The sequence below is a fragment of the Sceloporus occidentalis genome, unplaced genomic scaffold, assembly GCF_023333645.1.
Source record: "Sceloporus occidentalis isolate IW3139 unplaced genomic scaffold, rSceOcc1.0.p SCAF_3, whole genome shotgun sequence".
NCBI lineage: Eukaryota > Metazoa > Chordata > Lepidosauria > Squamata > Phrynosomatidae > Sceloporus > Sceloporus occidentalis.
The window spans coordinates 56446940-56587599 of NW_028316983.1; the positions used below are offsets into that span (position 1 = coordinate 56446940).

Below are 140660 nucleotides of genomic sequence, written 5' to 3' on the forward strand. Positions count from 1 at the left end.
ATGAAAATAGCTGGTTTTTCAAAATATTTCATTCTTACAGATAGTGGAATATCACATAGATCTTGAGAGTGTGCTTAATGTAGTTAAGAATATATTATTTTGAAGGTGAATCCAAGTGTTTGTTTAACGCTTAAATTTATCTTCAAGAACAGAAAGAGATGTAAACTTGATAAGTCTGCTACACTGTACCTTCCAGATAAATAGTATCCAGTTTGCAATGAAAACAAAACTTCATAAATCATTCAGAGTGATAAATACATTCTGTACCCCATTCACACTATGTTAAAAACTGGTTTGGAAACTGGTTTAAAAGAGGGTTGTTCATACTTGCGCTGGTTTTTCCCGACCCAAATTTCAGGGGGGGGGGGTGCATATCCCCCTTAACCCAGTGCTTTTGAAGCCAAGGCATTTCCCATGTCTTTTCAAAAGCACTGGGTTTTTTTAGGAAGCCGCCAATGGGAATGCGCAGCCGATCCCATTCGGGGCACCCAGCGGCAAAGGGTAATGAACAGAGGGGTGGAACATACCCATCCCATCCCACAGGTCTTGGCTTGGTGGCAAACCACCATTGTTTTTCCCCTCTCAGCACTTGCGGGGTTGGTTTGTGAAGATACGGGCTCTTTAAATCCAGTGGATTCAAATTTCCCACACTGTCAAGTGGTCCCTGTAAACCACCATGCAGCTGTTTTCCTCTTCTGCTGGTGAATTAGTCCCCTTATCTGCACCTGATGCCCAGATGTCTCCAAAGTTGGGGAGGGGGTTCTTTTGGGAACATAGTGTGGCTTGTGAGGTTTTTTTTTTTAAGTTTAACTGTTTCTGCACACCGTTGCATTTGCCTGGCTTCCAGGGGAGTTCTTTGGCAAGTGTTGTTCAGAGAGTCTTGCCATTACCATCTTCTGAGGTTGAGACAGTGTGACCCTCCAAGGTTTCCCATATCTTGGATCAAATATTGATCACAATGGTAAGTGCAGTCAAGAAATTAGAAGACTAGGATTGGGAAGGGCAGCTATGTGGCTGTTACAGTTAACAAACTAAAAAGCATGATAATCTATCTTGCCAGTATGGTAGCTCCATAGCTGCTCTTCCCAATCCTAGTTTTCTTCTAGATATGAAAGAACTGAGCAAGATCCTAAAGTGTAAAGATATAACTGAACTGAACATGAAAGAGAGGATTGTCCAAACCACTGTATTTCCTATCACCCTATAAGGATGTTGAGAGCTGAACAGCGAAGAAAGCTGATAGAAAGAAAATAAATTCATTTGAAATGTGGTGCTGAAGAAGAATGGTGAGGATACAATGAAAAGTCAAGAAGACAAACAAATGGATTCTAAAACAGATCAAGCCCAAACTCTCCCCAGAAGCCAGGACGTTGTACTTTGGCCACATCATATAAGGCATGAATCACTGGAAAAGACAATAATGCTAGGAAAGGGAAAGGGCAGTAGAAAGACCACATGCTGACTCAATTAAAGAAGCTATGGGCCTGAGCCTCCAGGACCTGAGCAGACAGTGGAAGACAGAGGAGTATATCACACGATGCAAATTCATGTCATAACGTGAATGTGTTATCAGAGGAGATTCCTTTATATGGGCACTCCTTCCATGGCACTTCCGAAGTGATTCCAAAATGACCTCTCATTTTGGTAAAATTGGAAAAAAAAGTGAATTCATAGAATTTGCTTTTAAGCTCACTTCGATTTCACTTCGAATTGGTCTGGTGTGGAAGATCACTCCAATGTTGCCCCCCCTTGGCCGCCTGCATCCTGCTCCTTCATCCCCCTCCTCCTCCTTCATGCCATCTCGTCCTCTCTGCCACCCTGTGACCTATCCCATCATCCCGACTGCTCCTTCATCCCAATCCAGTCCCCAGTGACCCCCTGTGACCTATCCCATCATCCCCTGACTGCTCCTGCATCCGAACCCTGGCCCCAGTGACCCCCTGCAACCTATCCCATCATCCCCTGACTGCTGCTGCATCCGAATCCTGGCCCCAGTGACCCCGTGCGGCCTCTCCCATCATCCCAACTGCTCCTGCATCCGAACCCTGGCACCAGTGACCCCCTGCGACCTATCCCATCATTCCCTGACTGCTGCTGCATCCGAATCCCAGCCCCAGTGACCCCCTGCGACCTATCCCATCATCCCCTGCCTGCTCCTTCAGTTCGATCCTGGCCCCAGTGACCCCCTGTGACCTATTCCATCATCCCTGGCTTGCTCCGCATCTGAATCCTGGCTCCAGTGACCCCCTGCAACCTATCCCATCATCCCCTGACTGCTGCTGCATCCGAATCCTGGCCCCAGTGACCCCATGCGGCCTCTCCCATCATCCCAACTGCTCCTGCATCCGAATCCCGGCCCCAGTGACCCCCTGCAACCTATCCCATCATCCCCTGCCTGCTCCTTCAGTTCGATCCTGGCCCCAGTGACCCCCTGTGACCTATTCCATCATCCCCTGACTGCTCCTTCAGTCCGATCCTGACTCCAGTGATCCCTGCAACCTATTCCATCATCCCCGGCTTGCTCCTGCATCCGAATCCTGGCTCCAGTGACACCCTGCAACCTATCACATCATCCTCTGACTGCTCCTTCAGTCCGATCCTGGCTCCAGTGACCCCCTGTGACCTATCCCATCATCCCCTGCCTGCTCCTGCATCCAAATCCTGGCTCCAGTGACCTCCTACAACCTATCCCATCATCCCCTCCTGCTCTTTCAGTCCGATGAAGGATGACAAGCTAAGGAGGGGGCAGGGAAGGAGGACAGCATCCAGACCCCCACTGAGCATGCGCAAGGGTCCCAATTCGAATAAATGAATCCGCATGGTATGCACCGGTGTGGTAATACAATTTGCACTCACTCCGCTTTGCATGAATCCGCATCACATGACTTGCCTTGCATTCAATTCCCCCTCGATTCGGAAGGGCAACGGAAGGGCAACCAGGTGTGACAAAACATTCACGTTACGACGTGAATCTGCATAGCTGAATCAGGAGTCACCCCGGATCTGAGCTCCAAAAAGCCCCGTGTGATACACTGCAGAGGGTCTTGCAGATGTCTCATCCACAGGATCTACATGCATTGAGGTTGACATGAGGGCAGTTAACAGCAACAATTGCATAATTATGTTAAACAGGGTAATCTCAATGCAAATAACTACAGGCTAGGGGAGATTTGCACCTTTACAACAGCATCTTTATAACAGCATCCTGCCTGCATCTTCAGGAGAGGCGGGAAGTAAATTATCATTATCACCATCATCATCATCATCATCATCATCACTACCACTAACCATTTACAGGCTGAACACTGGTAAAAAATGAAATGCCCCACAGTGAAGGCAGGGAAGATGAGGAAGGTGTTTATGTTTCTTAAGGCAGGTTGCAGCATACAATAGGACCCTTCTTCAAATGTCAGGGAGGCCTAATACCTGTTCTCTATCACCCTCACAAACATTTAGGATATATTCATGCAAACAACAACAACAACCCAACATTTGCCTAATCTATGTAAATTACTAAACTGTTTAGTTTGCCACAAGTATGTGTAACACCATCACAGCATTATATGCACAGTAGTTGGCCAACCTGTTGTCATGACACAATAAATATTTGCACCGCAAATATGCATGCTTCTCCCTCGGCCCAGCAAATGCCTCACTTAAGTCTATACTAACAATGTGTTAGGGATATACTCCTCTCTATTAAGCAAATGTATTGCCATCCAGTTGAGCTGCTGCTGATTCTTTTATGGGTTTTGTGTATATAAAAATTTCCATATTTTATGATTCCTCTATCCTTAAAAATTGCAGAAGAGTTTTTCGTTAAGCTCAAGAAAGATTTTCCTTTTCTTTCACATCCTAGTTTTTGAAGCGTGTGCTTAACACCTAGCCTTAGTTGGTTTCGGTGATTCAGAGTCTGACTTTTAGCTGGTTCTACTGATAAACAAATGAATCAACTTAATTCTATCAGACTAATTAAGGGAAGTAACAGAACTGTTCCATTCTGCTTTGTTCAGACTTTCCCTGGAGCACTGTGTTCTCAGCACTAGTTCAAGGGTATCAGTATTCTGGAATGGGCTCAAGGAAAGGAGACCAACATGATAAAAGGTCTGGGAAATAAAACAGAATAGTGGAAGGAGTTAGACATGTTCAGCATTCAGAACAGAAGACTGAGAGGTAACTGAAAAACAGATCATGCAATAGGGATTCAGCCTGAGTTAGATGGGGTTACACTCCTAAAAACACAGGCTGAGTTTGATTCAGCCCTGAGCTTGGAGGCCCAGGTTTTAGCAATGATCCTTTCACACTACATTCATAGCAGTTTGCTTCCATTTTAACTGTCATGGCAAGATCTTCGTCAATCTTGGGGTTTGCACTATGGGAAGCCACTAGAGCTCCCTGGCTGACAACTTTAACCCCTCCCTAAAGGATTAGTGTCTGAATCATGATTTTCTAATCATTTTCTATTGCTAATTGATTTTCTACCTTATCTTGCACTAAAAACTTTATCCCCTCTATGTTTTCAGCATCAAGAAGAGTGCTGCAGGAGACAAAAACTAGAATACTTGTGCTTTTAAAATAATGACGATGATGATGAGGACGATTCAGACATTTGTTATCATTGTTATCGTTTATGCTATTTATTTCATTTGTAGGCATCCTTTCTTCCAGAAGGGGCTCAAGGCGGTTCACAGGTAAATTAGTTTATATTATAAGATTACATCCACCTTTCTCTCAATAATGAGACTCAAGGTGGTTAACAAAACCTTTTAAAAATTCAGATTATTATTATCCCATCTCTCCTTGTGGACTGAGACGGACAGACAGATACACTGCAGTTCCCAGAATTCCATAGCAGTGAGCCATGGCAGTTAAAGCGCTCTCGAAGCGGATTATCCCTGCAGTGCGGTGGTGAATAATAACCGCTTCATTACTGATTAACGAGAGGCCGCCTCTCTCTCTCTCTCTCTCTCTCTCTAGAAGCAGAGCGGGAGGCGACAAAATGGCGCCGCTGCGTCCCAGTCTGCGCGGGCTCTTGTGGCTGCTGGGGCTGGGCCTCTGCGGGGCGGCGGCTGCCCTGATGGCGGTGGCCCTGGCCCGGACTTATGGCACCCGCCGGCCCCCGACGGCGGAGGCCCCTGCTGCGCTTCGGAAGCCGCGCCTGGCTGGGCCTGCCTTCTCTCCCCAGGAGAGGCAGGAGCTCAAGGAAGCCCTCCGAGGTAAAACGGAAGGAGGAGCAGGACGACGAGCAAAGAAGTCAATGGCCCCCTCAGGATGGGAACAGGCTCCACGAGGCAGAGACTACTCAGAACAGCCAGGGAAGGCAGCCGGGGAGCCAGCTGAGGAGGAGCTAGCTGCCCGTCTGTCTACCTACCTATATCTGTCAATCAATTAATCAACCAATTTCATCTATCTATCTATCACTCTATCTGTCTCTTTCTATCAATCTATCTATATCAGTCTGTTTGTCTGTCTGACTGGGACACCGCCTTGAGTCCTTATGCTGGGAGAAAGACGGGATATAAGAAAATAATAATAATAATAATAATAATAGTCTATCTATCTCATCTGTCTGCCAATCTATCAGGCAATCTTTATCTATCATCTATCTTTCTATCAGTCTATTTATCTATCTATATCAGTCTGTCTATCAGTCTATCTGTAAGTCTATCTATCTATTTATCTATCTGTCAGTCAATATATCTATCAGTCAGACTTTCTATCTATCATCTCTCTATCAGTCTTCCTATTAACCTATCTATCTATCTTTCTGTCTATCTATCTATCTATCTATCTATCACCAATCAGTCTATCTATCTGTTTGTCTGTCTATTTATCAAGCAGTCTGTCTGTCTGTCTATCAGTCTATCTTTCTTTCTGGGAGTTATTGCCCACCTTTCTCCCAAAATGAGCTTCAAGGAATATATCTGTATGTTTCTGTTTAAAAACTGACAGAAGTACTGAAGAAGGTCGGGAGGAAGCCCTGTAAACCCACTGGGTGACCTTGAGCAAGTCACACTCTCTCAGCCTCAGAAGATGGCCATGGCAAGCAACTTCCCCTCTGAAGAAACTTGCCAAAGAAACCCTAGGATAGGGTTGCCTTAGAGTCACCATAAGTCGGAAACGACTGGAAGGCACACAACAACAACAACAACAACAACAACAACAGGAAAGTGTATTTCTTCCCATATTACATTTCCAAAAGGAAAGATAAGGGTGTATTCCACATTAATGCTACTATTATAAACACATTGGCTTCAGTCCAATTATTAACTAAAGCAGATCTACTGAGTCAGTAGAGACTTAGGGTGCATCTACATTGTAGAAATAATGCAGTTTGACACCACTTTAAGTGCTGCAGCTCCATCCTGTGGAATCCTAGGATTTCTAGTTGTGCGAGGTCTTTAGCATTCTCTCCCAAAGAGTGTTGGTGTTTTAGTTGTGCGCTTTCAAGTAGTTTCCGATTTATGGCAAACCTAAGGTGAAACCATCATGGGGGTTTCTTGGCAAGTTTCTTCAGAAGGGGTTTGCCATTGCCATCTTCTGAGGCTGAGAGAGTGTGACTTGCCCAACATCTCAGCCAGGATTTGTACCCTGCTCTCCTGAGTCCAGTGCTCAAACCACAAAACTACAAATGCCAGGATTCTGTAGGATGGAGCCATGGCAGTTAAATTGGTGTTGAACTGCATGATTTGTACAGTGTAAATGCAGCCTTACTCGGCACTTATATGAGTTCCTATTGATTTGGCCCCATTCTATTTGGAACCAACACTTAGATTTAGGCCATTTCTTTCTTCATATGAAATCATACTGAGTTTGATTGAGTTAGCCTCCAAATAAATATGATTATTATTGCAGCCAACTTGTGCGGACGTAATTTCTACAGGTTTGACTTGTCATGCAAGCTATGCCTTCTGAAATGTCCTCTTCTACTCATCTGTTAAAGGTGGAGGATCCCTTACTCCATTTTTTTCAGGTGGTCCCATTAAATACACACCTGTCTTCTTTACTTGCTCCTCCTCAGCCAAACCCACAGAAGTGTGTGATCAAGGGGGAAACAACATTCTGTGTGAGAAAGCTGAATATGAAAAATCCAGGGTGACGAGATGTCCTCCTTTTCCAGCATATGTCCTCCATTGCCACCTGTCCAAGAGGAATTTCAAAATGTCCCCCATTTTCAATATGACTAAGAAGCATGTCTTTATATTTCTAGGAGGGTTTTTAGATTTTATTTTGTGATGCCCTCTATTTTTCTCAAATGTCCTTCGTTTTGTGGTACCTCAGCCTCCTTTGTGGTTAGGACATCTGCAAAAAATCCTTTCTCCTTTCACACTGTTTCAATTAGGAAGGTGTGGTAAGTACAAGTTTTGCCAATCTGTCCTCCATGCGCGCTGTCTATATTAGTTGGTGAACCATTCTGGTAGATACCTGTTTTATTATTGAATAGTGCTTTACTAATGTAAAACACACAATAAGAAATAAAATGATATATTGTAATTCTGTATTTTTAGGCCTTTAAAGAATGTTTTTGGGGGACTGTGAATATAGATTTTCAGCCACCATGTAACTGTATCAAGTTAGTTTGCAAAGCCACAAGTGCAAAGATGAAATGAGGCGAAAAATTACTCATTTCTTCAAAGTCTTTGTGTCTGTTTCTGTTTGTTCTGGTAATTCAAGACAGGAAAGTTATAGCTTGCCTTCATTTTGCAACCACCCTTTAACTATACTTTAATCCTTTTTCTGCACTGCTGGCCCAGCTTCAGTGTTTGTTATGCTTATGGCTTATCACAGTGTTTTTCAACCAGGGTTTCCCAGAAAACCTAAGTTTCCATAGGTTTCTAGGGGTTCTATGAGAAATTGTGATTAAAAAAATAAACTATTTAAAAGCTGTATTGTTGTAATGTAGCACTTTGCCTGTCTGAGAAAACCTCAAAATCTCTTCTCTTGTATTTTATGTAAGGTGCTATCAGAATACAAACAGTCTCCTTCTCTGAAGATGATCAGAATATAACAGCCCTGGCAGAATTTGAGCCATATATTCGCAAAGGTATTTGACTTTAGGTTATTATTTTGACAGAGAGAATGGCATGTGTAACACAGAAGATCTGATTGTTGTATGGTTAAAGAGTGCTTGGAATTCATTATCGTTGTTATAATTTTTACTTGATATGACTGAAGTAGTAAACTGACAAAATGAGATTTATTATTCAGTAAAGTGCAAATGACAAAAGATAGATTTGGTACTGAATAGAATACTGCTGCTTAATTAACTGAAGCAGTTGTAAAGCCTTTTTAAAATATATATATGTAATGTATTAAGTTTTTATATTAAATATTTTTTCTAAATTATATTTATCACTGTGTGATTGATTATACAGAAGGGCTACAGCTCCTCAGAGCATTTTTTTTGCATACAGGAGATGTCCGGTTTGTTCTCCAGCATGACCAAGTAGATCTGTCTGAAATCCTGGAGAGCTTCTGCCGGTCACTTTAGGAGTGCAGAACTGCTGCACTTTACTATTAGCTATGCTTTCTGGAAGTTAAAACCCAAAACATCTGCAAGGACAAAGGTTCTTTCTCTGGTCATAGACATTCAGTGCTGAACTAGATGAATTAATGGCAGCTCCATATATCCTAAAGTTTAGAAGATTTTTTAAAAAAATCAGACTTTGATCTGACTACAGATCAGTTGTGATGCAAAGATGTATGTAGATACACTGCATCAACACGCAGACTGAGCTCAGAAAAGTTGTGGGAAAGTTCATGTAGCATAGGAAAGTTGGGCCCGTTACAAACGGGCACCCTAGGACGGACTCAGTCCGTGCTAGGGTTAGAAAGGGGCGTCTCTTCCAGACGCCCCTAACCCTAGCACGGACTGAGTCCGTAACAAATGGTGGCGGCCGTTCCACACGGCCGCCGCCATTTTAACATAACGGACACTCTGCGTCCGCACGTCATGCGGCGGAAGTGACGCCATGAGTGCGCAACTAGCACCTCGCAGTGTCTCTTCCGGGCCGCAAGAAGGAGACAGCAACCGGCGACGGCAGCAGACCGCCGTATTTCGGCGGTCTGTAACCCACCTTGGTGTAGAATAGTTGCTAACAGCACAATCCTATATGTTTAAGTAGTTGGGCAAATCCTAAACTTTCACTAGAAGTGAAGATGGCTAAACTGAGGCTGTCATACTTTGAATTTATTATGAGATTACCTGATATTGGAAAGCAATGTGAAAAGAGGGAGATTGTACAGTACTGCAGGTGGATTGATTCAATCAAGAAAGCCACAACCCTGAGTTTGCAAGACATGAGTGTGATGACTGGGGCTCCCGGTTGTTACAACAAATTCATAAGGTTTCTATAAATCAGTCAACTTGACAGCAGACAACAATAACAACAACCAAATCCTATTGAATTCAATTCCACAATAAATGTATATAGGATTGCAGCTTAAGAATAGTTTTTTTAAAAAATAAATTCATTAAATTCAAACAACAAACATGAAAAAAAATCAATAAAGACAACTTTAACAAACATGGATATAAAATGACAAAACACGAATTTAATACTTCCTCTCCTGGCTTGGTTAATCTATTATTTTTAACATTAAATTCCTTCTTTTGCAGGTCTCCATGCATAACATTACTATACAAATCATTGTTTTAATCTTGAATTTCAAATTATATTTAAAAATATATAATTTTAAGAATATGAGAGCATAACCAAAAATTGTCTGAACTCTATTCCTAAATTGTTTTAGATAGGTATGTATAAGACTGATATAAGTAGGTCACTCTTTCTTAACCTCAGCTCTTCACCTGCAATGTAGTGATAAGGAGGTATTCGCACTCTATAGAAATGTGCTTGGTAAAATCATAGATGTAAAGGCCTTTGAACATTCAGTCAGCTTTTATTAATTCAAATTATATTAAATGCTGTGTGCAAGAACTACAGCTGTTATATGCAAGTGAATTAAATTACAGGTTATGTTTCCCTTCTCTGGAATTCTGAAATCCAAAGTATTTCAAAAATCAGAACTTTTTCATTGGTGGCTGAGATAGTGACAACTTTGCTTTCTTGTTTTCAAGAGTGTTTTTGGGGCAGATAAGAAAGCAGGTAGTTATTTTCATTGTTGTAGCTGTGTGCTGGTTTTTCCAGATGTTACAGAAGTCTGGCAACAGAAAAGGAAATCTGTAAATGCAGAGTTGTTTATACTTTTTCAAAATATATTTCCCACATTGGATATGATGGTAGGGTGTGGAGGCAGGAGAGTTGTGGAGTATTCTTCTCCTTTGTCCTTCAGTTAATCATTATCTCACATGAATTGTAAAAGATTTAAAACTTTACTGAATACATCTGAACTGTCTCCCCTCACCGGTGTATCCAGATCATAGGTTCAACATTTTAAACAATCCTAAGTATTTTTCTTATTTTTCTTTTACCTCTAGCCTTTCCTGGAGTGTTTTCTGCAACATTCATTCATCATGAAGTTATTGGAGGATATAGTCACCTGTTTACCATCCAAGGGTCTAACTCTCAACTGCAGCCCTACATGTTGCTTGCACATATAGATGTAGTTCCAGCTTCCCCTGAAGGCTGGGATGTTAGTGACCCTTTCTCTGCTGAGGAGCATAATGGGTTCATATATGGAAGAGGAACACTGGATAACAAAAACTCTGTCATGGTATATGCATTGTAAATTTACCTTTTGGAGAATGCAAAATGTTTATGAGAGGCAGATATGCATGAAATGTAATGTCCCATAAGATGTAGAGATGGCCATTAACTTGGACATATTTAAAAACAATTTAGAGAAATTCATGGAGAGTGAAGCTTACCCTTTTTCTCTTTTATTATTTAATGTAATGTTTATGTGTTTGTTGTTCTTCATGTTATTCTGTTTTATGTAATTTATGGTAAAAACCATCTCTCTTTTTATGATGGTCTGTGACCATCATAATAAATTATTGATTGATCTGTTTGCATTCCACAGGGGATTCTACATGCACTGGAATTCTTACTGAGACGAAATTACCGGCCACAAAGAAGTTTCTATATTGGCCTTGGGCATGATGAAGAGGTATTTTTATGACATACAATATCCACCATACTTGTGGCATTCAGTGCCACAGTTTGCATGTTGGGTGCAGGATTTTAGTAGTTCTTAGAATGAACCTGTACAGTTCATTTAGATTCTACATTTTTGATACAAGTGGCTTGAGGCATAATGGTCTTTCCAGTCGAAGATAACTTTATAGTAGTTGCCTTTTTCTAATGTAGCATTGGATGCTTGCTGCTACCTGATGCAAAATAGTACGATAGTGGCTTGATATCATGAGATCTTGTTATGGTTTTTTTTTTCAGATAGGTGGTCAAAAAGGAGCAAAAAAGATTGTGGCTGAGCTGGAATCTAGAGGGGTAAAACTTGCTTTCCTGCTTGATGAGGGAAGCTTCATCTATGATGGGATCGTCACAGGAATAGAGAAACCTGTAGCTCTGTAAGTAAGTTTACCACAAGAAATGTTACTGTTACTCTTATGAAACAATAGGGAGCTGGAAGCCATGCCTGATGAAATGCAAATAATTCAGACATTATCTAACAGTAGATTCTTATCTACCCTTTGTTTGGCCCTTCTCTAGAGTGTTAAAAATGTATAGTGCACCCCATCTTGCTTTATGATAAATATAAATGACTGACCACAGAAATATACTTAGTCAAAATGATTCCAGCCAAGAAGACAAACAAATGGGTCCTAGAACAGATCAAGCCAGAAATCTCCATGGAAGCCATGATGACAAAACTGAGGCTGTCATACTTTGGACACATCATGAGAAGGCATGACTCATTGGAAAAAACAACAATGCTAGAAAAGTGGAGGGAGGTAGAAAGAGAGGGAGGCCTCATGCTAGATGGATAGACTTTATTAAGGAGTTTGCAAGTATTAGTTTGCAAGTACAAGTATGAGTTTACAGGAAGTCTTGGAGATGTCTCATCCACAGGGTCTCCATGGGTTGGGATCAGCTCGAGGGTGTTTAATAAAAACAAATGGAATAATATGTATGCATTTGGAGTCCTGTTTTGGGGATACTGGTATTCGTTTTAAAAGGCTCATCCATATTACTGAAAGGAGCAGGATAAATGGGCAATGGAGTCATTGGATTTCAAACAGGTGTGAGGTTTTTCTGTTTTGAGCGGACCAGAAAAGAATTATTATAGTTCCTATTGTGTTACACAGCATAGCAGTGTTGTGAACTGATCAAAAACGACAAGCATGATACACACTTTTTGTGTGTTTTTATTTTTTGAGTAGATAAAAATATTCTAAATAGAATCATCAGTAAAGTGGCAAATGCTAGACCTGATTATCAAAAGAGGCATATTTGATAGAGAAAAAACCTGCTGTGGATTTCATTAATGCATTTTCCTCCACTTATCAGAATAGCCATCACAGAAAAGGGTGCAATTACAGCACATTTCGGTGTGACGTCAGTGCCAGGCCATTCTTCTGCACCACCTAAGAGGACAAGCATTGGTATTCTTTCTGAAGCAATGTCCAGGTCAGTGTTTAGGGAGTCCCTATACCAGGAGAAAGGCAGGATATAAATAGTTGTTGTTGTTGTTGTTATCTGTCCCGGTAGCAGATTTCTAAAACAATGTGATTTATGTCTACTCAAATGAAAGTCCCCTTAGGTTCAGTTAGAACTTCTTTCCAGGTAAGGCCAGGGTGGGTGGATGACCAGATGAATGGTGGAGGGAGTTTTCGACTGTGGTGTGTGTAAGATGGGAACCAGAAAGGAGATGTAATAAACTGGCCAAGAGCATCTTCATGAGGCTGGAGTGTTAAACAGTGTTATAATTTCCCACACTTTCATATGGTCATCTACCCACCCTGGCCTGAGGCAGTATCCTTCCTCCTGCCCTTGTCTCTTAAAACTGAAGTTGTCACCTCATCACTATACCCACAAGTTTTGCATTTCTGTGGCTACTCAGGCAGTCTAAGTATAAAGGTCCTTCCTGGGCAGTAGTTCACTCTACAAATTTGAGGAAGTAGATCTAATCTACCAAAATGCATGCTACCACTTCTTTCAACAATTAGTCTCAAAGGGGCTACAGGATCCCTTTGGGTACCCATATTCCAGACTAACATGGCTATGCCCTTGATTTTTCCAGTTGTTGTTTTGGCCTCTAGGTGTGTTACTGCTTATGCAACTGGTTGTAAAAAGCCTGTACTACCAGTTCTATAACAGGTTGTGCAATTGTAAACTATGCTGACTCTCCTCCACCCTCCAAGACATGGCATCCACAAATACAAAATCATATATCCTAGCCAGAATGGCATTTATGCTACAACTTCTTTCACACAGGCCTGTTACAGACTGCCAAAATAAAGCTGCTTCGGGTCTCTTTGGAGGTATGCTATTTAAATGATGCATGGGTCCTAAGAGTCTGGAGGTCGCGCCAAAGCCACACTCCATTCCTAAGCACTGGAGTGCAGCTTTGGTGCAGCTTCCGGATTCTTAGGATGCATGCATCATTTAAACAGCATACCTCCAAAGAGACCCGAAGCAGCTTTATTTTGGCAGTCTGTAATAGGCCACAGTTAGTCTCAAAGATGCTACAAGATCCCTTTGTGTACTGATACTTGAAACTAACGAGACTATGTCTCTGAATAAATGTAACTGGATGGCCTTAGGAATGTGAATATCTGGTTAGATAAGCCCTAGCAATAGAATAGTGTTAACAGTTCATGGTGCAAATCTGTTGTCATTCCAGTATTGTAGAATTTTAGATTATAAGCTTGTCAAGGCATATCAGGACTGTGGCAGTGGCCCAGATCAGGCTGTGCCTGTGCAGTTGCCACAGTCCCGGCATGATCAGGTTGGGAGAGGCCTATGGCCACTGTTTTTGCCCTGTCTGCATGACCCCTTAGACATGTATGCAGAGACCATATTCCAAATAATTTTTGCCTCTCATCTGAGAGGACACTGCTTCCATTTCCTTAGTAAAATGTGTGTGCGTGTATGTGTCTTTAAGTTGCCTTGTCAATTTATGGTGACCCCATGAATTTCATAGAATTTTCTTGGACAAAGAATACTAAGAAGTGGTTTTGCTACTTCATTCCTCTGAAATATAGCCTATAACACCTGTAATAGGGTGAAAAATAGCTTGTATGTCGTTGTGGACATACTGCCAGTGTTTTCAGACTTCCAGAAAGCGATATAAAATATGTATGTTTGGTTTTTTAAGAAATGCATTTAGGAACCTGTTACAATAGAAAAGATAAAGGTTTATTTTATAGTACATAGAACTATAGAAGGGAATGCTGTGGATATAGTATATCTTGATTTCAGTAAAGCATTTGACAAGGTTTCCCATGACATTCTTGCAAACAAGCTTGTAAAATGTGGGCTAGACAAAGTAACTGTTAAATGGATCTGTAATTAGTTGACCGACGGAACCCAAAGGGTGCTCAACAATGGCTCCTTTTCATCCTGGAGAGAAGTGACCAGTGGGGCCCCACAGGGCTCTGTCCTGGGCCCAGTGCTATTCAATATCTTTATCAATGACCTGGATGACAGAATTGGGAGCATACTTATCAAATTTGCAGATGACACCAAATTAGGAGGAATAACTAATACTCCAGAGGACAGGATCAACATTCAAAATGATCTGAATAGACTAGAAAGCTAGGCCAAAGCTAACAAAATGAAATTCAACACAGAGAAATGTAAGGTACTGCACTTAGGGCAGAAAAATGAAATGCACAGATATAGGATGGGGGACACCTTTCACATGTAGCCAGTGTGGTGTGGTGGTTTGACCACTGGACTATGACTCTGAAGACTAGGGTTCAGATCTCTACTTGGCCATGAAAACCTGCTGGGTAACCTTGGGCTAGTCATACTCTTTCAGTCTTGGGGGAAGGCAATGGCAAACCCCTTCAGAACAAATCTTGCTGAGAAAAACCTCTGATAAGGTGGCCTTAGAGTCATCATATGTCAAAAACAACCTGAAGCCACATGAAAACAACTGAAATATTTAATTCATATGTGTCATCTTTGTTTTGTAATTTGCTTATTTATTTCATGGAAGTATTAGATTGCAAGTCTATCTAGGCAGGATTTGCCATCTGAAGTGTTGTTTACAAAACTTAGTTCTCTAAGCAGAAAAAAATTACTGCTGCTACCATTCCACTAATACTACTGTTATGACTACTGTCAATCAAAGGCCGCTTTAAATACATTCGTTATTAACCTGGATAAACAGAGCGATACAATGGAGTGTTTATTTCTCCTTCTGCATTTCTTCTAGGCTGGAGCAGAATCCCATGCCAAATATGTTTGGTCATGGACCTGAACTCAAGATGTTTGAGGAATTGGCACCAGATGTAAGGATTCAGCCATTTGTGCCCTTTTACTTGTTTTCACTGAAGTGATCATAATATGAATAGTGTTAGCATTATTAGCCAGTACTAATTACATGTTGATATGTCATTTTCTTGGTCTTCTAGGAGCTATTGAACAGGTCACCAGAGAAAATAATAGATTTCATCATCATTTCTCTGTCATACTGTTCACAGGAGTCTTTTCTTTCAGCAGGGGTTGAGCAAAGCCCTTCAGCATTTTCACACTGATTTTTCCTTTTCTGTTTTTTTTAAAGGTGTATGCAACCCCTAGGGGACACAGTGGGCAATTTTAACATGTTTTTGGCCCACCTGACCTATTTTAGGACTGGAAGGACACTTTCCCAAAAGGGGAAGAAACTTGTGGTGCAAGCGCAAGAGCTACCTTTTGAAGTTCAGGAAAGGCATATGTAGCTTCTTGGGCCTCTAGAATCTGCCCCCCCATGCTTTAAATTTTTCCTATTAACTACTTAATTCAGAAATTTATATGCCATTTTCCCCCATTAAGGATTGCTTAATACAGCTTACAAAAATTATAAACATCATAATCATCCATAATTAAAATAGTGAACAGTTGTTCAAACATAAGACCAAAGCAATATTTAGCATTATGGGAACAAGGGCTGCAGTCATCTGTTCTTGCAGTATCACATTTTGCTTCAGTTAGTTCCTGGCTGGACTAGTTTAGCAGTTGTTATATCTGACCCAGCAGTCTATTATGATTTGTGCTTTTCCTCCAGAGTAAGATTGCAAACTCGCTTTTAAAGCATAATTTGTAATCCTTGTTTGAAAGGCAAGCATAAATCATTATTTAAATAGAGCATCAAAGTATGGTTTTCTGAAGTTAAAAAAGCTGAAGTGGGTTGGGGGGTGTTTCATGCAGAGGAAATGGTCTGGATTATGCTTCATATACTTAACCATTCCTAACTTGCAAGACCATTTTCAACAGTGCTTTCGAATGGTAAATGTTATGTCAGAAAACACCCTTATTAGAAGCAGATTTTCTGGTATGTATTAACTTTTTCTCCTCTCATTATTCAGTTTAGGTTCCCTCTCAATGTTATCATGTCAAATTTGTGGCTGTTTGCACCTCTAGTTGGCAGGTAAGAAAGAGGCATGGTACTTAGTTGTTTTTAACTATTTTCAAGAAGGCTTAGAAATAATGGTATTGTGGAGTTATTTACTTTCCCAACAACAAAGTGGCCATTGCTGAGGGAAATGTTCCCCCATGAATGGCCAGGCTGTGCACCTGGCTGCCTAATAAGGCTTTTGTAAAATAGCAACTTTATAGGTTTAGTTTGTTATGAATAATCTGAAAGAGCATGCTTCTGTAAGTACTGAAATGTCCTGTCTGATAGGATGAGTGTTAAGGTGGATGGCAGTTTATAGAGCTTAAGGGAATATATGCCTACCTCAAGTTATAGCAATCTAAAATTGTCCACATAAGACAAGGGGGAAGGAGAAGGCAATTGAGACAGGGTCAACAGGCAGAATATGCATTTATTTAAGCAGACGGGGCTTATTTAACCAGAGGCCACTCCTGTCTTGATCGACACAGAACTGTGGCAGCCAGTCTCTGCGGTCCCAAGAGTGCCCACTTCTGTGGGCCCAAATGAGCCATGAAAAAGCGTGGTAAAAAACTGTGCCTTTCACGGCTGGTTTTGTGCCACATTCGCCGGCCTCAGAGGGATCTGGGGGTGTGCATGATCTGCATACTCTGCCCCTGGATTGGCCCAACAGTGGCCCTTGGGGGCTGTCTGTTTAATAGAGTTAGAGTGCAACGTTATTAGGAATTGGGTGGGAGAAGTGAGTTGTTTTACTGCTGTCTGCTGATTTTTGTTTTTAATACCATTAAATTAACATTCCTATTCTGAAGTTTTACACCAACTAAGAGAAACCTGTAAATAGGCATTTTATCATTCTTTAAGTAATACAGTGCAGTGCACCCACATCATATGCGGGTGTGCTATACATGGCTTTCAGTTTACGCTGAAAGCCGCATGTTGGAAATGGTAATGGCATGCCTGCGCCGTACATACTGCTCCACACGACATGCACGAGCCCCATTATTTTCAGTGGGGCTCAAGCATACACACTATTTGCCTTATGCAGGGTGTGTGTGTGTCTGGAACGGATCCCCCACGTAAGGCAAGGGACCACTGTACATGCATTGGCATATAATTAATTCAAATAAATGGTGGCCATAGACTTAGAATCATAAAATTTGGTTAGAGTTGGAATATATCCAAGAGTCAACTAGTCCAACCCCTTATCAGTGCAGGAATCCACATCATTCCTAAAAGATGACCATTCAATGTCTGTTTAAAAAATGTGAAGGAGAGACTACCATTTTCTGAGGTAATCTTTGAATACCTCTTACTGATATTATTTCTAATAATAAGTTGGACTCTCCTTTCTTGTAATTGGGATCCATTACTTTGAGTCATACCCTCTGGAATAGCAAAAGAAAAGGCTTGATCCTCCTCCTATATGACAGACGTTTGAAGATGGCTTTCATATTATGCTCAAAATTCTGCAACATCAACCATACATGGAGAGAGAAATCCCAAAGTTCCAAGCAAGGTTCAGAAAAGGAAGAGGCACTAGATACCACATTGCAAACATTTGATGGCTAATGGTGCTCATGAGAATATAGAAGCTTACATTTATCTCTGCTGAAATATGGGCCTGTTACAGACTGCCAAAATAAGGCTGCTTCGGGTCTCTTTGGAGGTATGCTGTTTAAATGATGCATGGGTCCTAAGAGTCTGGAAGTTGTGCCAAAGCCACACTCCAGTCCTAAGCACTGGAGTGCAACTTTGATGCAGCTTCCAGATTCTTAGGGTGCATGCATCATTTAAACAGCATACCTCCAAAGAGACCCGAAGCAGCTTTATTTTGGCAGTCTGTAACAGGCCTCAGTTTGTTTGTTTTGTACCATTTCTGCTATTGGTTAAAAATAAATTTGAATCCTGGTTTTGTCTTGTGAGCTATTGTAACCTTCCACTCCAGTTTGGCATTATTGTGAAAATCTGATTAGTATTCTCCTTTCTCCGTCAGTTAAGGGATGAAGCAAACAGCCAAGAAGGAGCAGCCTCTGGAGCACAATTGGGCTGGGACTGTGGCAACTGCATGGCCCGCTCCCTGCATTCCCAAACTACACCACCCAAGAGCTGGATTAAAACTGCTCCTTTTTAAGACCAGAGGGCTTCGTCGAAGCACTTCCAGCCACTTTGGGGCCGTTCGTCATATAAAAACTACACCCCCAAAGCATCTAGAAGCTGCTTCATTTAGGCATGTGTTTCGGGTTCTAGTCATTTGCAAGGATGTAAACAAAACTGAAACCAGATTTCATATTACATGCAGCATTAAAAAAATAATTAATACATTGTATGTGGAAATGTATCACTGCAAGAATTCTCAAGTAAAGAAATTCAGGCAAAACACAATAAACATAACTGAGAAATGTATGTTTATTGAGCCAAAATATTGTTACTAATTTGTGGAAGGAAGCCTACATTAGTTTACTTTTGGACTTGAAGAAGTTTGTCTTTTTCATCTTCACACAGATTTCTTGAGCAACAACCCACCACAAATGCTTTAGTTCGGACCACTACTGCAATCACTATGTTTCATGGAGGAGTCAAGGTACCATTTTATGAATTAACAGGATTTCCCCTAAAGCATAATGAGAACAGTCTACATTTGTCTGATCTATAACCATGGCTTCCCAGATTACCACTCAAGATTACAAGAATACAAACCTCACCACCCACCCCGTCACTTTTTAAAGTGACATTTGCTCCTCCTAAATGGACTATTCTCTGTTCCTGAATTTAGGGTGTAGATTCTGTCTTTTCCCTTTTATATACATATAGTATGAGATAGCCACCTGGGTAGACTGATAGAATAAGAACCACTGGTTTGCCTCCAAGTGTAAGTACATTAAACAGGGAGCTACAGCCATTTTCAACTCTCTCACCTATGCTTCAGTAGATAGCACTATTTTCAAACAGCTGTTTATGGCATTGGTGGTGACAGGTGGTAGAAAGGAAGAGGAGGAAAAGAGGTTGAACAAACTAAGCAGGCAGATCCTGAAATTGTTTGGATATAACCAGTATAAGTTTACACTACTTGGGATGATATTGTTGCTGGTCAGCATATCTGCCTAAATACCAAATGAAGTGGTGAGATCACAGCTCTTCTACAGTTCTCTTGGTGCAAACCAATCTATAGTTTTCTCCCACTTAGGGGTTGGAGAGAGGCAGAGCACAGGAAAGCTTGCTTGGCTTAAAATATCTTGATAGGAGACTACCCCATGTTGCTCTGTTGTCATGGTTCCACCCCTTGGGAAACTAGGCACTATGGCAGATGGGCCAGAGAAGCTTCCCCGGTTTCCTAGCCTGCCATGTGGCCATCTAGGCATTCTGATAGACCACCAAGAGGTTCAGTATTGAGAACGTGCCACTGTTCCTCTCCACAAAGTGCAGACTTGGTTTCCAGATCACTGGGACCTAGGGTTGATATATTGGCACTAGATACTTTTAGATGTACACTTTTTAAAAATTAAGTACAGGTACTCTAAAACTATTCCTCAAAAAAACCTTATTTGGCTAAGTGGCTTTCCTTGGTGTGCTAGTGAAACAGTGACACATGGTGGTGAAATGAGAAAGAGCATGTTGGACTTACTTTCTTCATAATTCTTGTTTGCTAAAAAGCAGCCCAAACTACACCTGATGGTGGCAGACTTGCACCTTTTAATTCAGGCTTGTCCTAGTTATGTGGGAAGTAGGGTATATGGTTTAAAAGGGATTCATGATTAGGCAAATGAATTTGCAGCCTGACCCCCAAGCTGTTTTATTTCCAGGATGCATCTCTTTTGGGTCCCTCCCTTGGCAAAGAGCCAAAATAGAGCTTTTTGTAGTGTCATTACAAGTGGAGAGTGAAGAGAACAGTGACACTTCAAACAAGAAGTGTAAACAAGTGTGCTTTTTTCCTATCAATACAATTTGCAATCTTCATTTAATATTGATAGGATGGCACAGGCCAACTGATGACAATGTAATGGGTTCAGAAATTATTAGTGAACAATGGAAATTGTTTGAAAGCTGCTATGTTTCATCTGTGGTTTGTTGCTTGAAGATAATGCCTTTTGCATTTATGCTTATTTTTTTCTTCCCTTGTCTCTAGTCCAATGTTATTCCACCATCTGCAAATGCAACTGTGAATTTCCGCATCCATTCAGCTCAAACAGTTGATCAGGTACTTTAACTATGTGCAATATTATTTGTTTTCACACTTCATGTTTTATCTTTGTGAAAAGCCAGTCTGGGACTGTTCAGTGTCTTCTTCAGTCTGGCAGTGAGACATAACTGTAGAGTTATTTCCAGAAAATAAAGGAGCCGGACAGGGTCAAGACAGAAAGAAGCTGAGAAAAAGAGGCTGGAGCAAGATGACACTGGAAGTTGTAAAGTCTCAAACAGGGTCCTTGGGGACAGACATAGATTTCTCTTTTGTAAATTAAGCAAGGATGCATTTGAGGAAGTAGGCTTAAGTCTACAAAAGCTCATGGTATCAACTTCTTTCCTTCACTTAGTTTCAAAGGTGCTACAGGATCCCTTTGCATACAGGTTACATATAGTACAGTCAGCTCTCCATATCCACAGATTTTTTTATCCATGGATTCAAGCATCCACACCTTGAAAATTTTCCAAAAATGTAAAAAATACAAAAAACAAACCTTGCTTTTGTCATTTTATACAAGGGACACCAGCTGACTGTGCCATTGTATTTAATGGAACTTGAGACTCCACGGGTTTTGTTATTCATGGAAGTTCCTGGAACCAAACCTTAGTGGATACCAAGGGCCCACTATAATAGATTGCAGTAAGAGTTACTGTAATTTCTGTTCTTGCCTCTTATCCCCTGACAGCAGCTTTAACTCAGAAGTAGCAATATCTTGAATTTCCATCTTGGGAATTAAACTCATGCTTTACGTGTAAAATAAAAAAGTTCCCAAGCTCAATCCTTGCCATTTTGGGGTAAAATGGAAAAGACCTGTCGCTGTCTATATTTTTGGGAAACTGCTGCTAGTCCAAGTAAACAGTACTGAGCCAGATGGGTCAGTGGTCTGATTCAATATAAGACAACTTTGTGAAATAAGGGGGGAATAAATATAACTTATTAAAGACCAGCTTTGTTATCATCCTTGCTTGCATTGGACATGCTATTGACAACACAATCTCCACCATAACCAACCTCACTTCACAGATAATGTGGCATAAACAAGGCAACACAAACAGCCAAAAGACAGACAATATAAACCAACAGGCAGATACCTGGCAATCAGTTTCTATGCATTGCAGTAACCAGTTTTAGAGATTAATCTGAAACTATAAAAGGTCTAGAATGAAGCAATATTTGTCCTTCTGCACTTGGTGCAGATGGATTGCTCTCTTATATTTCTTTTCAGATGGACTTGCTCTCTTATATTTCACTTGGTAGGGTGCAAACGTAGCACCCTATTGCTGGGAAGTCACAATAAGGAACACTGTAGCAGTTTGTGGAAAGAGCAGACAATGTTTGAGGAGGGTCTATGCCTGTCAGAATATTCCAGGCTGTTCCCCAGAATATTCTGGCCCTGAATTCTTCCCCTTACCTGCTGTATTTTGCTTCAAATTTTTGGCTTTCACATCAAACGACAGGTACTGCCTTTGCACATGGCCCCATTCGTCACATGGTGCCTCTGCTGAGGTCAGAACGAGGTGCTTATCCACACTATTGACTTTAGTCAGAGTGATTCAAGCCCACTGTGGTGGTGCTGAGCAGCTTGCAGGGTCTGTGAGTCAAAAGGCAGCCACTGTCATTGCTGCGAAGAGAGCCAAAAACCCCTAGCAAAAGGTGAGTTATTTATATGTGGGTTAAGGGGAGGAAGCCCTGAATCAGGTGCAGGCATCATGAAAACAGTCCGGACCAAATTTGGGGTATTGTTCCTGCATCATTTAAACAGGATGCAGTGAGGCCAGGAGGAATTCTGGGTAAATCAGCTGTGTAGACAAAGACTAAGTAACATCTCAGAGCTGTAAAATGTATTCCATGTGACACTTCTATATAGTACATGTTCCACCTGTTATAAATCTGCCATCAGATATTTACAGAGCCAGAAAAACCAAGGGATCATCAAATGCATGACATAGAGTGTGTTGCAATATGACCTACTGCATGTATATCTATTTCTCCCTTGCCATAGTTATAGAGAAAGGCTGCTGAGAGATACTTTATTTTTTCCACAGACATAACTTGTCTGGGAAACTTGGCTGCTGAGCCTCCTGAGAGGCCACAGGCTCTGCTGGAGTGAGCACAGCAGAGCTAGGACCAGGCTCAGGCTCAGGTCCCAGGGGAGGCTCTGGCTCATCCTCCGAGTCCTCCTCCCGGCTGGGCAAAACATAACTTGAGTTAGCAAGCCAACAAACCAAGGTGAAAAGGGAAGTTACCTTGATAATTGGTGTCCTATTCTAAAATTAGAAATGGAATAACTAACAGATGTGATTTCTTTCCCCCCCCCCTTTTTTTTGTATTTAACGTTTCTCAATGATTTTTAAATTAGCAATGTAGACAGTCTAAGGGTCTTTTAATAATAATAATAATATGGTTTATTTATAATCCGCTTTTCCAAAATTTGATCAAAGCGGCATACAATTGGAGTATAAAACATCTCAATAAAATCAATTAAAAACAACATTAAAAACAACTCAGTAATCATAACAACAAAAGGGCCAGATGGATAGGGGAGTCGATATACACACTACCAGGTCGTCAATGAAAGGGGGTAAGGGATAATATGATTTTCACGGTGGGAAGGATTGGGAAAAGAAGAACATCTTTAGATTCTTTTTAAAAAGATCTAAGGATGTGGTGGAGCGGAGATTATTCCAAGATCTAGGGGCCAGGATAGAAAATGCCCTCTGTGAGGTCCTCACATAGCGTGTTGTTGGGACCTCCAACAATTTCATCCCTGTCGACCTGAGTGTGCGGGGGCGGATTGTATGGGGATAGGCGGTACTCCAAGTACCCTGGGCCCAAGCCATTTAGGGCTTTATAGGTCATTACCAACACCTTGTATTGAGCCCGGAAGCGAATAGGCAGCCAATGAAGATCTTTCAGAATAGGTGTTATATGGTCAGACCTGGAACAACCAGCGACCAGTCTCACTGCCATTATTTTGCACTAACTGTAGCTTCCGGGTTTGGTACAAGAGTTGCCCCATGCATTGCAGAAATCCAGTCGAAGGGTTACCAGAGCATGTACTACAGTTACAAGGTCCCTCCGGTCCAGGTAGGGACGCAGCTGGCGTATCAGCCAAAGCTGATAACAAGCGCTCCTGACCGTCGCATCCACCTGAGATGACAACTGGAGCGACGAGTCTAGGAGCACTCGCAAGCTGCAGACCGAGTCCTTCAAGGGGAGTGTGACCCCGTTCAGGACCAGATGGCAAATCTCACCACCCAGACCCGGGGAACCTATCACCAGTACTTCCATTTTCTCTGGATTCAAACTGAGTTTGTTTTCCCTCATCCAGCCCATTACCAACTCCAAGCAGGCGTTTAGAGGAGAGATGCCATCCCTAGTCACTGCATCAGTCGGAGACACGGAGAAACATATTTGGGTGTCATCAGCGTACTGATAACACTGTGCCCTGCATCTCCGGATGATCTCTCCCAGCAGTTTCATGTAAATGTGAAATAGCATGGGGGACAGAATAGCTCCTTGAGGGACACCAGATGTAAGTGCCCTCTTATTGGAGCAAACGTCCCCCAGCTGCACCATCTGGAATCTACCCGAGAGGTAGGATCGGAACCACTGGAGCGCAGTGCCCCCGATACCCAACTCCCTCAGGCGTTCCAGAAGGATACCATGGTCAATGGTATCGAAAGCCGCTGAGATATCCAAAAGCACTAACAGGGACACGCTTCCCCTGTCCATGCCCAGATGGAGATCATCAACTAAGGCGACCATGGCAGTCTCAGCTCCATAGCCTGCCCGGAAGCCGGTTTGAAATGGGTCTAGAAAATCCGTTTCATCCAGGATCGATTGGAGCTGGAAAGCGACTGCTCTCTCGATCACCTTCCCCAAAAATGGCAGCAGCGATACAGGCTGATAGTTGTTATGAATCAGAGGGTCTAAGGAGGGTTTTTTTTAGCAGGGGTTTAACCACTGCTAATTTTAATTTAGATGGAAATTGTCCCTCTCTTAGAGATGTATTAATGCAACATAGTTAGCACCGCATCCCCCCCACCCCCCCGAGCTGCCAGCCATGAGGGACAGGAATCGAGAGAGCACATCGTCTTCCTAACATGAGGAAGTGGCTCAAAAATCATTGCCTAAGAATGTTCAGCTGTTAACACTAATGATCCTATGGTGTAACAGGAAAACACCTTTTAATACTGAGGCGGGGGGGGGGGTCCTTTTCTGGCTCTGTATTTTTCTTTAGAGATCTGTTATTGATTATCAGAGTTGACATGCAGCCTTCAATCTGTTAATTTTGTGATGGAAATCACCTGTAGCTTACGTGGTCTTTTGGGTGTGTTCTTAGGTCCTGGAAATAGTAGAAAAAACAATTGACGATAAGAGAGTGAAGATAGAAATTGGGAATGCCTTTGATCCACTCCCAGTTAGCCCCTGGGATGACCAGACCTTCGGCATGCAGGTTTTCCGTCAGTCTATCCTGGATGTTTTCCCAGATATTGGCAGTATAGCTCCAGGTACTGGCAAATGCATGATTGTTATTGTTTTGTTTCTCATTTTCCACTCAGTAATCCCTATTTGGTTTCCATTTGCTCTTAATTCTATTCCATTGCTACACTCACAACACACATACACATGTTCAGATAAAAAAAAGACATTGTTTCCCCTCTTCTGTTTCCTGTTTCTGACCTAGGTTGTTTGGAAACTTTTTACTAGTAGGACTCATTTTAAAAAAGTTTAACAAAAACTAGCAACCAGTGTACCGAACTTTAATCTCTCACTTTATATATAGCATATAGTTTGTAGGTCTTATACAAAACTGACATACTTTTATTTTCTTCATTTAGAGCAGTGATTTCCAAACTCTGGCATTCTGGGTGTTTTGGACCTCAGCTCCCATAATCCCAGATCATTGGCCAAGATGGCTGAAGCTTCTGGGAGCTGAAGTCCAAAACACCTAGAGGACCAATATTTAATATTTAAACAAAACAGTGGAAACATTTCTATTGAGACCTGAGCAGTTTTATTGGCTTCTGTTGCTCTAATCTAGTATTTACAGGGGAGAGTTTTCAAAGCTCCTAAGAAAATTTCAGCACATCTTCCAGTGTTAGATAAGAGAGCAAGAACCTAAATCCAGTTGATAATTTCAGCTAAAGTAAAGCGTTGAATCAGTTGCTGAATAGGTAAAACCTACTGTTGCAGTGGATCTACGCTAGTTCAGACTAGTAATTGGACAGGCCTTAAGATCTTATTCCCTTTATCTGTTACCTTAACGTAATATTGACTTCCTTGCTATCAGCTTCATGATTTATCCTGATGATTTCTTATCCAGGCATTTGTGTTGGAAACACTGACAGTAGACATTACACCAGTCTCACAAATGCTATTTATCGATTTAACCCAGTAATCTTCGGCACCAAGGATTTGCCAAGGTATAGTATTCTACTTGATTTTTTTTCCCTAGTAAAAATTCCAGGAGAAAAACATGAATGTTTTCACTATCAATACATATAAATTATTGCCAGTAATGTATTCAAGACTTTACAGAATACTTTCAAGTCAATTCTCAAGTTTGGGAGCTAACTTTAAGAGAAAAAAAGAGGTTGGCTACATTTCTCAAAGGAGAACAGTAAATGCATTAGGCGATGGGCTTGACACAGGGGTTGAGGTCTACTCAGCAGCCTGTGGATGAGCGTTCTAAAATTTTTGAAAGGCTTTGGAAGGATCCTTCCACCTCAAAACTATTGCCTGACATATTTGCTGCTTTCTTCTGAGAAACATCCTGTGCTCTGGGGGTGGGTCTTGCCTATTGCTCAAAATGAACGATGCCAGCAAGTCTGTCACTAAAAATATGCTAGTTGCAAGTCAGGTTGAATCAGTGCATCATTTATTGTTGAGTTGAGTCCAGGTTGAGTAACTGAAGCAACTTAAGTCATGCATGAGTCCAAGTCAGTCAATTAAAGTCTACATCATTGATTATTGCCATTGAAACATGACAAGAGATCAGCACTTTGCTGTAGCCTTGAATTAGATTCAGAGTGTTGTGGTTTAAGTGCTAGAATAGAGCTTTGGGAGACCAGAGTTCTGATCCTTGTTAGCCATGGAAACCCACTAGGTAGCCTTCAGCAACACACATTCAGCTTTAGAGAAAAGCAGTGGCAAATCTCCTCTGAACAAATCTTTACAAGAAAACCCTATGACAGTGTTGCCGTAGGTTGGAGTCTAAATGAAAATACTGTATATACTTATGTATAAGTCTGGAAATTTTAGTCAATAAATTGGCCCCAAAAACCTGAGCCGACTTGTCCAAGGGTCAGCATAAGTTCTGTACTTTAACTCTTATTAAAAGAAGGAAACAACCCCTAGTGAAAGGCAAGAGTATATAATCTGTCCTGGAAGCACTGACCCCCCTCTACTCTCTCATTCATCCAACCTTTAGTGTGAGCACAAACAGCTATGCCTGGTGAAATGATGTAAGTTATTTGGCATTGTTGTCCTTTTCTTCATTCTTTATATCTTTTGTTACATGCCCCTAAGTCTTACCCTCAACTTATCTATGGGTCATATCAAAATCCATGATTCTCCCCCCCCCCCCCCCATCCTGCCCTCAACTTATACATGAGGTCGACTTATAGTCGAGTATATACAGTAAAAGACATGGGAGGAAGTTATATCCTGTTCTTGTCCATATGAGAACTACATTGGAACAGGAACATCTCTTCTAAATCTGAATTACAATTGTTACTGCTGTTGAATGGCCTGGAGAACATCTTGGAAAAGTTACTATTTGGATTGCAATTCCTAGGTTCCCTTAATTACCATAGCCAGTGGCCATGCAGGCCGGGAGATTCTGGGAGTTGTGGTCCAAATCAGTAATTTTTTTCTGAATTCTGACCTGTTACAGATTCATACTGTAATACTCTAGTCAGATATGTCTAATATAAAGAACAAGAAAAAAGGCTTTGGCCTAAATCCAACATGTGAAAATTTCATGCTCCACAATAGTAGTAGCATCAGTGTTTGTGGGTCCACCCTTTCTCTCACTTGAAAACCTGCCTTTGAACCAGGCTTGGAGGCTTTTTAGGGTGTTTGTGGAGGGTTGTTGGAGGAGAGAGTAGTGATTGCCCATATCTCTGCCTACAGAAACACCTAGGGAGTACTATGACATAGATCGGAAAGTGGCTTTGTTTGTTTTAATCTCATCCAGCAGGTATTATTACTTCACAACGATTATACTTCACGCATAGTAAAAGCAAACAAGCTAAGTTTATTTGCCTCAGACTTCTCAGACTTCTAAATCCAAACAAACTTCTCCTAATCCTTACTTTCTAATTCTGTTAAAATGCCCAGAACTCCAAACACAGGCTTCCCAACCTGGGGTGCCTGCACCCCCAAAAGGTGTGATTTCAAGGGGTGCAACAAACAGTGGTTTTTATCCTTGAGTGACTAGTCATGAATCATCACTCAGCCAGCTGTCAGTGTGAAGTGTTAGTAGGTGGTTGTGTTGAGAAGTGGTTGTGAGTTATGTTGCATAAACAGTAGGGTCTGAATAGACAGGCCAAAATAAAGCTGCTTCGGGTCACTTTGGAGGTATGCTGTTTAATTATGCATGTGTCCTAAGAGGCTGGAAGCTTCGCCAAAGCCACACTTTAGGAGCACAGCTTTGGCATGGCTTCTGGCCTCTAAGGACACATGCATCATTTAAACAACATACTTCCAAAGCGACTTGAAGCAGCTTTATTTTGGCCTGTCTGTTCGGGCCCAGTAGTCTCTTTTATTTAATCAAAAGAAGAGAACTTATGTTGTTAGCTATTTTGGCACCTTTTCAGTAAAGCAAGGAGGAACATGTGGCCCTTTGCACATTGTTGGACTGCAAGTCCCACCATCCATAGCCAGCATAACCAATGGTGATGAATGATAGTCAGCACAGTCCAATGGTATCAAATTTCCCACTACTATTTTAATGGAAAGTCTTGATATAAAATATTTTAAATATTTTTTTTCTTAAGGGACCATGGCAAGATGAGAGACACAGACTTTAAAAACATGCCACAACTAAGTTACATACCATTATCTAGATCCATTTCAATCTGGTTTCAGGCCTGGCTATGGAACAGAGGTAACCTTGATCGCCTTGGTGGATGACCTACGCAGGGAACTAGACAGGGGGAGTGTGTCCCTGTTGGTTCTCCTGGACTTCTCAGCAGCTTTCAATACCATCGATCATGGTATCCTTCTGGACTGCCTCTCTGGGATGGGGCTTGGAGACACGGTTCTACAGTGGCTCCATTCCTTCCTGGACAGGCAAACCCAGAAGGTGATACTGGGGGACTCCTTTTCAGCCCCCTGGCCATTGACCTGTGGGGTGTGTCAGGGCTCTATGTTGTCCCCTATGCTGTTTAACATATACATGAAACTGCTGGGAGAGTTTTGGGGTGCAGTGTAATCAATATGCAGATGACAACTCTACTACTCCTTCCCACCTCAATCAAAGGAGGCTGTCCTGGTCCTAAACCAGTGTCTGTCATCAGTAATGGACTGGATGAGGGCAAACCAGTTGAAACTTAATCCCTGAGAAACCATATCTGGCCATGGTGGTACATGCCTTGGTTACATCACGTTTGGACCACTGTAATGGGCTGTACATGGGGCTGTCTTTGAAAAGTGTTTGGAAAATTCAGTTGGTTCAAAGAGCTGCTGCCAGGCTGTTAACAGGGGCAGATTACAGAGATCATACAACGCCCGTGTTGAAACAGCTTCATTGGCTGCCAATTTGTTTCTGGGCACAATTCAAGGTGCTGGTTATTAACTATAAAGCCTTACGTGACTCAGGTCCACACTATTTGGCAGACTGTTTCTCCTGGTATGAACTGGCCCGGACTCTGAGATCCTCTGGAGAAGCCTTTCTCTCCGTCCCAACACCATCACAAACACAGTTAGTGGGGACACAAGAGAGGGCCTTCTCGGTGGCTGCCCCTAGACTCTGGAACTCCTACCCAGGGAGATCAGAATGGCTCCCTCCTTGATGGCTTTTCGCCAGCAGGTGAAGACCTACCTATTCACACAGGTGTTTAAGGAATTGCTATAAGGACAGGCAGGGGTGTTGGACCATTTTAAAAATTTGTTAGTTCCCCCCCTTATTTATAGTTTTATCTTTTTAAAATATGTTTTATTCTTTTAATAACTATCTGTTTTAATATTGTAATAATTTAATTCCATTGTAATGTACTTATTATTATTATTATTATTTATTTTTTTAATTTAATTTAATTTTTTATGTTTTTAATTGTACTGTTTTTAATGCTGTGAAGCCGCTCTGAGTCCCAGTCCTGGGGAAAGAGCGGGATACGAATAAATATAATAAATATATAAATACCACTCACGTTAGTTGAACCATAGGCCCTGTATGCATGGGCCAAAAGGTCTGTACTCCCCCTGGCCTCACATCGTCCCATATGGATGACGCAAGTCAATAGCTCCAGACTGGGATAGGCCAGTTCAAGTCCCTATCTAGTGATCCTGGACCAATCCCACTATAAAGGGACCTTGGTGCAAGTCAAACAGACCTGCTCTTTGCCATGGAGTTTTCTGGAAACTGTGGCAGCAGCAGAAATACCATGTATTCCATGTAGCTCCATGGTGTGGTGGTGGGCAAGTGTGTCAACACCTAGCCCAGGGACTAACCCAGGTCAGAACCCAGGGCAGGATAACACGATCTTGACCTGTGCTATCCTACCCATCTGCTTAGGCCCATAGTTGATTAACTGAAATTTGAGTTGATTAACTAAAATATATAATATAAGCAAGCTCTTTAATACTGTTATCGAGGTGCAATTTCTTATCGAAATTTTTCATCTGTGATCTAAATGAAAAATTAGTGATCCACTGACTGCAGAAACAGATAATCTGTATCCTTTAGGCTTTAATGGAAAGGCCATAAATCTATTTTTTTGCAAAAACAACTGCATATTTACAGTGTTCATAAACAGACGCTTGGAGTTGGATCCAGACTTAACTGTTGTCTGCTTTCAAGTCATTTCTGACTTTGACCTGTCATGGAGTTTTCTTGGCAGAATTTGTTCAGAGTAGGTTTGCCCTTGCCTTCCTGTGAGGCAATGGGTTTCCATGGGCGAGTGGGAATTCTCTGGTGATTGGTTTCTCAGTGTCCTAATCTAACATTCAAAACACACTGGCTCTCCCAGACTTAATAGTCTTATTAAAATCAGTTATTAGTAATTTAAGTGCTACAATTTTAGTGGGTATGATGTACGTATGACTATGAATGCCTCTACATTGTGGAAATAATGCAGTTTAACATCAGTTTAAGTGATATAGCTTCATCCTATGGAATCCCGGGATTGGTAGTTTTACAAGGTCTTTAGCCTTCTCTGCCAAAGAGTGCTGGTGCCTCATAAAACTAGAAATCCCATTATTTTTTACAATGGTGCCATGACAGTTAAAATGGTAACAAACTCCATTATTTCTACCACAAGGGAACCATATGTTTGGATCCAGCCCATGGATTGTTTCTTGCTGAAATAGGATGCAGATTATTTGATGTTAATTGGCATAAAAATACCTTCTTTTTCTTTTAATCAGGTTCCATGGGCTGAATGAAAGGATCTCTGTTGACGGATATGAAAAGCAAGTGAAATTTCTCTTCCAGCTGATTCAAAATTCAGATTTATATCAACCCACAGAGCCACATATGAAACTTCATGAGTTGTGAAAACAAAAGTAAAAAGGTTTGTGAGGGTTGTTAGAATCTGAAGTATACAAAGCAACTGTGTTCCATTTTGCCCTCTGTTCCTGAACTGAGTTGTTAGGAATAATGACTAGCATTCAGATTTAAAGTAATGGCACTATCATGCTGAACAAGTGTTTGTGAAACATACTGAAAACTAAAACTGAGCGAATCACTTTGTATCAAAAGAAGGGTACTAAGCTTCATCTAATATTCTACCTCACAGCCAATAGATTGCTGAAAATCTTAATGCTGATTACATAAGACAGCAGTATAAAATTTATATACTGAAGAATTTTAAATTGTTCTCAGATGGAAAGAAGAGCAGTTATTCATATAGAGGCAAAAGATAAAGAGGCTGGTCTTAATGTGTGTTGTTTAAGATAATAGACAGTTGGTAGCATCAAGTGTACAATTTCTCATTGTATGTATTAATTACCTGAAGTGAGAGTTAACATTACCATACGATACATGTTGTGGTGCGTTGCACTTCCAGACAGGTTGAGATCCAGAAAACTAGATGCACTTTTTTGCTCTTGTTTCTTATGGTTTGATTTTGTGGTGTACAGTGGACCCTTGTTATACGCTGGGGTTTGGTTCCAAGATCCCTCGTGTATAACAAAATCTGTGTATGCTCAAGTCCCATTAAATATAATGACATAGCAAAATGGTGTCCCTTATAAAAAATGGAAAATCAAGGTTTGATATTTGAAATTTATACTTTTTTGGAACATTTTCAAACCGTGTATACTTGAATCTGTGTATAAAAAATCAGTGTATAAGAAGGGACGACTGTATTTTGTTATTAACTGTGTATCAGATTGAGAGAGAGAGACCTTTTTGACTTTCCTTCCCTGCCCCCCCCCCCCCGCCCTATATGACACCTGTGCCTGGAAGAAAGGTCCCATTTATGTGAAATTATGGCCCAGGAGCAGGGACCAGCTGCCCATCCCTCCACACTCTACCCAATCAATGCCCCACCTCTACTTTTATACCAACAGTCTGGCTGACATGTCTTTCCCTCTTCACTTATTTAAAAAAATGGGCTTATTTTCTGAATGTCTTGTGACTTTTTCCTTACTTCAGTGGGAATATACCTGAGAGGCAAATCTTATGGCCAGATTAAATTTGAATGCTGTCAGGAGCAAGAGTGTTTGTGTCTTTGTTACTCCTCCTGTGTCACATTTAGCTCTTCTCAGTTTTAACCGCTAGACACTATAATGGAGATGCTGTAATAGGATGGTCCCTAATGTAGCTTGTCATGTTTTATTCATATTGCTTTCTCTAACTGAAGCTTACCACTGGAAACATGATTATGTAATTGACTTAGTGGAGGAATTTATTATTGAGGTTTTTTTTTCCTTCAGAAAAGATACAGGTTGCATACCAAAAGAACAAAGCTGAAATTTTTGGTGCCTGATTCCTCAGGGATGTCTATATGGATTGCTAAGAGCCTGAACAATATAGCAGAAAACAGGAAGATCTCTAGTGTATTCTGTATACATTTGCACTATGGTTTTATCTGGCTGTGTCAACTGCCATGGCATGAAACTGATTTTTCATAATACAGCAATTAAAAAAAGACTGTTTCTGTGATCGGATGCTTGAACATGTTCTATAATTCACTGTGGTATAGTTCTTTATGCCATTAACTTTTTGAGTTGACTTTCTTCTCATTAAAACATTTTTTTTCCTGGAAAAAACAAAGCTCTGCTATTTTTTACCTAGCACTATCTTAGAAGCCTATCATAAGTTTCTTCTCTTTTCCCTAATTAACAAAATAAAACAAAACCATTGTGCTGATTCACATTCTCGATGCTCCGGTCGTGCCTCAGGCTTTTTATGGATCAGCCTTAAACACTAGGCCTAAATAAAATCAGATCCTGTCATCTCTAAAGGTTACTGCTTGAGGCATGTGAGGATTGACTTTATCTTGCTAGAGGTATTGGTTAAAGATACACACAGCAAAGTCCATTCAAGGAGTTTACTGTATGGCTTTATAAAAGAGAAGATAAAAAATTAAGTAGGCTGTAAAAACACAGTTGCCTAGAGTACAAATGAGGTAGAAGCACAATATATAATAGTTGGTATTATAAGGAAAAAGAGAAAGTTGCACAGGAGGGTTATGTGCCTGCACATAAATGATGCCAAGCAGAGAACTATACACTTTATAAGATGCACTCTATCATTGGCAGGAACCAGGGACATTGATATAGACCAGGGGTAGGCAACCTTTTTGAGTCGGGGGCCGGGTTGCTGTCCCTCAGACAACTGGGGGGCCAAAGCGGGGGGGGGGGGGGAGAGCTTCCACCCTCCGGGGGCGGGGCCGCATACCAGGGGTGGAGCTTCCACCCTCTGGGGGCGGGGCCATATGCTGGGGGCGGAGCTTCCATCCTCTGGGGCGGGGCTTTCTTTGCTCCCTTTCCCGACCTCCAGCTGTCTGAGAGACAGCTAGAAGTGGGGGGGGGGATTGGGAGAGGGGGTGACAGGCGTGCGCCTGCTCCTCCTGCCCTTCCTTGGCCCCCAGCTGCCTCCCAGAGAACCAGTAGGGGCCCATGAGGGGCAGGAACAACAGGTGCACGGCCCCTGCTTCTGTCCTCGGGGCTTTGCCAGGCCTGAGGTGTCCTCCGAAGGACACCTCAGGGCTGCCAAAGCCCCGCGGGGAGGAGGAGGCGTGTGCCTGCCCTCTCCTCCATGGCCTCTTCCTTTGGCTGAACGGGCTCCAAGGGGCCCTTTCGGCCGAAGGGGAAGGCCGAAACCACTCTCACTGTTAAAGCAGACCTTTTAGCATTGAAAGCACTGAAAATACACAGAAATGCACTTTGGAAAGTCACACTGTCTCACCTTCAGAAAGACTGCATGTCCCACAAACTGACATATCATCATCACTACCACTCTCATTGTAAAAGCACACCTTTCAGCATTGAAAGCACTGAAAATACGCAAAAATGCACTTTGGAAAGTCACACTGTCTCACCTTCAGAAAGAGTGCATATCTCTAAAACTGACATGTCATCATCATCACTACCACTCTCATTGTAAAAACAGGCCTTTTAGCATTGAAAGCACTGAAAATACACAGAAATGCACTTTGGAAAGTCACACTGTCTCACCTTCAGAAAGACATGTCTTCTTCCTACTCCTCCTCCTGCTCCTTCCTTCCTCCTTCCTCCTCTTCTTCCTCATTCCTCCTCCCTCCCTCCCTCCTCCTCCTTCCTTCCTACTTCTTCCTCCTCTTCATCCTCCTCCCTCCCTCCCTTCTCCTCCTGCTCCTTTCTTCTTCCTTCTTCTTCCTCCTTCCTCCTCCGGCTCCTTCCTTCCTTCCTCCCTGCTCCTCCTCCTCCTCCTGCAGATCCCCTTCTCCTTCTCTCCAGGCCTGCGGTTGTGGAGCAACCGTGGGCTTGGGGAGAAGGACGAGGGGGACCCCCGCCTCCCTCTCCCCAGGCCCCCGGCGCCACTTCCCCTCCCCGCGCTCTGGGAGGGCCAAGGCTTCCCCACAGGCTGGGGGGAAGGCCAGCGCCGGCGTCCACAGCGCTTTCCCCGCTCCTCAGGGAGGGCAGAGGCCGGCCCTGAGGGGCAGGGGAAGGCCAGCGCCGGCTGCCCCAGCGCTTTCCCCGCCCCTCAGGGAGGGCAAGGCCGGCCTTGAGGGGCGGAGAAAGGCCAGCCTCGGCATCCCCAGCGCTTTCCCCTCCCCTCAGGTAGGGCAGAAGCCGGCCCTGAGGGGTGGGGGAAGGCCAGCCCCGGCGTCCCCAGCGCTTTCCCCTCCCCTCAGGTAGGGCAGAAGCCGGCCCTGAGGGGCGGGAAAGGCCAGCCCCGGCGTCCCCAGCGCTTTCCCCTCCCCTCAGGTAGGGCAGAAGCCGGCCCTGAGGGGTGGGGGAAGGCCAGCGCCGGCTGCCCCAGCACTTTCCCCGCCCCTCAGGGAGGGCAGAAGCCGGCCCTGAGGGGCGGGGAACGGGCGCGCCGGCAGCGGCAATCGGTGGCAGGGCTGGCCTGGGGCCGCTCCTACGGTGCCCGTGGGCCGGATGCGGCCCGTGGGCCATAGGTTGCCGACCCCTGATATAGACTCTAGAATGAAATTTTACACTCTAGGGTTTTGTGGGGGGAGGATTTGGGGGATACTGGGAGAATTTGTGGTATGTGGCCAAGTAAGAAGGCTAACTGGCACATTGGTGGGCCGCAATGAAAAGCCACAAGGGCCATGTTGAGCTGCATCTTGTGCTTCCTCAAAACTGGGGGATGGCAGCCTGTGGGCTACGCATGTTGTCAGATTACATCGCCTGTCATCTGTCGTCATTAGCTGCCTAAGGCTGATGTGAACTGCAGCATAACAACATCCAATAGGCCATTCATTCCTCTTCCTTGCTTCACCCTATCCCCTTTTCTAGCTATACACCAAGGAATTCAGAAGGGAGGTAAAAGATGGAAGAGCAGATATAGCATCAAAGTCTGAAAAATCTTAAAGGTAAGGGTTCTCCTCTTTTTGCTGCTGCTTCTCTGAATTTATATCAAACCACAATCTCTTCTGCCATTTTAGGGGCTAGAAAAGCACAGTATGAGTTGGAATAATAGAGATCGAATCAGGGTAAGCATGTGTCAACCTGGTTCTTTTAGCAACAAGGAAACATTCCTTTTTACCAATAACATGTTCCCTTTTGTAGAGAATAGAGCTCTCTATAACCATTACACTATTAAAAGTAATTTCATCCCCTCTTGCAAATGAATATGAAATGTTGCCAAAAAGAGGATGGAAGGAACCCCCCCCCCGACCCCATTTGAAGAACTCTTTTTAAAAAAGTTTAAGAAATAAATCAAAAAAGACAAAGAACCACCCCCCAAAACACCTCAATCAAAGACTGAACATATTCACTGGTCACAGAATGCTGCGTGTCCAAGGGCTGGGGGTAGAGAACTGAAATCAGGGTGGAAGGCTGGGATTGTGTCATATATCTTAGGACGTGGCATAGTAGCTTTGTTGTAAAACTGGAGTATTCCACAGCAACACATTTTGTTGAACATAGTAACAACTGAACAATAGATTCCTTTTGACAGGGATCTGTTAGTTGCTTTCACATAATAAATTATGCTGTAGTGGGCTAACTTGCATTTTTCTGCCCTCTATTTTCCACTTAAATTCCTTTAGGTCATTAATCTTTCAGTGATTCAGTGAGCATTGCTGCTAAGTTTCCTCAAGGAAAGAGTTATTGTTGCTTTTTGCTGCTGCAGCAAACCAAAATAGTGACAAATGAAAGGATTGTCAAGAATACTACTGTATTCTTGAAAGCAGGATGTGTGTTATCTTTTTGATAAATGCCAGCACTGCTGTTTGTTACTTACTGCTCTGTAATCTTTGGTTGCTTCCACCCTTGAGTTACGGTAATTTTTTAAAGGGATTTATTATGTAACCTTCACTATTTTGAGGGAGAGGTGACATCATTACCATTACCTTTGGTGTGGGTAGCAGCGGTTGCATTGCTTATTGCTTTTCTTGTTACTTTTTAGTTCCTTCTCTGGAAAAAAAACTAAGAAGATATCAAAATGGCTTAAAATTTGAAAAAAGACATTTAGAAATCTTCCAAAAGCATTTCCATTCCCCCATAAATAACAAAACACTATTTTTTTTGTTTTTTATTTATATACCGCTATTCCAAAGATCATAGCGGTGAACAGCAAGTAAGCTAATTAGCACGTAAGCCAATTTGCCCCCAACAGTCTGGGTACTCATTTTAGCGACCTCGGAAGGATGCAAGCCTGAGTCGAGCTTGGGCCCTTTTGCTGGTCTTGAACTCACAACCTTGTGGTTTTGAGTGAATGGCTGCAGTACAGGCATTTAACCACTGCGCCACCAGGGCTCCATGCGCAAACAAAACACTATAATAAGTAAGTTTATACAATCGGCCCTTCTTATCTACAGATTCAACCATCCACAGCTTGAAAATATTATAAACACACACACACACCAATTTCAAAAAGCAATCCTTGATTTTACCATTTTATATAAGGGACACCCATTTACCATGACATTGTATATAATAGGACTTGAGCATTGATGGATTTTGGTATCCACGGGTGTTCCTGGAACCAAACCCCAGAGGATAACAAGAGCCCACTACATGTACATAATAACACAATGTTATACATTACTTATTAAATGAAAAATGAGTTTATCAAATTCTAACATCCATTGCATAATTTGTAAAAAGAACGCCGTTATCATTACTAATAGCACATGGCATGTCTGTTCCAGCGATTTGTGTGAGTTAGTGTGAGACTAACTGTGAAAAGATCTTGTAGCATAAGCTTTTGTAGACTTGATCTATTTTCTCAGATGCATGGACTGCACTGTTGCCCAGGAAGGACTTTTATAATCAGACTATATAAACAGCCATAGAAATGTAGAACCTGTGGGTGTGGTGATGGTGGGTGTGACATAACTTTGGTCATGGAGGGACAAAGGCAGGGGTAAGGCCAAAGTGCATGAATGCCCATATGAATGGTGGAGAAGAGTTTTGGAATGTGGTGTGTGCAGACTGGGAACCAGATAGGAGATACAATAAACTGTCTGAGAGTGGCCCCATGAGACTGGGGTGTTAACCAGTGTTGTAATACATATAGTGTGTCAGCAAGCCATTGTCTCTGTTTAACCCATTATTGATGGTGTTTATCAAATGAATTTCACAGAGAAAATGGAGGCTTGCTAAGCTTGTTATGGGTAGGCACACCTCTGTAGTATTGCACTGACAAAGACTTGAAGTCTGTTTTAACTGAATACAAGTGGGATGCATGAGGTTAATGCTCTAGCTAGACTCATTTAATATTGTAGGGCTAAAAAGAAAAGCTGGATATAAACTGAATATATTTTACACCTCCTGCTCTCTGTCTTGTTGGCACTGCCAAAACAAATAAGCTAGAAACCTCAAAGGTCAGTTTTGAGGGGGTAGGGTAGAGTCTTCTCTCCACCATATAGGGTTTTCACTACTCAGGCCTGCTTTTCTAGTTTGAGGTAGTATAATGGTTAACCACAGACTGGAACATCTTTGGTTGAATTCTCAGCTTCACATCAACCTTCACTGGTGGCTTTAATCTATTTTATTTCCACTTTAGCTAGTCAGGACTATGGCAGTGCTAATGCTAATGTAGAACCATACAGATTTATTGGTATAATCAGACCTTGGAAAAGTTACTTTGTGGACTTCAGCTCTGAAAAGTGGTATGTTCACTGGGAGTGGTAGTGTTGAAAAATAATTTTTACAAGCTGTAGGAATAATTAATATGTAAGAATTGGTTTTTACATTCAGGAAAGTGCTATTTTATTTCTTTCCCAGTCACTATTGTAGTTTCACAGAGGTGGTTTAAGATCATCATCATCATCATCATCATCATCATCATCATCATCATTTATTTAATACCATTGATGTACGTGGCACTTTACAAGTAAAATCTAAAATATGTATTTGTACACATGGGGGGGGGGGGGGGCAAGGAGATGGAAGGAAGGAAGGAATAAAAAAAATATAAATTATACAAAACAATTGTAAAACAAATTATCAAAAAATAATAAAATATAAAGCAAAGTGACAAATAGATAGATGGCAAATATACAATATTTAACTAACATTCCAAAAGTTTTAAACTGAGATTTTAAAATATGGGAAAGAAATGTTTAAGGTTGAACAGTGAGTGAAATATATTGACTCGTGAGTGAAAAAGGATGAAGCTGAGCTAAGGAAACTTGGGTGAGAAGCCTAGAGTTCCTAGAATGCAGATCTTGAGCAGGTTGGTAAAAAGAAATAATGGTTGAAGAACAGGGTGGAGCTATGCTGTGTAGGGCTAAGACAGGAAGCTGGTACTGATTCCTGAAAGTAACGGGTAACCAAGGGAGAGATATCAAAAATGGGGTGACATGATCAAAATGAGATGGCAAAAAGATAATCTTATCATGGGAATGTTGAGTAATTTGTGTCCCTTGTATTATCTTGCCAAGGCATCGGAGAAGAAGCTCTAGAGCTGAATTAATTTCAAGACCTTCTTGTATGTTGAAAGGCAGGACTGTTCTGCTAGGTCTTTTCTCAACCAAACTTCTGCAATTCAGGTCACATTGTGCCCAAAGCAGAAAGCAAATGTTCTGTAGAAAAATACTTATAAAGCAAACAACTCAAGGTAATTCATAAGCAAAGTGAATTAAACCATGTGCCAAAAATGGGACAAAATAATAACCCAGGGTTACTGGCTAATTTGCTCCTCAAGAAATTTGATTTCTGACTACAGATAGCACTTGATCATATTCAGAGCATGAATAAACCACCTTTTCAAGGGGCCATTCACATTACCTTTTACACCGGTTCTGAAATCGAATCTTCCACATGAAGTTCATATTGGGCTCGATTCTCTCATAATCCATGTCGAAGCTTGCACAAGGAAATGCCACTTACGGGGTATTCAGAATCGGGCTAAAATCCGTCTTTTCTCAAAAGACCCGGGTTCCGCAAAATATGAACTTGCCCTCAATCGTGATTGGGGCAAATTCAGGGAGGGATTAAGGTCAGAGGGCAGGCAGAGGTCAGAGCATTCCCTCCCCTCATTGGAGGGGAGGGGGAGGAGGAAAGAGACGAAGGAAAAAGGGGAATCTGGATGCAAAGGGTGAAGAGGATAAAAGGAGAAATCAGGGTGACAAGGGCTGCAAAGGACTGTCAGAGGGAGGTGGGGGGGAGTGGAGAAAGTGATGGAGGAAGAGGAGGAGGAGGAGGAGGAGGAGGAGGAGGAGGAGGAGGAGGAGGAGGAGGAGGAGGAGGAGGCGGCCGTGGGAAGAAGGGAGCCTGGAGGGCATCTTATAATGGAGCAGGAGGAGGAGGATGAAGGAGCCAGGGCAGAGGGAGGTGAGGGTCGGAAGGAAGGAGGAGGAGGAGGAGGATTGCCCAGGGAAATAGGGTTGTGGGGCCAAGCTGGGGGATGTAGGGAAATGGATGCAGCAGAAGCAGCCTCTTTGGACAATTTATGTGCATGATTTTTTGGGTGCTTGCTTTCCTCTTGCTCCTGGAACTTAAGAGCCATTATTATTATTATTATTATTATTATTATTATTATTATTATTATTTGTGTTATATGAGGATGCTACAGTCAGAATGCCTGCGCTGCATTTCCCTTTTATTCCCAATTGATTCCATGGGTCAGTTGGAACTGACAGGTCACTCTCTCTCAGCCTCAGTGGAAGGCAATGGCAAAGCTCCTCTAGCAGGAGAGAAAGGGTCAGGTCAGGTCAGGTCAAAGGCAGGGCATGAATGGAGCTCCCATCAGGCACCTTCCCCCCCCTTTTTTTTATTTTTTTTTTTACAAACTATGAGCATGTTTTGTTTTTTTTCTTGAGGCAGATATATAGATGCATAGAACAGGGCTAGCTGCTTGTTCACTTTCCCTTTCATTTGCTGGCTTCCAACAAAGGGGAAATGTTGCAAAGGGCAAGACTTATTTTCCTTTGCGAATCAATCCTACAATTCGAATGTTACATTTGTTGCTCTTGTAAATTAGGCAATTGGCAAAATGATACATGCTTTTGCTACTGTCACTTCAGGGCTAGCCCTGAATTGCTTTTAAAAGCAAAAAAGAATGCATGACAATCGCATCCTTTTCTGACATTTCCGAGGTGAGGAATTTATTATTATTATTATTATTATTATTATTAATTACATGTCTAAGAGGCATTCTGGGGTGGCAAGGAGTGGGGGATACAGGATGCATTAACTTGCATTTTGGGGTTGAAAATGGGGCCAGGGGCAGATCATAACCTGCACTGACCCAAATGCCCACAACACACACACACACACACACACACACACACACACGAGTTTTATTTGACAAAATGTGTGCACTTGGGGCATTTTGTGCATGTCTCTTTAAAAAAAAGGAGGGAGGAGTACACTTCCGATGCCCCTGCAAATGTCACCTATGATGATTTCTTGATTGACAGCAGGCACGCTCAAGTTAAACCCGATAAGGCATTCGGGTTAAAATGCCCCTCAATCGTAGTGGGCACTCGCTAGCAGAGAGATTCGGGGGAGGAGCATCCAGATCTACCCAGTTCCACCCAAATTAACTGGGCCAGTGGGAATGGGCCCCAAGTCATTCTAAGTAGCAATTAAACATATCACTGTTCAATCTACCATCATGTATACCAGAAATAGAGAAACTTATTTTTTCTGTGAAGGGTCACATTCTTTCAGGAATACGTTTTGGGGAGCTGTACACTGGTGCTGATGTGGCTAAAGCCAGTCATGGGTGGTTTCAAGAAACAATGTGAATAGAGTTACCCCTTTCTTTTTCTCTCTCGGCTACCATTTCCCTCCATCCCTTCTGTTCCCAACCCAGTCAGTTTCCAATGAAGGACACATTGTTCTTGCCAAAGAGCTAAACTGAGCTAGCCAAGGGCTTTGGAAATTAGGTTGCACACCCCTGATGTATATACTGTAGTTATGGCAATCTCGTGTCAGCACAATGCATGTAGGCTCAAGATCCAAGACCACACATAAAAAGTATTTCCAAAACTGGTCACACAAGCACAACAAAATACTGCTGTGAAAAGGCCATAGATGAATGTGATAATTTGAACTTTACTACAAGATATTTGTCAATTTGCCTCACAAAATCACCCAAAAACCATAATTGTTTCCCAATATTGTGTGGCTCATTTTCCACCTGAAGTTCATTCCTTGAATTATGGTAGCCCTATAAGTCTGGCTCCTTGATGATTCTATAAACAGGATCTCTGCTTATTCTAAGAAAGGAACTGTACAAGGGTGCCTTTTAAAAATAGTCTCATCTTTCTCACTCATTTGCCAGGTGTGTACTCTGGGGCTATAAGCTATTCACTCATTTTGCCCTCACTGTGGTTGCTGCTTCAACTACTGTGCTATGGTATATTGGTGACAAGAATGTTGTCTAATGTACTGGCTGTGTGCCAGGGAAACATCAGTTTTCTTGAACAAGAATATAAAATGCACTGGCTTACATATAAAGCATGGTCGAATTCCACATAGGTGTTTTCTAAAGCATGCTGCTGTACCAACTTCTATTTTAATGCCTGGATTTATTCTGAGCCTGTGACTACAGAGAGTCATGTCTGTAAGGTCATGATATGTCAGGCTATTGAACAGGTGATGGTGCCTTCAAAAGTGAGGATGCTGTAAGTGGCAACCACTCCACAAAGCCACTCTCAGGACACCTCACCCTCATCCATACAAATCTCTTCCCACACTTCAGCTGAAACTTTTCAAGGAAGGTACAGGGCAATCCTTCCGAGGTCGCTAAAATGAGTACCCAGACTGTTGGGGGCAAATTAGCTTACTTGCTAATTAGCTTACTTGCTGTTCACCACTATGATCTTTGGAATAGCGGTATATAAATAATACAAATAATACATATTATTATTATTATTATTATTATTATTATTATTAGCTCAGATGGAAGTTCTTTACACATCTATCCTGGTTTATTTAAACATCTTTCATTTTTCCTCCTCATTGGAACTGTTTGAAATTGTGCCTTCAATATCTCCCTTTTAAGAAACTCCCATCCCTCATGAACCTCTTCTCTATTAGTATTCCTGACCATGGGATCACTGCCAGTATTTCCCTAAGTCATTGAAATCAGCTTTCTTAAAGTCTAGAATGCATGTCTGATTATGCTTGGCTTCACCTTTCCACTGTATAACAAACTCCATGACAACATGGTCACTCCCACCTAAGGATTTTGCCACATCCACCCCATTAACCTGATCTCTCTTGTTGGTTAGGATCAGATCTAAAATAAGTTATCCCCTAGTTGCCTCTTCCACCTTCTGGACAATGAAATTGTTTGCAAACTATGCTTTGATTGAGAGTTCCTGCATGGCAGGAGGTTGGACTGGATGGCCCTTGTGGTCTCTTCCAACTCTATGCTTCTATAATTCTATGAATAATTTGTTTGACCTTAAAATTTTGGCAGAGTTTGACTTGCAACAAATATTAGGATAGTTGAAATCCCACATTATCACTTCTGAAAACATTACTACTACTTAGTGGTTTCAGAAATCACATTATATTATAGTAGTAATGTGATTTCTGAATGTGTGGTCATCTGTTACAGGAAAGCATAATCCAAATCCCCAGTTTGTCTTGGAGGTCTGTAGTAGTAGACCCAGACACACACATCTACGATGTTTCTCTCACCCTTAATTTTTACCCAGATGCTCTCAATTTGGCTTCCAGGATTTAAGCCATAGATCTCTTTGGAGGTGTACATCCTTAATGTATAATGCTACTCCACATACCCTTTTAACACTACATTCCAATCATGAGACTCATCCCACAAGTTTCAGTGATACTTATTATACAGTGGGCCCTCTCCTTACACAGGGATCCATTCTAGCCCCCCCGCGTAAGGGAAAATCCGCGTATGCTCACGTCTCATAGGAAACAATGGGGCGTGTGCATGACATGGTGGTGTGGCGTGCATAGGCATGCACACCATTGTTTTTATTGTCGTGCGGCTTCTGCAAAAGCAGGAAACCGCATATAGTGCACCTGCGTATGGCGCGGACACACTGTATTTGCTTTGCTGTGCTATAAGTTTAAATTCATTCTGTTTATTTCTTATAATCTGTGCATTAGTATAGAAACATCTAAAACCATGGGACATTCGCCCTGTCCTCCCATTGTTGCATTCTTGTGTTATTTGCCTTGTTCTCTGTATAACATTTGGGCTATATGTCCAGCACTTGATAAACTTCTGCCAACAAGAATACTGTATCCTCCCCCACATGACTCAGTTTAAAGCCCTCCTCATCAGAGATGTCAAACTCTTAGCAAAAGTACTCCTGCTAACTGCTGTGAGATACAGCCAATCCATTGCCAGAAAGTCACCTCCATGAAACTGTACATCATGGTCCAGGAAGCTAAATCTTTCTTTGCGGCACCATCTGTGAAGCCAGTTATCCACCTCCACTATTTTTCTACCTTCTATGCTATCTCCTTCCACTGCAAGGACAGACAGAATAACTATCTGTGCATCCAGCCCCTTCAGCTTCCCATCCAGAGCTTCATAATCCCTTATCATATTCTGAAAGCTATGCTTTCCAGTATGATTGGTTCTCACATGGACCAAAAGGAAGGGATAAGGGTCAGTGGGCTTGATAAGTCTTGTCAGCTTTTCCATTACATCGCAGATTTTTGCCCCAGGAAGACAGCACACCTCTTGAGACATCTTCTCAGGCCCACAGACTACTGATTCGCTACCCCTCAGCAGGGAGTCCCCTGCCACCACCATCACATGCCTCCTCCGAGATTTGGCAGATGCCATTCCATGTGCTGAACCTTCCAAGGTCTCATGCACATTCTCTGAGGACTGACACTCCTCCCCTTCTTGCTTCCCCTCATCATTACTGATAAAAGAGAGAGCTTCAAATTGATTCTGCAAATCCAAATTAATAGATTGATCCCTGGTCCTTCTGCTTCTACATGCCACATGCCTCCAACTGTCTATCTCCTGTGAATGCGAACTGACCCTCTCCCAAGAAGCATCCTCTCTGTGTGCCTCAACCAGGACAGCCTTTCCCCCTCTATCCCTAATATACTGAAGAGCAGATAAACGGGCCTCAAGTTGCTGGACCTCCTCTCCCAACAGGGGAACCAACTTGCACTTGGTGCAGGTGAAGTTACCCACATCCTTTGGCAAGAACGCAAACGTACCATAGCTGTTGCAGGTGACTGCAGCAGCTCCCTTATTGACCTTATTCAATAATCTTAAGTAGGGAATGAAACAGCACTCAGAGTGTATCCCTCAAAACTTCTCCACCAAACACCCAAGCAAAACAGCCCTGTTGATGTTGCATGTTAGCTGAGCTCTGTTTGTTGAGCTCCAAGAGCATGGGACTGCAGCTATACAGAGAGCTAATAGCTGCTAGCTCCTCCTTTCACCAAGTCTCTGGGGTCTTCCCACTACGAAAAGCTCTGATTCCTGAATTGATTTATATGCCACTGGTTCCCACTGGAAATCGATTCTGATCCTCATTTGGGAAAAAAGCGGGGCAAACACCAAAAGCTTGGGATATTTTGGTAGCCGCTTTTTAGCGGTTCTTATGTTAAGAATCGATCCTGCCCTATATCCATTAAGTGGGAACACCAGAACGGGATCGATTCTTTCAAAGGGGAGGGGCAAATGGCAGAGAGGTGTGTGTTATCCTTCCCAAGAGATGTCACACACACATCCAGTGCCGCCATTTTGCATCCTTTTTTTTTTTTTTTAAATTAAAACTAATCGCAAAATTGATAGATTGGCAAAGCAGCTACTTGTAAAGGTGAGTAGCTGCTAGGCCATTCTATCGATTTTGCGATTAGATTTGCTTTAAAAAAAATCCCCATCCTCCTCCCGGCTCTCTTCTTTCCTACCTTCCTCCTTTCTTTTCCCTCTCTGCTTCTGTGCCTCCCGATGCTGGTGGGGCCTCCTGTGCTGCTGCTGGGCCTCCGCGGCTTCCACCGGGGTTCGTGGGGCTTCCAGCATTGCTCCCACGCTGCTGCCACTTGCCCCCTACTGTGCCGGAAGCCCCACAAGGGCCGCCAGCCCTGGAGAAGCAGTGGAGGCCCTACAGCAGCCCTGGAAGCCTCCTGTGCTGCTGTCAGGCCTCCGCTGCTTCTCCCTTTTAAAAAAAAAGGACCCAAATAAAAGGGCACACTCTGTGTGTGTGTGTGTGTGTGTGTGTGTGTGTGTGTGTGTGTGACATCTCTGGGGTCAGGGGGAGATGTGCTGGCTGAAGGGCTGCTCCGTTTTCACCAATGGGAACGACAAGTGTGGGAACAGGGGGCCTTTTGGAATTGATTTGCTTAGCGGGGCAGAGCCAAATCAGGACGCAGGTTATTCCTCCAGTGGGAATGAGCCACAGTAAGCTACAGTTTCCAGAATTCCCTAGTATTGAGCCAGGGCAGTTAAAGTTGTCTCAAGATGGATTATTTCTGCAGTCTGTTTTGGTCCATAGTTACAGGTTGCATTTAGAGTCATTCCATTAGTTACTGACAGCTTATCCTTTTTACTTCTCTTTGGTATATATCCTTCACACATGTTAGTCTGTGATAGTGGGGATGGGCAAAATGGGCATTGGCCCCCAATACGAATTCTGCCCTCTATGCTATTTTAATTTAGTTCCCAAATTTCTAGCACTTAAAATTTCAACTGAGTTGAAAGAGAAAAGGAACAGAGAAACTTACCAAGGGAATGTGAGCACAGCAAATGTAAGAATTTTAGGTATGAATGATTTTCAGTGTCTCTTTCTTTACAAAGCTAGAAATTTGGGGAATGAAGGAAAATTTCATTTCATGGATCAGAAATCCTATGGGCAGGACAATGCCCTCATTCTGCTCCACCCACAGTTACATCCCTGGCCTATGACGTAGGAGAGGGTTTTCTTTTACCTTTAAGTACAACGCAAGCTTTTTCTATCCCTTTTCAGTACTACCAATCCTTCCCAGCCCTGCACTACCTACTTCCAGGCCACAGCTTCCCTGCTCAACTCTGCTATATATCACCATCCACCCAATGCTATCTCATCCCTGTTGTACTGCCAAGCTGCAATGTTAAAAATGATAAATGCTTGCTGAACAATTGCCATTCTTTTAGCAGCAGATTGCTATGAAGCAGGCCTCATGGGAAACCTAGTTTTGCTTGTTGGCGCCTTGCAAAAATACAGCTATAGGAACTTTTTTACGATTGCACAGTGTGGCATATCTTCTGGGCTGCTGTGCAGGGGGATTCATGCTCATTTTCCGGTCTTAGTGATTTCCTGGGACAGCAAGCCCTGCCGATAGAATGAGCTCAGTGTGATGGGAAAGGGAGTGCCCTGCATCATTCCCCTTGATTCTCTCCTTTGTGATTGATTTAGGAACAGCAGCCACCAGCACAAAAGGAAATGGTATAATGCAGGAAGGAAAATGACCACATTGAGGGGAGGAAAAATGATGGATTGAATGATAGCTCAGCTGGTCAAACCAGGGACAAAGCAATAGGATGGACAACAAAGCAGGGAAACTTAGATATGGACCCTTTCATGGAATGTTCCATTACTGCTGTTAATTCATGGATGTGATATGCTTCATTATATTCACTGGGGACCTATCCTTTGAAGTAGCTCCAGTTGTACCATATAGTGCAGAATTGTGCAGCATCCTCAAAATCTTAAGTATTTTGCCATTATATTAAAACTCTCCTCCACTCTCTGATTTCAGTGTCTGCTTCTATCTAACCTATAGCACAAGTTGGGCTCAGAAATCTGCTTTGTTTCTTGACTAGAACTGTCAGAACTGAGAAGTGGAGCCTGGTTCAAAAGAAATATTCTTAGGAACCCTTTTATGCTACATAATTATGTGTGTTGTAAGCCTTCAAGTTGTTTCTGTTTTATGGTGACCCTAAGATGAACCTGACATGGGGTTTTCTTGCAAATTTTGTTCAGAGGAGGTTTGCCTCCCTGGGGCTGAGAGCATATACCTTGCTCCCAAGGTCACCCAGCAGGTTTCATGGCTGAGCAGGAAATCGAATCCAGGGGCTCCAGAGTCGTAGTTCAAGATTCAAACCAGTACACCACGTTGGCTAACATAATTATAGCACTATGGTTATACTTATGACAACATCCCATAGAATCCTGGGGTTTGTAGTTTGGTGAAGCATTAGATTGCTCTGGCTGGGAATTCTAAATGCCCCTCCCCAAACTGCAAATTCCAGGATTTCACAGGACATTGTCATGGCAGTTGAAGTGGAAGCATTGTGTTTTAATTGAGTAGTGGGGTATTTTGGACAGCAGATCTGCCCAGAACACCTACAATCCTTCCATGCATCACTTCTGATTACCCACAGCTTTCTTAACTTCAATAGTACAATTTAGGTTGGGGCAGAAAGTCAAGGAATCAGAAATCCTCACTGCTTTCCTGCCACTCATCTACCTAAAGAGCCAAATCCATTCATGGTATAGCATATACTGTATATACATGTATAAGTCTAGAAATGTAGGTTAAAAAAATTGAACCAAAAAACCTGAGTTGACTTATCCATGGGTCAATGTACATACAGTGCGCCTGCACCATATGCGGGTGCACTATACGTGGCTTTCAGCTTATGCTGAAGCCACGCAGCAATGGAATGAATAGCACGTGCATCCATAGAGCATGCACACAGACGCACCTGAGCCCCATTATATTCAATGGGGCTCAAGCATAGGTGGTTTTTATCTTACGCGGGGTTGGTGGTCCAGAACAGATTCCCCCACATAAGGCAAGGGTCTACTGTATTGTACTTTAATTCTTGTTTTTTAAAAAAGGAACCATCTCCTGGGGAAAGGCAAGAGTATAATCTGTCTTGGAAGTACTGACCCCACACTACTCTCTCATCCATCCAACTTCCAGTATGAGCACAATCAGTTATGCTTGCTAGAATTTTGTTCTTTGGCATTGTTTTCCTTTGCTTTTTTCTTTACATCCTTTGTTACATGCCCCTAAGTTTTGACCTATCCACAGATCATATCCAAATCCATCATTTTGGCCCTAAAATCTTCCCTCAACTTATACATGATGTCGACTTATAGTTGAGTATATACGGTAGGTGGAGAGATGTGTCTCAGAAGCCATATGCTATTTTCCTACTAGAAAGTGGTTCCATAGGAAGCTCGTATGTGCAAGTGTATACTATTCATGCAGTTTTACAGGACAGCACAACATTGTTCTCTTTCACTGGTAGCTCTTTCATGTTTCCCCATTGTGGTTTTTTTCTGCCTTTTCTTCCTCATAGAAAAAGAGATAAAAAAGCCACAGTGTGTTTTCTGAATATGAATAGTTGGCACCTTCTATCAGGAATTGCCCCGGGTAGTCACTTCTGGTAATCTAAGATGGAGAACTGCACCAATTCATTAGTAAATGCACAAAAGCTTTTTATGAGATAATGAGACCCAGCATGGTGTAGTAGTTTGAGCATTCGACTACAACTTTGGAGAGCAGGTTTCGATTCCCTGCTCAGCCATGAAACCCATGGGATGACCTTGGGGAAGTCATGTGCTATTAGCCTCAGGGGAAGGTAATGGCAAACCTCCTCAGAACAAATCTTGTGAAGAAAACCCCATGATAGGCTCACCTTAGGGTCACCATAAGTTGGAAACTGAAGATGCATAACGTACACAACATGCAGATATATCAGCTTTCCTGGGTTTAAAATCCATACATCCTCCCCTGAGTTCTTTCCTTCTCCGTCTTCTCTTTCTCACTCTACCCACTTCATTCCATCCTTTTTCTTTCCTCCCCCCCCCCCCCTTACTACTTGTCATTCCCTCCAGCCCATCTCCTTCTGTTTAAGTCATCCTCAAAATTGCTTTCCAGATATTGCAAGAGAGAGAACTTCTTGGATTAAAGGAAGGACTCTTAGGAGGAAGACTCTTGCCAAAAACAATAACTCAGGCATTAATTCACATTGATTCCAAGAAATGCTTCCAAGTAAGTACAGGTATTCATACATTCGTTGTCTGAGGTTGCCCTGCTAAAGAGCCAACTTCAGACAGCAGATGTTGATGGTAAGGGTGGCAAATCTTCTCAATTTTCCCAGATTCCACATGCTAACATCCTATGGTGGGGAGTGCTATCCCATTACCAATGGTAAGCTGGGATTCAGCTGCCAGTCCAACTGGATTATATCTTGGACCAGCCCTACTACTACTACTACTACTACTACTACCTAGACGTACATTAAACTGGAGACATAGATTTGTCCCAAATAGAGTATACGCACTGAATCAATGGAGTTTACATTAAAAGTGACTTATTAAATTCCTACTATTGGCTATGCCACCTAGGCCAACAACATTCATTCGGAAGACATGATTCCCACTCTTGGGTTAAATGGGGTCAAATCAAGTGTGGGCAACATGAACTTAACTTTCCAAATTGGAAGACAGGTAAATCTGTGTGTCACAATTCCGCCTTTCTCTTTCCCATCTCCATGTGTTATGAAAGCAAAGCATTCTCAATGACTATATCCGGTGGATGATGGGAAAAATTGGGAGATGGCCTAGATTTTTATTTGGCAGGTGGCTTCTTCGTCACCAGATCAACAGCTGTTGGCATAGAAACCTGGCTTTATGACACAGGATATGAGGTTACTTTTATCTAGGCTGTACCTCAGATCCCAGCAGAGGGGAAACTGACTTAAAAGTAGAACATTGTACATTATCTGTTGCATCTTGTATAACACATGACTTGCATGTGAGAATACTGCAACTGGGCAGCTGTGTGTTTGTAGATTTTAAGGTCAGAGGGATCTGCAGTCTTTGTCATACTGTCATTTTTCAGATAAGGGGAATACTGACCTTCACCCAGTAATGTGGAACACACTATCTTTTGAGCTTCACTTGTTCCCCAGTCTTGTTGCTTTTATCAAGACTCATAATTTAAACTTAGCTTTTTCAATTGGTTTTGTGTTTTTAAAACATTTTTAGTATTTTATGTTTGATGTTGCTAGTTTAATGTTTTATTATGTTGCTTTGTGACTTTTCTTTTGAACGGCTGTACACCACTTGGGTAGTTTTTAGAAAGGTGATATAGAAATACTTCTTGTAAATAAATAATTCCCGCATGTGGCTTTAGCATTTGATTGTGGCCAGCTTTTGTGTTAAAGGTTAATAAATAGTTTATACTCCTGGTCAAGGGCAGAAAAAGAGAGGAATGTTACACATGAGCTACGGCAACCATGATAAGTCAAAAATTAAGAGATCAAATGAAAGGGTAGAGGAAAGCAAGGCAAACACCTCTAGAATGATGTCAGGAAAGGTCCATTCAAGTCATGATCTGGATAGCCATAATCCTTTATTAGACATTAGACATCACAGAAATAAAAAATCTAGTTGAATTAAAGTTAGTTGAATTGTCATCCAAATGGGCAATGAGCAAGCTGAACAGTAATATAGGAAACAGACTCAGGTAGATAGTTGATATAAATCTGAAAACACTAACATATTACAAAAATCTAGAAGTCCCAAGATACCACAGGCACAAATCTGAGACTCTTAAATGGAAAAGCAACATAGCCCAGTCTAAATGGGCAGCAGCATATGTAACCCAGTCTTTCCAAAGCTGGCACCTATCAGATGTGCTAAACCCGTTGTTGTTGTGTGCCATCAAGTAATTCCAACTTATGGCAACCCTAAGGCAAACCAGTCATGGGGTTCTCTTGGCAAGATTTGTTTAGAGGGGGTTTGCCATTGCCTTTGCCTTCCTCTGAGGCTGAGAGTGTATGACTTGCCCAAGGTCACCCAGTGGACTTCCATGGCCAAGCAGGGATTTAAACCATGTTCTTCAGAGTCTGACACTCAAACCACTAGACCTCCCATAATCCCCACCTAACATGGGCCATGCAGCTGGGGATACTAGATATGTGGTCCCAACACATCTGGAAGGTGATGTATTGGGAAAGATTGATTGTAACACTTAGCTCAGCCGACTTTTTCCTTGCCTGAGAAAACCCTGTGAAATGAATAGGGTTGAAACATGCAGACATATATACAGATACACATAGATGGTTCCTCCCACTACAGGCCAGGGAGCTGAAGTCTGGAATCCTGTGTATTCACCCAGAGGGGATAAAAGAACAGACCTTGATGTCCTAGCAGTCATTTTTTGGTCTATACATTTTGAGTCCTAATTTAACAATAGTTTACCAGGATACCCTTTTCAACTGATGGGGGGGGGGGGGTGATGGGGAAAAATTCTTGGAAATGTGGGGATATTTCAGTATTTTTTGACTGGAATGATTAGGGCCATTTCATCCCAGGAACATGTTCAAAGTCTGACCTTCTGTTCAAATTCAGAAGCTAACTGGAATATGTCAACATAGCTGTACGTTGTTTCCTCATAAGCATGAGTCCTTGAAGTTACCAGTCAGTTAGTTCTAACCAGGTTGTCTCTCTCTAAACTATGTCAATGAGCTCCTGCATATCAGACATTTCTACATAAAATTATCAAGGTAAGCCATACTAAATAAAAACATAGTATCCTCTGCTCTTGATGTTCTGAAAGCGATAACTGAAAAATGTGACTTCTCACCCAGACAGTTCTGCCCAGGGGGAATTTTTGAGGGCATACATCCCTTCAGGAGATTACAGACAACACTGAATGTTCATATGTTCTTCAAAAATAGCCTCTCTAAATTTTGGAGTCTAAAAATCCTTTTACAGTTTACGTTTCATATATGCAATGTGCTACCCAGTAATTCGCAGCAAATTTTATAATTAAATATGTATAAATACATCTCACTCAAAATGGTCTCAGTTGCAGCAGGTTCAGTGACTTGACTGTTGAATGCTAAACTAACATTTATGTAATCCAGTTGATTATATGAGTCTACTCTAAACAGTATTTTTTTAAAAAATGTATTTAGGCTGCTGCATTTTTGTTCGGAACATTTTACATTTTCACCTCCTTAGATTATCTCACCGCAGCATGTCTGGATACAAGGCCATCTTTGGCAAGTAAGTTAAATTTAGGACCTAAGATGTAAGATCTCAGTCTACTGCAGTTTCTACATACTGTACATGTTAAATCTTGATTGAAGTAAAGTAAAACAAGAATGAACAAACAGAGAATATTTCTGCATGTTTCTTACATGTTGACAGTAAATAATTCTTGCAGATCTATACCTATGGTTCACCTCTATGGCATCACTACAGGAGTGGGGTGTGTGGCCCACACCAGGTGACACCCTAATGGGGGTTATGCCACTGCTCCCCAAACATCAGCCTTTTGGCAGAGATCTGTCTTGTTAATGTGCATGCCCAAGGAAAGGCTACTCACAGTAATCCTGCTCTTATTAGTACCTAAGCATAACTTTTCAAGCATCTCTTATCATGGCAAGACAAAAAGCTCTTACAATATGTAATGACTGTTCTAGGACTGTATTTCAGTTGTCTTCTACAAAAGCAGGAAGCCATATGCCCTCAAAATTGCTGGGTTATAAAGATAAGGTAATTAACCTGATCATTATATGATATCCAATTTTGGTTTATGGCCATGAACCAAGAGATAGAACAATGGCGAATCAAATTCCTGAGGACTGTTCAGAGTCTTCCCTGGTGTGCAGAATGCTGCAATAAGTCTGGAATGTCTCTTTACCTCTTTCCTATACTTGTTCCATGTGAAGGGTATATTTACTTATATGCTTAATGACTGCAGGCTACCTGGCTCTTGACATTGACAGATAAATGCATCTGTGGTTGGTGGGAAAAGTTAAATAGTAAAGTCAATCATATTGGATTGTAATTAAAGTGATATGATTATACAGAGGCTAACTGCCAAATTAAAAATAGATTTTTGATATAAGCTTTCAGGAGGCACATCTAAAGGCAATTTGTGTTTGCCCACCATTAATGTGAGGGAAAGTGCCAAGGTCAGACTGTTCATTGGCTAACTGTGCTACTTCCAGATTTTATTTAATGGTAAATATTGGAAAGCCTATTCAGCAGCTCGTTTTAATTAAGTTCCTTCAGCCTTTAGGGAGAAATGTTTATTTGAAAAAACTCTGGGCTTTTTGCCCTTGTCAGTCAGAACAGATTGAAACAGTGGGAGATGATCAATTGGATTGCAATTTTTAACAATGATATTATATTTGTTTCATAATTTCATTACCTGTCCCACTGCCTGGAAGAAAAGATGGATTTTGTACTTTTATATTTGTTGGCAGATAGAAATAAGGTAGTAATGGAAGAAACAACAAAATTTATAGTTGCTACAGCTAAGTAGTGGGGGTAACACTATGAATTTCCACATCGGGTAACTCCAACCCTAGTAATGCCACTGGGTGTGTGCATGCATGTTCCTGGTCACTAGTTGTTAGTGGACAACTAGTTAATCTGGTGGAGAGAAAAAAAAATCCCTAAACAACTGTGATTTCAGTGCCAAGAAAATGCATTTCTGCAAATCTGACTCAATAGTTGCTTGGAGAATGAATCGCCTGCAAAATTTCCATGTTCCCTGTGTGGTATACATCAAACATCCTTTCTTTTTGAAAAGCAAAACATAACCCTCATTCTCTCTTGTTCTGTGCTAAATAACTAACCAAACCAGCTTCCATATTGCTCCATATGTGTTTGTGATCTCTAAGGTTTCTGAAATTAGTAGAGACGTTATAATAAACAAGAGCCTGCAAATATTTAAGTAGATGTTTCTGTTCTTACTACATGAATTATATCCATCAAATAATATATAGCTTGGTTACTCTTCAGTCTCCTGTGGTCTGGCGGCCCCTAACTGAAAATTGCTTCCTTTCATACACACTTGTCATCATTAGTACCTGCTGTCCAGGCTATAGGAAACTCATATTTGGCTCTTTTATCTTCTTCTCTGTGAAGTCTCTGTACATTGCTGTAGCCTCCCCCTTCTTTCAACATTTTCTGTTTTTCTTTCTTCTCTCAGAGGCCATTCACATTACCATCCAATTCCTGAACTTATAACTTGTAAGGCCATATATTTTTTAAGAAAGAAAGAAAGCCGACTGGGATCAGAGAGTGGGGGTTATATTATTTGGTGATGTGTGGAACTTGATTTGCTTTCTATTCTGATCACCATAGAATGTGGTCAAGAATGTAGCATGTCCTAAAGTGACAAGCTAAATCATTTCCTTACAGGCATGCAGTAAGTACTCCAGCCTCTAGTTAACTTAGCAGGCTGAAGTGCAAAGTTGAGTGTGGAAACAAAGGCTTTCATGGCCGGCATCCATAGTTTTTTGTGGGTTTTTCAGGCTATGTGGCCATGTTCTAGCAGAGTTTCTTTCTGATGTTTCACCAGTATCTGTGGCTGGCATTACTTTCAGTTAAAGTAACTGCATAGATTTGATGGTTAAACAATATGTTAAATAGATACCATGCAGTTTAAGAACACTTTCTTCTTCTACAGGGCTTCTGTGACTCATACAAATGGGTTACCTGTCCCTGTGCAGTGCATGTTTCAGAGTCTTCTAGATCACCTTATTCATTTTGGCAGTAGCCCCACTTACTCCCTGTGCAAACCTCAGTTCTTTTCATCTGCCGCAGCAGCGTCCAGGAACTTTCTAAGCATTGTATATCTACTTGACTCAGATTTTCCCTTACTGGACCACAATATTTCTTCAGATCAGAATGTCGTGCGACTTGGATTAGGATTGTATTTATTGATTCTGACTGTTTTCTTGGCCAGGCTTTGGCTCTACTGGACTTTACAAGTTTATAACCTCTTCTTTGTTCTTCAAGTATGGTTACTTCTGTGGAGGGAAAATACCAGAAAAGGACAGTCACACTAAGGAGCTTACCACTTGGCTATTAAAACTGGCTTTTCTCTATCTGGTTTAAGTCTTAATTCGGGCAGCATCCTGATCTTATCAGAAGATTTTTGCCGCCGAATTTGCCACCCGAATACAGCCTGGGTCCATCCCCGCTTCCAGGAGCAGTCCGTTGGCCATTTACTTAAGTCAGAAAACTCACAGATCCAAAAAGAGCTGTGTGGAGCACTCTGGAAGCGGGGATGGACCTGGGCTGTATTCGGGCAGCAAATTCAGCAGCAAAAACCTGATAAGATCAGGATGCCGCCCAAATTAAGCTTTAAACCAGATACAGGTAAGACGTTTTTAATAGCCAAGCGATTAACTCCTAAGTGTGTCTTTTGTCTTTGTGAGGCCCATGGCGCTTATGATCTTGATGATTCTTCTAACACTTCCTCGGGTTCATTAGCTGAATACTCTCCTGCAGCTTTAGTGGCTGAATGGGATCCTTTCTTGCCGAGGAATGATGTGAGGTGTTTCACAAACCAAACGCTACACATGGCTCACTCACTTAATTTACAGGTCCAACAATCCAATATGGCAGTGTGTATAGAGCCTGGCCCCATCTCTGGCCTCTCTTCCTTTGCTGCCTTACCTTTTGCATGTTGCCAAAAATTCATGGTCAACATCTTCCTCAGTTCCTTCTGCTGTGAAGAAAATTGAATCACTATGGAGTCAGGATTCAATCTTAATCATGCTGCCAATCAGTCCTGTTTGTCACAAAATTTACACTCTACACCAGCAATCAAGACAGAGAAGGAAACTGCTAGCTGTATCACCTGCATGGGCACTTATCAACAATTTTTGTGGGGGGAAATTCTACCATTTTTGGATAAACTCCCAGAAGAAGACAAATGGGCTACTGTTAGATTGTATGTTGAGGCACACTGCTTGGCTCTGCTCCAGATTACTATTGCTCACCATGTGGCAGACTGCAGCAGCAAAAGTCTGGCAGGTGTAATGGCATTCTGTTGCAGTCCTCCTGGCAGGCACAGGAAATCAATTTTTACATCAAGCCCAGGTGTTTCAGGATGGTAATATTATCCTCCCCCGATATAGAAGGGCAATTGGTTCGCCATGCTAGATTTGAAAGACATGTATTTCCACATTGCAGTCCATCCTAGTCATCATAGATTCCTTTGCTTTTCTATCCTCTGTTGTTCTTTTTACTTCAAAAAGCAGGGGTTTTATATTATTATTATTATTATTATTATTATTATTATTATTATTATTAGCTTTTTTAAATCAGGAATTACTTTAAACTAATCAGGGTTCAGTCTCAGAATTTGTTTTTAATGTCCAGATGAAGACCTTTGAAAACATGAATTAACAATGGGCAGTGTTCCTGTGTGCATGTATAGAGTGTCTTCTCACCACTGCCCAGCTCCTCCTACAGCTGGGATTAGAACAAGAGGTTCAGAAGCAGAGGAGCAATACAAAATGCTGGCCTAAGTCATTTGTACTATTATTAATAGGACAATGTTGTACACATTTACTTACAAGTGAGTCCCACTGTGCATGATTCACTCTGTATTAAGTGAGTTTGTGATTGCAGTCGTAGGAATTGAGGGATAAATTATCCAAAGTACAGTATGATCTCCATATTTACAAACATTGATTTCCTGGCACTGCAACACACAGAGAGAAGTTAAACTCTTCCCTCTGCATCACCCCTTTCAAAAGTGGCTATTTGCACCACAAAATATGACAACCCCTTGCCTGAATGATATCTGTAAACTTTGTCCTACTCACAGACAACTTCAGTTAATGGAATTAATTGGGTAAATTATGCAAAGAAAAACATTAAACACTCCCAATGCTGAAGCCTCACTCCAATTGTTCCCCTCACTGCTACTATTATAATTGTTAAGGGATGTTAACATGCCTCTTACATGTCTCAGTTATCCCCACAAGGATCAGTCCAGCACCTCAGGCAAAAGACAACATGGTGTTTCCCATCTTGTAGATATTCCCCCTAGAGAATTGCTCTCTGCATTTCATGTATAGAACCCAATGGGACTAGTAGCTGAACCCTACTTTAACAATGGCTTTCCCCACAATATCTGAGCTTCTGACCAGGTCACTTTAGGTAGGAGAATGACAGAATGACAAGGATCTGCCCATCCTGCTTCCAAAATCTGCTTCTTTCTTCCAGCGAGGTTCATTTTTGACTAAGTGGGTGATGAAAAGGAGTTACAATGGGCCCTTGGTATCCGCTGGGGTTTGGTTTCAGGACCCACCATGGATACCAAAATCTGTGGATACTCAAGCCCCGTTATATACATCGGCATAGTAAAATGGTATCCCTTATATGAAATGGCAAAATCAAGGTTTGCTTTCTGGAATTCATTTATTTATTTGAATATTTTCAAGCCGTGGATAGTTGAATCTGTGGATAAAAAAATCTGTGGATATGGGGGGCAACTGTATTCCCCAGTTGCTTCCTGAAAGGGTACATTCCATCCTCTCTGCTCCTGAAAGGGTGACAAGGCAGCCTCCTTTTCTAGGACATGTCCTACATTCCAACCTCCTGAGCAAGAAGAATTCCAAAATGTCCTCCATTTTGAGCATGATTAAGAGGCCCATTGAACAACACATTATTTGCTCTTCCCCTTGGAGAAATGTGTCTACTTAGCAGCTTGTCCTCAATGCAAACAGGGGGAATAGGATGCATCCTTCTAAAGTTCTTTTTTCCTAGGAGCAGTGGCAGGCAAGACTTCCTACCAGAGCTTGAGGCATGATTGTTTTTCAGAGGTGAAAAGGACACCAAACATGTCAGGCAATGGGCTGCTTGAGGACACAGTGCAAATACCAAAAGGATTTTCCCCCTTAATTTCAGCACAATGGACAAATGAAAGGAATAACCTAAATGTAGATTCAGTCAAAGGTTTGTTGCTGCTAAAGTACAATTTTGTCTTGTTGTTGTGAACTGTCCTTGAGTCGACCTCGACTCATGGTGACCCTCGGATCTCCCTTATTGAATCTATCCATCCTCTCTTTCTTCTACTCTCAACCTTTCCCATCATTATTGACTTTTCCAGTGAGCCATGCCTTCTCATGATGTGCCCAAAGTACAGCAGCCTCACTGTGATCATCCTGACTCCTAGAGATATTTCAGGTTTCATCTGTCCTAAGACCCATTTGTTTGTCTTTCTTTGCTGCCCCCAGTATCCTCATCGCCACGTCTCAAACGAGTTGGTTTTCTTTTTATCTGCCTTTTTCACTGTCTAGCTCTCCCATCCATACACAGTGATGGTGAATACTATGGCTTGGATGATTCTTTAGTGCTCAGTTGTATATCTTTGCTCTTTAGGGTCTTCTCTAGCTCTTTCATGGCTGCCCTTCCCATTCCTAGTCTTCATCTTACCTCTTGACTCCAGTCTCCATCCTGAACAATGTTTGATCCAAGGTATGAGAACGCTTTAACTCTTTACCGTCTTTAACTGTTTCGATTTCCTCCTTGTCTAATCCAAATTTATGTGGGTCCTCTGTGTGTTTTCTTTACGCTCAGCAGTAAGCCTGCCTTTGCATTTCCTTGTTCGGTTTTCCTTAGTAATTGTTCCAAGTGCATGATGTTTTCTGCTAGTCATCCTCATATCTTAGGTCCTCAGTGTTCTTTCCTTCTGTTTTCACTCCTCCTAAATCTGGCCCCACTCTTTGTATGGTTTCCACATACAAGTGGAACAAATAAGGCAAAAGGCTGCAGCCTCACCTGAACTCTTTGCCGTTTGGGAGCCGCGGTTTCTCTGCATTCTGTGCCGACAGTGGCTTCTTATCCTGAGGCCTGATTCCCACGACCTTTTAAACCGGATCATGAATCGGTTTGAGCCGGTTCAAATGACCCTGGTTCTTGCTTAAACCCAATCTCTGATGCGATTTGGAGAGGGGGGCCATGCACTAGACCCATTTAACCCACGTCTTTTTGACACTGATTTTTTTCCGCGTCTTTTTCGGTAAACCGATTCTGCGCAAGTGTGAACCAGATGCGGATCGGAATCGATTTAAATTTGCCCTTCGGCCGGTTTAAGCGGGTCCATTTTGAACGAATTCATTTGTGAATGTGAACCGCAAGTGGGTTGTTTTAGAGGGAAAAGAAACGCGACCGGGGCTGACGTAGCGGGGGCCACGCTCCCCTGTTGAATCGATCCATTGGTTTGGATCGCAAACGGATTTATTTGCACGTGGGAAAGAGCCCTGAGTCTCTCTCTCTCTCTCTATCTCTCAAGAGAACTGTCCTAAGTATAATAAGTCTATTGCAAGCCAAGAAGCTGATCAGGAAAATACATAATGAACCCCAGTGTTTGCAAGGCAGCTCTAACTAAAACCACATGGAAGCCATTTATCTTTATTCAAGTGTTTTTGGCTTTCATTGGGTCTCGTTCTACATATTTTCTCAAACGTCCTACATTTTGCAATGCCTTTTCCTCACTAGCCGGCTTTAGGACGGCCTCACTGCCGAACATGTAGGACGTTTGAGAAAATGTAGGACACGGCCACAGAAATGCTGATGGATAGATAGATAGATAGATGCTTCTTAGGCTCAAAATGGAGGATGTTTCAGAATTCCTCCCGGACAGAAGGTAATGGGACGTAGGACCACGTCCGGGAAAAGGAGGGCGTGTCGTCCAAGGAAAACGTAGGACGCGAGCACGGAAGAGCTAAACACGCTCGTTTAAACATCAAGCCATGGCTCTTGTTCTTAGCCATGGCTCCAAATGGAGGACGTCTGGGAGTTTCTCCCGGGCAGAAAGCAATGAAATGTGGGGGAGGGCGAGTCCGGCAAAAGTGGGACCAAGTCCGGGGAAAAGTAGGACCGTGTCCGGGGGAAAGGGAGGACGCGTCCGGTGACCCTGCCCAAGGAAAATGCAGGGCGCGACCCAAAATAAAAGCTACAAGCACTCATCGAAATGCAAATCCATGCTTATTCTTAGTCAGGCTCCAAGCGGAGGACGCGGGGCCGTGTCCGGGGAATGTAGGGCCGTGTCCGGGGAAGGGAGGACGCGCTGGAGCCCCTCAGAACAGCTGCGGCGCCCCTTCGGCGAAGGCATGCCTGTGCCTTTGGCACGGCGGCGCTGGTGATTGGCTCCCTCCCAGACCCGGATCCCGAAGGCCCTCCCCCTCCCGCGCGGCGATTGGCTGGAGCTGCGTCCAATCCGCTCCGTTGGCCGGGGCCCCGTCCTCACTGTCAACCGGAGGAACCAATCAGGAGGGAGCTAGGGGGGCCGCCTCTCTCTCCCATTGGAGGCCGGTGATGTCAACCGTCCGAAGGAGGGAGGAGGAGCTTAGTGCTTTCCCGCCTCTCGGGTGCCAGCAGCGGCTTCTTAATCCTCCTCGGTCCAGTTGCAATGTGGACGCGGAAGGGAGAGGAGCTGGAAGGAGCGGAAGAGAGACAGAGGGAGGAGGAGGACGAAGAAGGAGGAGGAGAGGGTCTGCTGCCTGGGAAGAGGTAGGAGGCCCCCCTCTCCATGGAAGGAATTGTGGGCAGGAAAGAGTCTGTGGTCCCCAAACTCTGCTCTTTAAGGGGGTTTGGACTTCAACTCCCAGAATGCCAGGCTACTGGCCAGCGTGGCTGAGGCTCCTGGGAGCTGAAGTCCAGACTCTCTTAAAGGGCACCACTGTTTGGGGACCATTGGGTTAATAAGAGTGTTAAGGAGCTCTGCCTTGGGAGCCCCATAAGACTTGAAGGCACACGGCAACAGAGAGGCTTTGCTAGAGGTAGAGTAAGCCTTTAAAGAGATGGAGGGCTTGGTCGGGGTTTAATGGGGTCCCCTGTTCAGCAGCCCTTTCCTCCCCATCCTCTGCCATCCCCAGCTGTGGGTTCCCTGCCTTGTGTCCAGTGTTTTTGTGGGAGAGCTGAGCAGGTGAGAGAATTACAAGATGGGGGTAATGTTTCTGGGATGGGGATGGTCCAAAGAAGCAAAGTCCTATTATGATGATGATGCTTTGATTGAGAGTTCCTGCATGGCAGAATGGGGTTGCACTGGATGGCCCTTGCGGTCTCTTCCAACTCTTGTTATTATTACATTGATGTATGTCCTGCTCTTTCCCCCAAAACTGGGACTCAAAGCAGCTTACCATTTAATAGCACAGGACAATTAAACATATGGAAATGACCATTCGAATGGAATTAAGTTATGACACTATTAAAACAGATCACAGAATAGAACACAATCAGCCCTCCGTATCCACGGATGCAACCAACCATACTTTGAAAATATTATATATATATATACACACACACACACTTGATTTTGTCATTTTGTATAAGAGGCCCCATTTATATGCCACTGTATTTAATGGGATTTGAGCATCCATTAATTATCCATGGGGTTCGGGTACAGAGTCCTGGAACCAAACCCCACTGTATACCAAGAGCCCACTGTAAATTAAAAACCATAAAAGCATTTAAAAACCATACATTTTTGCTGTTGTGTCTGTGAGGGGTTGCTTAAAAATTACTGTGCCTTTTGCTTGTGGGTGTCAGGATATAGGGGTATTTCTCTTTTGGGATGGAAGCAGTGGTGTTAGAATTGCCTGGCTGGGATGAACATAGTGCAATGTGACGTTCAATAAGGTTTTTGACTGTGTATTTCAAGTCAATAGATCTGTGCCCTCTCATAGTAAGATCCTGCAGGTAAGTCTTAGGCCTGTTACAGACTGCCAAAATAAAGCTGCTTCGGGTCTCTTTGGAGGTATGCTGTTTAAATGATGCATGGGTCCTAAGAGTCTGGAGGTCGCGCCAAAGCCACACTCCATTACTAAGCACTGGGGTGCAGCTTTGGTGCAGCTTCCGGATTCTTAGGATGCATGCATCATTTAAATAGCATACCTCCAAAGAGACCCAAAGCAGCTTTATTCTGGCAGTCTGTAACAGGCCATAGATTGGTGGGAAGAGCAGAGATTAGAAATGGGATGATTCTGGGTTTCTCTCAGTGGAGGCAGGGATGAGTACTGAGTACTGGTGGACCAATGTAAGGATCCATTCAACTAGTGGAAGGAGATGGATGGCCAGCCACCCAAGGGGATATATATTGAAATTAGATGCACTCAGATATGAGAGAAGGCTAGTTGCTATCAGAAAGGGCTTATTGAGGGTGGAGTACAAAATTGGATGGGTTACTCACAATCCTGAAGTGCATGATCTTTGTGTCATGTAACTTCATAGTAAATGAGGCAGTGTCTGACTCATATATGCTGACAGCACTTCCTGTCCAAAAAAGGTTTTCAGTGTAAATAAAATTGGATCGCTTAACTGCACAGGCTTGAATTCAAAGAAATAGCTGTGTTAGTCTGGAAAATCAGGATGCAAAGGGATCTTGTAACAGAGACAAACTGAAAGAGGTTAGTTGGTAATGTGTGGGATATACAATCTTGAGTACCTGTATAGTGTTTGCTTTCTCAGCTGAGCTTTTAGATTGTTCTTGGGAGTCCCACTTATGCCCCTTCCCCCCCAAATTATACTTTCTTTCTCAGGTGAATTGTGCTTAGATTTTTGGCAGTATAGATAGCTACTTGGCCTTCCATGTAAAAATGCACACAGACTATTGTCCTCCAAAATCTATGGATTTGGGTCTTGTACGCTCATTGCTTCACTAAAGACTACGTATTCACTTTGCTACAAGGGTCTACCAGGTAGCATTCATTAATAATGAATTGTTTGGATGAGAGCATGGCACGTTGGGATGACTTGTGAGACTATGGACAAGTACAAAAATAATTCATTGAAGAACCATCATCTCTGCCTCAAATCATGTATAAGGAGTTGTTTGGGGGAAGCAAAAGAGATAAAGGGGGGCATCTCTGTTCATCTTTATCCCAAGGACATATCAAAAGACTGAATTTTTAAACACGAACAAAGTTTTGAATTAGATTCAACAAAAGTAACTGTTGCCCCAGGCTAGGATTTGCGCTTTTATTTTTCTTTATTAGATAGTGGTAACACACTTGTGCCTCTGTTATAGCATGTTTTGCTTTCTTACTAGTTGCAGACAAAAGCTGTCAGGTTTTTGGCTTTAGAACCCAGGAATGGCTTGCATATCCATCCTGGTTGAGGAATGGCTCTGAAGGTATAATAATGCTGGCCTGATTCACTTTTAAAGATGTTTCTTGGCTGCTCTTGCATTGTCTCAGCAGCAGCGAACAATGGTGTCTGTCCGCTTCATGGAACGCATCTGAGCCTTACGTCCTGTGACTCCGGTGGATGAAGCTCTTGAACAGGGCTCAGTGTTGAGAGGGAAACTGAGCAGTGACAGCGGAAACTTAAGGGTCTCTTCCTTTGCAGCTGTTTTTATATTGATGTACGTGTGCTTACGTATGCTGGTGTAATGTTTAAAGAAGCATTAAAAAGAACAGTGAAGCTATTGATATATGCTCTTAATACATGGGAGGGAGGGACTTTGTGAATGAAAGCGTTATTCTCTAGATCCCTAAAAGGTATATCATGCATTTTCCACTCTTCTGTTCAAGGTGAAAGCCACGTGATCCCTGAAGAGTCCACAGACTTTTTCCCCCAGTGCAAGTACTGGACAAGTTCACAGTGTAAGCCTGTCTGGAGTCTTCTTGTTGCTTTAAATAAAACTCTTCATTGCCTCATGTAAAGTGAGAGATCTCCTTTCTGAGAAGGTGGATGGCTCTTCCGACTGCACACTGGTAACCAAGCTGTCTCTTAAGAAGTGTGAAAGGAGTTGGAAAAAGTGAGGACAAAAGCAAGATATTAACCAAGCCTCTCATAATCATTTGGAACCCCATCAAAGCACAGCACTCATGACAGGATTACATGTTTCTGTTGGGAAGAAAAGAAGAAATTAACTGGACAATTTTATTTCTCATTTCTCTGATCTTTCAAACTTTCTGGAGGGCCAGAACTGCCTGAGAATCTGAATAAACCATATTCTTCTTTTGTTTGCTTTTTTTAAAGCTAGAATCCAAAGTTATTTCAAACTGGTTTTAAAGACTCTTAGTTTACCAAGTGCCTTCATGAAGTATTTTTCTCCACTAACTGTGAAGAGCAGCTGAACTGTTCCTGGCAACTTCAGTAAGAACTGGGCCTAAAACCAACAAGGCACACATTTGGAAATATGATGCTCCAGAAAGTTATAAACCAAAACTAAAAACTAAGAGTATTTTATATTGTGTACCAAGAATTTTTGCCTGGGCGTAAACCTCCAGGAAAGGCAAACCAGAGTGGTTTTGATTTCACTTGAAGCTCTTGTGGTTTGACTCTGGCTGGTGTCTCCAATTCTGAATTGTGCTTCATGGGGATTTTTGCTAGGGGAGCAGATCTTGCAGCAAAGGACAGCATTGTGGGCCTGGGGGATTTGGCATCCATATGCCAAAAGGCAGGTGGTCTGAACCCCAGAACAAAAAGCTTTTTCTCCAACAGTTGTCTTCTGTAGTACATTGAGGGCTGAAGACTAGAGCAAAATATGTCATCCAAGCTAGAACAAAAAGAGGCTCATCACCCCAATGGAGTCGTGCTGCCCATTGTCGTTGGACCTATAGATTGTCTCTCTAGCCCTGACCGAGAGCATCTTGTTGAATCCTCCGAGTTTTTAGAACCTGAAGAAGAAGGAGGAGTGGAGGTGGTAGTGATAGAATCCCGAGCCAATGCCAAAGGGGTATGTGAGGAGGATGCTTTGCTAGAAAACGGCAGTCAAACTACTGAGAGTGATGATACCAGTACAGATCGGGGCCCAGAACCAACTTCTCCACTAAAAGAAACATCTTTCTCCATTGGACTGCAAGTCCTTTTTCCTTTCCTGCTGGCAGGATTTGGGACAGTAGCTGCTGGAATGGTCCTGGACATTGTGCAGGTAAGAACAAAGGTTTTCATCATGATGTGGACTCAGAATCTCTTAACTGTGCATGAAACTACATGTTGTTCTTGTGGTTGTCCTATACAGAAGTTATCTGCTGCTCTCACTGTTGGTTTCTAGATGCTGGAGCTTTAGTGAAACGAATAAGCAACCATTTGGGTTTTCTGCCTTGTGGTTTCAGGTTCTTTGTTCCTTAGCTATAAATAATTATCCTGCATGCTATAGGCAATGCAATGAGAGCCAGCATGATTTGAGTGTTGGACTATAACTCTGGAGACCAGTGTTTGAATCTCCACTAAGCCATAATAATTCACTGGGTTTGCTTGGGCAAATCACACTTTCTGAGCCTCAGAGGAAGGGCAACTAATCTTGCCAAGAAAATGCTGTAATGCGTTCACCTTTGGGTTGCCATAAGTTGGAAATGGCTTTAAGTTACACTAAAACAACTATAGACAAAATCACTTTCCTTGTGCTGTTCTGGAAGCAATGAAATTTTACACTGTTAGCAGCAAGATGCTTAAGTTCTTTTTAATATCCTAAGATTGATTTTCTTATGCTTCTCAGGTTTAAGCTACAGAAGCTCTAAAATGTAGCCTCCTGATTTTTAAAAAAAGCTTCCCTTGGTTACATTTAGGAGGCTGGATTTCTAAAGACTTTCAAAGTTCTCCTAAAAGCCCAGAGTAAATAGCAAAAAAATGTTCTGAGTTATATAGACTTCTTCAAAAAAAGCAAAACATGATTTGTGTATTGTTTAATGGAAATGGTGATAATACATGTGACTGCAGAACTACCAATCTGGGAATGACTCAGTGCTGCATTACAACTGTGTAGCCACTAATGATATCAATACTGACATACTAGAGCAGCTGCTATGCGGCTGAAAGACTGTTTTAGCTGAGTGATAAAAAGAGGGATAGTCTTATTGTGGCTTTACCCAAATTCAGACTTCATTTTTCTGTTAAGTCAGAGAAATGCAAGCCACAGTGGAGATTTCCAGCAGACCTTTCTTGAAACATTAGTTGCATGTGTTTAGCCCAGTTTCTCAAATGACATTCCCAAGTATAATGTCATTTGCCCTCATGCCTGCAATGCAGCTATCTGGCAGGTCACATTAAAGGCCATGGCCCTGTCAGTAGAGACTTGTTTCTCTCCTTTGTGTTAGCCAGGTTGGTAGCAATTCGGGAAGAAACCAGCTCTCCAGATTCTAAATTATAGCTGTCATAGGAAGTGGTTGGGTGATATAAATAGGCATCCATCCATTTAACTATGCTCCTGAGCAGGCTGCATTTTGCTCTTCCTTTAAAACAGTACTGTCTGTGGTGTAGAGAACATTAAATCCATAGCCAGGGATGTAAAGGTTCTCGTCCTCAGCCTTCTGCTGCTTGAATACTTGGGAAAAGTTCAGCTTCATGTTATTTGCATGTTTTCAGGCACTTTTGGAAAAATAGTATGCTATGATTCTTATAATTCCCACCTTTAAAACACATAAACTCTAAAATATAGCTTCTTATTCAAAACTATTCTCCACTGTTTATGGTTGGATATTTAAAGATGCTGTATGAGTGCTACATACATTTGTAGTTTGATATTTTTGCTCTTTTTTATTTATTGATTAAAAACAACATACATTGAAATTCCAACAAATCTGGTGTATCTCTATTACATCTTATTATCTGTTGTCCCAAACAATTACAATCACATATACCACATATCATCCATCCTTGCTTTCATTTCTCTTATTCACGTAATCCACCATAACTCATTATTCTATTAATTTACGTTATCACCCTTCTAGATTTCTTTTTCTCTCATGTAATGTAATTGTCATATTATTGCTTTCTGTTTAAATGCCAGTATTTTTTCAAAAAGCCATCTATAATCGTCCAATCATCCACCTCTTCTTTTTTGTTTTTTAATATCAATGTCAATGCATCCATATTCTTTAAGTCCAGTACTTTTTGTAACCATTCCTCTATGTCAGGTATTATCTTATTCTTCCAATTTTTTGCTAGCTGTATTCTAGCAGCTGTTATGAGGTAAAGCATAATTCTCCAGTATTACTTTTTCATTATCTTTTCCCAAAAGTGCAGTCATATTCAACAAATAAATTTCCGGTAACATAGGATACTGTATGTTTAACATTGTTTGTATAATATGATGTATCTTTTTCCAAAAACACTTAATTCGTAAACAACTCCACCACATATGATAGTATGATCCCTTTTCGTTATCACATTTCCAACATTTGTCTTTGCTCAATTTATACATCTTAGCGATTTTAACTGGTGTAAAATACCAGCGATTAGAAACTTTCAAATAGTTTTCTTTTAAATCTTGCGCTACTGTAATTTGGTTGTTTTTTCCCAAGAGTTCTCCCAATTTTTCATCAAAATTGTATGCCCTATCTCTTGAGCCCATTTCGTCATACTATCTGTAACATTTTCATTTTCTAATTCATATGCCATAAGAACCTTATATAACTTTGCAATTTTACCTTTATCCTTTCCCCAAAAAATTTTATCCAAATTATTTTCTGTTGTTTCAAATCCGTCATTCATTGCATCCTGTTTGAGCTTGGATTTTATTTGTATGTAACCAAACCATTGTACATTTTTTCCTTCTTTTTCCAGCTCTTCTTTAGTTTTTATATCTATTTCCCCATTCAGCTTTATCTTTAATAGATCCCTGTATCTTAACCAATATTTCTTCATTTCCCATCTACTAAAGAAAGCCTCCTGAGTTGATACCCACAAAGGGATTTTTGGGTAATATCATTTCCTGATTATGTTCCATATTCTAAACAGGGGTTTACAAATTGCATGATATAGAAAATCTATATTAATCTGATGCCTCTGGTACCGTAGGTACGCATGCCAACCAAATCGCATATTACATGATTCCACATTCAGCAAGCTAGTTTTGTCCACTTTTATCCAATCCTGAATCCACAATAACCCACATGCCCAAAAATAAATGTTTAAATCAGGTAGGGCACACCCTCCTTTTACACTTTCCTTCTTTAAAATTTGATGTTTGATTCTAGCTTTTTTGCCTTTCCATAAAATTTTTTAATATCTTTGTTCCAATCCGTAAATACTTTATCCTTAACAATAATAGGTATATTTTGATATAAGAACATAATTTTTGGCAATATATTCATTTTTGTAGTTGCCACTCTGCCCAATAGTGACAACTCCATATTGTTCCACATCAGTAAATCATTCTTAATTTGAGTCCAAACTTTTTTGTAATTATTTTCTAACAGTTCTACATTTTTGTTAGTTAACCAGATACCCAAGTATTTTACCTTCTTTACAACTTTAATCCCTGCTTTATTAGCCAATTCATTCTCCTTTTCCTTTTTCATATTTTTTGTAATCATCAGTGTCTTTTCTTTATTTATTTTGATACCAGAATGTTTTCCAAATTCTTTCAATTCCGCTAACAAGCTGTCTATACTTTCTAATGGGTCCTCCAGAATTATTACCATATCATCCGCGTAAGCGCGGAGCTTGTATTCACACCCTTTAATCTTAGTTCCCCTTATTTTCCCATTACAGTGGTATCCCGGGTTACGAAATTAATTGGTTCCGCTGCCGCTTTCGTAACCCGGAAACTTTCGCTAGCCGAATAGCCCATAGGCGCTAATAGCGAAAGCCGCGATTTCGTGTGAAATCGCGCCGAAAAGCACCAAATTTTTTTTTCGTAACCCGAAAAAAAACCCGTAACCCGGAACAGTTTTTTTCTTTGGAATTTTTTCGTATCCCGGGAATTTCGTAAGGCGGTGCTTTCGTATCCCGGGGTACCACTGTATCCCTAATCGCGTTGTTAAGAACTTCAAGAATTGTTATAAAAAATAAAGGGGAAAGCGGACATCCTTGTTCCTTGTATTGGAACTTCTTTTCTTATTTCTTCCTCTCTTTTTGCTTTTTTTTTTTTTTTTTTTTTTTTTTTTTTGGTTGGACTAGGTTTGTATTGGTAATTAAACCAGATGGGAGGCGTGTATAACTTGTGTGTTATTGTGCCCCTTCTTAACATGTGCTGTGGAATTTAGACTTTATTTACTCTTGCAAGGTATTTTGGTGAATGAATTATGTATAGTTTAGTTTGTTTGGCTACAAACATACCAAGAATGAGTAAAATTAGCCCAATGTACAATACACCTCCTCCAGCAACAGCTGTTGGCACCTACTAGCTTTTGAGTATAAGATGTCAGGAACATTTTTTTTTATCTTTGATTGTAGTATATGTCATTTGCAATCTTTTCAACTGCTCATGATGCTTGGAGCCATGCAAGAAATGTATCAGTGCAAATAATATTTAAGTATTGTTCCCATGGACATAAATCAGCCTTCTACTGGTGAGCTTTCTGATCCTATAGATGTCGTTCATAGAATCTTTGGAAGAATCCTGCTACTCAGACCAAATTGCTAAGAAAGAGAGGTGCCAAAGTGAATGTGCAAATTAGTCTACTGGTATATTGAAAATAGTAAGTAGATGCCATTTTGTCTAGTTCATCTCTTCTCTTCCAGAATCAATTTTAGAAGAGTCTTCCAGCGTTGTTAGTTGTTAGTGCTATGTAACAAAATCACTAGGAGTGGGATAACACATACTATGAAGTTGATTTTCCCCCCAGAAAAACACCCCAAAATAGCAACTTATACTTTAAAAAATCATGTGTTCCTAATTCATACCATGGCATGGACTCTTGCATATATGACAGTATTTGAAATTTCTTCTTCACAATTGACTTCAAAATAGCCAAACATAAAACCAACATCCAGTATCTTAAGAAAATAAATGTAGGTCAATTTGCTTATATTGCCTTGCTTTAAAGTCAAAGCTGTTGTGAATACATTCATGCTCCCACTGAAAATTGGAAAGTGTTTTTAGATTTTATTTTCATAACTCAAGTAGGAAATCTGAACTATTTTCTTCTTTTTTGTAGAAAGATGTAACACCCAAATGTTAGCAGCTTGAATCCATTGGCAGCTGCTCAATACAAGTGTTTTCAAATCTTTTACTTAACAAACTGATCCGTGTAGTTCTTCTTAATCTTTAAATGTTTGACAGCCCTTTTCCAAACAGTTACCACCCATTTAGCCTGACATCAATACCAGGAAAGATTCTAGCACAGATAATTAAACAGAGAGTCTGTGAGCATTTAGAAGGGAATGCTAGAATTGTTAAAAGTCAACATGGATTTCTCAAAAACAAGTCATGCCACACTAATCTCTCTCTCTCTCTCTCTGTGTATATATATATAATTTAATTAATTACTGGCTTGGCAGATAAAGGAAATGCTATGGATGTAGCATATCTTGATTTTGAGTAAGTACCTTCAACAAGGTCCCCTAAGGTGGTCAAGACATTGCTACTATTAGGTGGATTTATAATTGGTTGATTGGCTGAACCCAAAGGGTCCTCACTAAATGCTCCTCTTCTTCCTGAGAGAAGTGACCAGTGGGGTGCAATAGGGCTCTGTCCTAGACCCAGTGCTATTCAGCATATTTATCAATGACTTGGATGAAGCAATAGAAGGCATTCTTATCAAATTTGCAGATGACACCAAATTAGGAGGAGTAGCTAATACCCAAGAGGGCAGGATCAAAATTCAAAATGACCTTAGTAGATTAGAAAGTTGGGCCAAAACTAACAAAATAATTTCAACACGGAGAAATGTGACATACTGCACTTAGGCAGAAAAAAGTGAAATGCATAGATATAGGATGGGGTTAACAATAGTACATGTGAAAGGCATCTAGGAGTCCTAGTAGACAATGTTGTACATGAGACAACAGTGTGATGAGGCAGTTAAAAAGTCAATGTGATTCTAGACTGCATCAATAGAAGTATAGTGTCTAGATCAAGGGAAGTAATAGTGCCACTCTATTCTGCTTTGGTCAGGCCTCACCTGGAATACTGTGTCCAGTTCTGGGCACCACAATTCAAAGAGGATGTTGAGAAGCTGGAACAATTCCAGAGGCAGGTGACCAAAATGATGAAGGGTCTGGAAACCATATCCTGTGAGGAGTGATTTAGGGAGCTGGGTATGTTTTAGCTTGTAGATGAAAGGTTAAGAGGTGATATGATAGCTCTGTTTAAATATTTGAAGTGATATCACATTAAGGATTGAGCAAGCTTGGTTTCTCCTGCTCCAGAGAATAGGACATGGAGCAATGAATACAAGCTACAGGAAAAGAGATTCCACCTCAACATTAGGAAGAACTTCCTGATGATAAGAGCTGTTAGACAGTGGAACACACTCTCTCAGTAAGTGGTGGAGTCTCCTCCTTTGGAGGCCTTTAAACAGAGGCTGGATGGCCCTTAAGGTCTTTCCCAACTCTGATTTTCCATGGACAGAGATGAGCTTTCTGAGCTCTTTGATTTTTGTTCTCCATTCCCATTCGCAGCAGCTTGACATCTGCAGCTTATCTGTTGCATTTTGTCTTCCACCTCAATCCCTTTTTTTTTTTTCATTGAAGGAGCTCTGTCTGCCTGATCTTCACAAATGAGATGAGTTGTGTAGGCTTCTACTGGATTAATGGTGAGATCGCTATCTGTTCTTTTCCTTCAAAATAGTTCGAGCAGGACTTTGAGCAAATAGCCTATACCAGAAATTGGAGTCCTGCAGTCCTCCAGATGTTGTTGGACAATAGCTCCAAGCATTTATTTCTGTAGGCTATTCTGAGTAGAGCTGATATAAGCTGCAGTCCAACATCTGGAAGGCAATATGATTTCCACCTCTCTTCTACACATTGAAGATAGACCAAGAATAGGCTATCTTCTGCATAGGATATTCTTAACAGCTTGAAACTAAGGTACTGAGAGATTAGCTTCAACTATATATGCCTACCTGAGCCTGGAGATTTTCTTGTGGAACCTTGCTCTGGGTGCTCCTACCAAGTACTGTATAGTATAGTATAACAGGTGACTATGAAAAGGATAATCTTTTCAATGGGTGCTTTCAGGTTATGCCGCACCCTTTCAAAAGACACTGGGTGCCTTCCTTATGCTTGTTTCTGATGGCAAGTGAAAACTTCTAGTCTTACTAGAATTTCGTCTTAACAGCTTGAATTGTATTTATATTGTTTATTTTTAGCTGCACTGTGAAACTGGTTTTATTTCTCTCTATGCTGATAATTTTTATGCTATAATTTGTTTTGATACTGTATTTTCTTATGTTGTGGCTTGTTAGCTACTCAGAAAACAGTGTTGTTGAGAGATGTGCATTAATACTGAAAATGAAATAAAAGAGCAATGATCTTTAAGGAGCAGGCAGATCCAGATTAACCATCAGTAAAAAATGTTTGAGTTCAGATATTGAACAAGCTGTTCAAAGTTAAAGTGACTTTCAAAGTTAAGATAGTACATGTTTTAAACAAATGGAGGATATCATATCTTATGGCCATATAAGCTATTAATCTCTGATTATATGTTGATCTTCATGCCATCCTGGCATAGCACTGTCCTGTTAAGTGGAGATGCTACAAGGAATTGGATTATCACTATAGCAAAAAATGGCGATTCTCAATTTTTAGGTGATCAGTTTTTGCCATATGCAGGGCATGTAATGCCCACCATTACTATAGTAGGGTACAATTAGGAACGCAAAAGGAACAGTCTCTCTGCAACTGATCAGATTTCCCCTTGGCCTTTTAAAAAGGTCTCCAAACATGCCATGATACTAACAAAGGATTGGTCTGCTGAAGGGGTATGGTCTTGATCGTTATGAAAGATGGATATGTGACTGTGATCTCTACTCCTAGCAAGGACAGATCAGAGTGGCTGCTGTTCTTTGTAGTAAATTAACATCCAGTTTTTTGCAAAATAAATTTTAATCAAGTTGGGATACAGTCAGTCAACTCTTGAAGCTTCTTTGAGTAGTTCTAACAGTTCACAGTTCTCTTCTTTTGTTTGAACCAGCTTTCCAATTTAGTTCCAAATATCTCTGAACAACCAGATACTGAGTGGAAATGTAAAAATGATAACTTGAAATACACTGTTATTTTGTGCAATGTGGTTGAAATGCCACTGCACCTTAAATGCCTAATCTGCATACCTCCTAAACAACAGTAGTCAAAAGCCACTGCTGGTTAACCAGACCATTTGAAAGTCTCTTAACATTCAAGTGTTTGCATTTGTCATGCATGGTAAACAGGCATTTTTTCCACAAGTGGCAGTTGAAGTATTATTTGATTTATCATAGCCTCATTTTCCTCTCCAAAATGGTCTGGAGGAACTCTGTATTTTACTCAAAGTATCTTAATACTGCATCTGTATACCAAGTGTGCCAACTGTCAGGGGCTAGGAAGCTATACTGGTCTCTCAGCGGACTTTGGAGGGATACCTCCATACCCTTGAAAATAAATTGAATTTTGTAATATAAAACCAGTTTTGGCCAAAATATCCAATGCTCCCTGGGGGACAATTATGCCACCTTCCCCCTAGGAGTTTTAAGCCAAGGAGAAACCTTTTCTAAGCAGGAAGTGGATTGGAAATCAATTTGTCCTGAGGAAGTCTTTTCCTGCATCTGAGGAAGGAAGTAGACCAAGTCTAGAAAAAAATTATGCTGCAACTTCTTTCACACAGTTAGTCTCAAAAATGCTGCAAGATCTCTTTGCATACTGATATTCCAAACTAACATGATTATGTCTCTGAATACCTGTTACATGGTTGGAGAAACATTCAGACTACTTATCTTCAACCTGGCTCTCTTCTCAATTGTTTATTGGACTACAACACCATTCATTCCCAGCCAGCTGCCTCAACCCTGCTGATGGGGACAGTGGTAATTGTGGTCCACATACTTTTAGGGAACCAGGATGAGGAAAACTGTTGAAGAGAATGCATAAGATCATGTTAAGAGTTATCATCTGCTTTCTGTCCGAAGGCCTTATTCCACATTTAGAATAAGTAAACACTGCCATTTGTTTATCAGACTTGTGATGCTACTAAGACGTTGCTACTTCAAATGTGAAGGGCTTCAGGCACAGCTGTTCTTATTTTTTCAGAAGCTGCCCATGACCTCTTCACTGCAGGCATGTCCTCTAACAGGGTGAGCTAGGTTGTTCATTGCTTGCAGTTCATGGCATGTTGATTCTTGGACATTGAAGGGTTTTCTTTCTGTGTGCCAGTCAGCAAATGGTTCAGACATGTTTTTGTAAACATTAATTTACAATCAGGGTGAAATACGTATGAGATGTTTACATCCTGAAGCACAGATCATGCTTACATCCTGAAGCACAGATCACATTTGGAGTCAATGCACCCTGGAAGCATGTTATGGAACTGTAGGAGATGAAACGGACAACCAAAATAGGCAGTTGGAGTGGCCCCTATAATAGGAAGGGTGGTGATATTAGAGACTTTTCATCTTAGAACAAAGTCAGGTTATGGAGGAGGCATGATAGAATGGTATAAAACTTTGTATGATGTGAAGAAAGTGGATAGAATGACTTCATCAACCTTAATACTAGATCCTGAGGTCATCCATTGAAGCCAAATGGAGGAAATGGAAAGATAAAAGGGACAGACCGCTTTTATGCTGTGAATAAATTATGATATTTAGAGCCAGAACAGACCACTGTGAAGAGGCGGCTTGATGCTGCCCCTGAGAAAGCTGGATTGGGGCTGTAGCAACCGCATGCCACAGTCCCAATCCACCTTTTTCCCGGCCCAAAAAGAAGAGGCAAAATGCCACTCTTTTTTCAGCCAGCAAAAAGTTGGCTTTTCCCATCCTGCTGTGGCTTTACAGCATTCTGGCGGCATGCAGCATCTGAATGCTGCACCTCTGGAGTGCCCAGAAGCCAGCTGCCATGTGGGCAGCCAGGCAGGGTGAAACCGGCTTCCGGGTTTGTGTGCTGTGTGTGTACTACACCCCCAAGTCAGCTTTTCATTCCAGTCTATATCAGCCCTACATATCACAAGATGTAATAGTGACTGCCAATTTGGATGGACATAAAAGAGGACATGATAAATTCATGGAGGATAAGGTTGCAAGTGATGATGGCTGTATATTAACTTTGGTGTCAGGTGATTTTTGAGGGGAACAGAAGCAGGAGGCTATTATTGTGGGCTTCTCATAGGCATATGGATGGCAGCTACAGGAACAAAATGTTGGGTTAGATTGGCTTTAGTCTAATCCAGTTCTTAGGTGAGCATAATTGCATGTTGTTAATCTGTTTAGCAACACATCTTCCCAAATTTATCAGGCATCTCTGCTGTGTATTTGTCTAGATTATCCTTAGGCTCAGGCAAGCTTATACTTCAAAAACTGAATTGTCATTTTTATAATACTGTACTGATTTTTGTCTCTTGCCCAAGTAAAAAGGTCTTTCACTAGTTCCAGAATAGTTCCAGAATATACACTGGATAATTTCTGGAGGAACAGAAGTTCAAAACTGGATTTTTCCCCATGAGGTTATCTGCATTCTTACTCAACACACAACTGTTATTACCAGTTATTTCCAAGCCAGCATGGTGTAGTGGTTTGAGTGTTGGATTGGAACTCCAGGAGACCAGGGTTCAGATCTCTGCTCAGCCATGCAAACCCACTGTGTGACCTTGGGCAAGTCACGCTTTCTCAGCCTCAGAGGAAAGGAATGACAAACTGCTTCTGAACAAATCTTGCCAAGCAAACTCTGTGATAGGGTCACCATAAATTGGAAACTAGTTGAAGGCAGATAACGATAACACTAGTGGATTCTGTAAGATCCCCATTGTCCATGCATGCAAAGAATTTTAGGGTTAAGATACAGGGTTCTATATTTAAAGGGAATTATACATCCGTGGGTGCACATTTCAGTAATGTGCTGACTTATTGCAACCCTATGAATTTCATAGGGTTGTCTTAGGCAGTGAATACTCAGGTGTTAGTTTACCAGTGTTTTCTTCTGAAATATGTGTCAATAGCTCCTGGTATTCCTTGGCAGTCCCACATCCAAGTACTATCCAGACATGACATTACTGAGCACAATTTGCCCATTTCACTTTCATTACTGTTTACTATTAATTTCTTAATCTGTGACTATATACAGTACCTGAAAGCAATAAAGTTCATGGGGTTGCTTTCAATTACCAGATGGGATTTTGCTTATATTCTTTCATTTTCAGATAGAATGACATAAGGATGTTTCCAAGCATTTTCTATTGAGAAACCAGTTATAGCTTGCTATATTCTATAAATCTTACTCCTGTATATCTTGATCCCAATTGTTTACTTCCAGATTCTACTTACTTAATTAGCTTTTGGCATAATGTTGAACTGCCATCTAATCACTGTAATTTTTGCCTCCTGTGCTGCTTATATTCTCTTATGGGAACTCAGTTGTAACAGTTTGTTGCCCGAAGCAGGATAAATACTGATCATTTTCTCATTTTGCCTTTCCTCCTCCAAATATGTTTAGGGTCATCAGAAGTTGACACATATCCCAGCGAGTGATCTGGAAGATAGTTTTACAGCATAAGAGTCTTGACAGAGCTTAAAGTGCTGGAACTGGAATCCAACTTAAAAGAAAACTTAATGTTTTGTGAATGGAGAGTATCAAGGGCTGACCTGGGGGTACACTCCAGTTGGTAAATGTAGAGTGAGATATTTGAGAAGAATATATTAGAGCAAATCCCATTCACTGGGCGCCACAATTCTGGCCACCACAATTCAAAAAGGACATTGAGAAACTGGAGCCGTGTCCAAAGGAGGGCGACTAAAATGGTGAAGGGTCTGGAAACCATGCCCTATGAGGAACGCCTTAGGGAGCTAGGTATGTTTAGCCTGGAGAAAAGAAGGTTAAGAGGTGATATGATAGCCCTGTTTAAATATTTGAAGGGATGTCATATTGAGGAGGGAGCAAGCTTATTTTCTGCTGCTCTAGAGACTAGGACCCAGAGCAATGGATGCAAGTTGCAGGAAAAGAGATTCCACTTCAACATTAGGAGGAACCTCCTGACAGTAAGGGCTGCTTCACAGTGGAACACACTTCCTCGGAGTGTAGTGGAGTCTCCCTCCTTGGAGGTCTTCAAACGGAGGCTGGATGGCCGTCTGTCGGGGATGCTTTGATCTGGATTTTCTGCATGGCAGGGGGTTGGACTGGATGGCCCTTGCGGTCTCTTCCAACTCTATGATTCTATGATTTTATGATTCTATGACTGTTACTCTGACTATCTATGGTAGGACTTCTTTGGACATCTGGTTGCTTTAGCTTCCCTGGGAGATAAATTTCATGGCAGGCATTTGCAACCTCTTGAGTCAGCATTGACACTCATTTTATGGATTTTATATGCCATGTCTCTGGCTGGGACCCTTTCTGAAAGCAAATTGATATGGAGTATAATCACGTAATACATAAATTGAACATGGGAGATGTGATCTGAAGCTGGCAATCCATTTTGTAGTAATTTAGTTACAGGCTAAGACACAAAATGTCTGATGTGGATTCATCTGTGCACAGAGTGTAGATGTAACCTGGATGTCATGAATCTTTTCTATGCTTGAATTGTAAGGTGGATAATGATTTGTGGAGACCACAGGTGTGGATGAGCTTGGAAATTCTAAAGTTATACATTTTTTCCTGTCCAGGGAGAATGGATTACATTTTAGGAAATATGGAATCTTTGAAGTGTTGATTTCAATTTACCTAACTTTTGAGATTATACTTTGTAAATAGCAACTACAGTACTTTGAAGCTGATAACATTTTCCACTGCCTTGTGCCAAATTTCTTCCCTTTTTTGTTGTTTGACTGTTATTTTTTTGTAGTGATTGAATGACTTTGCATGAATATATTGCTTGAGTCTTGAGAAATAAAGAATCATCAGAGCATTTAGTTCTGCAAAGTATTCCACTGTCACCTGTCAGCAACCATACTAAGGCAAGGAAGAGGCAGTTCTGTTCCAATTGGTTCTTAGTGTCCAAATTTGCTGGAACACTACCCACTGAGTGACTTTGGGTAAATCGCAAAGAAGGGAATGGCAAAGTTTCTCTGAACGAATCTTGCCAAGAAAACCCATGATAGGCTCACCTTAGGTTTGTTCTAAGTAAAAAAATGACTTGAAGGCAAACAACAACAGTTCTGTGCTGCTAGTGAAATATACAGAAGGCTCAGTTAGGAATAAAGCTGTCTTGAAAACAAAGCTGTTTTTAAAAGCCCTACATAAAAATCAATCTAGCATTCAAAATGCTTAGGTGAATAAGTGATTCCAGGTAAGTGCTATGAAATGCTTTATCTGTAATGGATCCAAGAGGATTACTAATTTATTTCTGCTAGAATACAAAGATACCATGAAAACAATATTTTTGGCAATGCTAGACTCAAATAGGACATCTTGGCCTGTTACGGACAGCCAAAATAAAGCTGCTTCAAGTCACTTTGGAGGTATGGTATTTCAATGATGCATGAGTCCTAACAGTCTGGAAGCTTCACCAAAGCTGCACTCCAGTCCTTAGGACTGGAGCGTGGCTTTGGTGCGGCCTTTGGACTCTTAGGACGCATGTATCATTGAAATACCATACCTCCAAAGTGACTGGAAGCAGCTTTATTTTGGTTGTCTGTAACAGGCCCTTGAGACTTCTAGTGTAGTTGTGAGAATTTCTTCTATCCAATTACTGATGTGTCTGTTTTCCATCTCTTTCCTACTGAAACTGCCTGTGTTCATACTGACTAAGCTAGGATTGTGGATGTTCAGGCAGTATCATCCATTTACTGGAGAGGCATGCAGTACAAACCTCTCCCATGTTTTACTTGGAATTAAATCCCACAGAGTTCAATATACATACTTCCCAGTAAGTGTGTTTCAGATTGCAGGCTTAAATGTTGTTAAGACCTTCCTTCCAGTGCTTTGACACCTTAAGCAGAGGCATTCTCTGCAGGAGCCAGCAAAGTCCTCATTACAGTTATAAATAAGACAGAATAACCTGACTCAGTGTGTGTTATTAAAGGAGTTGGCAGGCACCCATGAATACTATCTTCTGACGTAAGTGAAGTGCCTTATTTCCCCTCCTTGGAAATAACTTTTTCTCCCACTTGGAGAAAATCCCTATGTGGGATTCTCTTCCTCCGGCTTCAGTTACATCATGTACCAGATTTATCAGGTTCTAGCCTGATGAACAGAGAACACAGCTGAACATAATACAGTGGCATGGTGATGCTTTAGCTCATGTTCAGTGTATTGTACATCAAATTAGCTTTATACTGTTTCTGCTAGTGTCCTCCAGACAGTAACAGATGTGTATATAAACATTTTTGTATGTGTTTCGGTGGTGTTTAAACTCCTAATTTAAATAGTATTGTCAAAGTTTACCCCAGCATTGCAGCAGATTGAAATTGTTATCTAAATTATTTTTTGATGGATTCTATTTAAACAAATTATATAACCCATAAGATAGATTGCCTTTTGCCATCATTTTTATGGTTCAGTATAACAGTGTGTATTCAGAGATCTCATTTTATTTCTTTAGATTAATTTTCAATTAAACATGAATTAATGGGATTCTTTGCCTTTTATACCCAGATTCCTCCTCCTAATTCACATCTACTCCATATCTCCAAATTCTCTGTTCATTGACTTTCTCTGTCTTTGCATTTAGGGAGGAAAAACTGAGAGAAGAACAAAAATGTCTTTCATGTACACAACCTGCAGAATATCACTGATCAGGTTATTTCCTGTCTTCTTAAATTACTGTTAACATATTCGTAGAATATAAATAAAAGTTGTATTATTAGTATTCACAACAATGTCTTTACCTGGGCTCTATTTTACTGTTCTACTAACATTTTGAAATGTTATTTAAGCTTTGAAAATCTGATGTAAACAATATATAGTTTTATTTTATTTTTTAAAGTCATTGATATTTGTCAACCCTTCTAGTGAAACTTACTAGTTTCATATCTCCATTGGAGATATGGAGTAGATGTGAATTAGGAGGAGGAATCTGGGAAAAATCTATTACAGCCAGTAAGGACCAGGCTGGCTACGGTCACCCAGAGGACCTTTTCATCTGCTGCTGTCAAATTATGAAATGGCTTGCCGAAGGAGACCTGACATATCACTAACCTTGACAGCTTTAAAAAGGCTGTCAAGACGGATCTTTTCTGACAGGCCTTCCCTGAATGACTGAGTCAGTTGTCCCCACTGATGTGGATTGTTTAATGACTGCCTATGATTTCCTATTCCTGTTGCTACTGTTTTAATAATGTTAACTGTTTTTATTATAGTTTGCTGTATTGTGGACTCATTTTAAGGAGAATGGGGATATTGGGGTTCATTTTATTGTGCTATATGATTTTATGGATGTAAGCTGCCTTGATCTTATTGAAGAGATGGAAAAGAAATAATAATAATAATTACATTTTGCAAGTGTGAAATGGGATTGTGTTTAATTTTCCAAAGCAAAGATAACACATGTAAACCATATGTATTTTTCTAATTTCCAGAATGTGATTCATGCCAGAATTTACTTTTAAGGGAAGGTGTTGGATGTAAAAATTCTGTTCAGTCAGCTCAGATTTTCTTCATTTGCGAATTTGCACTGATTTCAGATATATATGGAATATGGGAGACATGCAATAAGAGGTCGGCTCTCTACACTGCTGCACAACACCTGCCAATCAGCCCTAAAAATAATCATTGAGGAAAGTGCTTCTTGTTGGCTTCTGTCCATGACTGTGAAAGAGAAAATCAATCTGAAGCACTGTTGTGGCTCAAGGAATATTTAGCGGTCAATGCTTAACATCTTTTTGTAGGTGCCACCCTTTTAATATTCCTGCAGTATTTGTGCTTACCTGTTTCAGAAGCACAGCTTCTTCTTTCTCTTTGAGGCACCAGTCAGAAGGAATGCTCCAGTGGGCCCAGAGGCTAGCTTTCTGTTCCTGGGACACCTGGTGCTTCTTTTGGGGGGAGGAGCACACAAACTACCTACAGAGTGGTGGTGGCTGGGAGTCCACTTCTTGAGCCATTTCAAGACTATACAGTTATCATGCTAGGATTCCACTTTAACTCTTATGGCAACATGTGGAATTCTGGGATTTGTAGTTTAGTGTCGGACTAGAGCTCTCAGGTTGAGAATTCTACATTTTCCCTCCCTAAAAAGCAAATCCCAGGATTTCAAAGGATGTTGCCATAGCACTTGAAATGGAATAATAGTGCTATGACTGTAACATAAAATGGCCCTGGAGCAAAATATTCAGTAGATCCTACCTAAGTTCTAAAGTTGAGCAATTTCAGAAAGGGAAAATTCCCCATCTTTCTCACAGCATGACCAAGACCGCTTTTCTCCCTATATGTAGGGCTGGTTTACAGATCCACAATTTGAGCATATTCAAGTTTCACCCATTACAAAATGTCATTTTCCTTCTTCCAGAAAGCAGAAACCACAAAGCATAGTGCTGTTGTTCTTGTCTTACAACAACAGTTAAACTCAGTCCAGATGTCCTTCATTTTTGGAAAATAATAGATAATCTTGTGTATTTGAGTGTGCTATAAAATGTTTACATCTTACCTGTAGTCTCAGTAGTTTTCTGTCCTGTCACAGTATAATCTTTACCATATAATTAGGGCTGCCCTAGAAACCCATATTGTTGCCTTTTATTGTGGAGTGATCAGGTTTATGCTGGGAAGAGCAGGGTGTTTACCACTTTCTGGGTGATAGGGAATAAGGTTTTACTTTTAGTTGCCTCTCTTAGCTTCTGCCCACATTTCTGTTTTTGTTTGTGAGTAGAACTGGAAAAGGAGGGAATTGAAGAGAAAAAGATAGTGAGTTTTCTTGATTCAGGACCCTGAAGCAATCATATGACTCTTAGGATAGTACATAGTACTCCACATGTTTTGTTGTTAATGTGCACCTTCAACTTGTTTTCGGCTTATGGCAACCTTAAAGCAAACCTATCATGGGTTTTTTTTGGCATGTTTCTTCGGAGGGGTTTTTGCCCTGGCTATTCACTGAAGCTGAGAGTTGTGATTTGCCCAAGGTCACCCAATGGGTTTCCATGGCTAAGTCAGGATTGGAACCCTGATATCTAGAGTCATTGTCCTATGCTCAAACAGCTGTGCCATGCTAGCTCAACATGTTTACTCAGAAGTAATTTTACTGTGTTCAGTGAGTCTTTCTCCTAGGTAATTTGCTTTAATGACAGCCAGTTGTGTAACATTTAGGCAAAATAGGATCTATCTACATCCAATGTTACCTCCTCCCCTCCATTTAGCACAGTGGTAAAGAATCTATAGGCCATTTTATGGCATGTTCAGTATGTATAGCTGTTTGCTTGTATATGTTTTAAGATACACATGGCCAAAACTACTATGGCAGGAGAACACTAATCAACAGGAAATGAACAATCTTCCTGGTAGCTAGTACCTTGCATGCTGTGTCTGACCTTTTGGAGACTCCCCTGGTAAACTGTTGATGAACCCCATGTTTCTTGGTAATTAATTTAAACAGTGCCCACTTTCTCCTAAAAATAATCTATTACTATATCCTAAATGGTCATCTTGGTTTTACAGCACTGGGATGTCTTCAAGTATGTGACTGAAGTATTCATCTTGGTTCCAGCACTTCTGGGATTGAAGGGCAACTTGGAGATGACGCTGGCTTCTCGACTTTCTACAGCTGTGAGTATTTTTGTCTTTGGTCTGTGTGTATTGTGGCAGGTGGGTACTCTTCATTCCTGAACTTGCCTTCCCCCCCAACCCAATGATGGCAGAGTGACCCTGGCACTGTTTCAGAGGCACAATATTGTTTTCTGTCTTGCTATAGGACGTGGTCAATCACTTCTGAATTTGGTGAATGAGCATGTAGGTTTCTTACATGTGCGTACAGGTAAATGAAACTCTAAATAAAGCCAATGACCTCAGGTCTAGTCATATCTGCTCTCCAGATGCAAAGGCAATGAATAAAATAAAATCATTTTACTAAACAAGCAAAAACCGAGCTGTTGCTTAGATCCTACCTTTCCCATGGAGAATAGTGTTCATAGTATGGTGCTTTCCTTCCTGTCTCTCTTCCCCCTCTGCAAATATGCTTATGGGGTTTAGGAGGTTCTTTTGAATGATGTAGGAGATGGTTTAGCAGTGCAGATGGAGCATGGAGTTGGTGGAAGTATATTGCTCCTGCTGTGCAGAAAGGCCAAGTGAGAGAGTAGGAATGCGTTGCATAACAAACACTTGACTATGCTTCTAGTTGGTTTGTGAGATATATTCTTATTCCCACACCTCCAAAAACATTTTCATACTAGCAAAGGTACATATAGGGTTTTTGAAGCATGCCTTGATGTTTGTGTGCCTTTATTGTGCAATTGTGACAGCTGCTTGCCCAGTGGGACTAGCTTGGAAATGCACTGTTTACTTCATCACCTACACAGAATTAGGACTCCTGTTAACATAAGGGCAGGGAGTTATAAAATACTATGAACTGAGGGAGCATACCACTGCAGAATCCCATGACTTCCATAAAGAAGAGGCATGTGGCTTTTGCAAGCAGGCTGTATTGTTTCTTAATGCACTCACTTCTTTCCTGAACAAATGTCTTGGATGTAGTGTTGCCAGCTAGCATCTTTCACTACCCCTCAGTCTGGCAGATGGTGAGTTAAACTCTCCCGCCCAGTCTCTTCTGTACAGTTATACTTTCAACAAGGGACAATGGAGAAACCAAGGGTTGCAGTTTCTTCTCTTAGGTATCTTCTTTCCTTTATTGCTTCCCCCTCTTTGCTTCCAGTAGTATAAATGACTTCTAGCCCTGTGAGACTGTGGCACTATTGTCTTAATCTTGCAATTCTTTAGTAGAGAACTGGTAACATTATTGTTCATAACACGTACATCTCATCTTTCCTGCAATCACCTCTATCATCTTATATGGTTCCCATTCATATCTGCTTTATCCCTACTACAGTCCTATGAAGTAGTTCAGACAGAGAGATTGAGACTAGCTCAATGTCACCCAGTTGTATATGACAGCCCAGCAGGGGGCTTGAACCTTCATATTCCAAGTTCCAGCCTAACATTTGTAACTACTACACCATATTGTTTCTCATTGTTTTCCTTTAAGTGAGTTTCTTTCCTTTTGTAGTTGAGAGACTGGATTCCTACTCGGTGCCTTGGAATATCTCCTTTTTGGTGACACTTTCTAAATATGTAAAGGCATCAAATGAGGTCTGGGTCATTCCATTCATGGTGACATGGGCTGGAAAAATTAAGGTAACATTATGTACATCACCTTCCCCATGATAAATGCCAGGCAGTGATCATTCCTTCAAAAGTGAGGGATTCATTTCCCCTGGCAGTGTGCAGTATTAAGAGTTGTTCCCAACATTTATTCATGTCATTGCTGATTTCTTAGTTCCTCCATCCTGAGTCACTGGCCCTAAAAAAGTGTCTCTTCCACAGGTGAGGACTTTGTCTTGTGTTTTTCCCCCTTTTATATAAATGCTTGCGCAACAGAGCTCTTCATCTCTTTCTCCCCTCCAGTCATCCCATGACCTTGACTTGAGCACTATTTCTTTCCTCTAAATAGTCCTGTACTGAACTATGCTTTCATAGGACTTGTGTCACAGTCCTACAGCTTAAGCCTCTGTGGCATTCCAGCAGAGCTTAATGGCTCTGGCAGGAAGAGAAGCTGGCAAAGAAATTAGACGCCCCTTTGCTGAGAGAAAGCTTTTAATTATTTCCCACCCTCCTCCTGTCACTCTGGCAAGCTGTTGTATGTAGGGAGCAGGTTTGCTTAAAGCAATGTCCTCCAAATTGGCAACCCCATGATACGTTGAATTTAGTGTTGATTATCCCAGATTATCTCCTGTTGACAGGAGATGGGAGTTCTAACAATAATAGAGGATGCTGTTTTTTGGAAGGTTGTCTAAAAGCATCTTGGTGTAATAATCTATTCTAAGCACTGAGCAAGTGTAGAAGATGGCTTGCCCCAGTCAAGAAGTCTCTGGTCTGTATTTGGCTTTCTTAAAGAGAAACAAATGTAATTGTAGCTATTTTAGTCTGGAAAATCAGTATGGAATGGGATCTTGTAGCACCTTTGAGACTAATGGAAAGAACGAAACTGGTAGCATGAGCTTTCATAGACTTGAGCCTACTTCTGGATCTAATGAAGTAGGCTCAAGTCTACAAAAGCACATGCTACCAGCTTAACTGACATGATGATTTATTTGAAAACTGTTAGTTGAGTTGAGTTTTCCTTTATTGCCAAATGTTGTCAGACCCTGAAGGTATGATGGAAGATGTTTTCCTCCTCACAGTACACTTGCTTCTTCACAGTTTTTCTTACCACTGACAAAAATAATATCTGGGATACACAGATGTCTTCTGAGATGTTCTTGCCATTCTGTGTATTTTTTCCTATTATTTGTAGATAATTCATCTAATTTATGATTAGCACAAAAACTGCATTCCCTAACAAATATTTTGTCATTGTATGCATGTTTTAACCATAGTCGAGTGGCATGTCATAGACCACCTAATGGGAGTATCTGATGACTTTACTGTAAAAGATTTTAAGAGACTTAATAGTTAGAATATGGACAAGACCAAGGTTTAACCTCTGGCATCTCTGTCAAGGTAGTATTGGCCAGGACAGATCTTTCTCTGAAAGTTTGGGGTTTCATGTCACTATCAGCACTGGATTAAAAGGGTAACAGATTACATACAGAGTAGATTCCAGTAATGGTTGAGAAAGGGCTCATTAGAAAAAACACTACTGAGAAATCCCATTTCCCTGTTGCTACCAGAGGAGACTCTGTAGGCCACAGCGCCATCTGCAAGGCCTCCTCCAAAGATTATTGTGATTTCACAATTAAGGGTAAGACTACTTTCATGTTTTGTTAACTTGAGTTGTTCAGTATTTTTGATATTAATAGGAAGACTCTGTATCTTGTTCATACTCATGGCTACTCTTCTGAATCTCACTTTTAAAGAAAAAATTGGTAGAGAAGATTAAACTAGGACAAGCACAAATGGTTCATCAGACAATAAGGAAAGGAATGGAAAAAGAACCTACAGACTGACAGGAGGAAGACTTAAAGAACATTCCGTATTACCATGTATGGATGTGAGAGCTGGACAGTTAAGAGAGAAGATAGGAAGAAAATCAATTCATTTGAGATGTGGTGCTGGAGAAGAGTGCTGATGATCCTGTAGACAGCCAAAAAGACAAATAAATGGGTCCTTGAACAGATCAAGCCCAAAATACCCCTAGAGGCCAAGATTATCAAACTGAAGCTCTCCTACTTTGGACACATGATGAGAAAGCATGGCTTACTGGGGGAAAATAATGCTAGTAAAGGTGAAGGGAACCAGAAAGAGAGGAAGGCCGCATGCTAGGTGGGTGGGCTCTATTAAGGAGGTAACGGGTATGAGTTTGCAGGAACTTAGCAGAGCAATAGAGGACAGGGGTTCTTGGAGATGTCTCATCCACAGGGTCGCCATGGGTTGAAATCAACTTGAAGGCAGTTAACTACAACAACAACAAAAATACCTATGGAAGAATTAAGGGTGCCTCATGATTTTGGTGCTGACAATTTCCACAAGGGGGAGACAGTTCCATGTAGAAAGAAACTTGAAAGTTGGATTTTTCCTATTATCTGTAGATAATTCATCTAATTTCTGATTAGTACAAAAAATTGCAGTGATGCAATTATCATTATATTCATGTTTTAAGCATTGTTGAGTGGAATGGCATAGACCACCTAATGGGAGTAACTGGTGCTTTTAGTGTAAAGGATTTTAAGAGACTAGTTAGGTACTTGTGACAATGCCAGGTTATTCTGTTCTTTTCCCCATTTCTCCAGGCATTATTCTAATTTGTAGCCAAAATACCTTAAAAGTACAAGATCCTGTTTGATCATGGAAGCTATGGTCAGACATAATCTGGTACCTTTAGGGCATTTAATGCTACAAGACTGTAAATGAATAGCAGGTGTTGTAAGCTATATTTCAGACCAAAGAAACTAGCAAAGCCACCTTTGAGGATTCCTTGCCTAAAACCCTGTAAAATTCTTGGGGTCGCCATGAGTGGACAGATGATTTGATGGCACAGATGGAAACATTTTGTGCAGTTAGTAATAGTTTTGGAAACATTGCCTTTACTCAAGAACAAGGTGATTTTTTTAAAAACAAATGAGGAAAAGGTAAAGAAGTAGAAAATTGAAATTACTACATTTGTGTCACCCAGTGTGGTCCACAACCCCTTTAATAATGACACTGTGTCCCAGATCTGTGAATCATGTACTTCTCCAGATGTTTTTGGACTCCCAGCATTCCTCACGATTGACTATGCTTGAAATTCTAGAATAGCAACACCTGGCAGGATAGTGACCTCACTGGCTGGGAAGCTGTAGTCCAATAACTTTTCTAAGTTCTCTTTTTCCCCTGCATGGATGCTTGCATACAAACTGGCATGTTAAGAGAGAAGTTGCTACCTGTGTAGAGTGGTCTGGCTCATGCTCTGAAAACCATTTTATCAGTATCATCCAAGTGGGGTACAATGCAAATATGTCCCCCTCCCCCCAAAAACCTAGGTTCTACAACAAAGTTTGAAGTAGAGAGAAACAAGCTGTGCCCATATGCCAGGTTTCAGTATTTTGTTGGCTGTTTATAAGAGATTAGCTTCACTACCCTGTTGTCTGCAGTTTGAGGACACATGTGTGGGAATCACATGGACTCCTTCTTTTCTTTCTTAGGAAAAAGCAACCAGGGAGTTGCCCACCTGTGGTGGAAAGAATCCAGGAGTAGCTTCTTAAACTACTTTTCTGGGGGGCTTGGTCATTATGCTTGCTGTGTGGGAAGGAAGCTTAGTACAGTTTCTCATTAACTGCGCATTAGGACTCCCAAAATAGTTCCTTTTGCCATTTAAGCAAGAGAAGGTTTTTTTCCTCTCCTGTACAGCAGATTAAAAAATTGCTTTTGAGTACAGCCACATTATGTTGATCCTTAACCTAATTGCAAGCGAACTAGGAACCCCTGAGCCAAATTGAACAGAACTAATTTCTGGCACTGCATGCAGAAGAGGATGACTACTGCCCCATTCTTCCATGTGGAACTTTCCAGATTTCAGGCTGCTTATGCTATTTGCTGATGACTTGTTTTCGTTCTTCATGAGTTATTGAAATGAAGCTTGCAGGGAAAACAAGGTCAAGGCCCAGTTCCAACAATACACGGACAAGTGTACAGTCAGCCCTCCATTCACGCAGGGGATCCATTCCGGACCCCCACCCCCAGCGAAAACAGAATTTCACACATTTTCAAGCCCCATAGGTCCTCATTGAATGGGGGCACGCACCCCATTTTAATCCCCTCCATTTGCTCCTCATGAGTAAGTGAGGGTTGTGCAAACGGACTCCACGCAAACGAAGGGGCAACTGTATAGTATGAGCAAGATAGTTATCGATATGGCTGTGCAAACATGCTAAATGTACATATTTGACAAAGAATATCTTGTGAACCATTCATTCAAATCTTTCCCCTTCAAAATAATAGGAGAATTTCTCTGTTTTGACAGTTTAGGTTGGGGTAGAGTGTCTTATTCTGGAATAATAATGAGGTTCTAGCCAGGGTAATTTTATTCTTTCTCAGAAATTGTTCCTTTGATGTCTGACAGTTGTATCTTTCTACTATTAAAACACATTAACATCATAGTAGGCTTTTCTAAAATACTAAGTTGTTTCTCCAGTTTGTAGGACAACATATGATATAATTGTAAACCTGGCTTTAAGTAGTAACATATATAGGCGAGAAACATCAGGGTTTAAATCCCATTTCTTCCAACTAAATTTGATCCATTGAATCAGTGGGAACTTGGTGCCTATGTTTGGTAAGTTTAATTGATTCAGTAGTTTTATTCTTGTTGAAACTAATGATTGGATGTGCCAAATTAGGAAAGATACAATACAGTTATTGTATTCTTCATTGTATTATTTTATGATGCAAACTGCTTTTGGCAGATTCAACCCTTAATGATGCTCCAAAAATAGTGTTAAGAAAAATAAAAGTTTAGTCCCAGAGACAAAAATACATTAAAGATTGCTTAAAATGAATAACCAGAACTGTTAGCTCAGGTTGTTAAATCAATATGTATGTGACGCTATCTATGGTTCTGTAACTGTGTCTGGGTACACTCTGCTAAGTATCTAATGGCATTGACCTGTGTTTCTTGAAAATCTCTCACTGTTTTGAGATAAGCCTTGTGATGAAGAAAACTAATGGTGTACACAATATCTGGAAAAGCCATTATTGTACTGTGTCAAGCTTCAGAAGTGGGAATGGAGTGGGGGCTCACCATAAGTTTTCTTGCAGTTTATGACAGTTTCTGGCCCTTTATTTATACCACTTGGCCAAAGGTTAAATCCATGTCTTTTGTTTGCCTTTTGTCATACTGCCATCAATAACTTCATCTAAAACAGTGACAAGCTGGGGGAGTTCACAGTTCTTCTGTCCTTGAATGGGATCTCTTTTAGGAAGCAAAACAGCAAAACAAGTCTTTTACTGTGGAAGCAACATCGTTATATGTTCTGTGTAACTGGAGTTGACTTTTTCGACTGATCCTATTCCCCTCAAGTTGAAAAATCTTGCTAAACTGGGTCTTCCCAGGCACATTCTGTTTATCCTTTCTTTGCACTGGTGTCATTTTGACCTCTTGCCTTTATCAGGGATTGATTCACTTTCACAAGCTGCCAAATCAATAAGACCAACCATTTGAGCCAGAAATGAAGGGTCATAGTTCTGACATAGTTCTAACAAGTTATCGTTCTCCTGAATGGAGTGCACTTGTTAAGTAAGTTCTCTGATATTTTTGCTTCGAGCTGTGAAGCGGCTTTAAGTACCTATAGTACATATCTCCATATATCCCCTTGTAAGATGGGCCACTAAGTCCTTCTGCTCTTAAAGAGTAGTGGGGATACTCTGTGCACAACAGAGGTTTCTGGTATTATGGTCTCTGCAGATCTGATTGAGCTATCTACAGAGAAACTGTATTCGAACCACAATTTTTATCTCTACTGAACCAGATTTTAGTTCCAAGGCATACAAAGTAAGGCATGATCAGGGAGACACATGTCTAAAAGTCCTACAACTAGACTTATGGTGAGCTATTTACCAACTGTGCAGTAAAAGTGTGCTGCATACAAGTGTGAACACATCTAAAAAGATGCTCAGGGACCAATTGTTCATTGGCCTTAATACTGAACTATATTCTTTTTCTGTTTTATTTGTAGGCTAACATTGGACAAATGGACACTCCCAAAGAACTCTGGAAGATGATAATAGGGAACATGGCTTTAATACAGGTGAATTCTAGAAAAGATTATGGTGTCTTGGAGCAGGAGGGTGAGGAGGCCAAAGTCCTAGCTGTCTGCTACTCAGCTGTTTTGAGATGCATCAGCCACATGATCACCAACACTAAAGAATGACGAGAAGTCTGCTGCTGGACTTTCCTGCAACAGTCTGGAAGAAAATTCTACTAAGGTGTTTCTTTCGTCTGACACAGGAAAAAAGCCACCTAGTTGTGGGGTCTTGGCAAACACCAAGAGAGGAGCTGTTAGCCCCAGCACCAGGAGAGGGACAGTATTGGATGGGGTGCCTGATGGATCTGTAGTGAAGAAGTGAGGAACATGTAGCCCTTCAGATGTTTTGGAGCACAGCTCCCACCTGCACTTTCACTCACCATTGGCAATGCTAACTAGGGCTGATGGAAGTTGCAGTCCATCAGCATCTGCAGGAACACATATTCCCCTATACCATTTGTGGCCACTGGTAAATGAAAGTAGTTTCCTGGATGGAATGGAGTAATTGAAAATAGAAACTGTAGCTCTTTTTCCTCAGCTAATAGCTGACTCTATCTTCTAGGTTCAAGCAACAGTGGTTGGTTTTCTGGCCTCTATTGCTGCAGTGGTATTTGGCTGGATTCCAGATGGACACTTCATCATGAGCCATGCAGTGCTTCTTTGTGCCAGCAGTGTGGCAACAGCCTTTATAGCCTCCCTCGTGCTGGGTAAGAGACAAATATGTTGGGATGGGGGAAAGTAATCTTGCTTGTGATATCTTTGTTTTATCACCAAATCTTCTTTTCTTTGGTCTCTAGGTATGATCATGATTGGTGTAATAATTGGCTCCCGAAAGATGGGCATCAACCCTGACAATGTGGCTACACCTATTGCTGCTAGCCTTGGTGACCTCATCACTCTTGCTCTCCTTTCTGGGATCAGCTGGGGGCTCTATATAGAATTGGGTAAGACTAAGGAGCTTGCATGGCTGTTTTATATCAGCATAGTTGGGTAACTTGGCCTGCTGCAAAGTGGAATTGTACAAGTCTCTTGGTGTTGGAGTGCAGATCCAAACAGCTCTAGTTAGCATAATCAGTGCTAAGTATGCTGAGAGGTATAGTGCAACAACATCTGGAGGACCACATGATTTAGGCTCTTGGCCTGAATCCAGTAGTTCACTCAACTAGAAGAGGCCCATTGATCAATGGGTGTTTGAGGATACTGTAATAATTGGATTTAGGTCTTTGAATTGCTCAACTCATTCCCATCAAGCTAATTTTTAAGATGCATTTATTTTTTATTTTATTTTTTAAATACATTTATGTGTGTACAGTTGGCTCTCCATATCCACAGATTTTTTAATCCATGGATTCAAGCATCCATGGCTTGAAAATATTCTAGAAAAATATAAATTCCAATAAGCAAACCTTGATTTTGCCATTTTATATAAGAAACACCAGTTGACTATTCCACTGTATTTAATGAGACTTCAGCATCCATGGATTTTGGTATTCATGGGAGGTCCTGGAACCAAACCCCAATGGATAACAAGGGCTCACTGTACTGATCTAATGCATGGATAATGGCAGCTCTCAGTCAGCATCAGAAATCAGTCTAGGATGTGTGCTGTGTGTCTTGTCTCCCCGAAGACTACTTTACTCTTTCACTTGTTGCTGCCCATTGTTCAGAGTTATACATTACCTATTTTTCTGATATGTTGCTGTTTAACAACAACTAAATTATTTTTCCACTTCAGTTAAGAAAGCTTGTGGTAGTTAGAAGTGGGCTTTTTATGAAATAACTGTTAGCTCAATTCTGTTATGGAAAGAAATTCCTATGCTCAGAATGTACTCAAAGGCACACTGCATTTTTCCCATCTGAATCTCTTGACAGATTGGTTGGTGAATTGTGAAGTTTTTTTTAAAAAAGCAAGCATGCCTAAAATTTGCTCATTTCTGGTTTAGAGCTGCAATGCTGTCTTCGTCCTAAGCAGTACTGACCCACCCTCTTCAGTTAAGGGTTACAACAGGTGAACCTATTTAGAACTGAATGCACAGGTCACCTAGACAGAAGCCTAAGGTCACCCTGTGCCTAGAATTGGAGCCTTTGTGTGCAAACTGCAGTCTCAGTCAGCAATGTGCACGATGCCAACTGGACTGTGGCAATCTAGGGGATGGTTGCAATGGAACATACAATCATCTGAAACAGCTATGCTGATGTGACCTTTAGCCAGGTGTCAGTTGTAAACCATTGACCTACAACTCCCATCAGCCCCACCCAGAATGGCAAAGGGTAAGGGATTGTGGAAGTTGCAGATGAAAAATCTGGAGACCAAAATTCCCTGCCAGTACCTTAGAATTATGTATCCATTGGATGTCTCTCTCTATCTCTTTCCTTTCCCCTCTGTGTTTCATATGGATAGCATCTAGGTTATGCTTGAGTTTTTGATTCAGCCATGGTCAAAAAGGAGTATGGCTTTCTGCTCCTGTGAGTAGACTTGGAATGTGGTAACTTTTTTTGTGATTTGCTCCTTCAGTGCAGCAACCTGAGTTTTCATCTTTGCTCTTCCCACCCAGAGGACAAACCCTATGTGAATCCCCTAGTTTGTGCCTTCTTTGTTGCACTACTTCCCCTTTGGATTATCATCGCCAGGAGGAATCCAGCAGCCCGGGAGGTCCTGTACTCTGGTTGGGAGCCAGTCATCATTGCCATGGCTATTAGCAGGTAGGAATATTGTGAATAGCTTTCCTTATTAAAGAATGGCCTTGGTCTGCCAAAAGTTTTGAGTTTTTTTAGTTCTCACTGACCTTTACTGTTGTCCATAGTGGGTGATGCTGATGCATATTTTAGGCTCAAGTGTTTGTAGGGCCAAGTATTCTCCATCTATTATCTGTTAGTTAAGAGACACATAAAACTGAAGAGGGAAAGTAAATGCATGTTATCTTACTTACTCTACCTTTTCATGACCATAGGAAAACTATTTCAAGGCTGGAGTACATTAAGGAGTGCATGTGAATGTGCAATTTTATGCTCAGATTTATTTAATCCCCCTCCCTGGCCAAAGCAAACTCTGCATTAGCTTTTCTTGGACAAATGCTTAGGGAGCCCTTTCCTTTAACCAAGCCATTAAAAAAACAAAAGCATTGTGTCCCAAAGCATAAATAATGCCAGCAAAATCCATCTTCTGAAATAACCTGCTTGTGACTTTTTACTTGGCTACCAACCCACTGGGTGACCTTGGTCAACTCATACTCAGAGGAAGGCAGAGGCAAACCTCTTCTGAACAAATCTTGCCAAGAAAACTCTCTTATAGGTTTGCCTTAGGGTCACCATAAGTCTTAAAAGGCTTATTGAGGCAGACTGCAAATTATTACATGCCAGTTTCTCAGAAGCACATTATATACTTCAAAGAAAGAAATGTTTCAGGAAATATTTTTATAAATGCCTGGTGCTCCCAAGGCAGTAGTGAAGAGAACAAGCATTTTGCTCAGAACCTAGGGTTACAATAGGGATTCTTTTGTTTTTTCTGTTTTCAAACATTTTCTTCAATTTTTCACCTTACAGTGTAGGAGGATTGATATTGGGGAAAACTGTGTCAGATCCAAACTTTGCAGGGATGGCAGTCTTTACACCAGTTATAAATGGTGAGTTCCTCTTCACTTGTGACAAATGAACCTTCGATTATTTATGATTTAGGGAACGTAGGATATTGAACTTTAAATGGCTTGGTTTCTGTGTGTGTAGTGTGAGGTCCAGGAGGTACCAATGAAAATGGTTCTTCCGCTAGCATCTAGATTACAGTTCAGAGCCAACAGCAAAGTGCAATTTCTCTGGACCTTTGGCTCTATACCCCACCAAAATTAGAATTATGCTGAGACCATACAAAGAGTATATGGCATGCCAAATCACCTTGAGTTTGGGGGAAGAAAACTGCAGACAAAGGATTTGCAAAATCATCCTCACCATCTAGAAAAGATTGTATGTCATAGGATGAGGACTAATAAACTTGGACAGAATCATGACAAGGATATGTGTCCTGCTGTTGGGTAATTTTTAAATTCAAAAATTATATATGTGTTAACAGCCTAATGTGGACGGGAACACACCCTGTCTGAAAGAGTAGGCACATAGCTTGGGGAACTTCCTCGATTCCACTTTGTCACTTGGAGGCATAGGTGATGAAGCGGCTTGGCCACTGGTGTGCTAGTAACATCTATTCCTGGGCAGATATGTTAGCCACTATGGCCCATATTCTAGTAATCTCTCATTTGATTATTGTTATGCACTTTAAATACAACATCTCTTGAAGATCATATCCAGAGTAAACGTGATGCAAAATACCGCTGCCAGTTTGCTCACAGGACAGTTTTCAGAGATCCTATAACCATATTACTAGTGGAAAACATCACAGAATTGGAACAGTTACTAAAGTAAGGCAAAGATTAGGCAAAGGCAAAGTACAAAGGCAAGCTTAATGCTGAACATAAGAAAACAAAAATAATGACCATGGAATAAATACATAAATTCAACCTAGACAATGAAGAAATTGAAATAAAGAGTTCCCATACCTAGGATCAAACATTTATTGGAATGGTGACTGCAGCCAAGACTAGAATGGGAAGGGCAGCTATGAAAGAACTAGAAAAGACCCTAAAAAGTAAGGACATACAACAGAGCACTAAAGTAAGAATCATAACATCCATCAGCATGTATGGATGTGAGAGATGAGCAGTCAAAAAAGTGGACAAGAAAAATAATAAATTCATTTGAGATGTGGTGCAGGAGAAGAGTGTTGCGGTGCCATGGACAGCAAACAAACAAACAAATAAATATCTCTCTTTTTAATGGCTTCTTTTAAATTTTGTAATTTATTCATAAAATTTCCATATCAATGGGAGCTTACTTGAATGTCCCAAGAGCTCAGAGCTGTATCTCATACATCCAGCTGATTAAATAGGTCCAAACATGCATGAACTCTGCTTAGAACTGCACTGTATTCTCAGTCTAGTTGTTAGTGGTTCGGAAGCTTCAGCTGGTACAAAATATGGCAGCCAGGCTTATTTCTGGTACATCTAGGAGGGACCACATTACTCCGGTTTTGAGGTCCCTCCACTGGCTGCCTATCAGCTTCCGGGCCCAGTACAAGGTGTTGGTTATCACCTTTAAAGCCCTAAATGGCTTGGGTCCAAGCTATCTCAGGGACCGCCTCCTCCCATACAATCCTCCCCGCACTCTCCGCTCCTCTGGGAGGAACTTACTACAGCCTTTAAAATCTAGGCTTGCGGCGACCTCCCAGAGGGCGTTCTCTGCTGTTGCCCCCAAACTCTGGAACGACCTGCCGGATGAGATCCGTCAGTTGACATCATTAGACAGCTTTAAAAAAGCGGTCAAGACAGATCTCTTCCGGCAGGCCTTTCCAGATTAACCATCCCGGCCCGGGCTCCCTGATCCCCTCTTTCCTCTCGTGGCCCCATCTTTAGTGATGGTTGAGGATCTCCAGAGGGACACCAGGGTTTTTAGTTTGTTTTAATTATGCTTTATGTTTTGATATTGTGTTTTTAATCTGTCATATTTTTTAATACTTTCATAAGGAGGGGAGGGATTATAATGTTTTAATTTTATATTTTACTCTGTGATATTTACTGTTGTCAACCGCCCGGATTGGTTCGCCACAGGGCGGTATACAAATAAATTTATTATTATTATTATTATTATTATTATTATTATTATTATTATTATTATAGTCCCAATCAGAGTTAAACCACTGAATCAGTGAAATTGATTCGTGCCTTGATGTATCAAGTGTCAGTTGGTCTATTCTAATTGAAACTACAAATGTCATTTAGGTGGACCAAGTCCAGCACTCTAGATGCTGGATTGTAGTTTCCTAAAATTCAACTGGATAGTTAATGTAATGCTAGTCTGTACTGAATGTTGTGAAGATGCATTATGAAGTGGCAGACTCAGATTAGGAGAAATGTATCCAAATTAGAGGAAATGCATAGCAGTAGATATCTGCAGGAGACTTCCCTATTCTACTTTTGTAGGTCTATGTGTCTTCTAGATGTGCATGTGGCTGATACACTGTCAGTAAACCAAGCCCCTCTTTCTGACATCATAGACCCTCAAATGGAAAATGCTTAGGAATTTATTCAGTTTGTGTAAATGAAAGCTGTACTGCTGGGAAGGGTGTGTGTTGAATTTAATCAAGAGCAACATGTTAACAGTTTAGGCAAAATGAATGTCATCAGGCTTTGCTGAGATTTATATATGTGCTTCTTGGCAAGTCGTGGTGTGCTGGGACAGGAGTATGTAATTATTAAATATATTTGTAGGATGTATTGACATTAGAGAATCTCTGGTTCTTACAGTTTCAATGTCATTATAATGGTGATCTGTCTCTTTATTCATGCAGGTGTGGGTGGCAACCTAGTAGCTGTCCAGGCTAGCCGCATCTCTACTTATCTCCATATGGGTGGAATGCCTGGGGAGAGTTCAGAAACAGTCTCTCGCAAATGTCCAAGCCCTTGCAGCACTTTCTTCAGCTCAGGTACTTTAAATGCATATAGAGTGTCTTGTGTTTGGCTACTATCCCTTTAAACCATAGTATCTTAAAAACTTGACATTACAACAGGCCTGCTTTATAGGCAAAAAGGAAAGCTAACTGGCAATTTCTTGGTTGGCATGTGCTCTTGCTTATATATGCATAACTCAATTGCAAATCAATCTAAGCACATCTCCTCCTGTCTGTAACTAATCTTAGTGGTTTAAATTAGAGCAATTTAATTACACAAGGGATTGTGAGCTGCATATGTAGAACTATTTGATGCTCTTGCTGGTATTACAAAACACATAAGCAAGCCTGCATATTCTCAGCTATTCTACTGACATGTTTCTTTATGTATTCCATAGCTGTGCTTTATATTTGTTGGAAAAATTATGCATTACATTCTCCTTTCCCTCATTATATAGATAGGGACTCCCTCTCTCATTCTATCATGTGGCTCCTGTCACTCAGTCTTGGAGGCAGTGTAATAGCTCTCTCAAGATTCTAAACTGCTGGTAACTGCAGTCAATAAGTAGTAGCTTGTCCTATCTTCCTGCTATCTTAAAAGATGGTGATATTTATTTCTCATTATCCAAACCATCACGAGTTAGGTTAGGTTTTAATTGTTTTATTTATACTGTATATTTATTAAATCCATTATTGTTTGTTTGTAAGCTACAAACTGCATGTTTGTTATTTTTTTGGAGTAAGTCTTTGTTCTTTAGGAAGACAGATTTAAACTAATAGTCTGACCCAAACTTTCATTGTTCTGTTGATGAAAGCTGAACTATAACAAGTTTAACTTTCAAACCTGCATATTTTTGTTTCTCTTTAAAATGGTAAACACCCTAGGAAACTAAAATTGCACCCACAGTATTTCTATAGTGCAATGTTGGTTCTGGATAAATCTGTAGGGCTCTGGAGGTTCTGGAGGTTGTTGTGTACCTTCAAGTCATTTTCGATTTATAGTGAGCCTACCATGGAGTTTTTTGGGGCTCAGAATGTGTGACTGGGTGACCTTGGGTTTCCATGGTCAAGTAATGAACACTGATCTCCAGATTCATTGTCCAGCACTCAAAATACTACAGCATATTGGCACTGTGTTTATTACTGTATTTATCTAAGAAGGGTCTAAAACTTTTTATGGCCTATATTTCTGTAGGGCAATATGGATTGTGTTTTGTCAGATTGTGCTGTGTTATGGTTGTGAGCTGTAATCCAGTGTTTCCTAAAGAGTCTTAGAAAATAAAAGAAGTTCTGTTTCAGTTTCAAAAAAAAAAACCTAAACTACAAAATTAACAGTATGGCAGTAATGTCACAAGATAATGTGCAAGCTTAAGAGTTCTCCAGAACACTTTATCAGGTTGGGTGGTTCAAAATGTTGGGGGGAGGCAAATGAGAAATCTAAAAATTAGACTGCATCTTTTAAATTTATGGTCTGTTTTAAGACACAGTCTCAAACTGGAGAGGAAAGACTGAATAAAGTTCTTTGCTAGGCACTGTAGGCGTAAGTTGTACCTAGGATTTTGAGATGAAGAAGCATTAGCTGAATCTCATTTTTAACCATAAAATTCAGCTGATACAGAAAAATCTGGGTAACAGTTGAAATATGTCTAATTCTGCAGTGGATCTGAATGTGCAAATCAAGAGTACTCTGTACTTATTTCCAATTCCTTATTGCATATAATTCTAAGCCAATAACTTGACAATGAGAATACATTTTCTGGCTTCTGGGCAAAACTGAGGCTGGAATAATAAAGCAGTGGTTAACTGCTTTAAAGGTTAACCCATTAGTTGTCTTTTTTTTTTGTCTCCTGTGTCCTGCAGATGTGAACTCCCGATCTGCTCGAGTGCTCTTTCTCCTGGTAGTTCCTGGCCACTTGGTTTTCCTTTACACCATCAGCTGCATGAGAGCTGGTCACACAACACTCACCTTGATCTTTGTCATTTTCTACATGACTGCAGCACTTTTACAGGTAAATATTGGTTTTAGCTGTTCAACCTGCAATCTTAGTGGTAAGATTGGAACTTTGTTAAAATAATCAATGGGATCTTTCATTAGCCGCTTAACCACTTTCATTAACCACTTATCCATGGCTAAGGAGAAAATTCTTTTCTGAACATGAGATTTTTAATGCTTTCTCTAGCATAAGGGAAAGTGCAGTCCATCGACTATATACAGCCCATCCAGTCCTCACTGCTCCCCAGCCCATCCAGCCTACAAAATAGAGGCAAACCTGGGGGAGGTCAGTTTGACACTGTTTTGAGGCCCCAGAAACAATGTATGACTGGTATTCTCCAGATGTTTTGGTTTATATTGTCCTCAACCAGAATAGCCAGTGAGCCCAGATTATGGGAGTTGTAGTAAGAGCCAATGTGGTGTAGTGGTCTGAGTGTTGTACTGTAACTCTGGAAACCAGGATTTGAATCCTTGATCAACCATGGAAATCCACTGGGTGACCTTGGGCAAGTCACACTTTTTATTCTCAGAGGAAGGCAAAGGCAAACTCCTTCTGAACAAATTTTGCCAAGAAGACCTTGTGATAGGGTTGCTCTAGGGTTGCCATAAGTCAGAAATGACTAGAAGGCACACAACAACAACAACAACAACAACCACAAAGTCCAAAAATATCTGGAGGGTATTAGAGTAGCTGTCCCTGGTCTACAGAATCCTCATCGTCATCATTTCTTCATCTTTCCCCAGTCTGGGATTCAAGACATTTTACAAAAATTAAAACAGATATAGTTAAAATATTTTAATCAATGATAAAAAGTTCATCTTAGTATTAAAATTATAAACTATCCATAAATTAAAAACCATTAAAAATAAAATATTGAAAAGATCAACAACAAATACAACAACACAGCACACGAAAGGCTCTTTCCCCCTGCCAGTCAGTCCTCAAAGGCCTACCAAAATAAAGAGGTCTTCACCTGCCGGTGGAAGGATAGCAAAGAGGGCACTAGTCTGACATCTCTAAGAAGGGAGTTACAGAGCCTAAAAGCAGCTGGCAAGAAGACCTCTCCCATGTTTTCAACATATGTACCTGTGAGGATAGTGGGACAGAGAGAATGGCTTCCCCAGAAGATCTTAAAACATGGGCAGACTCATACAAGCAGATGACAATCCTTCAGATAAACTGGACCTGAGCCACACATGACTTGGTAGTTCATAAACAGCACTTTGAATTACTCCTGAAAACAGACCAGCAATCAATAGAACTATTCAAACAAGGGATTTGTGTGATCCCTTTAGTTAGTTAACAGTTAACAATTGGCCTGCATCACTTAAGCTTCCGAACACTCTTCAAAGTCAGCCCTATGTAGAATGTGTTACAGTAATCCAGACAGAATGTAATGAAGGCATGTTTCACATGGCCAGGTCAAATGTCTCATGGGACAGTGGTAACTGGTGCATAAAGTTTAACTGTAAATTCACTTCTGGCCACCACTGAAACCTGGACTTCTAGACTTTGGACTGAATCCAAGAGAACACCCAAACTATTAACCTGCATTTTCAGGTGGAGTGTAATTCCATCCAGCACAGACTGAATCCCTATTCCCTGAACTGCCTTTTGCTTGACTCTTTTGTCTGGATTAAGTTTCTATCTGCCAGTCCATTATTGATCACGGGGGCTGATTTAGAATCAAAACCATTTCCTTGGACTGAGATGGAAAGGAATAGTAGAGTTGGGTATCATCCTCACAGTACAGTTTGTATTCTTTGTTGGCTACCATGCTTTCCTATCTTGTGAAAAGATGCTTGAGGGTTGTCAACATGGAATCAGATACCTGTAGTGTTCACTAAAACAACCAGCTAAACAGCCATTAAAACAGTAAGTCTGTTCATCAAGTCCTATTGAATATCACCCAAGCACATTTATATAGAAATGCAGGTGCTGGTGCTTTGGCCTAATTAAGAAGGTAAAAATAAAAAGCTAAAATACACATTTCTCTCTAAGAGTCAGTTGTCTTTTTTTAAACAAGATCATCACATGTAATAGATGTGTCCTTTGTTCACTGAACAAAACCAGCATCTGTCATTACGATTTCTGTCAATCATATGAAGCTTCCATGGTGACACATATTGCTTTAAAAGCATTTTCTTTTGTGCCTCTGGTAAAAAAATTCTTTGGTACCTTATAGGTAAAAATGAAAACTTCATAGAAAACATTGAGCTTCTGGTAAATGAATAGTGCCAGACTTAATTTAAAATATGTAAGTGTATTTGAACATGCAGATATTATACCATTTAGTTTTTCTAATGAGAAGTTTTTTAAATGAGGAAGCATTTTACAAAACATACATTTTTTCACATGGTATGTCTACATTTATTGTGTCTGAAACATTTTAAAAGAAATAAACTTGGATGGCCTCAGGTTGATAGAAATTTGACAGCCTGCAGAGAAGTGGGCCATGCTGAGACTTGCATGAATTCCCCTTCTCCCTTGATTAGACCTTTATATACCCAGCAGAAAGCTGACAAATCAATCAGAATGAAAGATGGAATGGAGCCCCTCTGCAAAATGGATGCCAGAGATACTGATTACTGTCAGCTGTGTCTGTTGGAGCTCTGCATCATTCCTAAGCAAACAAAGTGTGGGAGGGAATTCAAGCCATGGCCAGGGAGCTTCCTGCTGAAACTGACCGCCTCCTCCATACATGTGGAAGTGGCTGCTAACACTTGGATTCAATTTAGCAATTGAACTGAATTTCAGGAAAGTGATATGATAACCCTATTTAAATATTTGAAGAAATGTCATATTGAGACTGGAGCAAGCTTGTTTTCTGCTGCTCCAGAGAATGGGACCCAGAGCAATGAATTCAGGAAAGAAGAAAAGAGATTCCACCTCAACATTAGGAAGAACTTCCTGATAGTAAGAGCTGTTTGACATTGGAACACCCTCCTGGACTTCAGAACCTCTTTTTTAAGAAGGCAGGGATGGCTCCCTCTTTCTTCTGTTTCCATCAACAAATGAAAACTTTTCCATTCCAACAGGCTTTTATAAATAGACTGCAATAGACATTGTTGATTTTTGTTTTCTATCATTGAAAGAGTTTTAAATGGTATTAATTCTAGAGATACAATAATTTCTATATATTTGCTGAGATTATGTGTATATTGTAATCTGCATTAGTTTTTTAATAGTTTGAAGTCTCCTTGTGTTAGTTTAATATTTTGTAAGTCTGCAGACCCCAGTGTTGGATAACAGGTGGGATAAAAATGAGTATCATTATCATCATCATCATTTGCTTTGCACTGCTTCTTTTCAGTATTGGAGCACATGTGTATTTTTCATTTGGAGAGTAGGGAGAGAAACTCAGCAACTGGCTCCTTCAGTGACTAAAATCAAGAGAGCTCATTGCAGCCTTATTCTCTTTTCACCTCTTCAAGGAAATCTTTAAGGCCTAGATATCCTAAAGGTGCCAGATCCTGTCTCATCCTGGAAGCTAAACAGGGTCAGCTCTGGTTAGTACTTGGATGGAAGACCACAGATTAATACCAGGTACTAGAGACTCTATTTCAGAGGAGAGAACTGGAAAAAATAACTTCCTTACATCATCAAACCCTATGAATTCCTATCATCACCATAAGTCGACAGGCAACTTGAAGGCGCGTGTGCACACACAAAAGGAATCCTTTACTCTCACCTTCCAAGCAGGAGGAACAGCAGGCAGGCACACAAGATGGGCATGTTCTTGCTTCCCATGAATGCCACTTTGAGGTGTATAGGTTCCCTGTTGCATAAGTCATCCTGCTACTGGAAGTGCCAACAGAGATGTGCCCCCTGTGGGAGCACTATTCAATTCAGTTACAAGGGAATGGTTATTACCCCATAAGTCAGGATTGTCAGGTAATAATCAGGGCTAATGTTTTTATAATATACCAGGGAAAAATCTGTCTGCCTCTGCATATTCATTTGTGTGCACATGGGGACAAAAAGCTGGTTTTGATGTCCCCGTTCAGTTATTCAACAAGTAACTGAAGTGGCACTCAAGATAAGCCTTAATATGTCAGTTAATGGATAATGTGACCATTATGCTTCTGTCTTCCAGGTTCTCATCCTTCTTTACATTGCTGATTGGATGGTCCACTGGATGTGGGGCAGAGGCATGGACCCTGACAATTTTTCTATACCATATTTGACAGCGCTGGGTGACTTGCTTGGGACTGGTCTCCTGGCACTCAGCTTCCATATCCTCTGGCTCATTGGGGACCGGGACACAGATGTGGGGGACTAAAACGAATCCTTTCTCAGCTTCTTCACTCCCCTGTATGTTTCCTTCAGTGACATTCCCCACCCACCCCCTTCCCCACTGCCACCATTTGTCTCTCTTTGGGACTTTAACTTTGATACTGGATTCTCATTATTTTCAATGGGAATTTTATGTAGTTTCTATTTCAAGCAACGTTTGTACAGAAAAAAAATAGTTTTAGGAAGGATGAAAGAAAAATGTGGAAAGACAATCACCAAGTGCAATTTTATAATGGTTTATATGTAGGATACAGTAGCAAACAATTGATCAACAGACTTTAAGGAAATCCCACTTTCCACATTCTGCACCCCCTTAATACACTAGATATAAAAGTGTGTGTGTGTGAGAGAGAGAGAGAGAATGAGAGAGAATATTTGAAATGCAGTACAGGTTTGCTTTGATATTAAACTCATCACAGAAATTTCTCATTTGTCACATTTGGGTTCTGAAATTGATTAAATGGTTTGGAAACCCACTCCTTGTCTATACTAATAATTAGTCCAATCACAAACCAGGACTTCATGGCTTTGTAAACAAATCATAGCTATTAGTAGGTAACAAAATCAGTCGCTATGCTGGGGTCCATTTTGCACTATGCAGTTGAATGGAAATATTTCTTTGAACTTTGAAGTTAGGTAAACTTGAATAATGGCCTAGAAGAGCATGTGTTGGGAAAAGTGGCCCATTGGGTGCACACAGCTCACCCAATCTGTTTCCAGCCCCTAAAACATATGTTAAAAAATATGGGGAGGATTTTCTGGTCTCCATATGGTTGAAAACTGCTGCAAAATGCAGTGGTTTTGCTCTCCAGGCCTTCTACACCCCCTGGAAAAACAACAACAAATCTGCCAGAAACAACAGTGGAAGTGATGTTATTTCCATTCCCATCAGGTTTACTGGTGCTGCTCCTGGAAGGGCTGATGGAGTGAACATGACCTTCTCCTCCTCCACAGTTGCCCACCCCTGATCTAGAGCTACTCATCATTCCAAATGTGTTCTCAACTGATAAGATCATGAAAGCCTGGCTTGAGAAGATATGCTTACACCTGGTCCTTCAAACTGGCTATGTTTCTATGTGTGTTGTAGATTAGTCATTCTGTGTTAATTTCTGGTCTTCCAAAAAGGCTGAGAGTCACATGATTTGCTCCTGTTGTACAGCAGTTATCTCTGCAGAAATGTGGCAGTCCATTAAAGACTTGACACCTTTGCATGCCTCCAGTTACCTGTTTCTCCCATGGAAGATCTTGTTTTTGTCACCTAGTTTGCACTGACCTAGATCTCCTGGATGCCAACTCACCTATTGCCTCTTTAAATCCATGCTGCTGTGTCTTATCTGTGAATGGCTCATGTTGAACTGCAAAACCTAAACTAATTAGCTTAATATTACATGTTTTCTAAATCTTAATTCCAGATGTGCAATTAAGATACTGATGCTGAGCCAGACTACTAGAATTTCAAGAATCACAGCTTGGCACCCCTAGAGATCTAGAGAAATCAACACAAGATTGTTAGGTGCACCTAAAACTGAATATATTTTGGAAACTATTTGATGGCCAATCATGTCTCGGATGTCCCTTCACACAGTGGAGATGGGTGTTTTGGTATTTCACTTGTATGTGTAAAGATTTTGTATGAAAGGTCTGCCAGATGGATATATACTATTCAGATGGATATATACACAGGACCTAACAGCAAGATGTGGCTCATATTCAACACTATAAAAAGCAACACTACAACATTTTCTTATTTGTCTGCAATCCAAACTGGCTCCTCTGTAGGATTAAAGTCAAATGATTCTATTTTACAACTGAATATGAAGGAATGTCCAATTAATAGTGTCAGGCTTTTTGTCACAACATAGTTTTTGTCTGGGAAATATGACAGTTATTTGGGTCAAAGTGTTCTTGCTACATCTGACTATTAGGAAGCCTAGCTTCCAAACACTGCATGGTTTTGCTGACACTATATTGAGTTGCTAATTTAAGGGTTCAGTCTTTGCAAGCAGCAGAGAGGAGTACAGCTCAGCTTCCATAAGCAAGGATTCCCTGTTCCCAGGTGTACTTTGTTCCCTGCACAAAATGCAGCAAGTTTGGTCCTCTGATACTCTAGTGCTAATGTAGAGGAGCTCAAGAAGTGTACAATGGAAACCTACAACTTAGTTCCATAAAATGAGATGTTGAAAGGCTAGTGAGTTAAGACATTGGACCCTGCCTGGGTAAAGGGGATAGTTCCCATTGCTCTGGAATATTAGTCAGAATGCATTTCTCAACACAAACTGGTTTTGTTTTTGTTTGTGTTTTCCTTCTGCATCAGCTTCTCTCTGATGGTGCATCATGTTTATCATGTTTGTTTCTATAAACATTTATCTTCTAATTTCTACATAATGAAAGGCTGAAGACGAGGGAAGGAAGTGGTATTAGTGGATTGTCTTTAAAATAAGTAGCCTTGTAAAGATGTCTGAGGACCTACATTCAGCCAAAGCCTGGAGAAGTTACTATTGTGGATGTACAGTTCCCAGGGTCCTCCAGCCAGTATGGCCATTAGCTATGCTTCCCGGAGAATCCTGGTAGTAATCGTTTTTTGAAAAAAAGAGTAATGCATTAAAGCTCTTGCTTTGGCTTTCTATTTTCAGTATACTCAAATACTGTATAGCCTGAATTTCAGTTCCCTTTAGAAAATTGCCTTGCCTTTATACTAAGCTTTATATGGGGCAGCAATTATTTTGTTGGATTTGAGCAGTCGTCTAAGACAATATTTTTTTTTTCTGTGTAATTGAGATTTGGAACTATTCTTACAGGTAGGATTGCTACAATTTAGAGAGTTTATAGTGAGAATTCAGAAAGGAAATTAATGTCAACATGGTGCCTAATGGGCTCAGTTGGGACACTGTATTTTTAAGGCTGTAATCCTTCAGTTGACACTATTTTAGGTGTAGTTCTGTGACCTCAGTCAGACATGAGCATTGCTCTAACATGCCATCACAACAAAAGCCATGGGGTACTGCTGCAAAGAAGGCTAAATCCTTGCCTCTAGTAGTTATTTGAAAGCAATGTATAGTGATGAGGATGTTATGGTTGCCTTACTTCGCAAATGGCTATTTTTGCACTGCTGAAAACATCCTTCAAACTAAAACAGAGAAAACTTGTGGATACATTGTTTCTGCTAAACGGACTTTGTCAAAAATTATTACCTAATGTCACTCAAAGGGGCCTAACTAAGGCTTTTATCCTGTCTCTTCCTGGTAAACTTTTAAAATAAGTTTCCTCTGTATCATGAGTTTGTTTGTACTACTGGATGCTAACACTGTAGTAGTTTATACAAATTTACATTTGAACTTCTTTGTTCCTCATTATGTCCGTTTCCCTTGATACAATCTATGCCTGTGCAATGCATCTCATTTTATGCATAACTCCCCTGGTCTAGGTACAAAGTTTTGCTCTTAGATGAGGGAGCTGGCCTGCTTGTTCTGTTTGAGTGAGATCCCTAAATGATGTCTTCAAAGGGGAAGGTGGGGAAGCGTATGTGAACAGAATGTCATCTAAAAGCTTTGAAGAATAGTTTTATTCTCTCCAGTTGCACTCAAATGCATGTTTATCTAGACTGGGCTGCAAATGAAGATGAAGCTATTGGTATACATCTTTTATTTTAAAAAAGGAAAAAGAACTGAATTATTTATAGTTATTGTAACTAAACTGATGCCAATTTAACTGATAAATTATATTTGGTAAAATAAAGATGACATTTATTTATACGTCTTTTGATTCTGGATTCTGTTGTAAGAAATGGATGGTCTGCAGCTGGATTTTTTGGCTGCTGTTCCTATCCGTATGTAAAACAATTCTGATGCCCCATATGTGTCCAATTCATTGATGCTAAAACCACATTTTCCTCTTGTTGCTAGACTTTGGGACTTTTCCTTCCTCGCCACTTTTTCACTCCTCAGCAACCTACTACCTGTTTCTCTTCGCTCAAATAAAGTGCTTATAGATGCCATATTGCTAGTTGACTGGGTTTAGACCTAGATTCTAGGCATGCCACCCTGCACTCATGTATACCATTAGTTTGCTGAGGTTCTAAACCTTTTTTAAAGTAAATTTCTACCTTTTCTAAAAGCCAAGGTATGAGGCAAAATATAAGCCACAATTTTGAAAGACATGCGCCTGCTACATCTTTATAGCCGAAGAGTGATCCAATCTTCTCTTTGCTGCAAAGATGCACATCTTTTTATGGTCGTTTTACCAGATCAAGAAGCCTTTTTCAAAGTCACTTGAAGCCTTTCATACTGCAAAACCATAGCAGTATGATTCCACTTTGACTGCCATGGCTCCAACCTGCGGAATCTTGGGCTTTGTAGTTTAGTGAGGCACTAGGGCTCTCTGGCTAATAATTCCAAATGCTTCTCCTTAAATTACAAATCCCAGGATATCTTCTTAGATTGTACGCCATGGGCAGGTTTACTTTTATCTATTTTATTGTTTGTATGTACAGCACTGTGTAAATCTACAGCGCTATATAAATAAAGCATAATAATTATGATGTTATGGATCCATAGTGCTATAACTGTGAAGTGTGAAAGAGCCCCTGGTCTTTCATGCTGCAGTCATTTGTTAGGAAGGATCTAATTAGGGGAATTTCTGAATTTAGCTCAAATTGCTGAGAGGGAGGGTTCTAACAACACCCTCGTGAGACCGTGTCCCGTGATGTCTACGATAGGTCCACAAGAATCCCTTGAGAGATGATGCTGACACAGACTGCTCTAATTAAGTCCAAATATTTATTAAAAAGGGAAAACAAACACACAGAAAAGGGCCACACACACATGCATACACACAGTTCTGAAAGAAAGTAAAGGAGGGAAATTCGGGAGAGAGTTGAGGGAGGCAAATCTATGGGAGATACTTACTTCCGAAGGCTTCTCTGGGAACCAGATGTGGATGTAGACGATGAAAGGACACGGACGCCGAAACGTGGGGGGAAAATGGCAGAGGGAACTCAAACCAGAGTTCAGTCTGACGTGAAGCCAGGCTGTATTCTGAATGTAGCACCCCAGTGTGTGCTTTGACTGAGGCTTATATAGACAATTTCTAGCCTCTAGCTATGAATTTAATGGCTTAGCTGCAGCCAAGACAAAGGATTTAAAGACTTGGGCTTTTGTTAAACCAAGGTGAAGAATAGACTTAGCCAATGCACTTGTATCTGAACACAGTCAAGGAAGGCAAACCAATGAATAGATGGCCATTGATTTGATCACTGGGCCATCAGGTGTGAGGCTGAAAACAAACAGCCAGTATTGTCCTGGTTTTTGGAGGAGATGGTTTTTCTTGTCTAGCAACTCCCAAACTTCCTGTGGGGAATTTCCAGTCCTTTTCTCTAGGGCTCCTGCCCCCTCCTTTGCAAGCTGCCTACATGACATCTCTGCTTTGGAGCAATGGTGGTGCCCCTAGGAGGCCAGCTTGGGGTCAAAGTGAATTCCACACACACTCCAAAATTTAATATAAATTGATATGCTCTAACATATATTTACTAAGCCAAGAGTCAGGCGTGAGTGGACCCAAATGAACTTGTTTCTTAGTAGGCATGGATAGAATTGAATAGCTGACTTTTTTAAAAAAGGAAAAGAATTGCCATATATACTTGACTATAGGTCAACCTCATGTATAAGTCAAGGGCAGGTTTGGGGGGCAAAATTATGGATTTTGATATGATCCTTGGATAAGTCGAGAGTTAAACTTAGGGGCACACAGCAAAGGATCTAAATGATGAAGCAAAGGAAAAAATGCCAAAGAATCTACAAAGTTCTGGCAAGCATAACTATTTTGGCTTTAACTAAACTTTGGATGGAAGAGAGCGTAGAGGGAGGTCTGTGCTTCCAGGATAGATTGCACTCTTGCCTTTCATCAGGGGATGGTTCCCTTTTTAATGAAAGTTAAAGTATAGTATTTACATCGACCCATGAATAAGTCGACCTAGGTTTTTGAGGTCAATTTTTTGACTAAAATTTCTAGACTTATACATCAGTATATACAGTATATGTCAAAGGCAGGAAGATTTCAGAATAACTTTATGGACAACTGTCAAGTTTATTTTTGCAAATAAGCTAGATGACATGAAAAAACAACCATAGGTTCTCTCATCAAGAGATGGGAGGAAGAAGCATCCACCTTCCAAACCCACCTTGCTTCTCTTTCACCACTGTCTCTTTCCCCCTTGTCTTGCTGCTTGTCTCATAATGGTCACAGTACAGATGGGGATCATCTGATCCTCCAAGTACTTTTGATCTGCAGCTTTCAACAGCCTTAAACCATACAGCCAATGATGAAGAATGTGGGGACTTGTACTCCCAATAACGTCTGTGAAGAGTTGCACAATTCCAAAGATGCCTCATATGAAGGATGGTATGAAGAATGCTCATAAGAACTACACACAGGGATTGCCATCTGCACTATTCATTAAAATATTTATAACCTGCCCTATGCACTGTCTGTCCCAGAGGAAGGCAAAGGACAAATCCTCTCTGGAAAAATATTGCCAAGAAAACCTTAAGGTTGCCATAAGATGGAAACCACTTGAAGGTGCATAACCAGTTGTATTTGAAGATCTCGGGGCAGCTTGCCATAAAATCCACTTCAGAAAATAAACACAGGAGTTTATCCCATGGGAGGAATTTCTCTTAATTTGGAAAAGAAAGTGGGGCCAGAACGCATTTACGTGAATTTGAATTGCGTTCAAACTGACTTCCCATTGCCTGAAATTGCATGTGGCAGTCTATCACACAATAACGTTAAACCCCATGATTGCGTTCAGATTGCCATTGGATTATACTTCCAATTTCCTTTGTCTGATAAACTCCAGGTGACCCTCTGTCTCCACAGATTCCACCATCCATGGCTTGATATATATATATATATATATATATATATATATATATTCTCCAAAGCTAACCTTGATTTTGCCAATTTATATAAGGGACACCGTTTTACTCTGACGTTGTATTTACTTAGACTTGAGCATCCACAGATACCAAAATCCATGCAGGGGCTGGGTCCTGGAACCAAACCCTGGCAGAGACCAAAGGCCTACAGTAATAACATTTACTCAGGGTGCTTTGATTGTGAGTTCCTGCATGGCAGGGGGTTGGACTAGATGGCCCTCGGGGTCTCTTCCAACTCTATGCTTTTATGTCCTGGAAAAAGAGGACACCTGATCATCCTGGGAAATAGAGGACATGTCCTGGGGAAAGGAGGACGCCTGGTCACCCTGAGCTCAGCCCTTTCCTCAGAGCAGGGAAGCCCAGGCTCAAGGCTTTTTGTGAATCTACAGCGCTATATAAATAAAGCATAAGGATAAGAATCAGGCTTGCTCAGTTCCAAACACTCCATTTCCCAGGAGGCCGCTTAATCCAGGGCCCAGGCCCGCCTGGCCCCGAGCATGCCGGGAAATGTAGTCCCCTTGCTGGCCCAGCTGCGCCCCGCCCTCTCACATGATACTAGAGCAGAGAATGCGGAAAGGCAGGCGCCTCTGGTGCAGCAGCAGCAGCAGCAGCAGCAGCAGAAGAGAGCAGCCCTTTGCTGTCTGCTGGCAAAGCCCTTCCTCCTCCTGTTGCAGTGAGGAAACCCAGCATCTGCCTTCTTCTCCCTTTGGCTCTCCATTCCCAGGCTCTCTCTCTCTCTGAAGGGAGGGATGCTTTGCAGAAGGGAAGCCAGCCAGCCTTAAAAGTTTGGGTCCCCTGTTTTCCTGGAGGTTGGTGTTGAGCGCCCACTTCTTCTGTTTTCTGTATGCCCAAAGTTTGGGGGGTTTGTTTCTTTGTTTTCTTGGACTGCAGCTCCCAGAATCCCCAGCCCCCTTGAACAACAGTCAAGGGTCCTGGGAACTGAAGTCCAGAACATCTCTTTTTCTGGTCTTGAGTGCCCACATCTTCTTTTTCTCTATTCCCAAACTTTGGACTATTATTATTTTATTATTATTATTATTATTATTATTATTTTGGACAGAAGCTCCAGCCAACAATCAGGGATCCTGGGAGCTGAAGTCCAGAACATCTGGAGGACCAAAGTTAGGGAACCGCTGCAGCTGTGTGAAGGGCAAAGCCAGGACTCCCCTTCTCGCCTTTTTGCCCGTCCCGAAATCTGGCCTGGCAGGGCCCTCTCCAGCCATGGTGGGCCACCACGACCACATGTTCAAAGTGCTCATCATTGGGGATGCCACCGTCGGGAAGACCTCCTTGGTCCAGCGCTATGCCAATGACAGTTTCAACAAGCATTACAAATCGACCGTCGGGGGTGAGCATTACTTTGTTTTTATTTACCTGTTTATGGTTGTGGTGCACCTTCAAGTCGTTTTTGACAATATGGCAAACCTCTCTTAGGGTTTTCTTGGCAAGCTTCTTCAGAAACCATGACCATCCTCTGAGGCTGAGAAAGTGTGCGATTTGCCCAGTGGGTTTCTATGGCTGAGCTGGGATTCAAACCCTCAGGCTGACCCAACATCCTCTTTTTCCAGGACATGGCCTACATTTTAGAATGGCATTTCGAAATGCATTCCATTTTGAGCACGACTAAGAAGCGTATTTTTACATTTAGATGAGTGTTTTTATTTTTTATTTGATCATGCCCTACATTTTTCTTGCTTGCGCCATATTTTGTGGTGCCTTGTCTTCCTTTGCAGTGAGGACATCTGGCCACCCTCTGAACCCTGGTCTCTAGAGTTGTTGTCCAGTGCTCAAACCACATTGGCTCTCCTCTTATTTATTTATTTATATCCTGTTTTTCCCCCAGAAAAATTGGGGCACAAAGGGGCTTGCAAATTAAATAGATATTTTTCCAAAAGAAAAGAACGGTGACTTTCCAAACCAAGAATGCCTCATTCTCATACAAATTGCTTCAATTAGGCCAAGTTTGCACAGGAAGGATGGAGTGGAAATGTCAAAAAGCAAGAAATATGAGTAATCAAATCTAAAAAAAACATTTGGCCCACATGAAATCAAAAGTGTTGGTCTAGGACTCTGGAGACCAGGATTTGATTCCCCACTTGGCCTTGGAAACCTACTGGCAGACCTTGGGCAAGTCACACACTCTCAGCCTCAGGGGAAGGCAATGGCCGAATGCCTCCGAACAAATCTTGCCAAGGAAACCCCTTGATAGGTTTGCCTTAGGGTTGCCATAAGTCAGAAACGATTTGAAGGCACACAACAACAGTACAGCATTAAAACACATCACCTCATTAAAAGAATAAAATACAGTTTAAAAGATTCTAAGTGTTTAAAAACAGTCTATATTAAAACAATTAAAAATACTGAAACACATTCAAACAAACAAAACTATATATAGACACTTATACCGACCCAATATATGCAGCAAAGATTTGAGGCTTAAGGCTGTTTTTAATTATTATTTACTCCCACTCGATTGTAAAATGTTACTCTCTCTTGGCCTTCTGTGTGATGAAATGCTTTGTGTAATTCAAAGGCTGGCGTAGTCCTCCGGTGCCAGAAGCCATAGTTAAAGACACTACCTTCTTGCTATTCCTGTTTCATTAGAAGTTGCATCTTTCAGTTCCTCTTTGGGTCTCCTTTATGTTTCCACCCTTTGCTGAAATGAAGCCAAGGCTTTTTCACATGTTGGGAAGCAATATGGCATGGGTGCGTCCTGGTACGCTTGCAGTGTCTCTTTCTCTTATTCACTCTCTTAGCTGTCAGTTATTAAATAATTACAGTCTGCTGTTTATGTTCCTTTCATTCGAGAAACTGATTATATCAAACTGTGTTTATACCACATCGAGGCTCACGTGTGTGTGTGTGTTTACTTGTGTGGTTTTTTTAAATCTATAATTTCTTTAGTCCACGACTTTGTTAGTCATAATTTAAAGCACTGGTTCCCAAACTTTGGTCTTCCAGATGTTTTGGATTTCAGCTCCCAGAATTCTTGACTGCTGACCAAGCTGGCTGGGGCTTCTTGCAGTTGAAGTCCAAAACACCTGGAGGATCAATGTTTTGGAATCACCGATTTAAAGGTTTATTGTTGCTGCGTGCCTCTAAGTGATTTTTGATGTATGGCAACCCTAAAGTGAAACTATCATGGTGTTTTCTTGGCAAGTTTCTTCAGAGGGGATTTGCCCTGGCCATCTTCTGAGGCTGAGAGAGTGTGACTTGTTCATGGTCACCCAGTGGATTTTCAAGCACGAGTGGGGAATCAAACCCTCATCTCCAGAGCCATAGTCTAGTGATCAAAGCACTATACCACAAAAGGTTAAGATCCTTTAAAATACAGAATCTGGAATATGCAATCTGGTTTAAGCACATGAGAAGTTTTTTTGTACACTTTAATATCATGTTCTAGCTAGACTAACAGTTGTTTTCTTTGCAAGAATCTTCATGTGAGATGAAACACATGCAGACCACAGGATAAACTTTCTATTTTCTCTGGTTTAAATATAAGGGTGGCTCTGCCAAAAGGCATGGTGAATGATTGCCACAGGCAGAAGATGCGGGAATAGGGGGCAGTAATGGTAGTTGTGACCCATGCACTTTCTTCCTCTGTTGGAAGACAGAGCTGTATATGGCACCAAATCAGCCATGTCCAGGGTCACTTAGGCGCAGTACAAACCACTGAAAAAGGGCGGCCTGCCAGCAGCCTAATTTCCTCTGGAGGGAAGCCGCAGCTGCTAAACTGCTTGGCTTCCCTCCAGAGGAAAAGAACCCGGGAAAACTGGGTTATTTTTCTGCCATCATTGTTACATTACGAGTGCGTAACTGGGACATAACTGGCATGGTGCAACATGCGGCCGCTATGCGTCGGTTACATCACAGTGGCAGTGCCCATGTACACGGGGCACTGCCATTGTAGCGCTATGTGCTAGGGTTAGGCACCATGCAGTTGCCGCGCGGCCCCTAACCCTAGTTGCGCTGCCGCCACACCACAAAGGCCCGTCTGTCCCGGGCCTTAGAATCCTAAACTAGACTACTGCCTAGTTTGCTCCAGAATACTGGAGGACACCAGCTGCGTCCACACTGCTGTAATAATCCAGGTTGACACCGCTTTTAACTGCCATGGCTCAGTGCTATGGAATTCTGGGAATTGTAGTTTGTTGGGGCACCAAAACTCTTTGACAGGAAAGACTAAATGTCTCCCCAAACTATGGGCCCATACAGACAGACCAAAATAAAGCTGCTTCGGGTCACTTTGGAGGTATGCTGTTTAAATGACACACATCTTAAGAGGCCAGAAGCTGTGCCAAAGCTGTGCTCCAGTCCTTAGGATTGGAGCATGGCTTTGGTGCGGCTTCTGACTTCTTAGAATGCATGCATTATTTAAACAGCATACCTCCAAAGTGACCCAAAGCAGCTTTATTTTGGCCTGTCTTATGGGCTCTTAAATTCTCAGAATTCCATAGTTTTGAGCCATGGCAGTTAAAGTGGTGTCAACCTGGATTATTCCTGCAGTGCAGATGCAGCCAAACTCTCATTTACAGTGTAAAAAAATTGTCAGTCCACCAGTTTTGGTATGAGCATGGGGAGCAGATTACGACAGTCGGTTACTACTAGACATTCATGTCAAGAGACTACCTTTACCTTTATGAGGAGGAGATACTTTTATATCATTTGTCTCTGGCTGACCTTTTACCCTTTCGTTTTACAAGGAATGAGGCAAGACTTCTTGTTGGCTTCGCGATAACGAAGGTGTGCATCTGATTATCTAGAATGTGGGTCATCTGTGGGTGTTAGCGTTTAGGTAGAGTGTGGGGGTGAAGGAGCTGGAGTGAACAACTAGGACAACAACTAATTGGATTGATTGGTGTGTTTAGGGAGCATTCTTTTTCATTTATTTATTTGATCCCACTTGTATTTGTTTCTCCCAAGAATGCAACTCAAGGAGCTTGCAGCAAAATTAAGCATCACAAATACCATTAAAACATAAAATGATTAAAAGATTCAAAATATAACTTATAGAACAGCAGTTGGGAAATATATATATAATAACCTGATGATTAAAATTCTCTTTGCACCAAACAAGTTATCCAAGGCCCAGTTGAATAGAGAGATCTTTGTTTCCTTGGGGTTGTTCACACTTTTCTTTTTTTTGGCAACATGACTATGTGAATAATCTCATTCACACGTTCTGGTTTTGTTGTTCACACTGTTTTTCCCCCCATTGAAACCACATCTCTGTGAGTTCTGTTGCTCACACATATCACAAATAAAAATGGAGTCAATGATGTGGATGTATTCAAAACACGTTCAAGGAGTGCAGAGTTTTAAACCAGTTTATCCCGGGTCTATCTACATCGGTTATTCACACAGCTGACAATGCGAATCTTTCGGGAAAACTCGGGGGGGGGGGACAAGATTGATTATCCCAAGTTTTGTGGGGATTTTGGCAGCCCCCACCAACTTTTGTTTTTTTTATAAATTCATGTGAACAACATAAATTCAGTCCATGTTCTACCGGGATTATTTTCACTGCCTGAATAACCCCTAGGTGCAAAGACAACAGGGAGAGAGCTAGCTTAGGCTCCCCTGCTAGGAGTTCCAGAGTGGATAGAAAGCACTGATATAGATAGTTCTTTGTGCAATGAAAATATATTATGATGTTGTATCTGTCTTCTCTCCATTCTGGGGTGGGTATGATGATCTTTCCACTCACTAACGCTCAGTTGTGGTTCATTTGTAACCAACCCTCTGCCTATACCCATGGCTATAAGGTAGTTCCTTAAATATGTTAGCTTCATTTCTTTGAAATGATTTACGATGTATCTGTAATATTTTATTCTGTAATTGCTCTGTAATTCTTTCACTGTAAGTGTGTAAATATCCTAACAGCACCAGATTCCCTCTGATCTTGGAAGCTAAGGAGGGTCAGCTCTGGTTAGTACTTGTATGGGAGACCACCAAGGTGCTCCAGGCTATATTTCAGTGGAAGGAACTGAGTATTCATTGCCTAGGAAAGTGCTATGAAATTCATCGGGTCACCATAGGTCTTCAAGGCACATACTCAAATACTCGGGTCTTTCAAATCATTCATTCACTAGGAATCCCAGTGCAAGACTGGCTGTTCTACCAACCATAAACATGTTTCTGTTGTCTCATAGCTTGAAGAATCCAGCATTGTCAGGGAATCAAAGTGGGAGATAAGGCAGGTATTAGGTTAATCTTCCTTGCTGCTTGATAAGCATATTGAACAGACAATCCTGTAATATCTATAGCAGAAAACCGCTTAAATACTCTAGATAGGATGATCAAAATAAAGCTGTCGCTCAGGTTGTAGACCTATTCTGGCATTTAGATCTTCTCAAGGAGCAGCCTTTCCGATAGTATGTCACACTCCCAGGGCTTGGAACATTATTTTTTTTAAAAATAAATAAAATCATTTTTATTGCCCTATTTAAAAGTTATTTGTTGCTGACAGAGTAATCTGTTTATATGTTTTTAAGTACACAATTGCATCAAGAGATCCCCCAGGGAGTTCACAAGAGCCATGTTTTAGAAGTAACAAGTAATTGTTAAAGTACTGCTGGAAATGATAGAAATTTTAATTGTCTTATTGCTCTGGCCACTTTATCCCAATAAGTAACACATTACAGGTCGCGTTGTTCAAAGTATAATGTGTTTCAGGTTTCTATACCCTGAGGCCTCCTCAGAGATGTATAATTTCTGGAAATGTTGAAACTATGGAGGAACCTCCTTTTTTAACCCAGATTTTTTTCAGGGGTGGGGATAGAATAATCTGAAATTGTTTTAAAAACCACATTGTTAACACAGAGAGATTGAAAGTAATTTTGGGGCTGTACATACAGGTAGCGAAACGCCGTCCCTCTTTGCTGCGTATTGTTCCCGGAGGAGCCAAACCATGTGGTAAGGATACGCAGTCAGGAAGAAGCTGCCTAGAAGCTGTGATGTAGCCCTATGACGCCGCTTCCTGTGCGTGACATGCAGACACTATGCATCGCGTATATCATCATGGCGGCCCCCCTGTGGACAGGAGGCTGGCATGATGGCGGTGGTGGCATATTTTAGGGTTCCAGAGCGTGCAGTTGCTGCGCACTCCGGAACCCTGGAATTGGCGGCGCCACACCGCTTCCTGCCCATGTGTACTGGGCCTTTGTTACTTTAGGAACATAAAATGCATTATATATTACTTAGAATATGTTTGATGTATAAAAAAGTACAATTTATCATGACAAATTGAACTTTTTAAAAAATAAATTATTTCTTGTTACAAATGCAGCTACAGTTCTAAAAAGACTCTTTTCGGTTTTGTCAGTTTGAGGTGCAAAACCACCCCTTCACCTCATAAATCCAGAAGAAACCATCAACAGTAGTAAAACAGAAAAATAATTTGTTTCTACCAGTTCCTCATAGTGTCATGCAAACATAATACACCCATTGCCAGAAAATGAACTGAGAAAAGGAAACCAAGATCAGGATTTCTAATGATCTAAAACTGTACACAGTCTTACATTAAAATCTTCCCTTTCATAGATTTTAGAAATGGATATGTGACCACCTTGTTCTAAAAAAATTATCAGTTTAAAAGGAAATATTCCCATAATCCACTATTTCATATTTATTTGGGGGGGGGATTTCAGGGGGGAAAATGCCCCTTCTCATTTTTTCCCCACACACTTTTTTATTTCTGGATCTACTCTAGAGTTACTTGCAGCAGGGCATGATGGCACTCATTTTCTGTGACTTCCCTGCAAATTGTCAAGTATGTTGTGTGCCCAGGTCGTGGCCACTGTAAGGTCAGTATGTTTTTTTCATCAGTGTAGACAAGCCCTGAGATTGAGACAGAAGAGTTGGCAAGCTGGAGAAAATAAGTTATTATCTAAATGGTCTCTCAGTGGGGGATCCCTCTCTTTTTCTGTTAGCTGTCATTTCCCCCATTGAAGAATCCAAAATAAAGAAGTAGGTCAAAGATCCTTGAAGCAGAGTTCACATCCCTCTGGGGAACTGGTGTACAAAGGGTCCAGGTTTTTTTTCTGCAAGAGATTCATTTACGCTCGCTCCACTTTGATCAGTGCTGTGGAGATGATGAACAGGTTTTGTATAGTTTTTTTCTCCCTCTCTTCTTTAGTCTGCCTTTTTGAATAGGATTCCTAACTTGAAACTTTTCAGACCCACTGACCTAGATAATAGACGCTGACCAGTTAATTTTGTTCCTTTTGCACTCCAGGAGTGAAAAAGTATACTTTTCAGGAGTCACGTGATAGAGAGCAATCTTACTGCTTGATATATAAGAGGGAAATAGTCACAATGATCTATGATTTTAAAAAATAAATCTGCAAGTACCCCATTAAGAGAACTCTTACACATTTTAGTAGACTTTAAAAAAAAACACCTTAGCATAATCTTTTGATGTTTTTCTTTAATTTTGCCCTAAGTCCGTAAGACCATTAGTTAAAGAACAGTTTAAGAACTAGGGCAAGATTAGGAGAGCCAACCTTCTTAGTTATCCCCATTCTATAATGGTGACCCTAATCAAAATGATCTGATTATCTGCCCTGTGGGTTAAAACTTTGGAATCTGTACCTCTAGCATGCTTCACTGAAAATCGAGAGTAAATTGAGAGTGGAAAGGAGTAGGAGCAGTTGTATTGTCCAGTAGGCTTGTAAGTTTGGGAGAAAAAAACAATTTCACAAACTGGGGCTATTTGTCGTTGCTGCTGTTTCAGTATCTGTATGCACAGTACCTTTAAGACTGTGTGGAATAAGTTGTAGCATGAACTTTTGTAGACTCAGTCTACTTCCTCAGATGCGTGGAGTGAAACTGGTACCCAAGAAGGACCTTTATAAACTGACTGAATCCCCATGGAAATGCAAAAGTTGAGGGGTATGCATATGAATAGTGGGTCACCATGTGAATAGTGGAGGGAGTTTGGGAATCTGGTGTGTGCAGACTGAGTAACCAGAAAGGAGATTATGATAAACTAGCTGAGTGTCCAGTGTTATAATATGTGTAGTGTGCCAGCAAGCCATTGTCTTCATTCAACCCACTCTTGATGGATTGGGATACTTTGAACATACGTATTTTATTTTGTTAATTTATTTCCCTCCTTTTGTCTGGTGTTTTCAGAGTGCTTTATAAACTTAAAAGAATGTAGATATTCATGAGTTTGCAACATGCCTTGGTATTGTATATCGTATATCAGAGCATGCAGAGTGTAACTTAACTGGAGATCTGCAAGAGTGACCTTGACACTCTTTCCCCTTCCCACTTTACTACTGCTGTGATGAGTGCTGCCCACTTACTCCTGTTCATTAAATGGGTGTGTGTGGCTGGAAAAATGTCAAAAGGTGGTATATTTGGACATTGCACAAGGAGGTAGTGACTACCTCCTTGTACAACATCCCCCAAGCATAAGCTTAATGTAACCCTGGGATATGTCTGGGCAATTCAAGTTTTCTATGGCTTCAACCTTTGTTAAGTGGGGGTGGGGGGGATTTAAACATCAAAAATAAAAATTTAAACATCAAAAATGTCGAAGCCAAGAGTGCTAGGGTATAGCTTTAAATCAGCAGAGTAGCAGAAAATGGTTCTTTGTCTAAAGATGTTTCTCTAAGAATTGAGACTGACTCAGAAACAACACAAGTAGCTTGTAGTTTAAACCAAACTTTACTAATGACTCAAATTGACATATGTATGTATATATGCTGCATCCTAATCAAGCTAATGAATAGTTCAGATAAAAGAAGAAGAAGAATCTTTATCTCATCATCTTTTGAAGAAAGTTGAGAGAAGAGAAAGATGGGGGATCAGACAGAAGCAGGAGAATCTCTTTTTGTGAGAGAAAACTTCCAGAAAAGAAATGACCTGAATCACATGGTTTGTTTACCAGTTTACAAACATATTTATTGCCCTGTGATTCAGTAGGAACAAACTGGATGTTTGAATGAGGGGAGACAGCAAAACTTGCATGCAGGAAATGATACCTATCTGAGGAGGGAGAGAGAGGATGCTGAAATCTTCCAACAATATGCATCTGTATATCCCGTGTATGTCACTAGGATTCCAGCTATGCTACAGATTTGCTCCAGGGATAGTCATTAGTAACAGTTTTTTTCTTAGTTCCCCCCCCTCCCCCCATTAAATGCCTTTTCTTATCATTTGGAGCACAGCGTAGAACTCTTTTTGCTCAGCTGTGCTTCATTATGGGGTAAACTATATACCGGTAATATTTTTGGCAATTTTTTTGCCTCCAAGATCATGTTTTCTTTTTCTGGTGAATAAAATGAACTAAGGAGAAAGTAGGACAGATGTCTTTCCCTAATTTGTTCAGAGGTACTGTGAAATATTACATACCTTGTTTATTATCATAGTCATTTGTGTGGAATCTTTGAAACGTTTCACGTGGGCTGCTTTCAGCTCTCATGCTGAAGTTGTCAGGGGTGTGGGTGCAGCCTGCTGAGGTCTGGGGATGGCAAAAATAGCCCCTGGACCAAGCTAAATTGTCCACCCCATGGAGCCTAGCTTTCTCCTTGGCTTCTATAGCTTGGAGAAGGAATCCAAAACTTCTTGTTTCTGCCTTTGGCTATCCAAAGGGTGCTGTGTCATGCACAGCTGGAACCGGAGTTAATCTTAACTATGAATAGTTTAAAAGAAACCAGCTTCAGATACTGTAGGTTGAAACTGACTTACATGAAAGAAAGAATTCTGAATTGTAACCAGAGTTTGTCAGTCCAGCTGAATTGATAACGTGATTCAGGGAGAACAGGAAGAGGAGGTGCTAGTTGTGGCCCCAAAATTCAGTACAGTGGGCCCTTGTTATCTGCTGGACACCCCATGGATAACAAAATCCGTGGAAGCTCGAGTCCCATTAAATACAATGGCATAGTAAAATAGTGTCCCTTATATAAAATGGAAAATCAAGTTTGCTCTTTGGAATTCATACTTCTTTGGAATATTTTCAAGCCGTGGATGCTTGAATCCATGGATAAAAAATCTGTGGATAAAGAGGGCCAACTGTGCATAACAAAATGGCCTCCAACTGCATACTGTTGCAAGTATTCATGCCAGCAGTTCTCTACATCTCTCTATCCAGGGGACTGAGATGAGTACTATGTAAGGCAGGCATATATAAAGCTCGCCTCAAGTCTTATGAGAGCACCAGAAATGTGTAGAGTGAAAATCTTTTTGAGGGAACCCAGTCACCTCCAGAACAGGTTGAATCCAAATCCCTGAACACTTTTGTCTCATGATTTAATTTCAGTTTGTTTGCCTTCAGACAATCCTTTATTAAACCTATGTAACATTTAAGAGTATTAACTGCTTTCTTGGCATTAAGTGAAAAGCGTTATTTCACCAGTACTCCAAACAGTCACTCTTAGTGTCTTTATGAAAATCATGAAAAATATCTGGGACAAAACAGAATCTTCTGAAGCATGGTAGGCCAAAGGCCATGATGTTGAAAATGGTCCTCTAGAACCGGTTTTGGGGTGCAGTCTGATGGGAAACACCAGAATTAGTGCAACCCAGAATGTTTAAAAATCCTATCTGGTTAATTTTTGCATGAACACTGGGAAAAAGAAATGCATGTACTGTATGTGTTTGCCTACTACTAGAGACCATAGTCCCTGTCCTACAAGCAGATATTACTTTGCTGTAGATAACTATCATGTCATATATACTGATAACAGTAAGAATTGTGCAGTGATTGAGAAATATGTGAGACATGTGTGTAGAGTTCTAAAGCAAAATCCATAACATTAGTGATTGTCTGTTTTCACCCTTAGTCAGTGTGATTTATTAAACAAAAAAGTATCCCCTGAGGTTAGCAATACTAAAGTTTGCTCACAGTACCTCCTACATATAGGAAGCAAGTGAATAGTAAAAGTCAGTACTGTGAAAGTAACTGCTGTATTGCCTGATGAAGTAATGTGTATTTCCAAATGTCATTTATCAAGCTTGAAGCAGAATTGCTCAAGGAAAAAGAACCCATGCATAATGTTTTTGCTCAATCTCTCACTGGCCTGTGCTTCTCTTTCTGCCTTTCTTCCCATGGTGGTTCAGTGGATTTTGCTTTGAAGGTGGTGCAGTGGTCAGACTCTGAGACAGTGAGACTGCAGTTGTGGGACATAGCAGGTGAGTTCTTGGGGGAAAAACGTTTTTAAAATGTGTGAATGGCTCCTCCCTCCCAATTTGTTGTACTTACCTATTTGTGCGTCTTTTTTTTCAACTTTGAAAGATGACTTTTGAAAGATATATAAATAGGGAAAGAAATCACCATATTGTACATCATAAGCTTTTGGGGACATATTTGCCATCTTATACCTCTTTCTTGCAATATGGTTTGTGCAAATTTCTGCATAAGATTGGAAATGACAGTCCTTGGAAACCCTTTGAGAAAGTTAGTGGCCAATTGGCACACAATTTGTGTGCATTAAAAACTCTTCCTTAGCGCAGAACTTTGCTTGTTGTTCCCCGCTGTTTAGCCATTTTTACTGCCTCAAAGGCTAATAAATAAATAATAATAAAACTTTCATTTTTACCCCGCTTTTCTGTGACGAGACAATCAAAGCGGCTCACAACACATTAAAATATCCACATTCAACATTATGTCGAACATTCTCCCCCAAAACAGGATTAAACATGATACAATTAAAACTGGAGATTAAAATATCTGTTAATAACACAATAAAAATATAACGAGGACAGAGTAATACATGATGTGAGGGGCAATCATTCTGTAGCTGGACACTTTTATTCAGGAAAGGCTTGCCGGAAGAGATCCGTCTTGACAGCTTTTTTAAAGATGTCTAAGCTGGCAATTTGAAGGATCTCATCTGGCAGGCCGTTACATAGTCTGGGAGCAATTGCAGAGAAGGCCCTCTTGGAGGTAGCAGTTAGTCTGGTTTTTAAAGGCTGCAATAGAGTCCTCCCAGATGACCTGAGTGTGTGGGGCAGATCATATGGGAGTAGGTGATCCCTCAAATAGGTTGGACCCAAGCCATGTACTATTGGCTATACTTTGTTCAATTGAAAATATGGTTTGTCTCTTCAGGAATGGAAAGAGCGGTAGTAAAATCACTAAACAAAATTCTGGCAATGTACAGAGTTGTCTTCCTTTGATCCTTGTCTAACCTTTTGGTGCAGACAACTAATATTTAAACAACTTGTGATGTTGCTAGTTTTCAAAGTGTGAATTTGACTTTTCTACTGAGACATTAACAATTGCTAGGGAAACAGGCTTAAATAGCTCTTTTAGGACAGAACATGTTCACTATACCAGTTGGTGTAGTAAAGATGGGTGGCCACAAAGTAGACTGAAATCTACTGTCACTTCTCTGAGTGATTAGCAGTATGTAGATCAGCAAAGGTATGTAATTCCCTTATAACTCTTATTTCTGTCACTCAGAGTTCATTTTTGTTATGAAGATTTTGTGATATTTGTTTTGAGTACCAAAGATCTTTGGACAAACATTGTAGATGCCTTAAAACTCTAAGCCTTAAAGCATTGATGTGAATCATCCTGCTTCCTCTTCTTCTCCCACTGTTCTTGCCAGGCAGCAGAAAACAAATACAAGTGAGTCTTAGTAATGTTGTAGGGTTCAATTTTGAGTTACCTTGGCGTGGTACAGAGCACGGCGCAGCTACGCTAAAGAAAAAGGAGTGCTAAAATGCTGCTCCTTTTTGCGCCGCTGCAAATAGGTGGCAGCGGCACGAGCACATCGTTGCTGCATGGCTCCATCTGGACGCTGCACAGCAGTGACATCATCGCTGCGCACATTGTGTATACAGCGCCGCGCAGCGATGACATCCTGGTGACGGGCTAGGGTTGTGGGGCATCTGGAAATGGCGCCCTGAGGCAACCCTAGCACATCGCCAGGACGTGATAAAGGGCCCCTCTGGACTGAGCCCTTGTCTCACATCTCCCTTGTGCAGATTTTGAAAAAATTAAGATGGAATACAAAGAGGGGAGGCTGACTGACACTGAATCTGAAAATCTCTACCTGAACACTATGTCTTTCTTAAATCTCCAGGTCAAGAACGCTTTACATCTATGACTCGACTGTATTATAAGGAAGCCTCTGCCTGTGTTATCATGTTTGATGTCACCAGTGTCAGCACATTCACCAGCTGCCAGAAGTGGAAGCAGGATTTGGACAGCAAGCTACGGCTGCCCGATGGAAGCCCTGTTCCTTGTCTACTGTTGGCTAACAAAGTGAGTAAATGTAAATGGGTACAATCATCTTTCCTACCTAGTGATTGTAAGTAAAGCTTGAGAAACACTCAGAATTCCCTAGCCCTACTCATGTTGGCTGGGATATTCTGGCACCTTTAGTAAAAGCTAACTTTTCCAAGCTTTGTTTATTTTGTTTATAAGCGGTTAGCTAAGACTCTTTCTTGGATAAGTCAAAAACACAATAGCAGTGTTTAACAAGGGAATTACCTGGCCTTTCAGATGTTGTTGGATTCAATTTCCAGCATTCATAGAATCATATAGAATTAAAAGGGACCACAGCTTAGTATAGTTCCCTTCTATGCAGTTCCTCCTAGGATTTGCTTTCCAGAGCTTTTACCATTTTGCTTACCCTTCTACCTTGTTAATATGCTTCTTGGATCCATCATCATCAGCTGTGCTGGGCCACATCATTCCCACCCCATGCTTAACATGGTTACACCAAGAAAACAGGATCTGTGTGTAAGTGGTAAATATCTGTATTGCTTCTTTCCATGGTATGAAGTAAATATCTGTAGATGCTGTGACTCCAATTTTCTTAGTGTAATTTTGACTGTCCTTGATAAATGAGACAATTTTCCTTTCTGATGCTCACTGTCCTACTTCTAGCTGAGAAAAACAGTCTAATCTTATAATTTTACTTTTATTATCAGAAGAGACCTTTGTTTATCACATGCTTTCAGATTCTACTTCAACCTATACATTTGCCCTTTTGCAAAAGAAAGGATTCCTCCAGTTTGGAGAAAGCTTGAGAATGGGGGCAGATTCTTCTTTGTCAGTTGTTCCTGCAGGTCCCCCCAATTCCCCCATAGATCCAAGAGGTCTCCACAGTGCTCACCTCACGTGCATATGTTCAAGAGGGTATGGGGGGGGGGGGAAGGCTGCAAGAGTAAATAAGGCTTGGAAACAGACTCCTTATTGGAGTTTCCTTGGGGAAGAAAGGGGGAATAAAATAACATTTTGATAGGAGTTTAATGTGGGGGTACTTGGCATATTTGTTACATTCTTCTCCTATAATTACTGGTTCATAATTAGTTCCTTAAGCCCATGTGGGAAGTCTTTGGGTGCTGGCTTGGCCCTAAAAAGGAGAGTTGTGAATGAGCTTGGAGAATGTATCCTTTCACCATCATTCCCTGACACCATTCTGCCTTACCACAAGATCTTTAAAGGTTCAAAGCTATTGAAAAGTAAAGGCAGCAGTGCATAAATACTTTGCCTGGAGGTTTCTGTCATGATAAAGAATTGTCAGATGATCTTTTTTTTTTAAACCAAAGACCATTTAGCAAGTATTTAGACGACTCTGACTCTGTAGGTCTATACAAGGAATATGCAACTCAAGTATTATGTTTCTGGAACTACTGTATTGTGATAGTGAGCATCACATGTGATAGAGGCAGACTGGACAATTTCCTCAACAGGGTTTTGGTCAGCAGCTGCTGAGTACTCTTCTTTACTTAACTGGTACAGCTATGCTGCACAAAGTGACTAATTTAAAGTGGCAGAAGGAAGACATGGGCTGAGCTTCTTGAAAGGGAAGCTGTGTTTTGCTAGAGTGTCCATAGAACTGGAATTTTATTTTATGAAAGCCAAATTCCAGTACTGTGTGCCACATACAAAATGAAAGCATACTGCAAGAAGTGCCACAATGGAGATGGCTTGTTCGCCTGTGCAAAGGTACACTGGTGAGTCAAAATAAGTGATGGTGGTGATCATGGTGATAATTGTCTCTATTATTATTATTATTATTATTATTATTAACCTTTATTTATATACACTGCATTTCCCTCAGGATTGGAACTCAAGATAGTTTACAAATTAAAAAGATTAAAATATAGTGAAAAACATAGCAAAAAATCAATGTTAAAATAAATTTAAACTATTAACAATATTAAAACAATTTTGAAAGGATAAAAAGGAGTTAAAACAGTACAATTTAAAATAATCTTACAAGCCCTTTCCTTAAAAGTCTTCAGTTGGAATATTTTTAAAAATAACCTTCTGATGGAAGAAGAATAAAGCCCCCCTCCCAGTCTAACCTCACTAGGGAGGAAGTTCCAGAGCCCAGAGACGACCATCAAGATGGCCCTGTCTTATTTTTCTACCAACTGTACCTATGAAGGCGCTAGGAATGAAAGAAGAGCCTCTTCTGGGCATCTCAGGATCCACATAAGCTCACTGGGGGAGATACAAACTGTCAGATAGCATGGACCTAAGCTGAGTAGAGCTTTGTAGGTCACAGCCAGCACTTTCAATTGCGAGTGATGGGGAATTCCTACCAAGGCCTCAAATACAAGCAAAATCCTTGAACTAAGTGCATGTTCATACTACCTGTTCATTTTCTGTCTGAAAATGTCATGGAATCTTAGAGGAAATGGGCATTGAATGGACATTCCCAATAATAAAGCATGTCAACAGAGGCATCTACATAGGAAGTAAAATACATTATTCATAAAGTTATCCAGTTCTGTTATCTTGGTGAATAAATATTTCCCCCTCTTGCTCTAATAATACGAGAACACAGTAGGGCTACCCATTGATGCTGAATGACTGGAAATTCAGGAGAGAAGAAACCAAACATTTCTTCACACAATATGTCATTGAACTGTAGTATTTCACTGCCATAATACAGTATGTGGTGTTGGCCACCAACTTGGATGGCTTTAAAAGACGATTTAAAAAAATCATGAAATAACTATCAGCCATGGGGGCTGTATATTTTGGGAACATGAATCAACAGGCACTGTTGTCCTCATCTCCTATTTCAAAGCTTCCCCACAGCATCTGTTTGTCTACCATGTTGAACAGAATACTGGGTTAGATAAGACTTTGGTCTGATTCAACATGGCTGCTCTTTTGTTCAGATGACTGGGAGAAAGGTCACTTGTATCAATGGCAGAATAGATGCTGATATCCCATCAATTTACCTTGCCAACATAAGGTGCAAATGCACCTTGTTATAAAAGTTACAGTTTATATAAGAAATTAAGGCTCTTGCTGTTGTGCTTTAATCTCATAGGCTTTTGGGAAGAGCCACAATGGGCAGTTCTTAGTAATATGCTGTAATATTTTAATTACCGTATTTTCCGGCGTATAAGACAACTGGACGTATAAGACAACCCCCAACTTTTCCAGTTAAAATATAGAGTTTGGGATATACTCACCGTATAAGACTACCCCTCTTCCAATGCACACCAAATAAAATTTTTAAAAAACATCAGATTTGATTTCAGTATGGTAATTTTAATTCAAATGACATGCAGATACTTAGCAGGAAACCTTGTTGTATACAAAGCCTGCTTGGATTAGTCAGCTCTCCCTGCCTGCCCAGCCCTCCCTGTCTCCAAGACTATCAAAGCGGTAGCTGCTTTCATACGGTCACTGCATACGGTGGGGATGCGGCCACCATATGCGGCGACCGCAGATTCTCCAGTCCAGCTCAGAAGTTTCAGCACCCGCCCTATAAGACGACCTCCGGCGTATAAGACGACCCCCGACTTTTGAGAAGATTTTCCTGGGTTAAAAAGTAGTCTTATACGCCAGAAAATACAGTATTTTCTTTCTATCTAAATCTTTTAATTTTTGTAAACTATCTTGAGCCCCAGTAATGCAAGGAAGCTGGGATGGCAAACAAACAAAAGCTTTGCCTTACAACCAGTCTGTCTTGGCATATGAAGATTACCTAGGAAGCAAAAATAATTGTATTCTTGTATTGGTACTTTTAAAAATGTGTTTTAACATTCCTGAGTTTTCTTTTGCAGTGTGACCTTTATCCTTGGTCTGTAACTAGAGAAGAAATTGATAAATTCAGCAAAGAGAATGGATTCACTGGATGGACTGAAACATCTGTCAAGGAAAACAAGAATGTAAATGAGTCCATGAGGTAGGCAAAATTAAAACTGTATAACATTTCTCAAATTCATTATGATGTGATGTTCAGGTTAGAATGGGGCTAGGTTTGGAGTGAGTCTTGACAGCAATTATCAGGATCTTGGCATCAGCATGGTTTTAATGAGATTACCACTATCCTGGCTGATTATCAGGTAACTGACACATTTTAAAGGTTTGAGCTTTGGTGATGAAAGAAGCTTGTACCTTCTGTAAATCAGATTGAAGAATGTATACAAATTTTCTTTGCCTGAGTACACAGAACTTGTTTTGGATGCCATTTGGTTTATATTATTAGTAATTGTTGTGTGCCTTGAAGTGGTCTTAATATTCCCCACCTTTCTTCCATTGAGCTCTAAGCAATGTATAATGGCTCTTATCCTCCTCCTCATAAAATAACAGTGATGTTTATCACACTATACTCTTAACGAGCTATGATTCCAGTGTGACTCCTCTAGCTGCCTCCTGCTGCATTCTGGGATTGGCAGTTTTAAGGAGGGGTATTTAGAATTCTCAGGCAGAGAACTTCTGTGCCTGAGAATTCTAAATACCCCTCCTTAAAACTGCCAATCCCAGAATGCAGCAGGAGGCAGCTAGAGGAGTCACACTGGAATCATAGCTCGTTAAAAGTATAGTGTGATAAACCTCCCTGTGAAGTAGATCAGGCTGAATGAGTGGGAGTGCCCCAAGGTCACCCAGTGACTTTCGTGGCTCGGTGGGGACTAGAACCTGAATGTCCCATCCCAGTACAACAGTCAAACCACTACTCTCATATTTATCACCAAGAAGCCATTATTTTGTCAAAGAACAACTTCAGAGTTATCCAGTAGGCCCTTAGTATCCACTGGGGTTTGGTTCCAGGACCCCCATGGATGGTCAAGTCCCATTATATACAGTGGCATAGTAAAATGATGTCCCTTATATAAAATGGTAAAATCAAGGTTTGCTTTTTGAAATATTTTAAAATATTTTCAATTGAATCCATGGATGCAGATAAGGAAGGGCAACAGATATAATCACGTGTTATCAAAATGCTCCTTTCTTTGATGTTCTGAGGTAAATGATGCAGTGCAAGCAGTGCAGATTACCATAGTCACCTTGTGTAGAAGAAATCCAGGCTGGAGAAGTTACAACTGTAATTTCATTCTTGGCCTTTCTTAGAGTGCTGCTAAATGAATGCTATGAGTTCTTATTATTGTAATTGAACTCTATTTCTCCTTAGAGTCCTTATTGAGAAGATGATGACGACATCACTGGGTGACAGAGATATATCTGTTTCAGGGCAGGGAGACTACATCAATCTAAAAGATGCGTCCACATCCAACTGGGGATGCTGCTAGTTGCATGTGCTTCTGCACCTGATCAAAATTCAAGATTGCTTTTCAGGCAAATATATTTAGTTACTTTTTCAAAGCCATAGCAAGTATTCTTTTCACACAATTGTGAGCAGTGAGAGAGGAGGAAATCCCTCAGCCTAGGAGAGGCAATTGAAACCACTGCCTTTGGTCTTTTGATGGTGTTCGCTGGTCTATACTATTCAACACTGTGACTTTGGTAAAGTCAGAAAGGAAGGATATTCTGCGCATTGATGCTTCCACTGCGGTTGATCCAAGATGCATTGGCAGAAGAAGTGCCGTAGGAATCTTCCAGCACTCCAAAAGCAAAGGCCAAGTAATCTGTGTTTGACTAATGTGTGCGTATACTCACAGTTTGAAACAGACTGTCTTTAATTTATCATCTCTAGAAACGAGTTTTGGGCTGTAACACAGCTGCAGAATTCTTTTACCACACCTCATGTGAAGGTGCCATTCTTGCCATGGGAAGCCTACTGCCACTTTTGTATGTGTCTCTCTCGTTTGCCAAAGACTGCATGTTTTAAACTGAACTCTGGCCTTTTTTGTGTCCCTGTTTTTATGTGGGTCACACAATTGTTAGGTCTTTTCCTGGTGCCATTTTATTAGAGAACCAAGCCATGAATTGAGGCAAAAGTTGTAAACTGTTTTGCATTGATGCACCTTAGTAGAATACCAGTAGTGTTCTTTGTTTTGTATAGTTCTTTCCCTCACAACATCTAATTTGCCTCTTTCAAATTCTGATGAATTACTTCCTTTTCACTATCCTATGTGGGTGTAGATTTTCATTATGTAATGCTGTTTGAAAGCCCACCCACTGGTTTTACTGCTGTGAGGGGGAAAACACAGAATAAGGGGCCCAGCAGGACAGAAAGCAAGAGTTAAATCTTCTCTGTGTCCTTCCAATACCAGGTATTTCTCTAATTGTTAATATCAAGGCAGGTGATATACTTTTGTTTCTTCGGTTTATTTTTAAAGTAGGTCAATTCATAATTCAGGATGGTTAAAATAACAGAATGGTGAGATGTATTGAGGTGTCTGAAGTTTTAATCTTTCATTTTAAAATAAAAGACTAAGGGGGTGATTTCTTATGAGGAAAAGATATTGTGGATGAATAAGATGTCTATGTTCTTGATAACTTAGAAATTAAGTGGGAGACTCGTTGAAAACTGTGGAGGTCTGAGCATTAGCCTCCATTAGTTTGCAAGGAAAACTTTCCTTGTGGCTGCAGGTAGGATGATATAATTCTGGCATCATTTTAATCTTGACCCAGATAATGTTACAGATAATTTAATACTTGTGTATAATAGGATACATTTGCCAGATAAACAGATTACTTCTGACTATTTTTTCCTTAAACTATCTAGAAACAATACTAATTATTCATCCATTAGTCTTCCCTATGTAATATAGGCATTACAGGATGGTATTATAACATTATAATAAAATAAAATAGAGGATATTGAACAGCTGCTGTTAAATAAAGTTATGTGCACTGGATGGGATAGTAAATCTCTTTTGATTCAGATGCCATTTTGGGTGACAGTAACATTTGTTTATCTCCAGTATTTTTAAAAGGTGGTGAAGGCTGTCAATGGCCTGTTACAGACTGCCAAAATAAAGCTGCTTTGGGTCTCTTTGGAGGTATGTTGTTTAAATGATGCATGCATCCTAAGGATCCAGAAGCTGTACCAAAGCTGCACTCCAGTGCTTAGGAATTGAGTGTGGCTTTGGCGTGACCTCCGGACTCTTAGGACCCGTTCATCATTTAAATAGCATACCTCCAAAGAGACCCAAAGCAGCTTTATTTTGACAGTCTGTAACAGGCCAATGAATTTTCATGCTGTATCTGAAGAATGCTGTAAAAATGCAAAGCATTGAGAAATACAAGCTAAACCCCCTTTAAAGGGACGTCTCTATAGAATACATATTAATATAGATCTATAGATTACTATTCCAGAACTCAAGTATGTTTGTATATTTAAACATCTCATTTCTACATTCTGAAGTGTAAGACACAGCAAAACTAATCTGTATGAATGGAGTACACATTTTCTGCTTGCATCAGTTACAGAAGTGTTTGGGAAAGGAGTTAAATAAGAACTGTTAGGTAACTTCACTTCTCCACATATTCCAACAATCTTTATGATGTGGTTATATTTTTAACCTAGTATAAAGTGGTAGACCTTGTGTTTTGTTACATCTTTTTGTAAAGTATTGTACAACACAACATCTGTCTGGCAGAAATTTCTACTAACTAGAAGAAAGAGCCTTTGAACACATTTTCCATGCCATTTCAAACAGCATTTCTAACACAGCACTATCAGGGCAGCAAAACATGGAGACACACATTTCAGTTTATGAGCTTGTACCTAGGCTCATCATTGCCTTTTTCAATTTCTGTAGTGAGACATTTGATACATTCTGCTTGGAGCTGTGCTGAGAGACAATCTAAGTCACTAACCTATGTACCGGGGGGAGGGGGGGTTGAACACACTTGGGAACTAATGCACATTATTTACACTTCTTTTCACATAGTATCCACACATCTTTTCACACAGTGCCTGTTTTTGAGGCTTTCTGATACAGTAATTCACTAACAAGATTTTTTTAAAAAAACAAATGCTTGTTTAGTGTCACATGGAGCTAGTAAACATTTAAAAGTCCTGGCAGCTAAGAAAACAGCTAGCTTCCAAAAGGACTGACTCAATAGGACCAACCAGAATACAATTTATGTAAATAACACCAAACCACAAGGCTTCTAAAATGAAGGTAGTGCTTTGCAAAACAAGTGATAGCTCAATGTCCTCTCTGTCTGTCTCTCTCTCACACACACACACACATTCTCTCTGCACATGTGTTATGACTGTTTCTCATTGAAAACTCTTTAAATCTTTCCTTAAGATGTGTGCAGGTGAACTGAAAGCCACATAAAAGAGATGGATTCAGATGATAGTTGTAATTTCCTTTTGAGGGGGAAAAGTTCATTTTTGTTGGACTTTATTTTTTGTTTCCATTACTATGCAAGGAAAACCCATTTGGCAGCTGCAAGCAAAGAGGTGATTAAATGTTTCTGAACTCATAAATGCATTGTGCCTTATTTATAGGTGAACGCTCTTCTTCCATCAAATACCTGTTCTTTGGCTTGTAAACAGTAAGAACTCTGTACGTGGTTATGTCTGTATGAGACCTTCCTGTCTATTCAAATTGATATGTTCAGGCTGAAGAAACAAGGGCAGAACACAGTTCTCAGCCCAGCTATCAAAACATGGCATGATGTAGGAGAGTCCATAATGATAACATATTCTTGAAGACTCCACACTCTGTATAGTATATAGTCCACTCCTTAATAAGTCCTTGTGATTGGGCATCACATGGATACTGTGCATCTTGTAAAGATGGAATCTGCTGAATTTTATTTTCATTTATACACACACATTCTCTCCTCCAAATTAACTTGATTATATGAGGAGGGATGTTCCAGTGATATTTACTCTGGATCATCCTCATTTTGTTTGCTCACATTTCCCAGGTTATCAGCATAAACTTGTCATCAAATCTGCATTTTTCATATAGTTCCTCTGCTTTTTTAACATCTGCCGCAGTGTACTGCACTGGTGAACCTATCCATGTGCATCTAAACTTCATTGTACCCTCCAATATTAGCTATCCTGTTGTCAACTTTTATCAGTGTTTCAGATTAATCTTTTACCCTAATTATAATGAAGTAGAAATTAAAAAGCATTTTGACACAAAATATTACTTAAATAGCAAGGGCTTGCTTGGCAGTACTACTATAGGACTGTGTCCCTTGCCTTCTTTTATTTCCTTTTAAAGAACCTTTTAGCTAACACTTTTGAAAGTAAAGTAATCAAACAGTAATGCTTACATATAAAGGCATGTTAGCAGCATTTGAACATTTAAATAAGAACAAGAAATATTTTTAAAAGTTGATTCAAAATTGTGCCCTCTCCATGTGCAGTTATGTCATGCCCACTATTGCTGATGCAAAGTGAGAAAATGTATTATTAGTCTTCCACTTACCTTTATGAAAAGTTCATTGCAATTCTGCATGTAACTTTTAAAGGAGGGGCAATTACTGGATAAAGCTACTAAAAGTGATCTGTCACAGGGTTTACTCTAATTTCTCTCTCCCCAATATGGTAGAAGAAATCACAAGGCTAGACAGCTACCTGCTGGGGATGTTTTTAACTAGAAATCCTGTATTGAGCCCCTTCCAACTCTTTGATTCAATTATTCTATAATGTTTCATCCAGCATGATGGAGACAGCCTAACTGAGACTTTAGATATATTACCAATATCTCCAAGGTGTGATGTGGCCTTAACTAGAATTAAAGCTTATGTCATGGTGAAAAATCATAGCATAATCTGGCAAGGAAAACCTGTTATTTCTAGGTACCAGTGAACCCTATAACCATGGTACTAAAGTAGCACTCAGTGCAGTTTGCAATACCTGCAGCAATAAGGCTGGATTCAAAGCAGCTAGAAATATCTTCATGTGTATATCCCTTTCAGTCACAGATGTAGCAGCCAGGTAGAAAGCCCCAATAATTTACTATGGATATAAGGTTATAAAGATGGAAAAGATAATTTTTTTTCTGTCTTTATCTTGTCTATCTGCTTTCAAAAATATATTTGTTCCTAATTAAAACCTGTATTGCCAACTGCAGCAAAATCTGTTTACTACTGCATGTTTTATTTTCCTTCTGCATAAAATGTGTCCAGTGATACATTATAATAATGCCTGTCTGTCTGGAATCTTCCCCTAGTAATGATCTTTCCATAAGTAACTCTGTTGCACTCTCATAGAGGGTACACCATATTTCACCAATCTGATTAGTATTAACTGATAACTCCTCTCCAGGAATTACAGTGAGCCCTCCACATCTGTTGGAGTTAGGAGTCCAGGACTCCCATGAAAGTGGGGGGGGACAACACAAATTAAAAAACCACTTCTTTTTTTAACCTGAGAACACCTCTCTGCTGAAAGTTGACCATAGAATTGCACTGGCGGACCTACAAACACCTAGATAATTATTCTCTCTTAGAATGTCTAGGTTCTCCAGCACGACTTCTGGTGGATGTTGACAATAGAGTCACAATAGAGTGTAGGGATGACTAGTGGTTATGCAGAATGTCAATTGTTTTTCTTATAGCTATATATAATTCTAATTTTCATAGTTTCTAAGTGTAATGTTAATGAATTGTTTTATATCTAAGGGACAAAAGGGTTTTTAGGTATGCCATTCAACAACCAATGCAGTATTGAAATAATGAACAATAAATTAAATTATGTATTTGACTTGTTTGCAGTAATTGATTTTGGATTTCAGCAGTTTTATCTCATTCATGCTTTGATAGAATTGGGGATTCTTATCTGCATCTACACCCACTATTTCAGGGAGGGTAATCATGCAGCTCTCCAGATGCAGTTGTAGTTCAGCAACATCTGGAAGGCCTCACAATCCTCCTCCCTGCGGTTCTTACTGATAGTTACTTGAAATAGCTCCAGATGAGTATTCCTATCTATCTAGTGGCTGAGTCAGGCCTTCTGTACTGGAAAAAGTGGCTCGAATTAATAATAATAATAATAATAATAATAATAATAATAATAATAATAATAATAGGATTTATTTATATAGCGCCCAATCACTGGGAAGCCAAGCAGTTTACAACAGAGGGGATAATAGATGGTTCCCTGCCCTCGGGCTTAACAATCTAAAAGACATGACACAAAAGGAGAAGGGAATGGTGAGGGGGGGGGGGGGGAGAGGATCAGGTCCAGCATTCTTCTCTCCCTCTGAGGCCTGGACCAAGGCAGTTGGACCGGAGGGAGGGCTCTTCTTCTTCAGTTAGACAGTTGTAAAGAGGCACAAACATCTTTTAGTACTTAAGATGCTTTACCAGTAATCTGAAAGGTCCTTTCCACAGAAGACTCTGGAAGTCTTCTGTATAGATCACCAGACCTTTCACAGAGTGGTTGTTTTAAAGGGGATGGTGAATGGCAAAGAAATTGAAAACTGATGCATGGCATAAATGATCAGATGGATTGCCTCTTGTTTTCCAAAATACATTGCAAAGGTTTTGGAGGAATGGTTTGGAAGGGAGGGTCAATGACACATTGGCACAAAATTTAGCCACAGACAGTTTGAGCAGTGTGAGATATATTTGGTTTGTTGTTGTGTGCTGGGGTCTTTTTTTCATGCAGTCACAAGCAATCCTATGCGCTGTTGTCATAAGTGGGCTAAGATATTTGCATGCAAAGAAGAAAATAAAATCTTCCCTACAGTCTGTTATGTTCCCACCGGACCTTTTTTGCTGTGGAGTTAATGTAGGCTGCATCAATAGAAGTATAGTGTCTAGATCAAGAGAAGTAATAGTGCCACTGTATTCTGCTCTGGTCAGGCCCCATCTAGAATATTGTGTCCAGTTCTGGGCACCACAATTCAGAAAGGACATTGAGAAACTGGAGCGTGTCCAAAGGAGGGCGACAAAAATGGTGAAGGGTCTGGAAACCATGCCCTATGAGGAACGACTTAGGGAGCTGGGGATGTTTAGCCTGGAGAAAAGAAGGTTAAGAGGTGATATGATAGCCCTGTTTAAATATTTGAAAGGATGTCATATTGAAGAGGGAGCAAGCTTGTTCTCTGCTGCTCCAGAGAACAGGACCCGGAACAATGGATGCAAGCTACAGGAAAAGAGATTCCACCTGAACATTAGGAGGAACTTCCTGACAGTAAGGGCTGTTCGACAGTGGAATGCACTTCCTCGGAAGGTGATAGAGTCTCCTTCCTTGGAGGTCTTTAAACAGAGGCTGGATGGCCATCTGTCAGGGATGCTTTGAATTGGATTTCCTGCATGGCAGGGGGTTGGACTGGATGGCCCTAGTGGTCTCTTCCAACTCTATGATTCTATGATTCTATGATTCTATATAAAATTGGGCTTTACTGCCTAGATGAGTGATCCTAAACCACACACACATACACCATGCTATTAAACCAACTTCCAGAAGCTTTGGCAAGGAGGGTCAATGGTAAGGGACCTGGGGCGTGATATTTGGGGACCAAGGTTTAGGAATTACTGTTCTAGATGAAGGAGGAATATAAAGCCTATCTATTTTACTTGTATGATGCACATATCATACATAAAACAGGATTAGAACTGGAGGAAGGAGATGTGAACATTGGAGGATGGAACATCATGTATCTCATCAAGATATACAAATGATACCATACTACTAGCAGGAAATAGTAAAGACTTTAGAACAATCACTGAAGGAAATCAAGGAAGAATGTACAAAGGCTGGTTTACAGTTGAAACTTAAGGGGAAAAAATAATGACCACAGATGATTTACATTAGTTTTAAAATAGTTGATGAAAACAGCTGGATTTACTAAATTAATGGAAGGAAGGAATAGCAGTTAGGTTCTCAGTACAGCCATCCCAATATTTAGTGTCCATAACTGCTGCACATTGGGAATAAACACCATAACATAATGTAGTAGTACTTTATGCATATGCATTCTCATAGTATTTTAACACTTCTTAGTTGTAGGAGACCTTTTGTGATCCACAGCTTATTTGCATTCCCAAACAGCTGCTGTCCTGCTTTGTTCAATGGCCATAGAAATATCCCTGACAGGAGTGAGCGAGTAGCATAGATACTGAAAATGCAATTAGAATTTAGTCATCCTTGGCTCCTAGTGTTGTGGTGAGAGCATCTGCTATCCTGAGCTAATGATGCAGGAAGGGCAGCCATAGTCCTACAAGAAAACAAGAACTTGAGCAGTGTGATAATACTCTTAATACCACTGGCACAAAATCAAGATTGTGTACCAAATTGTCTTTCCAAAGGGTGATGTGAGCTATCAAGAATGCTTTCCCACCTGAGTGGGTTTGACTTTGGTAAGGCAATCTACTTTTGGAATTCAGTTTCCAGAGAAGCTTTTATAATGCTGTCTGGTTAATTTATTTTTTGGTGCCAGGTGAAAAGTTTACTTGCAGAAGCATTTTAAAACCGGTTCACTTGACTTGATGAGTTTACCTGATCATTTAAATGCTCTTATGCTTTACTATATTAGTTTCAGGGCTTGGATGAGTCAGCTACTGGCTATTTTGGCTTGTGGAGTCTGAGCAGGCCCATCACAAAAGGAATGCAGACAGTACCAGGAGACACCTCAGCAGGGGGATGACAACCATTGTGTGGAGGGGTGCAGTGCTGCTGCCACTCAGCAGCCCCTTCCAGAATAGGAGGTGCTGGTGAAGGCAGCAGCATGGTGCCATGCACTCTTCCCCTTCCCGCTTTCATTGCTTCCCTTCCCCACCTGGCTAGCTGCTGAGCAGTAGAAGCAGATCACTGGAGCCACCAGTGCCCACTGCTTCTCCACTGCTGTGGCTCTCTCGGCCAAAGGAACCAAGTTACCAGAGGTGAAGAACCAGGTGCATGCCCCTTCTGGCTTCTCTGCTGCTGTGGCTCTCTTGGGCAGGAAGCCAAGATAATGGAGAAGCCCAAATGAGAAGCCCCAGCCTCCCTTCCATCCCCTCCTGCTGCCTTACTTGCACCTCTCATGCACCTGCCCACAGCTGTCACAATGAAAACCACAACAAATAGGCTAAAGAATAGAAATCTGGAAAAGGTGCAACAATTTGCTTTTGCCTGAGCCTACTGGGAAGGACACAACTCTGCCCCCTCCTTTCCACTCCCTTCCCTTCTGCTGAGTTTGTTGTTTGTTGTGAACCACCTTCAGATTGAACCTGGCTCATGGTGACCCTGTGGCTGAGCATCTCCAAGACTCCTTGTCCTCAACTGCTCTCCTTAGGTTCATACCCATGACCTCCCTAATAGAGTCCATCCATCGAGCATGTGTCTATCCTCTCTTTCTACCTCCCTCTACCTTTCCCATTATTGTCTTTTCCAATGAGTTGTGCCTTCTCATGATGTGGCCGAAGTACAACTGCCTCAACTTTATCATCTTGGCTTCCAAGGAGACTTTAGGCTTGATTTGTTCTAGGACTGGGACACATTTGTTGGTCCTTTTTGGCTGTCCACAGTATCCTCAGCACACTTGTCCAGCACCACACTTCAAATGAATTGATTTTCCTCTTATCTGCTTTCTTCACTGTCCAGCTGTCACATCCGTACATGGTAATAGGGAATTCAGTGGCTTGTACAATTTTAACTTTTGTGCTCAGTTGTATATATATTAACACACAGAGAGAGAGACACAGTTCATTGGGAGATGGATGCTTCCACCAGTGAAAGTACACTTACAGCATTCTGGAGTGGAGAAGTGAATGGAGAGCTAGGAGGCTCCCCCACTAGTTTTTCTTATAACCTAAACAGGGGGAAGAAAAGTCTTCAAAAATCAGAGCTCTGAATGTGAATGGAGAGCCAGTATGACAGTACGAAGAGACCAAGCATGTTGTTCAAGCAGAAAGAAGTATCAGTAGTTTTGATGGTGCTTTCTCCTAGATAACTATAAACGTTACGCCTGATAAACACCATCATAAGATTTTATTATGTCAGTCTATGAAAGATATCCAAAATTCAGGCAGCATGATTCTGGATTTTCTTTGGGAACATGCTTATGACAAATGTTTTAATGTACTTCATCCACCCCACCCCCCATGGCCAACTCTACAAACTTTTAACCTGGGTGATAGTTACATGATAGGATTTACCTCTAAATAAACAGAGATTGCCTAACTTTTTGAGTTATTCTTTTAAAAATATGATCATAAAATGAAGAATCAAGTTAGCTGTATCTGAAGCAACAGAGTTGAGTGAACATTGGACTGCATTACTGCAATAGTTAACCAACCCAGCAGTGAATTTCTACAATTAAAACAGCCGTGGATCCTGGGGCAATTTAAAGACGAATGACTGCAGCAGAGTATCTGCTTTCATAGATTGCTCTGTGACATATTCCTCCCATAGGCCTTTGGTACTAGGCCTGTGCATGTTCACAGACACTCTCAAGCAACCTTATACATATATATATGGGAGGGCAAAATGCAGCCCATGAGTCCCATGTGATCCCCAAGTGCTTTTTGGGAGCCCCAGGGATCACTAGAAAAAACAATAATGGTAGGGAAAGAGAGGAAGGCCAGATACAAGATGGATAGACTCAACCAGAGGTTATGGGCAAGGGCTTGAAGGCTCTGGACAAGGAAGTGGAGGACGGGGGTTCCTGGAGATGTCTCATCCACAGGGCTGCCATGAGTTGAGGTTGACTCAAGGGCAGCTAACAACAACAACCCCATCTAGACCTCTTGGACCTGCTCTTTCGCCCGACCGATGATGATGATGATGATGGTGATGATGATGTGGGGGAGCTTTTCAGTCTGCCTTTCCTGGAAGCAAGTACTGCAATCATCTTATCAACAGGTTCTAGAGCCCCTGGCTTTTGTGTTTGGCATTTTTAGCAGTCTGTGTGGCCCTGAGATGGTAGTTTCCCACCCGGATTAAGTGGCTACTCATCAGCAACAAAAGGCTGAAAAGCAAGAATAAAAAAAAGAACAAGTCCTAACTCTAACAGCACTAGTACAGGACCCAAGAACGACAGCCACAGGCTGAAATGGAGGACATGTCCCATAGAAAGGAGGACTTTTGGTCGCCCTGTTCTTAGCTATGCCCAAAATAGAGGA

The 140660-nt window shown here is 41.0% G+C and overlaps 3 protein-coding genes across 8 annotated transcripts; all 3 read left to right on the top strand.

Moving 5' to 3' along the window:
* Window positions 1-4968: 4968 nt before the first annotated feature.
* Window positions 4969-64267, top strand: LOC149315968 (N-fatty-acyl-amino acid synthase/hydrolase PM20D1-like). Of its 4 annotated transcripts, XR_016280426.1 has the most exons (15): window positions 4971-5216; window positions 7958-8044; window positions 10442-10677; window positions 10987-11073; window positions 11358-11491; window positions 12432-12551; window positions 15307-15382; window positions 16439-16500; window positions 18967-19045; window positions 20588-20659; window positions 24990-25158; window positions 25974-26073; window positions 31241-31386; window positions 35771-35847; window positions 64185-64267. XR_016280426.1 is itself a non-coding variant. In XM_089514500.1 (14 exons), the coding sequence occupies exons 1-13, from the start codon at window positions 5000-5002 to the stop codon at window positions 31368-31370; spliced, it is 1569 nt and encodes a 522-aa protein (XP_089370626.1). In that variant the 5' UTR covers window positions 4971-4999; the 3' UTR covers window positions 31371-31386; window positions 32753-33075. The 4 variants fall into 4 exon arrangements, 3 of the variants coding, with proteins under 3 accessions (XP_089370624.1, XP_089370626.1, XP_089370625.1); XM_089514500.1 differs by lacking the exons at window positions 35771-35847; window positions 64185-64267 and adding an exon at window positions 32753-33075; XM_089514498.1 differs by lacking the exons at window positions 31241-31386; window positions 35771-35847; window positions 64185-64267 and adding an exon at window positions 28651-28814 and having other exon boundaries at window positions 4969-5216.
* Window positions 64268-65126: 859 nt separating this feature from the next.
* Window positions 65127-107316, top strand: LOC149315969 (solute carrier family 41 member 1-like). 2 transcript variants are annotated; one of them, XM_089514501.1, is made up of 10 exons: window positions 65127-65530; window positions 83029-83136; window positions 90732-90803; window positions 91363-91507; window positions 91598-91744; window positions 93356-93503; window positions 94344-94423; window positions 97195-97329; window positions 99154-99302; window positions 103384-107316. In XM_089514501.1, exons 1-10 carry the CDS (start codon window positions 65144-65146, stop codon window positions 103567-103569), a joined length of 1557 nt encoding a protein of 518 aa, XP_089370627.1. In that variant the 5' UTR covers window positions 65127-65143; the 3' UTR covers window positions 103570-107316. The 2 variants fall into 2 exon arrangements, with proteins under 2 accessions (XP_089370627.1, XP_089370628.1); XM_089514502.1 differs by having other exon boundaries at window positions 104996-107316.
* Window positions 107317-111147: 3831 nt separating this feature from the next.
* Window positions 111148-131626, top strand: RAB29 (RAB29, member RAS oncogene family). 2 transcript variants are annotated; one of them, XM_089518577.1, is made up of 6 exons: window positions 111148-111324; window positions 111576-111863; window positions 122585-122656; window positions 124555-124736; window positions 128513-128634; window positions 129862-131626. In XM_089518577.1, the coding sequence occupies exons 2-6, from the start codon at window positions 111737-111739 to the stop codon at window positions 129977-129979; spliced, it is 621 nt and encodes a 206-aa protein (XP_089374703.1). In that variant the 5' UTR covers window positions 111148-111324; window positions 111576-111736; the 3' UTR covers window positions 129980-131626. The 2 variants fall into 2 exon arrangements, with proteins under 2 accessions (XP_089374703.1, XP_089374704.1); XM_089518578.1 differs by having other exon boundaries at window positions 111148-111863.
* The last annotated feature ends 9034 nt before the right edge of the window (window positions 131627-140660 follow it).

Excerpts from the sequence above, each read along its gene's own strand:
- RAB29 (XM_089518578.1), top strand. The coding sequence starts at position 111,737 with ATGGTGGGCCACCACGACCACATGTTCAAAGTGCTCATCATTGGGGAT. Across the intron at positions 111,864-122,584 it reads TTACAAATCGACCGTCGGGG|TGGATTTTGCTTTGAAGGTG; the intron begins GTGAGCATTACT and ends ATGGTGGTTCAG. Across the intron at positions 128,635-129,861 it reads AATGTAAATGAGTCCATGAG|AGTCCTTATTGAGAAGATGA; the intron begins GTAGGCAAAATT and ends ATTTCTCCTTAG.
- LOC149315968 (XM_089514498.1), top strand. The coding sequence starts at position 5,000 with ATGGCGCCGCTGCGTCCCAGTCTGCGCGGGCTCTTGTGGCTGCTGGGG. Across the intron at positions 12,552-15,306 it reads CTTTCTGAAGCAATGTCCAG|GCTGGAGCAGAATCCCATGC; the intron begins GTCAGTGTTTAG and ends CATTTCTTCTAG. Across the intron at positions 20,660-24,989 it reads CAGCTCAAACAGTTGATCAG|GTCCTGGAAATAGTAGAAAA; the intron begins GTACTTTAACTA and ends GTGTGTTCTTAG.
- LOC149315969 (XM_089514501.1), top strand. The coding sequence starts at position 65,144 with ATGTCATCCAAGCTAGAACAAAAAGAGGCTCATCACCCCAATGGAGTC. Across the intron at positions 83,137-90,731 it reads CTTCTCGACTTTCTACAGCT|GCTAACATTGGACAAATGGA; the intron begins GTGAGTATTTTT and ends TTTTATTTGTAG. Across the intron at positions 91,508-91,597 it reads TATAGCCTCCCTCGTGCTGG|GTATGATCATGATTGGTGTA; the intron begins GTAAGAGACAAA and ends TTTGGTCTCTAG.